This window comes from Primulina eburnea, unplaced genomic scaffold (assembly GCF_022965805.1).
Source record: "Primulina eburnea isolate SZY01 unplaced genomic scaffold, ASM2296580v1 ctg1095, whole genome shotgun sequence".
Lineage (NCBI taxonomy): Eukaryota > Viridiplantae > Streptophyta > Magnoliopsida > Lamiales > Gesneriaceae > Primulina > Primulina eburnea.
The window spans coordinates 477,263-585,997 of NW_027330641.1; the positions used below are offsets into that span (position 1 = coordinate 477,263).

The window sequence follows — 108,735 nt, forward strand, 5'->3', positions numbered from 1 at the left end:
TAGATTCTCTAAGATGGCACATTTTATAGCTTGTTATAAAACCGATGATGCTTCAACATGCGGATTTTTTCTTAGAGAAGTCGTTAGGTTGCATGGCATGCCTAGGACTATTGTTTCTGGTCGCGATGTTAAATTTTTGAGTTACTTTTGGAATACTTTATGGGCTAAACTTGGCACAAAATTGTTGTTTTCTACTACTTGTCAACCTCAAACGGATGGACAAACTGAAGTTGTCAATAGAACTTTGATAACACTTTTGCGTGCTATTCTTAAAAGAACTTGGATGACATTTATATGGACTTTATTTTGGGGTTGCCGAGGACTAAGAAGGGGAGGGATTCTATTTTTGTTGTTGTGGATAGATTCTCTAAGATGGCACATTTTATAGCTTGTTATAAAACCGATGATGCTTCAAACATTGCGGTCGTTAGAGAAGTCGTTAGGTTGCATGGCATGCCTAGGACTATTGTTTTCTGGTCGCGATGTTAAATTTTTGAGTTACTTTTGGAATACTTTATGGGCTAAACTTGGCACAAAATTGTTGTTTTCTACTACTTGTCATCCTCAAACGGATGGACAAACTGAAGTTGTCAATAGAACTTTGAGAACACTTTGCGTTCTATTCTTAAAAAGAACTTGGATTGACATTTCTATGACTTTATTTTGGGGTTGCCTAGGACTAAGAAGGGGAGGGATTCTATTTTTGTTGTTGTGGATAGATTCTCTAAGATGGCACATTTTATAGCTTGTCATAAAACCGATGATGCTTCAAACATTGCGGATTTGTTCTTTAGAGAAGTCGCTAGGTTGCATTGAATGCCTAGGACTATTGTTTCTGGTCGCGATGTTAAATTCTTGAGTTACTTTTGGAATACTTTATGGGCTAAACTTGGCACAAAATTGTTGTTTTCTACTACTTGTCATCTTCGAACGGATGGACAAACTGAAGTTGTCAATAGAACTTTGGAACACTTTTGCGTGCTATTCTTAAAAAGAACTTGGATTGACATTTCTATGGACTTTATTTTGGGGTTGCCTAGGACTAAGAAGGGGAGGGATTCTATTTTTGTTGTTGTGGATAGATTCTCCAAGATGGCAAATTTTATAGCTTGTTATAAAACCGATGATGCTTCAAACATTGCAGATTTTTTCTTTAGAGAAGTCGTTAGGTTGCATGGCATGCCTAGGACTATTGTTTCTGGTCGCGATGTTAAATTTTTGAGTTACTTTTGGAATACTTTGTGGGCTAAACTTGGCACAAAATTGTTGTTTTCTACTACTTGTCATCTTCAAACGGATGGACAAACTGAAGTTGTCAATAGAACTTTAGGAAAACTTTTGCGTGCTATTCTTAAAAAGAACTTTGATTGACATTTCTATGGACTTTATTTTGGGGTTGCCTAGGACTAAGAAGGGGATGGATTCTATTTTTGTTGTTGTGGATAGATTCTCTAAGATGGCACATTTTATAGCTTGTTATAAAACGATGATGCTTCAAACATTGCGGATTTTTTCTTTAGAGAAGTCGTTAGGTTGCATGGCATGCCTAGGACTATTGTTTCTGGTCGCGATGTTAAATTTTTGAGTTACTTTTGGAATACTTTATGGGCTAAACATGGCACAAAATTGTTGTTTTCTACTACTTGTCATCTTCAAACGGATAGACAAACTGAAGTTGTCAATAGAACTTTGGGAACACTTTTGTGTGCTATTCTTAAAAAGAACTTGGATTGACATTTCTATGGACTTTATTTTGGGGTTGCCTAGGACTAAGAAGGGGAGGGATTCTATTTTTGTTGTTGTGGATAGATTATCTAAGATGGCACATTTTATAGCTTGTCATAAAACCGATGATACTTCAAACATTGCGGATTGTTCTTTAAAGAAGTCGCTAGGTTGCATTAAATGCCTAGGACTATTGTTTCTCGTCGCGATGTTAAATTTTTGAGTTACTTTTGGAATACTTTATGGGCTAAACTTGGCACAAAATTGTTGTTTTCTACTACTTGTCATCTTCAAACGGATGGACAAACTGAAGTTGTCAATAGAACTTTGGGAACACTTTTGCGTGCTATTCTTAAAAGAACTTGGATTGACATTTCTATGGACTTTATTTTGGGGTTGCCTAGGACTAAGAAGGGGAGGGATTCTATTTTTGTTGTTGTGGATAGATTCTCCAAGATGGCAAATTTTATAGCTTGTTATAAAACCGATGATGCTTCAAACATTGCAGATTTTTTCTTTAGAGAAGTCGTTAGGTTGCATGGCATGCCTAGGACTATTGTTTCTGGTCGCGATGTTAAATTTTTGAGTTACTTTTGGAATACTTTGTGGGTTAAACTTGGCACAAAATTGTTGTTTTCTACTACTTGTCATCCTCAAACGGATGGACAAACTGAAGTTGTCAATAGAACTTTGGGAAAACTTTTGCGTGCTATTCTTAAAAAGAACTTGGATTGACATTTCTATGGACTTTATTTTGGGGTTGCCTAGGACTAAGAAGGGGATGAATTCTATTTTCGTTGTTGTGGATAGATTCTCTAAGATGGCACATTTTATAGCTTGTTATAAAACCGATGATGCTTCAAACATTGCGGATTTTTTCTTTAGAGAAGTCGTTAGGTTGCATGGCATGCCTAGGACTATTGTTTCTGGTCGCGATGTTAAATTTTTGAGTTACTTTTGGAATACTTTATGGGCTAAACTTGGCCCAAAATTGTTGTTTTCTACTACTTGTCATCTTCAAACGGATGGACAAACTGAAGTTGTCAATAGAACTTTGGGAACACTTTTGCGTGCTATTCTTAAAAAGAACTTGGATTGACATTTCTATGGACTTTATTTTGGGGTTGCCTAGGACTAAGAAGGGGAGGGATTCTATTTTTGTTGTTGTGGATAGATTCTCTAAGATGGCACATTTTATAGCTTGTTATAAAACCGATGATGCTTCAAACATTGCGGTCGTTAGAGAAGTCGTTAGGTTGCATGGCATGCCTAGGACTATTGTTTCTGGTCGCGATGTTAAATTTTTGAGTTACTTTTGGAATACTTTATGGGCTAAACTTGGCCCAAATTTGTTGTTTTCTACTACTTGTCATCCTCAAACGGATGGACAAACTGAAGTTGTCAATAGAACTTGGAGAACACTTTTGCGTTCTATTCTTAAAAAGAACTTGGATTGACATTTCTATTGACTTTATTTTGGGGTTGCCTAGGACTAAGAAGGGGAGGGATTCTATTTTTGTTGTTGTGGATAGATTCTCTAAGATGGCACATTTTATAGCTTGTCATAAAACCGATGATGCTTCAAACATTGCGGATTTGTTCTTTAGAGAAGTCGCTAGGTTGCATTGAATGCCTAGGACTATTGTTTCTGGTCGCGATGTTAAATTCTTGAGTTACTTTTGGAATACTTTATAGGCTAAACTTGGCAAAAATTGTTGTTTTCTACTACTTCTCATCTTCAAACGGATGGACAAACTGAAGTTGTCAATAGAACTTTGAGAACACTTTTGCGTGCTATTCTTAAAAAGAACTTGGATTGACATTTCTATGGACATTATTTTGGGGTTGCCTAGGACTAAGATGGGGATGGATTCTATTTTTGTTGTTGTGGATAGATTCTCTAAGATGGCACATTTTATAGCTTGTTATAAAACCGATGATGCTTCAAACATTGCGGATTTGTTCTTTAGAGAAGTCGCTAGGTTGCATTGAATGCCTAGGACTATTGTTTCTGGTCGCGATGTTAAATTCTTGAGTTACTTTTGGAATACTTTATGGGCTAAACTTGGCACAAAATTGTTGTTTTCTACTACTTGTCATCCTCAAACGGATGGACAAACTGAAGTTGTCAATAGAACTTTGGGAACACTTTTGCGTGCTATTATTAAAAAGAACTTGGATTGACATTTCTATGGACTTTATTTTGGGGTTGCCTAGGACTAAGAAGGGGAGGGATTCTATTTTTGTTGTTGTGGATAGATTCTCTAAGATGGCACATTTTATAGCTTGTCATAAAACCGATGATGCTTCAAACATTGCGGATTTGTTCTTTAGAGAAGTCGCTAGGTTGCATTGAATGCCTAGGACTATTGTTTCTGGTCGCAATGTTAAATTCTTGAGTTACTTTTGGAATACTTTATGGGCTAAACTTGGCAAAAAATTGTTGTTTTCTACTACTTCTCATCTTCAAACGGATGGACAAACTGAAGTTTTCAATAGAACTTTGGGAACACTTTTGCGTGCTATTCTTAAAAAGAACTTGGATTGACATTTCTATGGACTTTATTTTGGGGTTGCCTAGGACTAAGATGGGGATGGATTCTATTTTTGTTGTTGTGGATAGATTCTCTAAGATGGCACATTTTATAGCTTGTTATAAAACCGATGATGCTTCAAACATTGCGGATTTGTTCTTTAGAGAAGTCGCTAGGTTGCATTGAATGCCTAGGACTATTGTTTCTGGTCGCGATGTTAAATTCTTGAGTTACTTTTGGAATACTTTATGGGCTAAACTTGGCAAAAAATGTTGTTTTCTACTACTTCTCATCTTCAAACGGATGGACAAACTGAAGTTGTCAATAGAACTTTGGGAACACTTTTGCGTGCTATTCTTAAAAAGAACTTGGATTGACATTTCTATGGACTTTATTTTGGGGTTGTCTAGGACTAAGAAGGGGAGTGATTTTATTTTCGTTGTTGTGGATAGATTCTCTAAGATGGCACATTTTATAGCTTGTTATAAAACCGATGATGCTTCAAACATTGCGGATTTGTTCTTTAGAGAAGTCGCTAGGTTGCATTGAATGCCTAGGTGATGTGAACGTGGCCGGGCATGGTGTTCAAATTATTGATAAGCAAGGGAGAAGGGCTCGTGATGCATGGGAGCACGTTGGAAAGCCGAAGGAACATTATTCAAGCATTATTTTGAAGAACCGAGGCTGCACGGACCCAAGCACGGACCCGTACACGGGGTCCGTGTCCATTACACTTGAGGAAGAGAAATCCCGAGCCTACACGGACCCGAGCACGGACCTGTACACGGGGTCCGTGTCTACTACTTTCGAGCCATGAAAATTACAGTGCCTACACGGACCCCCTTCCGGACCTCTACACGGGGTCCGTGCCCTTTAGTTTTGACGGAGAGTTATTTTCCTAAATAAGAGTTTTATTTATTTTGGTAACTAGATTTCATATCTTTTTGATTTGTAGTCAATATATAGACGAATTTTATTGATTGTAAAAACAATTGATTATTATTCATCTTTTATGATATTGAGAATTCTCTCAACACAAGCTTAAGTTTCGTTATAACTTTTGCGTTGTATCAAATCAAACTTATCAAAAGATTAATCTTTTGTGGCGTTTGTCGATCGATTTTCACGAGGGTTGCCAAGGGCGGGTTCTATGGAGGATCTCTTGAAACGCGATTGTTTCTCTCGTGTTTATTTGTTGCTAAACTCTTGCTAGTTTAGAGGTGAATATCACACATATCCATTACTTGTTTCAAAGATCGGGAAAACACACGAGTCTTGTTATCGTAATTGAATAGAGGGTGCGATTATTTAATCGTGTTTGCTATTTATTCGTATCGAGATTCACGTCACTAGGACTATTGTTTCTGGTCGCGATGTTAAATTCTTGAGTTACTTTTGGAATACTTTATGGGCTAAACTTGGCACAAAATTGTTGTTTTCTACTACTTGTCATCCTCAAACAGATGGACAAACTGAAGTTGTCAATAGAACTTTGGGAACACTTTTGCGTGCTATTCTTAAAAAGAACTTGGATTGACATTTCTATGGACTTTATTTTGGGGTTGCCTAGGACTAAGAAGGGGAGGGATTCTATTTTTGTTGTTGTGGATAGATTCTCCAAGATGGCAAATTTTATAGCTTGTTATAAAACCGATGATGCTTCAAACATTGCAGATTTTTTCTTTAGAGAAGTCGTTAGGTTGCATGGCATGCCTAGGACTATTGTTTCTGGTCGCGATGTTAAATTTTTGAGTTACTTTTGGAATACTTTGTGGGTTAAACTTGGCACAAAATTGTTGTTTTCTACTACTTGTCATCCTCAAACGGATGGACAAACTGAAGTTGTCAATAGAACTTTGGGAAAACTTTTGCGTGCTATTCTTAAAAAGAACTTGGATTGACATTTCTATGGACTTTATTTTGGGGTTGCCTAGGACTAAGAAGGGGATGGATTCTATTTTTGTTGTTGTGGATAGATTATCTAAGATGGCACATTTTATAGCTTGTTATAAAACCGATGATTCTTCAAACATTGCGGATTTTTTCTTTAGAGAAGTCGTTAGGTTGCATGGCATGCCTAGGACTATTGTTTCTGGTCGCGATGTTAAATTTTTGAGTTACTTTTGGAATACTTTATGGGCTAAACTTGGCACAAAATTGTTGTTTTCTACTACTTGTCATCTTCAAACGGATGGACAAACTGAAGTTGTCAATAGAACTTTGGGAACACTTTTGCGTGCTATTCTTAAAAAGAACTTGGATTGACATTTCTATGGACTTTATTTTGGGGTTGCCTAGGACTAAGAAGGGGAGGGATTCTATTTTTGTTGTTGTGGATAGATTCTCTAAGATGGCACATTTTATAGCTTGTTATAAAACCGATGATGCTTCAAACATTGCGGTCGTTAGAGAAGTCGTTAGGTTGCATGGCATGCCTATGACTATTGTTTCTGGTCGCGATGTTAAATTTTTGAGTTACTTTTGGAATACTTTATGGGCTAAACTTGGCCCAAAATTGTTGTTTTCTACTACTTGTCATCCTCAAACGGATGGACAAACTGAAGTTGTCAATAGAACTTGGAGAACACTTTTGCGTTCTATTCTTAAAAAGAACTTGGATTGACATTTCTATTGACTTTATTTTGGGGTTGCCTAGGACTAAGAAGGGGAGGGATTCTATTTTTGTTGTTGTGGATAGATTCTCTAAGATGGCACATTTTATAGCTTGTCATAAAACCGATGATGCTTCAAACATTGCGGATTTGTTCTTTAGAGAAGTCGCTAGGTTGCATTGAATGCCTAGGACTATTGTTTCTGGTCGCGATGTTAAATTCTTGAGTTACTTTTGGAATACTTTATGGGCTAAACTTGGCAAAAAATTGTTGTTTTCTACTACTTCTCATCTTCAAACGGATGGACAAACTGAAGTTGTCAATAGAACTTTGGGAACACTTTTGCGTGCTATTCTTAAAAAGAACTTGGATTGAAATTTTGATGGACTTTATTTTGGGGTTGCCGAGGACTAAGAAGGAGAGTGATTTTATTTTTGTTGTTGTGGATAGATTCTCTAAGATGACACATTTTATAGCTTGTCATAAAATCGATGATGCTTCAAACATTGCGGATTTGTTCTTTAGAGAAGTCGCTAGGTTGCATGGAATGCCTAGGACTATTGTTTTTGGTCGCGATGTTAAATTCTTGAGTTACTTTTGGAATACTTTATGGGCTAAACTTGGCACAAAATTGTTGTTTTCTACTACTTGTCATCCTCAAACGGATGGACAAACTGAAGTTGTTAATAGAACTTTGGGAACACTTTTGCGTGCTATTCTTAAAAAGAACTTGGATTGACATTTCTATGGACTTTATTTTGGGGTTGCCTAGGACTAAGAAGGGGAGGGATTCTATTTTTGTTGTTGTGGATAGATTCTCTAAGATGGCACATTTTATAGCTTGTCATAAAACCGATGATACTTCAAACATTGCGGATTTGTTCTTCAGAGAAGTCGCTAGGTTGCATGGAATGCCTAGGACTATTGTTTCTGGTCGCGATGTTAAATTCTTGAGTTACTTTTGGAATACTTTATGGGCTAAACTTGGCACAAAATTGTTGTTTTCTACTACTTGTCATCCTCAAACGGATGGACAAACAGAAGTTGTCAATAGAAGTTTAGGAACACTTTTGCGTGCTATTCTTAAAAAGAACTTGGATTGACATTTCTATGGACTTTATTTTGGGGTTGCCTAGGACTAAGAAGGGGATGGATTCTATTTTTGTTGTTGTGGATAGATTCTCTAAGATGGCACATTTTATAGCTTGTTATAAAACCGATGATGCTTCAAACATTGCAGATTTTTTCTTTAGAGAAGTCGTTAGGTTGCATGGCATGCCTAGGACTATTGTTTCTGGTCGCGATGTTAAATTTTTGAGTTACTTTTGGAATACTTTATGGGCTAAACTTGGCACAAAATTGTTGTTTTCTACTACTTGTCATCCTCAAACGGATGGACAAACTGAAGTTGTCAATAGAACTTTGAGAACACTTTTGCGTGCTATTCTTAAAAAGAACTTGGATTAACATTTCTCTGGACTTTATTTTGGGGTTGCCTAGGACTAAGAAGGGGAGAGATTCTATTTTTGTTGTTGTGGATAGATTCTCTAAGATGGCACATTTTATAGCTTGTTATAAAACCGATGATGCTTCAAACATTGCGGTCTTTAGAGAAGTCGTTAGGTTGCATGGCATGCCTAGGACTATTGTTTCTGGTCGCGATGTTAAATTTTTGAGTTACTTTTGGAATACTTTATGGGCTAAACTTGGCCCAAAATTGTTGTTTTCTACTACTTGTCATCCTCAAACGGATGGACAAACTGAAGTTGTCAATAGAACTTTGAGAACACTTTTGCGTTCTATTCTTAAAAAGAACTTGGATTGACATTTCTATGGACTTTATTTTGGGTTGCCTAGGACTAAGAAGGGGAGGGATTCTATTTTTGTTGTTGTGGATAGATTCTCTAAGATGGCACATTTTATAGCTTGTCATAAAACCGATGATGCTTCAAACATTGCGGATTTGTTCTTTAGAGAAGTCGCTAGGTTGCATTGAATGCCTAGGACTATTGTTTCTGGTCGCGATGTTAAATTCTTGAGTTACTTTTGGAATACTTTATGGGCTAAACTTGGCACAAAATTGTTGTTTTCTACTACTTCTCATCTTCAAACGGATGGACAAACTGAAGTTGTCAATAGAACTTTGGGAACACTTTTGCATGCTATTCTTAAAAAGAACTTGGATTGACATTTCTATGGACTTTATTTTGGGGTTTCCTAGGACTAAGAAGGGGATGTATTCTATTTTTGTTGTTGTGGATTGATTCTCTAAGATGGCACATTTTATAGCTTGTCATAAAACCGATGATGCTTCAAACATTGCGGATTTGTTCTTTAGAGAAGTCGCTAGGTTGCATTGAATGCATAGGACTATTGTTTCTGGTCGCGATGTTAAATTCTTGAGTTACTTTTGGAATACTTTATGGGCTAAACTTGGCACAAAATTGTTGTTTTCTACTACTTGTCATCTTCAAACGGATGGACAAACTGAAGTTGTCAATAGAACTTTGGAAACACTTTTGCGTGCTATTCTTAAAAAGAACTTGGATTGACATTTCTATGGACTTTATTTTGGGGTTGCCTAGGACTAAGAAGGGGAGGGATTCTATTTTTGTTGTTGTGGATCGATTCGCTGTAATGCCCGAGATTTAATCATTATAATCAGACGTTGATTAATTGACATGATTGAGATTATATGAACTCAAATGAACCGATATGACAAGGCCGGGCGTCGTTGCACTTGTTAGCCAAGTATTTGGGCAGAAACTTCGGCGCTCGAGCGGTAGAAAAGCACCGCCCGAGCGCCAAGGTATCACAAGTTATTGCTCGGACAGAAGGTTCGGCGCCCGGGCGGTAGATTTCGACCGCCCGAGCGCCAAGGGTGCGACTTGAAATTTCCGGACAGTATGTTCGGCGCCCGAGCGGTACATTTCGACCGCTCGAGCGCCACCTAAGAATCATGAAATGTGCCACGTTTCATAAGGCATGCAAGGTAGGATATATATATATATATATGTTAATAAACGATAATCCTCAGCAAATTTGAATCCGACTTCGGTACTGTGTTCCTATCAACGCAGGCTACAACTGAACGTAAGTTTTGTTACGTTTAGACATGGTTTGACTGTATGATGTTGTCAGAACTGAATATGATTCAAATATGATGTTTCTGCTCTCGTAGACATTATAGAATTGAAGTCAGATTAAAGAACAAACTGTTTCTATAATTGTTATGATTTTTGGAAAGAGATTGACTGAGATTCTATATCAGAATTGTGTTAGTATTCAGAGTATGAATTATATTGACACAGATTATACGTTCTAGTATTATATTTGTGATGTTCAGATTGACGGGGTTATTCAGATCGTATTGTTATGCCGTCGAAACATCAGTTGAGTTAGATTGATCAGATTCAGATATGATTTCGATTAGATTGTGATATTATTGATATGAATCAGATTGTATCTTATTCAGATATTGAACAGATTATGTACTGAGTTGAGTATTGATCAGAACAGATTGTGTCTTGAGTTATTCACTGATACAGCGTATTCGATATTGTCATTTCAGATTTGATATGGACAGAGTTGAATACCAGACTTCGTCTTCGTCAGACAGGGACGACAAAGGTATAATTCATGTGATATTCGGGAAGCATAACTCAAATTAGATTAATTTGAGTTTCCCAATAAAATCACATACTAGATTATTGTTTATATTGTTACCTGATTATGCTTTGATTATAGAATTGTATTCAAGCAGGTAAGATAATTGTGATATTCAGTTATGAATATGATTATGCTTTGTTTACAGATTGTTATTCATTGCATTTAAGATAGGAAAGTCTTGACAGCCATTGTCAGACTTCTAGACGTTCGGTGTATCTCAGCTTAGGAGTAGCCATTACTCCTATTGCCAGCCGTCGATACAGCTCGGACCGAAGTCTAGGAATAAGACGTACAGTCGCCCCGAGTGGTTGGGTAGGTGACAGCCAGTGACGTCTTATTCACCCCGGGATCCCTAGAGTTATAGATTGAGTCGAGTCTAGATATGATTTGATTAGGACTGCATGCCTACATGGATGTGGCTCCTAGATCATGGGACCCATCGTTATTGCTTTCAGTTGTGCTAGCATGTTTTTATGATTTAGATTGTTTATATGCATGTTTATCTGATTTGAGTTGCATGCTTAATTTCATAGATTATGAGATATATTGTGTTTCTACATGACGGCATGTTTTATGAATTAGTTTAGTTATATACATGCTTACCATGTTTTATACTGGGATTTATTCTCACCGGAGTTATCCGGCTGTTGTCTTGTTTTGTATGTGTGCATGACAACAGGTGGGGCTGGATCAGGGTCGAGATGACGATGAGAGAAGACGAGTTAGCGTGGTGATTCCGGACTTGTAGCAGACTTGGTTTATTACTTGAATTTAGTGACTGAACCTTAGATTTAAGTTGTACAGTATTGTACCTTTATACTGAAATGTAGTTTTTATACAGACATGTATATTAATTAGATTCCATTACCTTCCGCATTTATATTTTAAAAAGAAAAATTTTTAGACCCTGTTTATCAGAACTGATAATTAAATCCCAACGATGATTAAGAAGATGATTAGCGTCCGGGTCCCCACATTCTCTAAGATGGCACATTTTATAGCTTGTTATAAAACCGATGATGCTTCAAACATTGCGGATTTTTTCTTTAGAGAAGTCGTTAGGTTGCATGGCATGCCTAGGACTATTGTTTCTGGTCGCGATGTTAAATTCTTGAGTTACTTTTGGAAGACTTTATGGGCTAAACTTGGCACAAAATTGTTGTTTTCTACTACTTGTCATCCTCAAACGGATGGACAAACTGAAGTTGTCAATAGAACTTTGGGAACACTTTTGCGTGCTATTCTTAAAAAGAACTTGGATTGACATTTCTATGGACTTTATTTTAGGGTTGCCTAGGACTAAGAAGGAGATGGATTATATTTTTGTTGTTGTAGATAGATTCTCTAAGATGGCACATTTTACAGCTTGTTATAAAACCGATGATGCTTCAAACATTGCAGATTTTTTCTTTAGAGAAGTCGAGGTTGCATGGCATGCCTAGGACTATTGTTTCTGGTCCCGATGTTAAATTTTTGAGTTACTTTTTGTAATGCCCGAGATTTAATCATTATAATCAGACGTTGATTAATTGACATGATTGAAATTATAAGAATTTAAACGAACCAATATGCCGAGACCGAGCGTCGTTGCATAATTAGCCAAGGATTTGGGCAGAACCTCCGGCGCTCGAGCGGTAGAAAACAACCGCCCGAGCGCCAATGTTTCGGTAATTCATCGTTCGGGCAGAAGGTTCGGCGCCCGGGCGGTAGATTTTGACCGCTCGAGCGCCAAGTGTGCGACTTGAAATTTCCGGACAGTATGTTCGGCGCCCGTGCGGTACATTTCGACCGCTCGAGCGCCACCCGGAAAGCATGCAATGTGCCACGCTTCAGTTTGCATGCATCGTTGATATATATATATATATATAGAGAGAGAGATAAACTCATTCTTCAGAAAAAAGAAACGAAGGAAAGGAAGCTCGAGAAATTCTCCAGAAAATCCTTTCGCCTTTTCTGAGAAATCCGCCCGTCTGATTTTGAATCCGACTTCAGTACTGTGTTCCTATCAACACAGGCTACAACTGGACGTAAGTTTATTACGTTTAGACATGGGTTGAATTTATGATGTTGTCAGAATTGAATAGGATTCATATATGATGTTCTTGTCATGTTAGACATCATAGAATCGAAGCCAGATTAAGAAACGGAGTGTTTAGATAATTGTTATGATTTTCAGAGTCGATTGGACTGAGATTTCATATCAGAATTGTATTATCGTTCAGAGTTTGAGTTGTATCGATATTGATTATGAATTCTGATATTATATCTGTGATGTTGAGATTGACGGGATTATCAAGATTGTAGTGTTATGCCGTCGAAACATCAGTTGATTTAGATTGATCAGATTCAGTTATGATTTAGATTTCATCGTGATATTCGTTGATATGAATCAGATTTTATCTTGTTCAGATATTGATCAGATTATGTACTGAGTTGAGTATTGATCAGAACAGATTGTGAATTGAATTATACATTGATACAGTATATTTGTTATTGTCATTTCAGATCGGATATGGACAGACTGGACTTCGAGACTTCGTCTTCCTCAGACGGGGAAGATAAAGGTATAATTCATGTGATATTCGGGAAGAACAACTCAATTGAGATCGCGTTGAGTTGCCCAATAAATCACATACTATACTCTTGTTTATGTTTATATGATTATGCAATGATTATAGATTGTTATTCATGCATGAAGATAGGGCAGTCTGGAGATCAGGCAGACTCTAGACGTTCGGCGATATCTCAGCTCTGGGGAAGATCACCGCCCCTTTGTAGATGTGGATACAGATCAGGCCGAAAGACGTACAGCACCTCGATTGGTAGGGTAGGTGACAGCCAGTGACGTCTTATTCACCCCGGGATCCCTAGAGTTTTAGTCGAGTCAAGTCTAGACATGATTTGATTAGGACTGCATGATTATATGGATGTGGCTTCCTAGATCATGGGACCCATCGTTATTGCTTTCAGTTGTGCTAGCATGTTTTATGATTTAGATTGTTTATATGCATGTTTATCTGATTTGAGTTGCATGCTTATTTGCTTTATTTCATAGAGTATGAAATGAAAGCGGACCGGTTACGGAGGCCGGAAACGCAACGGAAGCGAAAAATATAATTTTTAGAGCAAAAATTTCGGCCCCCTTAAAAGTTTTGTGTAATATTTGCAAAATCAACAAAACATTCATAGGATGTTTTAAAGAGGTTTACCTATCAACCCCTTAGAGTTGATGAATGGCACCAACCAAAGTGTAAACACTTTGGCTCTTGTATGGATGAAAGAAATCTACAAGCTCCTTCTTTTCCCCTTCAAGAATAAGGCCCACCACTTGGCTATGTAAATCCCCTTAAGTTTTGCACTAGAAAAACTTAAGGATTTATCAAAGAGAAGAATTTTTCTCCAAGAAAATGAAGAACAAAGGAAAGAAAATTTTTGAGAGAATTAGTCTCAAATTTTCGGCCAAGGTATGATAGTGAGGAGTGTGGGAGACTAGCCTAGGTATTGACAAAAGTTGTCTCTCAAAAGTTGCAAAAAGTTGCATGCCTAGTCTCCAACCCTTCACCTCCCCAAAGCATGCAAACCCTAGAATTACATGCATATAATATGGTTTTTAATCACATTAAAAACCATGGACTAAATTTTTAATTATCTCAAACACATTTGAGATAAATTAAATATTACTTGAATTTACTCAAGTCCTACTAGTTTAAATAATTATTTTAATTGAGCTCTACAAGACTCAATATTATTTAATTAATTCAACACTTGAATTAATTTAATTATTTTAGACTCTACTAGGTCCACTAGTGTTTAATTAATTCAACATTTGAATTAATTTAATTTAGTCCCCAATAAAGTTTATGAAAATCACAATTTTCAACTACATTATTTACTTGGCCAAATTTTAATCTTAGGAACACTTCCATAAATTAAAATTTATATTTCTCTCTTAGAAGTCATACTTCTATTTTTCTTTACGCTTATAAACACATTTATAAGCCGTTCAACACATTGAACTATTTTACTTCTCTTCGGGATTTACAAAGCAAGTACTTGTGTGGCCCTCAATGGTTCATTGATACAACTTGCCGTGGGTTCACATCTCAATGTGATTCGGACTAAACATGTCCTTATTCGAGCATACCCCAATTGCTCCATTCTTACTTATCAACTCCTTGATAGTAAGAACGTCAGAACTCAAGTCTGATAGTACCCAACCAATCACGTTAAACGCCTAGCAGCATCGCTTACGTGATTCCCTAGGTATCACATGATAGTGTCTGCAAGAACCATTCAATTATGGTTAGCGTACAGTACGGTCCCTTCAGCTCATATATCCCGACCGATTCGACAACTATTGGTTTATCGAGGGTTGTCAATGAATCGATACTATGTGTCATGTCGTGGTTGCATCGATGGTGTAATCTATGAAACCCCTTTCATAATTACCACCATACTCTGATCAGAGATTTCAACCCACACATACATGATAAACACATAGGATATCCATACCCGTAGGTAAGCGGTGAATCCCCGACTACAATGCATCGACTCCTATATGTTTCGCCGTAACACCCAACCTTGCCACCTAATGACCCCATAAGAGTCGGTAAACAAGTCAAAGTGAAACGCTAGCACATAGAGTCTCAATGTTGTCCCGGGTCATAAGGACTAATTCTGTACAACCATAAACCAGGACTTTTCCACTCGATAAGTGAGAACCACTTGGAAAGTCCTTTTATGGAGGGTTGTTCAGTGCACTCTACAAGGAGCACCTATCTGCATGCTCGGACATCACAATGTCCCCTACCAATGAAACATGGTACTCACATCGCAGATACTAGTCTCTAACTCGAGCGGCCTTTATCCTTCTTAGTGGCGGCTGAATCGACTAGGAACAGTTTAGAATATACAGTATTCCAAATATGAGTTTCATGATACTCATCATATGAGCATCTCATATTCTTTCTACTATTTGTATATTCAAAGACTTTATCTATGCAACTAGCATGGGTATAAAGATAAAGATGTGCCAAATTAATAAATTCAAATATTATTAAAATAAAGATCGTTTATACAAAGAGTTTCATCGTGAACAGTCGGCCAACACTTGGCTCGACGTGCACCTACTCTAACAATCTCCCACTTGCACTAGAGCCAACTACCTATATACTTTAGACCCATTGATCCGCGATGCTTCTCGAACGATGGTCCTGGTAAAGGCTTAGTTAGTGGATCAGCAACATTATCTGCGGAGCCGACTTTGTCGATCGACACTTCTCCTCGTTCCACGATCTCTCTGAGGATGTGGTACTTTCTCAATACATGTTTGGACTTCTGATGAGACCTCGGCTCCTTCGCCTGAGCTATGGCTCCCGTGTTGTCGCACATCACCGGGATAGGAGCAACTCCATTTGGAATGACGCCCAACTCTTGGACGAAATTCCTAATCCAAACAGCCTCCTTTGCTGCAGCCGATGCAGCAATGTATTCTGCCTCAGTGGTGGAATCCGCAGTACTGTCTTGCTTGGAACTCTTCCAAGAGACAGCACCACCATTGAGCATGAATATGAATCCGGAGGTTGACTTCGAGTCATCAACATCGCTTTGGAAGCTAGAGTCGGTATAGCCTTCCAATTTTAGTTCTCCACCCCCATAGACCAAGAACAACTTATTGGTCCTTCTCAAATACTTGAGGATGTCTTTCACAGCTTTCCAGTGTGGAAGACCAGGGTTGGATTGATATCTACTCACTACACTTAGTGCAAATGCCACGTCAGGACGTGTAGATATCATCCCATACATGATACTACCAATAGCCGAAGCATACGGAATTCGTGTCATCGCCGCTATCTCTGCATCAGTCTTGGGAGACATAGACTTGGATAGGGACACGCCATGACACATTGGTAGATGTCCTCTCTTGGACTCATCCATCGAGAACCGCTTCACGATGGTATCAATGTATGTGGACTGGGGGAGACCAAGCAATCTTTTTGATCTATCTCTATAGATCTGTATTCCCAATACAAAAGATGCTTCACCCAAGTCCTGCATTGAGAACTTACTTGCTAACCATATCTTTGTTGATTGCAACATTCCTACATCATTCCCAATGAGTAGAATGTCATCAACATAAAGAACAAGGAATGTCACAGCACTCCCACTGACCTTCTTATACACACAGGGTTCCTCAGGATTCTTAGTAAAACCAAACTCTTTGATTGTACTATCGAATCTGAGGTTCCAGCTCCTCGATGCCTGCTTAAGACCATAAATAGATCTTTGAAGTTTGCATACCATATGCTCACTTCCGATGGATGTAAACCCTTCAGGTTGAGACATGTAAATCTCTTCCTTAATATCCCCATTAAGGAAGGCTGTCTTAACATCCATCTGCCATATCTCATAGTCATACCATGCAGCTATGGCTAGCAATATCCTAATGGACTTGAACATCGCAACTGGAGAAAAGGTTTCCTCATAGTCAACACCTTGCCTTTGAGTATACCCTTTTGCTACCAATCGCGCCTTGAAGGTCAATACCTTCCCATCCGCCCCAAGTTTCCTCTTGTAAATCCATTTACATCCTATGGGAACAATTCCCTCAGGTGGATCCACGAGATTCCACACTTGGTTCGAATGCATGGAATTCATCTCAGATTCCATTGCTTCAAGCCACTTGGATGAATTGGCATCCGATAACGCTTCCTTGAAAGTCCTTGGATCACATCCAAGGTTAGGCTCATCATGGCCCTCTTCAAGAAGCAGACCATACCTCACAGGTGGTCTCGAGACTCTCTCGGTTCTTCTAGGAGCTTGTATCTCCTCACTTGGCTTCTCGGGTGTGGGTTCTACAACTGTGGGTGTCTCTCGAACCTCTTCGAGTTCTATCATCTCGCCTTTTCTATCTAATAGAAATTCCTTTTCCAAAAAGGTTGCGTTCCTAGAAACAAACACCTTTGCTTCTTGGGGATGATAGAAGTAATATCCAATTGAATTCCTTGGATATCCCACAAAGTAGCATAAAATGGATCGACTATCCAATTTATCTCCCACTGTCTGCTTCACATAAGCAGGACACCCCCATATTCTAAGATAAGAATACTTGGGAGGCTTACCCATCCATATCTCATATGGAGTCTTGTCAACTGCCTTTGTATGGACATTGTTCAACAACATTGCCGCTGTTTCAAGCGCATATCCCCAAAAGGATGGCGGCAACTCCGTGAACCCCATCATAGACCGAACCATGTCCATCAAAGTCCGGTTACGACGCTCCGAAACACCATTCAACTGTGGTGTAGCGGGCGGAGTCCACTGCGAGAGAATCCCATTCTCTCTAAGATACTCTTGGAACTCGGCACTCAAGTACTCACCACCTCGATCCGATCGAAGTGTCTTGATGCTTCGTCCCAATTGATTCTCTACTTCACTTCTGAATTCTTTGAACCTTTCAAGGGCTTCAGACTTGTATTTCATCAAATACACATACCCATACCTCGAATGGTCATCGGTAAAGGTGATGAAGTAGGCATGTCCATGCTTAGTGGTGATGCTAAGCGGACCGCACACATCGGTATGGATCAAATCCAATAACCCTTTGGCTCGCTCCGCATGGCCCTTAAAGGGAATTTTGGTCATCTTTCCTTTTAGACAGGATTCACAAGTTGTGAGAGCATTAATATCGGACATATCAAACATGCCAACTCCCACTAACTTGTTCATCCTTCTTAGGGATATATGACCTAATCGAGCATGCCATAATTGTGCCGAATTAAGAGTATCTTGTTTGCGCTTATTTGTTGTTGTTATCGTTTGGACATTGTTAAGTGGAATATCTTTTAATTTTAAGGTGTAGAGATTGTTTTCAAGTTCACCGGTACCAACTAAACATTCATTCTTGTAAATATTGCAAACACCTTTGCCAAATAAACAAGAATATCCATCAATATCAAGCATAGGAATGAAAATAATGTTTTTAATCAAGTCTGGTACAAATAAAACATCTCTTAATACAAACTTAAAATCATTGTTCAAAATTAAACAAACATCTCCTATGGCCTTGGCAGCAACTCTTGCTCCATTGCCCATCCTTAAGAAGGTCTCACCCTCTCGGAGCCTTCTACTTCTTCCCATCACCTGCAAATCGTTACAGAGATGTGAGCCACAGCCGGTATCCAATACCCAAGAAGTAGAGTTAATCGAGATATTTACTTCAATAAAGAACATACCTTTGGCAGAACCCTTCTGCGCAAGATATTTCCTGCAATTACGCCTCCAATGTCCAGGCTTCTTGCAGTGGTGACAGATGTCAACAGTCTTTTCAGCCTTCACTGGCGCGGCTGCCACTACGGGACTCGAAGTCTGCCTCTTCAAGGGCTCGCTCTTCTTGGTACGCTGGAAAGAACGCTTCTTTCCCTTCCCAGGTGGACCGGTCTTCGTGCCAGATGAAGAGCCCACAAAAAGAACCTGCTTCTCCTTCTTGATCGTGGACTCAAAGGTCACAAGCATGTTCACCAACTCTTCAAGGCTGGGCTCAAGCTTGTTCATGTTGAAGTTCACGACAAAAGGATCGAAAGAGCTGGGCTGTGACACCCTGACCCGATACAATAAAAATACAGCGGAATTTAAAATTTTCTTTCAAACATGGAAGGAGTTTCAACATACATTTTATAAAAGTGTTTACAAAATAACAACATGATCATTCCAATGACATAACAAAATACAAAATATCATTAGTGTGATCATGTTACAAAATGGTACAAATAATCATCCTTCCAATCTTCGTATGCATATGACCCCCATCCACAGTCAACGTCCCGGTCCGTCGCTCTTATCTGCATCACATGAAAATAACTGAAATGAGAATAAATCTCAGCAAGTGGAACTCTTACATAGCAATGATACATAGTATACACTGTAAAACATGGCTTTTAAATCATAAATACCATCGACTCTGAAACATGAATACTGTAGCAATAACCGTAGCAATAGCATAGCAATAGATAGCAATACGATGGTATTCTCTTTTCTATGGTTGGATTGATATCAATAGTATCTGTAACTGTGGTTGCCAATATCCCATCGATATAAATCGATAACTGTGAGGGGATAAAAGCCTATGGTCGATGATCATCTAATTGCATGCAATGCCATGGCTATGATAAATCAATCCAATAAAACATTTGAATTCTCAATAGCATTTAAGGCCGTCGTTTCGCAATCTCATAATATTTCTTGTATTCCCTTTATAACAATGGTGAGACATACAATGCCTCCAATAGATAATCAATGAAATGAATACATAGCAATGGATCAATGGAAGGGAATAACACTTTGAAACCTTTAAAACACAATACATATAATATCATGTGAGCAAAAAGGATGAAATTCCACTTACTACCAATAGAACACCTCAAATAAGCTCTTGGTACACCACCTACAACAATAATCCATAAATAACACCAATATCAACTCTAGATCCACAAGTACAAGCCAAATAATCCATTAAACAACTCAAACATCAAATCCAAAATAACCCTTAACTCAAAACCTCGTTAGAATCGCACCAAAAACTTACCTAAGCTTCCTTATACCATGGAGAACGATGATCTCAAGTCGGAAATCGAAACAAAGCCAAGAATCAAAGGTGGGAAGCAATTGAAATGGATGAAAACCCTTGCCAAAAGAGAGAAAATCGGAAATGGAGGAAAGAAGATAAGGTAGGTATGGCCAACAACTCCCAAAAAGTCACTTAAAAACTCGCCCATACTTACACCGCGGGTGCGCCAACACAAGCACCGCGGGTGCGCCATGCTCTCGGCATACCAAAATAATTCTCATGCACGATCACCGCGGGTGCGGTGCTACAATTACCGCGGGTGCGGTCTCACCGCGGGTGCGGTCCTTGCACTGCCGCGGGTGCGGTGATGCCACGGCCCTCCAAAACCAAAATGATGAATAGTACACCGCGGGGGCACTCATCTAAGAGCGCGGGTGCACTCTACTCACGGCAATGAACAGTACAAACTCAACTAAAATCGATCCGAAACGCTGAAACGAACAATCAACACCAACTAATACCTCAAATAAATAATAACCAATAATACTATAGCCCAAAACACAACTATAAACGACTAATCATAAACCCAATTAACACAATAAAGCTTAAACCGTACCGTACACCGGGCTCGGCTATTACATGGGCAGTGACAACAGCAACACATCCGTGGTCAACTCCGATGGCAAGATCAAATCCATGCCTACGAGCTTGTCCACGAGCCCAATCAACTTTAGGCCATGCTCATGGACCGAAGTCCCATCTCGCATGCGTAAAGTGATGAGCTCCTTCACTGTGGCATGCCTCAAAGGCCGAGTCTGCTCACCGAAGAGCTCCTTGAGGTGCATATGAATGTCAGCAGCATTCTTAGCATCCTCGAATCGCCTTTGCAGCTCATCGTTCATCGAAGCCTGCATATAACACTTCGCCTTCAAGTCATGGTCGCACCAATCCTTGTAGGTCTGCAATTCCTCAGGAGTGCAGCCTATAGGAGCCTCAGCAGGGGGCGCCTCAGTAAGTGTATATGCGATCTTCTCCGAGTTTAGGACAATCTTTAAATTTCTTAGCCAAGTGATATAGTTTGGTCCGGTTAGAATGTGTTTTTCGAGAATGACCGAAAACGGGTTGCGAATTGATGACATGTCAAAGATTGTACTGAAAAGTAAAAAGATAAATGTTAATGACTATTTTAAAATATTTAATAAGATATAAAGTTTGGACTTTTACTTTATAAATAATCGCTCCCACTGTTTTGACATTTTCACTACCCTCTAGTGAAAACGGGAAACACTTTCCTCAGTAGGTACGTAAGGTCCAATTAGCGAATTGTGATCCCGAATAATATCGGCCATCACAACTCCTAAAAGGTAGTTTCCAATTGCATCGCTATGCAACCCTCTACGTATTCTTTTGTCTCACGTTTGATTAGGACCCAATAATATGACGTCGTTCATCTTTACGTGTCAAGCCTAACCCATCGATATTGAACCTTAATGGACGGTCGCCATGAGTTCCCTCAATAATATGAGCCGAAATCATGGGAGTTCCACGTAGTTCACATCACCATGTCAATGGATGTCACAGCTTTCCGGCACCCAGGGCCCCCTCAATAGTATGAGCCGAGCCCCGAGTACGGGTAGCGTTCATCATGCATCCATTGTCGATGGAAGACAAGGAAATTATAAACAAATTTATAATTCCCCTTTTCGGACTTGATATTAATTTTGAATCTTATTCAAAATGAGGGTTTTTAATTTTGAAAAGTCTCATCATTAATTTTTATTTTAAAAGCTCGCCATGTTTGATCGTATGTTTGCCGGATTCATGCAACTTTGTTATTATAATAATAATAACGCACATACTCATTATTTATAACATATCATGCATATATTATAAATAGAAAACAGTACAAGGATGATCAATCGCCCCAAAACTAATGGCCCGTGTGAGCCAAACACGGGCCTAGGTCCAATCCTAGGGTAAATGCAGGGATGCAATGCAACTAAATTATTACATTAGCATCCAATATTACATGTCTTCGATCTTCATAATCACCAAGGCCACCATCTTCCAATCTTGATCTTCCCCTATTCTAATATTTACAATTAAATATCCATGGCACATAGGGATACATCTCATGGGGTGGGAACGGGCCATAAACCAAGCCCACTTTATAAATTGATAATTATTACAATCATACAACACGAATATCCTAGCATACACCTAGCAAATTGGGCTTGGGCTTTTGATCATCCTTCATGCATAATATCACATATCATACACCATCAATTAATTATCACTATAATTAATTGATCCAATATTATATATCTTGATCCAATCACTAACCGCCACAATTATAAATTAAATCAACAAAGTATACAAACACCTTTGTGTACTTTCAAATTAATTTATTTATAATCGAATTTCTTGTAAATCACAATTTACTATAAATAATTAAAGTCCTACTTCAATTATTTATTTTATGAGAAAATATGTGCAACAATTTTAAATTTAAACTTAAGGGCCCAAAACTCATTTTTCACCAAAAATAGCTTGGCCCATTTAAATTTCACAAAATTATGTTGACCATCTAATGGCCCAACAACTCAAGGCCCATGACACTAAGATTGTCCAAAACACTTTTGGAAACCCTAGCCGTCATCGCCGTCGCCGGAGCTCCGTCGCCGGATTCCGGCAACAAAAAATTTTTTTTTTATTTTAAAATCTGTACATTTCGGGGGCTGCCCCTCGGCTGCCCGAAATTTTCGGGCAGCCCATTCGGGCAGCCCCTCGGCTGCCCGAAAATTTTTTTTTTTTTTGTAAAATATTTTCGGCCTTGATGTTTATTGTTGCACAAAAATCTCAAACGGTTAGAAATCGATCTCAACATAATATTACGCAAATATTACACAAAAACCGTAACCTTAGCTCGGATACCACTTGAAAGCGGACCGGTTACGGAGGCCGGAAACGCAACGGAAGCGAAAAATATAATTTTTAGAGCAAAAATTTCGGCCCCCTTAAAAGTTTTGTGTAATATTTGCAAAATCAACAAAACATTCATAGGATGTTTTAAAGAGGTTTACCTATCAACCCCTTAGAGTTGATGAATGACACCAACCAAAGTGTAAACACTTTGGCTCTTGTATGGATGAAAGAAATCTACAAGCTCCTTCTTTTCCCCTTCAAGAATAAGGCCCACCACTTGGCTATGTAAATCCCCTTAAGTTTTGCACTAGAAAAACTTAAGGATTTATCAAAGAGAAGAATTTTTCTCCAAGAAAATGAAGAACAAAGGAAAGAAAATTTTTGAGAGAATTAGTCTCAAATTTTCGGCCAAGGTATGATAGTGAGGAGTGTGGGAGACTAGCCTAGGTATTGACAAAAGTTGTCTCTCAAAAGTTGCAAAAAGTTGCATGCCTAGTCTCCAACCCTTCACCTCCCCAAAGCATGCAAACCCTAGAATTACATGCATATAATATGGTTTTTAATCACATTAAAAACCATGGACTAAATTTTTAATTATCTCAAACACATTTGAGATAAATTAAATATTACTTGAATTTACTCAAGTCCTACTAGTTTAAATAATTATTTTAATTGAGCTCTACAAGACTCAATATTATTTAATTAATTCAACACTTGAATTAATTTAATTATTTTAGACTCTACTAGGTCCACTAGTGTTTAATTAATTCAACATTTGAATTAATTTAATTTAGTCCCCAATAAAGTTTATGAAAATCACAATTTTCAACTACATTATTTACTTGGCCAAATTTTAATCTTAGGAACACTTCCATAAATTAAAATTTATATTTCTCTCTTAGAAGTCATACTTCTATTTTTCTTTACGCTTATAAACACATTTATAAGCCGTTCAACACATTGAACTATTTTACTTCTCTTCGGGATTTACAAAGCAAGTACTTGTGTGGCCCTCAATGGTTCATTGATACAACTAGCCGTGGGTTCACATCTCAATGTGATTCGGACTAAACATGTCCTTATTCGAGCATACCCCAATTGCTCCATTCTTACTTATCAACTCCTTGATAGTAAGAACGTCAGAACTCAAGTCTGATAGTACCCAACCAATCACGTTAAACGCCTAGCAGCATCGCTTACGTGATTCCCTAGGTATCACATGATAGTGCCTGCAAGAACCATTCAATTATGGTTAGCGTACAGTACGGTCCCTTCAGCTCATATATCCCGACCGATTCGACAACTATTGGTTTATCGAGAGTTGTCAATGAATCGATACTATGTGTCATGTCGTGGTTGCATCGATGGTGTAATCTATGAAACCCCTTTCATAATTACCACCATACTCTGATCAGAGATTTCAACCCACACATACATGATAAACACATAGGATATCCATACCCGTAGGTAAGCGGTGAATCCCCGACTACAATGCATCGACTCCTATATGTTTCGCCGTAACACCCAACCTTGCCACCTAATGACCCCATAAGAGTCGGTAAACAAGTCAAAGTGAAACGCTAGCACATAGAGTCTCAATGTTGTCCCGGGTCATAAGGACTAATTCTGTACAACCATAAACCAGGACTTTTCCACTCGATAAGTGAGAACCACTTGGAAAGTCCTTTTATGGAGGGTTGTTCAGTGCACTCTACAAGGAGCACCTATCTGCATGCTCGGACATCACAATGTCCCCTACCAATGAAACATGGTACTCACATCGCAGATACTAGTCTCTAACTCGAGCGGCCTTTATCCTTCTTAGTGGCGGCTGAATCGACTAGGAACAGTTTAGAATATACAGTATTCCAAATATGAGTTTCATGATACTCATCATATGAGCATCTCATATTCTTTCTACTATTTGTATATTCAAGGACTTTATCTATGCAACTAGCATGGGTATAAAGATAAAGATGCGCCAAATTAATAAATTCAAATATTATTAAAATAAAGATCGTTTATACAAAGAGTTTCATCGTGAACAGTCGGCCAACACTTGGCTCGACGTGCACCTACTCTAACACTAGGACTATTGTTTCTGGTCGCGATGTTAAATTTTTTAGTTACTATTGGAAGACTTTATGGGCTAAACTTGGCACAAAATTGTTGTTTTCTACTACTTGTCATCCTCAAACGGATGGACAAACTGAAGTTGTCAATAGAACTTTGAGAACACTTTTGCGTGCTATTCTTAAAAAGAACTTGGATTGACATTTCTATGGACTTTATTTTGGGGTTGCCTAGGACTAAGAACGGGAGGGATTTTATTTTTGTTGTTGTGGATAGATTCTCTAAGAGGGCACATTTTATAGCTTGTCATAAAACCGATGATGCTTCAAACATTGCGGATATGTTCTTTAGAGAAGTCGTTAGGTTGCATGGCGTGCCTAGGATTATTGTTTCTGATCGCGATATTAAATTCTTGAGTTACTTTTGGAAGACATTATGGGCTAAACTTGGCACAAAATTGTTGTTTTCTACTACTTGTCATCCTCAAACGGATGGACCAACTGAAGTTGTCAATAAAACTTTGGGAACACTTTTGCGTGCTATTCTTAAAAAGAACTTGGATTGACATTTCTATGGACTTTATTTCGGGGTTGCCTAGGACTAAGAACGGGAGGGATTTTATTTTTATTGTTGTGGATAGATTCTCTAAGATGGCACATTTTATAGCTTGTCATAAAACCGATGATGCTTCAAACATTGCGGATATGTTCTTTAGAGAAATCGTTAGGTTGCATGGCATGCCTAGGACTGTTGTTTCTGGTCGCGATGTTAAATTCTTGAGTTACTTTTGGAAGACTTTATTGGCTAAACTTGGCACAAAATTGTTGTTTTCTACTACTTGTCATTCTAAAACGGATGGACAAACTGAAGTTGTCAATAAAACTTTGGGAACACTTTTGCGTGCTATTCTTAAAAAGAACTTGGATTTTCATTTCTATGGACTTTATTTTGGGGTTGCCTAGGACTAAGAAGGGGAGGGATTCTATTTTTGATGTTGTGGATAGATTCTCTAAGATGACACATTTTATAGCTTGTCATAAAACCGGTGATGCTTCAAACATTGCGGATTTGTTCTTTAGAGAAGTCGTTAAGTTGCATGGCATGCCTAGGACTATTAATTCTGGTCGCGATGTTAAATTCTTGAGTTACTTTTGGAAGACTTTATGGGCTAAACTTGGCACAAAATTGTTGTTTTCTACTACTTGTCATCCTCAAACGGATGGACAAACTGAAGTTGTCAATAGAACTTTGGGAACACTTTTGCGTGCTATTCTTAAAAAGAACTTGAATTGACATTTCTATGGACTTTATTTTGGGGTCGCCTAGGACTAAGAAGGGGAGGGATTCTATTTTTGTTGTTGTGGATAGATTCTCTAAGATGGCACATTTTACAGCTTGTCATAAAACCGATGATGCTTCAAATATTGCGGATTTGTTCTTTAGAAAAGTCGTTAGGTTGCATGGCATGCCTAGGACTGTTGTTTCTGGTCGCGATGTTAAATTTTTGAGTTACTTTTGGAAGACTTTATAGGCTAAACTTGGCACAAAATTGTTGTTTTCTACTACTTGTCATCCTAAAACGGATGGACAAACTGAAGTTGTCAATAAAACTTTGGGAACACTTTTGCGTGCTATTCTTAAAAAGAACTTGGATTGACATTTCTATGGACTTTATTTTGGGGTGGCCTAGGACTAAGAAGGCGAGGGATTCTATTTTTGTTGTTGTGGATAGATTCTCTAAGATGGCACATTTTATAGCTTGTCATAAAACCGATGATTCTTCAAACATTGCGGATTGGTTCTTTAGAGAAGTCGTTAGGTTGCATGGAGTGCCTAGGACTATTGTTTCTGGTCGCGATGTTAAATTCTTGAGTTACTTTTGGAAGACTTTATGGGCTAAACTTGGCACAAAATTGTTGTTTTCTACTACTTGTCATCCTCAAACGGATGGACAAACTTAAGTTGTCAATAGAACTTTGGGAACACCTTTGCGTGCTATTCTTAAAAAGAACTTGGATTGACATTTCTATGGACTTTATTTTGGGGTTCCCTTGGACTGAGAAGGGGAGGGATTCTATTTTTGTTGTTGTGGATAGATTCTCTATGATGGCACATTTTATAGCTTGTCATAAAACCGATGATGCTTCAAACATTGCGGATATATTCTTTAGAGAAGTCGTTAGGTTGCATGGCGTGCCTAGGACTATTGTTTCTGATCGCGATGTTAAATTCTTGAGTTACTTTTGGAAGACTTTATGGGCTAAACTTGGCACAAAATTGTTGTTTTCTACTACTTGTATTCCTCAAACGGATGGACAAACTTAAGTTGTCAATAGAACTTTGGGAACACCTTCGCGTGCTATTCTTAAAAAGAACTTGGATTGATATTTCTATGGACTTTATTTTGGGGTCGCCTAAGACAAAGAAGGGGAGGGATTCTATTTTTGTTGTTGTGGATAGATTCGCTAAGATGGCACATTTTATAGCTTGTCATAAAACCGATGATGCTTCAAACGTTGCAGATTTGTTCTTTAGAGAAGTATTTATGTTGCATGGCATGCCTAGGACTATTGTTTCTGGTCGCGATGTTAAATTCTTCAGTTACTATTGGAAGACTTTATGGGCTAAACTTGGCACAAAATTGTTGTTTTCTACTACTTGTCATCCTCAAACGGATGGACAAACTGAAGTTGTCAATAGAACTTTGGGAACACTTTTGCGTGCTATTCTTAAAAAGAACTTGGATTGACATTTCTATGGACTTTATTTTGGGGTTGCTTAGGACTAAGAAGGGGAGGGATTCTATTTTTGTTGTTGTGGATAGATTCTCTAAGATGGCACATTTTATAGCTTGTCATAAAACCGATGATGCTTCAAACATTGCGGATTTGTTCTTTAGAGAAGTCGTTAAGTTGCATGGCATGCCTAGGACTATTGATTCTGGTCGCGATGTTAAATTCTTGAGTTACTTTTGGAAGACAATATGGGCTAAACTTGGCACAAAATTGTTGTTTTCTACTACTTGTCATTCTAAAACGGATGGACAAACTGAAGTTGTCAATAAAACTTTGGGAACACTTTTGCGTGCTATTCCTAAAAAGAACTTGGATTGACATTTCTATGGACTTTATTTTGGGGTTGCCTAGGACTAAGAAGGGGAGGGATTCTATTTTTGTTGTTGTGGATAGATTCTCTAAGATGGCACATTTTATAGCTTGTCATAAAACCGATGATGCTTCAAACATTGCGGATATGTTCTTTAGAGAAGTCGTTAGGTTGGATGGCGTGCCTAGGACTATTGTTTCTGATCGCGATGTTAAATTCTTGAGTTACTTTTGGAAGACTTTATGGGCTAAACTTGGCACAAAATTGTTGTTTTCTACTACTTGTCATCCTCAAACGGATGGACAAACTGAAGTTGTCAATAAAACTTTGAGAACACTTTTGCGTGCTATTCTTAAAAGGAACTTGGATTGACATTTCTATGGACTTTATTTTGGGGTCGCCTAGGACTAAGAAGGGGAGGGATTCTATTTTTGTTGTTGTGGATAGATTCTCTAAGATGGCACATTTTACAGCTTGTCATAAAACCGATGATGCTTCAAATATTGCGGATTTGTTCTTTAGAGAAGTCGTTAGGTTGCATGGCATGCCTAGGACTGTTGTTTCTAGTCGCGATGTTAAATTCTTGAGTTACTTTTGGAAGACTTTATGGGCTAAACTTGGCACAAAATTGTTGTTTTCTACTACTTGTCATTCTAAAACGGATGGACAAACTGAAGTTGTCAATAAAACTTTGGGAACACTTTTGCGTGCTATTCTTGAAAAGAACTTGGATTGACATTTCTATGGACTTTATTTTGGGGTGGCCTAGGACTAAGAAGGCGAGGGATTCTATTTTTGTTGTTGTGGATAGATTCTCTAAGATGGCACATTTTATAGCTTGTCATAAAACCGATGATGCTTCAAACATTGCGAATTGGTTCTTTAGAGAAGTCGTTAGGTTGCATGGAGTGCCTAGGACTATTGTTTCTGGTCGCGATGTTAAATTCTTGAGTTACTTTTGGAAGACTTTATGGGCTAAACTTGGCACAAAATTGTTGTTTTCTACTACTTGTCATCCTCAAACGGATGGACAAACTGAAGTTGTCAATAGAACTTTGGGAACACTTCTGCGTGCTATTTTTAAAAAGAACTTGGATTGACATTTCTATGGATTTTATTTTGGGGTTGCCTAGGACTAAGAAGGGGAGGGATTCTATTTTTGTTGTTGTGGATAGATTCTCTAAGATGGCACATTTTATAGCTTGTCATAAAAACGATGATGCTTCAAACATTGCGGATTTGTTCTTTAGAGAAGTCGTTAGGTTGCATGGCATGCCTAGGACTATTGTTTCTGGTCGCGATGTTAAATTCTTTAGTTACTATTGGAAGACTTTATGGGCTAAACTTGGCAACAAATTGTTGTTTTCTACTACTTGTCATCCTCAAACGGATGGACAAACTTAAGTTGTCAATAGAACTTTGAGAACACCTTCGCGTGCTATTCTTAAAAAGAACTTGGATTGATATTTCTATGGACTTTATTTTGGGGTCGCCTAAGACAAAGAAGGGGAGGGATTCTATTTTTGTTGTTGTGGATATATTCGCTAAGATGGCACATTTTATAGCTTGTCATAAAACCGATGATGCTTCAAACATTGCAGATTTGTTCTTTAGAGAAGTTGTTAGGTTATACGGCATGCCTAGGACTATTGTTTCTGGTCGCGAAGTTAAATTCTTTAGTTACTATTGGAAGACTTTATGGGCTAAACTTGGGACAAAATTGTTGTTTTCTACTACATGTCATCCTCAAACGGATGGACAAACTGAAGTTGTCAATAGAACTTTGGGAACACTTTTGCGTGCTATTATTAAAAAGAACTTAGATTGACATTTCTATGGACTTTATTTTGGGGTTGCCTAGGACTAAGAAGGGAAGGGATTCTATTTTTGTTGTTGTGGATAGATTCTCTAAGATGGCACATTTTATAGCTTGTCATAAAACCGATGATGCTTCAAACATTGCGGATTTGTTCTTTAGAGAAGTCGTTAGGTTGCATGGCATGCCTAGGACTGTTGTTTCTGGTCGCGATGTTAAATTCTTGAGTTACTTTTGGAAGACTTTATGGGATAAACTTGGCACAAAATTGTTGTTTTCTACTACTTGTCATCCTCAAACGGATGGCAAACTGAAGTTGTCAATAGAACTTTGGGAACACTTTTGCGTGCTATTCTTAAAAAGAACTTGGATTGACATTTCTATGGACTTTATTTTGGGGTCGCCTAAGACAAAGAAGGGGAGGGATTCTATTTTTGTTGTTGTGGATAGATTCTCTAAGATGGCACATTTTATAGCTTGTCATAAAAACGATGATGCTTCAAACATTGCGGATTTGTTCTTTAGAGAAGTCGTTAGGTTGCATGGCATGCCTAGGACTATTGTTTCTGGTCGCGATGTTAAATTTTTTAGTTACTATTGGAAGACTTTATGGGCTAAACTTGGCACAAAATTGTTGTTTTCTACTACTTGTCATCCTCAAACGGATGGACAAACTGAAGTTGTCAATAGAACATTGGGAACACTTTTGCGTGCTATTCTTAAAAAGAACTTGGATTGACATTTCTATGGACTTTATTTTGGGGTTGCCTAGGACTAAGAAGGGGAGGGATTTTATTTTTGTTGTTGTGGATAGATTCTCTAAGATGGCACATTTTATAGCTTGTCATAAAACCGATGATGCTTCAAACATTGCGGATATGTTCTTTAGAGAAGTCGTTAGGTTGCATGGCGTGCCTAGGACTATTGTTTCTGATCGCGATATTAAATTCTTGAGTTACTTTTGGAAGACTTTATGGGCTAAACTTGGCACAAAATTGTTGTTTTCTACTACTTGTCATCCTCAAACGGATGGACCAACTGAAGTTGTCAATAAAACTTTGGGAACACTTTTGCGTGCTATTCTTAAAAAGAACTTGGATTGACATTTCTATGGACTTTATTTCGGGGTCGCCTAGGACTAAGAAGGGAAGGGATTCTATTTTTGTTGTTGTAGATAGATTCTCTAAGATGACACATTTTATAGCTTGTCATAAAACCGATGATGCTTCAAATATTGTGGATTTGTTCTTTTGAGAAGTCGTTAGGTTGCATGGCATGCCTAGGACTGTTGTTTCTGGTCGCGATGTTAAATTCTTGAGTTACTTTTGGAAGACTTTATTGGCTAAACTTGGCACAAAATTGTTGTTTTCTACTACTTGTCATTCTAAAACGGATGGACAAACTGAAGTTGTCAATAAAACTTTGGGAACACTTTTGCGTGCTATTCTTAAAAAGAACTTGGATTTTCATTTCTATGGACTTTATTTTGGGGTTGCCTAGGACTAAGAAGGGGAGGGATTCTATTTTTGATGTTGTGGATAGATTCTCTAAGATGGCACATTTTATAGCTTGTCATAAAAACGATGATGCTTCAAACATTGCGGATTTGTTCTTTAGAGAAGTCGTTAGGTTGCATGGCATGCCTAGGACTATTGTTTCTGGTCGCGATGTTAAATTCTTTAGTTACTATTGGAAGACTTTATGGGCTAAACTTGGCAACAAATTGTTGTTTTCTACTACTTGTCATCCTCAAACGGATGGACAAACTTAAGTTGTCAATAGAACTTTGAGAACACCTTCGCGTGCTATTCTTAAAAAGAACTTGGATTGATATTTCTATGGACTTTATTTTGGGGTCGCCTAAGACAAAGAAGGGGAGGGATTCTATTTTTGTTGTTGTGGATATATTCGCTAAACCGATGATGCTTCAAACATTGCAGATTTGTTCTTTAGAGAAGTTGTTAGGTTATACGGCATGCCTAGGACTATTGTTTCTGGTCGCGATGTTAAATTCTTTAGTTACTATTGGAAGACTTTATGGGCTAAACTTGGGACAAAATTGTTGTTTTCTACTACATGTCATCCTCAAACGGATGGACAAACTGAAGTTGTCAATAGAACTTTGGGAACACTTTTGCGTGCTATTCTTAAAAAGAACTTGGATTGACATTTCTATGGACTTTATTTCGGGGTCGCCTAGGACTAAGAAGGGAAGGGATTCTATTTTATCCCCTCACAGTTATCGATTTATATCGATGGGATATTGGCAACCATAGTCACAGATACTATTGATATCAATCCAACCATAGAAAAGAGAATACCATCGTATTGCTATCTATTGCTATGCTATTGCTACAGTTATTGCTACAGTATTCATATTTCAGAGTTGATGGTATTTATGATTTCAAAGTCATGTTTTACAGAGTATACTATGTATCATTGCTATGTAAGAGTTCCACTTGCTGAGATTTATTCTCATTCCAGTTATTTCATGTGATGCAGATCAGAGTGGAGGCCCGGGACGTTGACTGTGGACAGGGAGTCATATGCATGCACCGTTGTAAGGATGATTTTGATGGCATGATCATAGGACTGATGTTTTGTATTTTATTATACCTTTTGAATGATCATGTATTTATTTTGGTTGTTAAATGTTTAAAGAAAATGTATTTTGAAACTCCTTCCATATTTTAAAGAAAATTTTTATTCCGCTGCGTATTTTATTTAAAGAGTTCAGGGGTGTCACAATTGGTATCAGAGCGGTGTTCTTCGGACCAATGCATATGACTTCGTCTACTTTCAACTGTCCGGGTATGTTTTCTTGCATCTATCCGTTGTTATATATTGATATGTCTTTTGTGAGCACATTGTAGAGTAGAGGATGCCACCTAAGAGGAAAGCTGTAGAGGGTGAGGATAGTTCTTCCTCGAGAGTTGTCGACGAGTTCGGCAAGTTGCTTAAAGAGCAGGCTAAGGTCCATAGTGAGCAGATTCAGCAGTTGCTCCGATTGCAAGGAGCAGGTCAGGGTAGAGGGCAGGTTGCTCAGGAAGTTGGCACTGATGTCATATTTTCTGCATTCAAGAGGATGGATCCGCCAGAGTTTTCAGGTAGCACCGATCCTCTAGTTGCTGTCGAGTGGGTCAAGGCGCTTGAAGCTATCTTCGATCATCTCCAGTATGAGGACAAAGACAGGATCAGCTGTGCAGTGTTCTTGTTGGTTAAAGCTGCTCGCATTTGGTGGAATGCGACCAAGGTTGGAGTTGATGTCTCGACACTGACGTGGTCAGAGTTTACAGATTTGTTCTATGACAAGTATTTCCCCGACGCACTTAGAGCGAGGAAGGTTACGGAGTTCACGTACAACAATAGCTACCAGGCGACGATTGGCATGGCACCGTATGAGGCACTTTATGGCAGGAAGTGCAGATCCCCTTTGTTTTGGGATGAGGTTGGTGAGAGGAAGATGTTGGGTCCCGAGTTGGTCCAGCAGACTGCCGATGTTGTTGCAGTTATCAGAGAGAGGATGAAGACTGCTCAGTCCAGACAGAAGAGCTATGCAGACGTTCGTCGTAGACCTTTGCAGTTCGAGGTTGGCGATCATGTTTTTCTGAAAATAGCACCTCTCAAGGGTGTGATGCGATTTGGCAAGAAGGGAAAGTTGAGCCCTAGATTTATTGGTCCATTCGAGATATTGGACAGAGTGGGTGACCGAGCCTACAGATTAGCCCTACCGCCCGATCTTGACAGAGTCCATAATGTGTTTCACGTATCGATGCTCAGGAAGTATATTGCAGATCCTTCCCATGTTCTTCGCCATGAGCCATTGGACTTGACGCCGAGTCTGACTTACCATGAGATTCCGATTCAGATTCTGGATCGCACAGTCAGAGTATTGAGGATCAAAGAGATCGGCATTGTTAAAGTCCTTTGAAGGAATCATTTGATAGAAGAGGCTACGTGGGAACCAGAGGTTGAGATGAGAGAGAGGTATCCTGAGTTGTTCGTGTAGTGACGTCAATTTCGCGGACGAAATTCCTCTAAGGAGGGGAGATTGTAATAGCCGAACCCGGTGTACGGTATGGTTTAAGATTTTGTATGATTATTGGCTATTTGGGTAAGTTTAAGTATAGTTTGGATGTTAAGAGTTTCGATTTATGATTTTAGTATGGTTGGTTATAGATGATGTGTAGTGTTTTTGTAGCGGCGTTACGATTAAATTCATGATAAATGGTATATTGATCCAAATGAGGTGAGGCCAATTGGAGTGGTTAGATAAGACATAAGGCTATAACTTTCGTATTTTGAGTTTTGTTCAAATCATTGTGGAAGGTAAGCCAAAAGTGTCCCGAAGTGTGTCGTGTGATTCGACGTTCCTCCAGTGACACAGGTTGGGAGATTTAGCATAACTTTTTACTCAGACATCCAAATGATCTGAAATTTTGAGGGAGTCAAGATAAGACATAGAGCTACAACTTTGTAGTTTACCACTTTTTCCAATTCGGACGGGAAGAGGCGTTTCTGAGGCGATCTTTGTAGAAGCTGTGCGCAGAGTAAGATTTGGTCCGAAGGTAGAGCGCACCCGCGGTCATGTAAGGACCGCACCCGCGGTCTCAGTGGTCTAGAAAATGGTTTTTTTGGTCATAGGCTTGGCGCACCCACGGTCCTTGTGTTGGCGCACCCGCGGTCATGCATTATTGAGGTATGGGCGAAGCTTTAAGTTGCTTTTTGGTTGAGTTGACTTCACTTTTCACCTTACCTTTCCTCCATTCTCGTTTTTCCTCTCTAGAAACAAGGGTTTCCTTCATTTCATTTCATTTCCTACCTTTGATTCTTGGATCTAGTTCGATTTTCGACTTGAGATCGTGGTTCTCCTTGGTGCTAGGAAGCTTAGGTAAGTTTTTGGTTGAATTCTATCATGGTTTTGGAAATGGCATGCTATAGGTTGGAGTATTGGTTGGTTCTATGGATTATTTAACTTGTATTTTTGGATATAGAGTTGATTTTGGTGTTGTTTATGGATTATTGTTGTAGGTGGTGAACCAAGAGCTTATTTGAGGTGTTCTATTGCGTTGTAAGTGGAATTTCATCCCTTGTGCTCACATGATATTATATGTATTGTGTTTTAAAGGTTTCAAAGTGTTATTCCCTTCCATTGATCCATTGTTATGTATTGATTTCATTGATTATCTATTGGAGGCATTGATGTCTCACTATTGTTAAAAAGGGAATACAAGAGATATTATGAGATTGCGAAACGACGGCTTTAAATGTTATTGAGAATTCAAATGTTTTATTGGATTGATTAATCATAGCCATAGCATTGCATGCAATTAGATGATCATCGACCATAGGCTTTTATCCCCTCACAGTTATCGATTTATATCGATGGGATATTGGCAACCATAGTCACAGATACTATTGATATCAATCCAACCATAGAAAAGAGAATACCATCGTATTGCTATCTATTGCTATGCTATTGCTACAGTTATTGCTACAGTATTCATATTTCAGAGTTGATGGTATTTATGATTTCAAAGTCATGTTTTACAGAGTATACTATGTATCATTGCTATGTAAGAGTTCCACTTGCTGAGATTTATTCTCATTCCAGTTATTTCATGTGATGCAGATCAGAGTGGAGGCCCGGGACGTTGACTGTGGACAGGGAGTCATATGCATGCACCGTTGTAAGGATGATTTTGATGGCATGATCATAGGACTGATGTTTTGTATTTTATTATACCTTTTGAATGATCATGTATTTATTTTGGTTGTTAAATGTTTAAAGAAAATGTATTTTGAAACTCCTTCCATATGTTAAAGAAAATTTTTATTCCGATGCGTATTTTATTTAAAGAGGTCAGGGGTGTCACAAGTACACCGCGGGGGCACTCCTCTAAGAGCGCGGGTGCACTCTTGCTACGGTAATGAACAAAACCAACGCAACTAAAATCGATCCGAAACTCTAAAACGAACAATCAACAACAACTAACACCTCAAGACAATAATAACCAATAATACTATGGCCCAAAACACAACTCTAAACATCTAATCACATAACCCAAATAACATACGAAACTTAAATCGTACCGTACACCGGGCTCGGCTATTACACATATACATAAACATGTCATGAAATATTCTATCATGAATAAAATTTAAGCAATGGATTTCATAATCTATGAAATTAAGTCAAAATAAGCATGCCAATCAAATCATCTAAACATGCTATTCAAATCCAATCATAAAAACGTGCTATCATGACTGAAAGCAATAAAATGGGTTTCATAGTCTATGAAACCACATTCATAAACGCATGCAGTTCTAGTCAAATCATGTCTAGACTTGACTCATCTATAACTCTAGGGATCCCGTTGTGAATAAGACGATCTATCACCTACTCTCCAATCGGGGTGACGGTACGTCTTATTCCTAGACTTCGGTCTGATCTGTATCCACATCTACAATAGGAGAGTGAATCTTCCCCTAAGCTGTGATATCACCGAACTTCTAGAAGTTTGACGGATCTGTCAAGACTCCCTATCTTAAATGCAATGCATATAACAATCTGTAAACAAAGCATAATCATATCATAAAATAAACAACAATAATTCTAGTATGTGATTTTATTGGGAAACTCAAATGGGATCTATTTGAGTTGTATCTTCCCGAATATCACATGAATTATACCTTTGTCGTCCCGGTCTGACGAAGACGATGATCTGTATTCAACTCTGTCCATATCAAATCTGAAATGACAATATCGAATACGCTGTGTCAGTGAATAACTCAATACACACCATATTCTGATCAATACTCAAATCTGTCTACAATCTGATCAATATCTGAACAAGATACAGTCTAAGTCATGTCATGGACATTACAATACAATCTGAGTAATTACTGAGTCTGATCAATATCAATCAATACTGAATCTGCTCAATCGAAATCAACTGATGTTTCGACGGTATAACAATACAATCTGAATAACCCCGTCAATCTGAACATCACAAATATAATACTAGAACGTATAATCAATACTGATATAACTCATAATCTCACCGATAACATAATCTGATATCGAATCTCAGTCAATATCTTTCAAAAATCATAACAATTACAGAAACAGTATGTTCTTTAATCTGACTTCAATTCTATAATGTCTACGGTAGTAGAAACATCATATCTGAATCATATTCAATTCTGACAATATCATAAATTCAAATCTTGTCTAAACGTAACAAAACTTACGTCCAGTTGTAGCCTGTGTTAATAGGAACACAGTACCGAAGTCGGATTTCAATTCTGACGGACGAATTTCTCGTACTTAATTTCCAAAATCACGAATTGAAACTCTCCCCCAAACTCTCGATTTCCTCTCTGAATTCTGAAGGATTTTGCTTGTATATATATATATATATATATATACATCCATGACATGCAAGAGAGCAAGTGGCATTGTGCATGTTCTGCACGTTTCGCGCATATGCGCCAACAATGTCGCGCATATGCGTCGGTAGCTCACACCAGCATTTTGCCAACTCGCGCATATGCGCCATTTATGTCGCGCATATGCGCCAATCATTCTGCCTAACCCGCGCATATGCGCCATTTAAGTCGCGCATATGAGCCAATCCTTCTGGACCTTCCGCGCATATGCGCCATTTTCTTCGTGCATATGCGCCAAGCATAATCTTCCCACTTAATGAGATTTCTTCTTTCGACTTCCTGGTCTGATCCGTTCCGTCTATAATCATCTTAATTATCAACCATAGATTATAATAATCATTTACAAATCTTTTCAGATTAACCGGATTAATTTCTCGGGCATTACATTTCTCCCCCTCTTAGATCTGAGTTCGTCCTCGAACTCTAAGTAATCAATTTAGAGATCTCAGAAGAAATGCATAACAGAGTTTAAACCAAAACTCAAATATCTAATTCCAGTTTGGAATACTAATTCCCTAGGTATAATATCATAATACTTCTCCAATTCTTCTGACAGATCTTGCCATGTTGGTTATACAACATCCGTATAAACCACTCATCGTCCATAGCAAAACAATAACAGTAGTTGTTCTCTAATCTGTTTATCCCAATCAAGGACTTATACAGTCTTTAGCTCTAAAGACCAATCGTCATCATCCGCCGTTGGTTTCTTGAATCTGTTCATTCTGAACTATCCTTGCCTTCCTTCGAATTTTCTTCAAAAGGAGAAGAGATCTGCAGTATCCACTGTATACTATCCTGACTGTAACTATCTCATTACCAATCTGGTAGGCTGATAGGTATTATCACATAGTGATACTAAGTCATATCCATTAGTGCTAACATCCAGCACTATATAGCTCTACAAAAATCTTCCAATCTCTGGCTAATACATCTGACGGTCTGTCAATCTGTAAAATCATCTAAGAGAGAGTTCATGATATACTCTTTCACACGTACAAAATCAATCAAATCACAATCTAATATATTCTACTGTGGCATTCTGATCTTTCTGACTACTTCTCTGACATCGATCTGTGTCATTTGGTCATGTTTGTACGTTATCTGGTACAAACTATTGAAAATAGATTGAACAATCTGTAAATCTTAATCATATCATACTTCAGTCTGGAGAAAATGGCGGTAATTTCATTACGAAAGCCTTAGAAATGCACTCCCATTTCTATTCAGAAACATACACATCTGTAATAATCTTCTGATTTCTATCTTTCTATCTTTTCTGTTAGCAATTTAGACATATCAGTATAATTTCTGCCAACATTTCAGTACAAATTCAGTCTTAGCTGATCTAATCTGTCTATATCACAACTATCTGTTCGAATACAATACACTCTCAATCATCAGACTGAACACTAAATCCATGACTGTAAGCTTCTGACAATATCTGTTCTTTCTGATTCGAACTATTTGATATACACAAATCAATTAATAATATAAATTAAAGAGGAAATACCTACCTGGTATTCGGCTCTGACTATCAATATCAAGCTTTACTGTACAATTCTGACACATCTGACATCACAGAATAATCAATCTCATACGCAACACAAAATCACATATCTGTTACTCTGTTCTGACTTTTACAATCAAGTTCTGAACATTCTGATCCCATTCTTGAATTACTATAATTCTTGAATTCAATTCTGATTCGGTTAATACTGTATATACTCCTTCTAGTTCACACTAATCTGTAGCATATACGGATTCAAAACAACAGTAATATCAAATCAGACACGAAATATCAATATCCTATACAGATCTAGTGAGTTCAGTGAACTCATAAAACAAGGATTTCTGGTAAATATCTTCATGTCATTCTGATCAACTGTTATATCTCATCTGCAAACAAAATATGCTCCCCAAAACAATATAAGATATCTCAAATACTGATTTAGAACAATAATAGTACTCAGCAGATATAAAGCAACAGTCGAATAAAATAATCTGCCAAATCTGACAAAATACATTTCTGACAATTCTGACATTTCTGAAATTTCTGATATCGGTTTCTTATCAATCCTTGATTGCAATCTCCACTGTAACGAAATCAATCTGTATACTAACTTCAGATAACGCATATTCTGAATACAATCTGTGTCAAGCAGGATTCTTATCTGAATAATTTCTGTATCCAATCATTATAGTTCTCAGAATATCTAACATAATCTTCAAATATTCAATTCAATCAATCAAATGCTGCAATTATATCAAACTCTTATAGATACAAAGAGCATAAAATCATCAGAACATCTCTGAATATACTGAAACATGCCGAAGAGAACCTCTAAATCAAATGTAACTCCTGGTCGGTACTCTTCTACTGATCTTTCAATTCATTCTGTATCATTATGTACACTCAATATCATTCTGTACTGAATTCTAAAACAACAATCAGTATCTGATCTAAATTCAATTCTGAAATCTATCTTTCTGATATGAGTAAATCTAAAATCTTATCTAGCAATATCAGTCGACTCCTACATCATTGGCAAATCTGTCAATGCTAGGCTCGATTTCAGTGGGTCTACTGAATACATAAGGATACTATCTGTTCCTTTCTGTATGAATCGAGTCAGAGCAATATTAATATAAAAGGAATTCTGAATCTAGAATCCTTACCAGGAATTCTTCGTTGATCAGCCAGATCTGGTCTGAATCTTACCATTTCTGGAATAATTCTACAATATTTCTGTACTTTCTTATCATCTCAATATCAATAATGCAATCAAATCAGATCAACTAACACAAGTACAACACAATCTAACTCAATCTCATTCTATCCTACTGTAGTATATATATATCACAGAAATCTCTGATATCAACATTTTCCTCAACAACCAAAGAACTCAATACTACAGTATAAACAAACCTAACAGGTACAGCATACCTCCATGCCACTCAGTCACAGATAATTATACAAAATGCATTAGTACATATCAATACGTATGCAGTATAATCATAACAAAATAGTACCTGTAGTGTATTCTGGGTCTGTTTCTCGATTCTGTTCCCTAAAATCTTCGGGAACCTTTCTGGGGACAGACTCTAGCAAAGTGCCCCGGCTGTTTACAAATATTGCATCTACCAAGCACTCCTTGGCATTTCTCTGTGGAATGCCTCCCTCCACAATTTCTGCAATATACTCCTGTATAGCTCGGGCTGGAACCACTGGAACTAGAGGAACCACTTCCTAATTTCTTGAACGGCTTCTTTTGAGCTTTCAATGGTTCTTTCTTTTTATCACTGCTGCTGCCAATCTCGACTCTAGAAGGCAGTTGCTGTGGATTCGGAGCTGGAAGATCATACGATGCTTCCTGTTGTCCTGTCAGAACTGTTTCTGCTCTTTTGGCCCTATTCAAGGTATCAGCAAAACTACTTGATTGCTTCACATTCACCAATGTACGTATTTCTGGATTCAATCCTTGAATAAATTGACTAGAAATAGCATCATCATTTCTAGCCACAAGAGGGGCAAAACGTAACAAGGTGAAAAACTGTGTTAAGTACTCATCAATACTCATCTGATTCTGTCTTAGGTTTGTAAACTCTGCACATCTGTCCTGTCTATATGATGTAGGGAAGAATCTTTGATAAAATTCAAATCGAAAGGTCTTCCACAGAATCATTAAACTACGCCGTTCTAAGTTTTCCTTAGTTACCATCCACCAACTCTTTGCAATATCCTGTAGCTAATTCCCAATCAGTGTAATTCTGCACTCATCTGTAAAGCCAAGGAATTCAAATAACATTTCTATATCTTCAAGCCAATTCTCACAATCTGCTGGCGTCTCAGTACCCTTTAAAATCGGTGGTTTGTACGACTGAAACTTCTTCATCTGTGTTTCTATCTGATTTTCTGATCTATCTATCTGAGTTTCTGGTATATCTGTCTGATCATACGAAGTACTACCCCTTTCTGGAATTCTCCGAGGCGGTATATCTGAATATCAAACAAATCAGTACACAATCTATACAATCTGTTTCAGCCCTCCTCTGATCATATACCTCTGATTCAGACTCGGTTATGATCCAAGCTTAGTAATTACATGCTGCAATCAACTCAGATAACAAACAACATGTAATAGGGAAAGCAATAAATCATGCTAGCACACACAATGTAAGTCAATCATTGAAATAATTCTCGTGCTAGCAATCACATGCAAGGAAAGAAAACTCAATCTACCCCGCTCATTCTCTTCTATCTCAGTCTAAAGGATCTATCAACTCTGACTATCTCAATCTAAAGGATCTATCATACTGATAATCTAAGTCTAAAGGAACTATCAGCTCTGTTACCACCTGTTGTGGGGACCCGGACGCTGATCTTTCTTACTAATCATCTTTGGGATTTAATTATTAATTAAGATAAACAGGGTCTAAAAATTTTTCGTTTTAAAATAAAGTACGGAAGGTAATGACATCTACATAATATATATATCTGTATAAAACTACATTTCAGTATAAAGATACAACAATCTTTTAACTAATCTAAGGTTCAACTACTACAGTTCAAGTAATAAAACCAAATCTATCCAAGTCCGGAATCACCACGCTAAACTCGTCTTCTCTCATCATCTTCTCGACCCCGATTCTGCCCCACCTGTTGTCATGCACACATACAAAACAAGACAACAGTCGGATACTCCGGTGAGAATAAATCACAGTATAAAACATGGTAAACATGCATATTGTGACACCCTGACCCGTAACGATAAAAATACAGCGGAATTTAAAATTTTCTTTAAAATATGGAAGGATTTTCAAAATACATTTCATGAAATGTTTACAAAATAAACACATGATCATTCAAATGATATACAAAATACAAAACAATCATTCCTATGATCATGTCAAAATCTTCCTTCCCACGGTGTATGCATATGACCCCCTGTCCACAGTCAACGTCCCGGGCCGCTACTCTGATCTGCATCACATGAAATAACTGAAATGAGAATAAATCTCAGCAAGTGGAACTCTAACATAGCAATGATACAATATACTCTGTAAAACATGGCTTTGAAATCATAAATACCATCAACTCTGAAACATGAATATCATAGCAATAGCAATAGCAATGAGATGGTATTTTCTTTACTCTGGGGATTGATATCAATAGTTTCTTTGCTCTGGTGCTAATACCCCTATCGATATAAACCGATAACTCTGAGGGATAAAAGCCTATGGTCGTTGATCAACTAATATTGTATGCAATCTCTGACTATATATTTATCAATCCGAAAACATTTAAACTCTCTCTTGGCTTTAACAATCACTTTGAAACTCTTTCTTTTCTCTTTTATTCCCTTTGAACAATAATGAGACATAAAAGTCTCCAATAATCAACAATGATAACAATTGAAACCCTTGAAGCACAATACATATACAATCATGTGAGCAAAAGGGATGAGTTTCCACTTACAAACCAATAGAACACCTCCAACTAATCACTTGGTACACCACCTACAACAATGATCCATAAATAACACCAAAATCAACTCTATATCCAAAAATACAAGTCAAATAATCCATTAAACCAACCAATACACCAACCTATAGCATCTCATTACAAAAAACCATGATAGAACTCAACCAAAAACTTACCTAAGCTTCCTAGCACCAAGGAGAACCTCGATCTCAAGTCGAAAATCGAACTAGATCCACGAATCGAAGATAGGAAATGGATGAAATGGTAGAAAACCCTTGCTCCTTAGAGAGAAAAACGAGATTGAAGGGGGAAAGAAGAAGGGAAATGAAGTCAAATCATCCAAAAAGCAACTAAATATCTCGCCCATACCTTCACCGCGGGTGCGCTGCCACAAGCACCGCGGGTGCGCTAAGCTCACGGCAATCCAAACAATTCCTGAACCACTAACACCGCGGGTGCGGTGCTGCAAGTACCGCTGCAGTACCGCGTGTGCGGTGTACACCGCGGGTGCGGTCCTTGCACTGCCGCGGGTGCGGTGATGCCACGGCCTCCCAAATCCACAATCATTAACAGTACACCGCGGGGGCACTCCTCTAAGAGCGCGGGTGCACTCTTGCTACGGTAATGAACAAAACCAAAGCAACTAAAATCGATCCGAAACTCTAAAACGAACAATCAACAACAACTAACACCTCAAGACAATAATAACCAATAATACTATGGCCCAAAACACAACTCTAAACATCTATTCACATAACCCAAATAACATACGAAACTTAAATCGTACTGTACACCGATCTCGGCTATTACAATCTCCCCTCCTTAGAGGAATTTCGTCCGCGAAATTGACGTCACTGCACGAACAACTCAGGATACTTCTCTCTCATCTCATCCTCTGGTTCCCACGTAGCCTCCTTGATCAAATGGTTCCTCCAAAGGACTTTAACGATGCCGATCTCTTTGTTCCTCAATACTCTAACTGTGCGATCCAAAATCTGGACCGGAATCTCTTGGTACGTCAAATTCGGCGTCAAGTCCAATGGCTCGTGGTGAAGAACATGGGAAGGATTCGCAACATGAAACACAATGTGAACTCTGTCAAGATCTGGCGGTAGGGCTAACCTGTAGGCTCTGTCACCAACTCTGTCCAAGATCTCAAAATGGCCAATGAATCTAGGACTCAACTTGCCCTTCTTGCCAAATCGCATCACACCCTTGAGAGGTGCTATTTTCAAGAACACGTGATCACCAACCTCGAACTGCAACGGCCTACGCCGAACATCTGCATAGTTCTTCTGTCTCGACTGCGCAGTCTTCATCCTCTCTCGGATCACAGCAACAACATCAGCAGTCTGTTGTACCAACTCTGGTCCCAACATCTTCCTCTCACCAACCTCATCCCAATACAAGGGCGATCTGCACTTCCTGCCATAAAGAGCCTCATATGGTGCCATGCCAATCGTCGTCTGGTAACTGTTGTTGTACGTGAACTCGACCAAAGGCAACTTAGAATCCCAGCTACCTGGATAATCGATAGTACAAGCTCTGAGCATATCCTCTAGAATCTGAATGACTCTCTCTGACTAACCGTCGCTCTGAGGGTGATAAGCTGTACTAAACGCTAACCGCGAACCCATAGCTCTGTGCAAACTCTTCCAAAACTCTGAAGTAAACCTGGGGTCACGATCAGACACAATCGACACAGGCACACCATGAAGTCTAACAATCTCTGCTATGTAATCCTCGGCATACTGGTTCATAGAGTACGTCGTCTTGACTGGAAGAAAGTGCGCTGACTTGGTCAACCGATCAACGATAACCCAAATGGAATTGAAACCTCTCTGAACTCTGGGAAGACCAGTCACGAAATCCATCGTAATATGCTCCCACTTCCACTGAGGAATCGGCAAAGATAGTAATGTCCCAGCAGGTCTCTGATGCTCGATCTTCACCTGCTGACAAGTAAGGCACTGAGAAATGAACAAAGCGACATCTTTCTTCATACCTGGCCACCAGTAGAGTCGACGAAGATCCTGATACATCTTCGTACTGCCTGGATGAATCGAGTATGGCGCGGTATGAGCCTCTGTCAGAATGTCTCGTCGAATATCATCGCCAACAGGAACACAAATACAGCCTCTGAAAGTCACCAAACCATCACCATTCGAACCAAACTCTGAGTTCCCTCTCTCCTCTGCTCTAGCTCTCAACTCTGACAACTGCAAATCAGTCGCCTGCTCTCTCCGGATCCTGTCCGTCAATGTAGTCCGAATGACCAACGCTGAAAGGCGAGCAATGGTTCCGGGGACTACCAAAGAAATATCCTCTCGCTGCAAATCCATCAACAACGGCCTCTGAATCAAAGAACTCAAAGAAGCACTCGATTTACGGCTCAAAGCATCAGCCACAACATTCGCTTTTCCTGGGTGTTAACTGATAGTCACATCATAATCTTTGACAAGCTCTAACCACCTCCTCTGTCGCATATTGAGCTCTTTCTGGGAAAACAGATACTTCAAACTCTTGTGGTATGTGAAGATCTCACACTTTTCGCCATACAAGTAATGTCTTCAAATCTTCAGGGCGAAAACCACAGCTGCTAGCTCCAAATCGTGCGTCGGATAATTCTTCTCGTAGTCTTTCAACTGGCGAGAAGCATAGGCAATAACCTTACCTCGCTGCATCAGCACTGCACCAAGACCTCTCTTCGACGCATCGGTATAGACAACAAAATCCTCAGAACCACTGGGCAATGAAAGAACAGGAGCTGTCGTCAATCTATCCTTCAACTCCTGAAATGCACTCTGGCAATCAAAAGACCACTCGAACTTCACAGTCTTCCTCGTCAGATTGGACAATGGCAGGGCAATCTTGGAAAAATCTGAAATGAAACGACGATAATAACCCCCCAAACCAAGGAAACTGCGTACCTCAGACACAGTAGTAGGAATAGGCCAATTCTGAATCGCCTCTATCTTCAACGGATCAACAGCAATGCCATCCTTCGAAACAACATGGCCTAGGAAAGAAATCTGATCGACCCAAAACTCACACTTCTTCAACTTGGCAAACAGCCTCTTCTCTCGCAACAACTGAAGAACCACTCTGAGATGCTCTGCATGAAGCTCTCTGGTCTTGGAATAGATTAGGATATCGTCGAAGAAGACAATGACAAAGCTATCCAGATAAGGCTTGAACACACGGTTCATCAGGTCCATGAAAACTGAAGGGGCATTGGTCAGACCAAAAGACATCACGAGAAACTCATAGTGACCGTACCTGGTCCGGAACGCTGTCTTAGGGATATCAGACTCCCTAACTGTAAGGCTCGAGAATTATCGATACTATTGATGTTGGAATTGTAGAGATAAGAATGCACAATTATGAGATTTTGAGCAGCAGGGCCGAAGCCACACCGCACCTGCGGTGCTAATACTACCGCACCCGCGGTGTAGGTGACAGAAAGTTGAGGGAAATTTGCGAAGCAGCACCGCACCCGCGGTGCGTGCAAGACCGCTCCCGCGGTGGTGGGACCGCACCCGCGGTGGTGCAAGCGCCGCACCCGCGGTGATCGAGATTCAGAAAATATTATTGCTGCCGAGAGCACAGCGCACTCGCGCTCTTAAGATACCGCACCCGCGGTGCTGCATGCAGAAGTGCCACCTTTGTTTGTGCTTATGACACATGGCATGTATATATATAGAGTCTCATGCTGATTCATTCTTCTCCATTTTCAGTAGAGAGAACCGAGAGCTCCTTCCAAAATTCCTCAAGTTCCTCATGGCTTTGAATTGAGCTTGTACAAAATTCATCCATCCAAATTTTGAGATAAGTAGGGATTATCGATCCTTGCATCGTTGGCTACGAAAGGACGTAAGTTTCTTACATTTCCAGCATGTTTCGAAATTCATATGTTGGAGAAGTTGTGATTTGCTTGAAGATATGTGTTCTTGATATCTTGAGCTTTATATAGTTGCTATCAGATTGATTTTCGGATATCGTATGCTTTTGTTCGAAATTCCAGCATGTGTTATGTGAAGATTTTACAGATTCTAACTGGTGGATTGATGTTTAGATGAGATCATGAGTTGTTGGGATTGATTATGATATTGTTGTGCTGAGATTGTATTATCGGTATCGAAGAAATACGTCGTTATGCCGTCGATTTTATACCGAATGTGATTCTTGAGTTGTACAAGATGGTTGAGTTGTGTTTTGATATATATATCACATTCATTATCCCATTTCAGATTAATCTTGACAGAGTTGACATTCTGACTTTGAGACTTCGATCGACGATTCGACAAGAAAGGTATAATTCATGTGGTCACGGGATTGCACAACTCGATTCAGATTTGATACGAGTTTCCCTAAATCACATACTAGATTGTTATTACATTTGATTATGTAATGCCTTGTTTATTGATTTATATTCGAGTCCTGAGATAGGAGAGATTGGCAGACTTGCCAAAACTAGACGTTTCGGTGTATCGACGCATAGGAGCAGATTTGCTATATGTGTAGACCCTCGATACAGAGTTGACCGAAGTCTAGGAATAAGACGTACCGTTGCCCCGAGTGGTTGGGTAGGTAACAGACCGTCTTATTCACACCGGGATCCCTAGATTAGAAAAGAGTCGAGTCAAGATTTGAATTGTCAAATACAGATTTGTATTCTACTACATGTTTAGATTTATATTCATGTTACTTGACATATGCTATGCTTTTGTACATGATTATGACATTGCATGCATCCATGTTTTATACTGGGATATGTTCTCACCGGAGTTATCCGGCTGTTGTCGTGTCTGTATGTGTGCATGGCAACAGGTGGGGCAGGACCAGGGTCACGAGCTAGATGAGAGATGATGATAGCGTGGAGATCTCGGGCATTGCAGATTACTAGTGGTTCTTATGAAACTTGTACTACTTATGTTTAGAGTTGTCATTTGAACACTAGTGAATGTTTGTACGAACAGACATGTATGTACATTATGTTGTTTATTTCAGTTAACGACATGTTATGCTTTATCTATACATTTGAATTAATGTTAAAAGCAAATTTTTGACCCACATTTTCGAACAAAGATCCAATTAAATCCCAAAAGAATTGAGTTAGAGCCCGGGTCCCCACAACAGGTGGTATCAGAGCAGTAGGTTCTGTAGACTGAGATAGAATAGAATGAGCGGGGTAGATCGAGTTATCCTCCTTGCTTTTGAGATGCTAGCATGCTTTATTGCTTTCCCTATATATGTTGTGTTGTATTATCTGAATTGATTTACAGCATTTCAAGCCTGAATCAGAACCGATTCTCGATCAGAGGTATATGATCAGAGGAGGGCTGAGACAGATGATATTGATTGGGTACTAATCAGTTTGATAATCAGATTTATGCCGCCTAGACGAGTGCCACAGCCAGAGCAGGGTAGCACATCAGGTGCACAGATGGACGTCACCGCGACGCCGATGGAGACTTTATTGAAGAGATTTCAGTCTTTCCATCCGCCTACCCTGAAGGGCACAGAGAGTGCAGTAGAGTGCGAGAGCTGGCTCGATGATATCGAGATGTTGTTTGAGTCTTTGGCTTACACTGACGAACGACGTGTGAAGCTGATAGGGCATCAGATGCAGGAGGTTGCCAAGAGCTGGTGGTTGACTACGAAGAGAGCCTTGGAGCACCGAGGCATTGATATCACGTGGAAAGTTTTTAAAGATGAGTTCTATCAGCGATTCTTCCCCGTCTCCTACCGGAAAGATAAGGGAGCTGAATTTGCAAATCTGAGACAGGGGCAGTGGAACATCGAGGAGTATGTTGCTAAATTTTCTGCATTGCTACGATTTGCACCGCATGTGGCCGGGAACGATAAGGCAGTGGCCGATCAGTTCATCAACGGGCTGAATCCCGATGTCTTTACTTTGGTGAACACGGGCCGGCCTAGTACTTTTTCGGAGGCACTGAACCGAGCGAAGGGAGCCGAGGCTGGCTTGATCAGGCAGCGAGGGGCTTCCTACGGTGTTCAGGGGCAGAGACCGCCACAGCCTACTACCGTACAGTTTCCATCACCTCCTCCTCGTTTCGATAGCGGATCTAGTGGTAGTGGCAAGAAGGAATTTCTAAAGGCTAAAGGCAATCAGTTTAAGAAATCTGGGAGTAGTTCATCGAGTTCGAGTGGATCTCGACAGAGAGGTCAGGGGTCAGAATATAGTGGTGCATACTGTGGTTCATGCGGAGGGCGACATGCTACGGAGCAGTGTCAAGGAGTTCTGGGACGCTGCAACATCTGTAGGCAACAGGGACACTTTGCCAGAGTTTGTCCCCAGAGAGGTGCATCACGATTCCAGAGTACAGGATCATCAGCACCAGCGCCACAGATGGAGAGACAGGCATCTTCGGTACACTCCTTTCAGCCACCCTCTACACAGACCCAGCAGAGACCAGGAGGTAGTCAGACGGTGAGTCAGCCTCGCCGACAGCAGGCACGTGTTTTTGCCCTGACAGAGGAGCAGGCGCAGGAGGCGCCAGATGACGTCATTGCAGGTAACTGTTTTCTTTGCGGTTATCCTGCATATGTGTTGATAGACACAGAGGGCATCGCATACATTCATATCTGAACATTTTGCATTGAGACATGCATTGCCTGTTGAGTCGATGTCGACAGTAGTGTCTATAGCTTCTCCGTTGGGAAGTGGCTTGATATCTGTGACTACTGTTAGACATTGTATGCTCCAGTTTGAGGGACATGAGATTGATCTTGATTGTGTAGTACTTGGTTTGGCTGATTTTGATTGTATAGTCGGTATAGACATGTTGACCAAGTACAGGGCTACTGTAGATTGTTTCCACAAGATTGTCAGATTCAGACCCGAAATGACAGACGAGTGGAAATTTTACGGCAAGGGTTCCAGATCTCGGATTCCCTTAGTATCTGCTCTGACTATGAGTAGATTGCTTCAGAGAGGAGCAGAGGGCTTTCTTGTATATTCAGTAGATCTACTGAAGACGAGCCCAGCATTGGCAGATTTGCCAGTGGTTTGCGAATTTGCAGATGTTTTTCCTGATGAGATTCCAGGGTTGCCTCCGGTTCGAGAGGTTGATTTCAGCATAGATCTTATGCCCGGTTCTGTTCCTATTTCGAGAGCTCCATATAGGATGGCACCGATAGAACTGAAAGAGTTGAAAGCACAGTTGGAGGATCTTCTGTCCAAGGGATATATCAGACCCAGTGTATCACCTTGGGGTGCTCCGGTGCTTTTCGTTAGAAAGAAAGATGGTTCGATGCGACTGTGTATTGATTATAGACAGTTGAACAAGGCAACAGTGAAGAACAAATATCCTTTGCCTCGCATCGACGATCTGTTTGATCAGTTACAGGGATCTTCGGTATATTCGAAGATTGATTTGAGATCAGGGTATCATCAGCTCAGAGTTAGAGACGTTGATATTCCGAAAACTGCATTCCGAACCAGGTATGGACATTACGAGTTTGTTGTTATGCCTTTCGGTTTGACGAATGCACCAGCGGTGTTTATGAGTTTGATGAACCGCATTTTTCAGAGATATTTAGATGATTTTGTGATTGTATTTATCGATGACATTTTGGTGTATTCGAAGAATTTGACTGAGCATGCAGATCACCTGAGGATTGTATTGAAGACTTTGAGAAATGAGCGGTTGTATGCCAAACTGTCCAAGTGTGAATTCTGGCTGAGACAGGTTGTCTTCTTGGGGCATATTATATCTGGAGATGGTATTGCGGTAGATCCGAGTAAAGTTGAAGCTGTGGTCAGTTGGCCGAGACCGACTTCTGTGCCTGAGATACGCAGTTTCATGGGTCTAGCCGGGTATTATCGTCGTTTTATTCGAGATTTCTCCAGTATAACGAAGCCTATCACTCAGTTGACCCAGAAGAATATGCCATTTGTGTGGTCCGAAGATTGTGAAGCCAGTTTTGTAGAATTGAAGAAGAGGCTGACTAGTGCGCCTGTCTTGACGATTCCATCAGGTACAGGTGAGTTCGTTGTATATTGTAATGCATCTCACAGAGGGCTTGGATGTGTTCTTATGCAGCGAGGGCACGTGATAGCGTACGCCTCTAGACAGCTGAAGCCACACGAGACTCGTTATCCGATTCATGATCTTGAATTGGCGGCGATTGTATTTGCACTCAAGATCTGGCGTCATTATCTGTATGGCGAGAAATTTGAGATCTATTCCGATCATAAGAGCCTGAAATATCTCTTTTCTCAGTCAGAGTTGAATATGAGGCAGCGACGATGGCTTGATCTGCTGAAAGATTTTGATTGCGAGATCAAGTACCATCCAGGAAAGTCGAATGCAGCGGCAGACGCCTTGAGTCGAAAGGTATGTGCTCTTTCCTTGTCGACTGTAGGTGTATCGAGTTTAGTAGAAGATTGTTGCTTGTCTGGATTGACATTTAATACAGAGAATAGACCGTTGCGACTTGCTGCGATTCAGATTGAGCCAGATCTGATTTCGAGGATCAAAGAAGCACAAAGAACTGATCCGAGCGTGCAGAGATCTATTGATATGGTCAGAGCTGGTCATATCTCAGAATATCAGGTCAGAGATTCTGTTCTGTATGTGCATAACCGTCTAGTGGTGCCCGATGTTTCAGATTTGAGACGACAGATCATGTCAGAGGCACACTGTAGTCGGTTCAGCATTCATCCTGGTGGCAGAAAGATGTACAACGACTTGAAGACACAATTCTGGTGGAAGCAGATGAAGACAGATATTGCAGAATTTGTGTCTAAATGTCTGAATTGCCAACAGGTGAAGGCAGAAAGGAAGAAACCCGGAGGTCTACTTCAGAGTTTGTCTGTTCCTGAATGGAAATGGGACCACATTTCCATGGATTTCGTGACGAAGTTACCTCGATCTTCGCGGGGCTGTGATTCGATTTGGGTCATCATTGACAGATTGACCAAATCTGCCTGTTTCATTCCGTACAGGATGACCTATCGACACGATCAGATGGCAGAGTTGTATGTCAGAGAGGTCGTCAGATTGCACGGTGTGCCGAAGTCGATCGTATCAGATCGTGATCCACGATTCACTTCTCACTTTTGGCACAGCTTGCAGCAGGCTTTGGGTACGACTTTACACCTGAGCACTGCTTATCATCCCCAGACAGACGGACAGTCAGAACGGACTATCCAGACTTTAGAGGATATGCTGAGAGCTGTAGTACTAGACTTTGGTACTAGTTGGCAAGATTCATTGCCGTTGTGTGAGTTTTCATACAACAACAGCTATCAGACGAGCATAGAGATGGCACCGTTCGAAGCTTTATACGGAAAGAAATGCAGATCTCCGTTGTACTGGGATGATATTTCTGAGGTACCAGAGTTAGGGCCTGATATGATTCGTGCGATGACTGAGAAAGTGAAGATCATTCAGAAAAGAATGAAGACGGCACAGGATAGGCAAGCGAAGTACGCCAATATCAGACGTAGACCGTTAGTATTTGAACAGGGAGACAGAGTATTTTTGAAGATTTCACCTTTCAGAGGCGTTGTCAGATTTGGCAAGCGTGGAAAATTGTCTCCTAGATACGTCGGTCCGTATGAGATCCTTGAAAAGATTGGCGATCGAGCTTACAGACTTGCTCTTCCTCCTTCACTGTCCGGTATACATGATGTTTTTCACGTGTCGATGTTACGCAGATATATGCCGGATGATTCTCATGTTATTCAACCTGACGAAGCCGAGTTAGATCAGACTTTGAGCTACGTCGAGCAACCGATACAGATTCTGGATAGGAAGGAAAAGAAGCTTAGAACCAAGACCATTCCGCTTGTGAAGATTCAGTGGAGTCGTCATGGCATCGAGGAAGCAACTTGGGAGACAGAGTCTGAAATGAGACAGAGGCATCCCGAGCTATTTGTATGATGTGAGTTTTCTTTCAGTTCTAATGTCATTTCTTCCTTTACTATGATTGATTAAGTTGTTTGCGAGTTCGAGGACGAACTCCTGTCTAAGAGGGGGAGAAATATAAGGCTCGAGAATTATCGATACTATTGATGTTGGAATTGTAGAGATAAGAATGCACAATTATGAGATTTTGAGCAGCAGGGCCGAAGCCACACCGCACCTGCGGTGCTAAGACTACCGCACCCGCGGTGTAGGTGACAAAAAGTTGAGGGAAATTTGCGAAGCAACACCGCACCCGCGGTGCGTGCAAGACCGCTCCCGCGGTGGTGGGACCGCACCCGCGGTGGTGCAAGCGCCGCACCCGCGGTGATCGAGATTCAGAAAATATTATTGCTGCCGAGAGCACAGCGCACCCGCGCTCTTAAGATACCGCACCCGCGGTGCTGCATGCAGAAGTGCCACCTTTGTTTGTGCTTATGACACATGGCATGTATATATATAGAGTCTCATGCTGATTCATTCTTCTCCATTTTCAGTAGAGAGAACCGAGAGCTCCTTCCAAAATTCCTCAAGTTCCTCATGGCTTTGAATTGAGCTTGTACAAAATTCATCCATCCAAATTTTGAGATAAGTAGGGATTATCGATCCTTGCATCGTTGGCTATGAAAGGACGTAAGTTTCTTACATTTCCAGCATGTTTCGAAATTCATATGTTGGAGAAGTTGTGATTTGCTTGAAGATATGTGTTCTTGATATCTTGAGCTTTATATAGTTGCTATCAGATTGATTTTCGGATATCGTATGCTTTTGTTCGAAATTCCAGCATGTGTTATGTGAAGATTTTACAGATTCTAACTGGTGGATTGATGTTTAGATGAGATCATGAGTTGTTGGGATTGATTATGATATTGTTGTGGTGAGATTGTATTATCGGTATCGAAGAAATACGTCGTTATGCCGTCGATTTTATACCGAATGTGATTCTTGAGTTGTACAAGATGGTTGAGTTGTGTTTTGATATATATAGCACATTCATTATCCCATTTCAGATTAATCTTGACAGAGTTGACATTCCGACTTTGAGACTTCGATCGACGATTCGACAAGAAAGGTATAATTCATGTGGTCACGGGATTGCACAACTCGATTCAGATTTGATACGAGTTTCCCTAAATCACATACTAGATTGTTATTACATTTGATTATGTAATGCCTTGTTTATTGATTTATATTCGAGTCCTGAGATAGGAGAGATTGGCAGACTTGCCAAAACTAGACGTTTCGGTGTATCGACGCATAGGAGCAGATTTGCTATATGTGTAGACCCTCGATACAGAGTTGACCGAAGTCTAGGAATAAGACGTACCGTTGCCCCGAGTGGTTGGGTAGGTAACAGACCGTCTTATTCACACCGGGATCCCTAGATTAGAAAAGAGTCGAGTCAAGATTTGAATTGTCAAATACAGATTTGTATTCTACTACATGTTTAGATTTATATTCATGTTACTTGACATATGCTATGCTTTTGTACATGATTATGACATTGCATGCATCCATGTTTTATACTGGGATATGTTCTCACCGGAGTTATCCGGCTGTTGTCGTGTCTGTATGTGTGCATGGCAACAGGTGGGGCAGGACCAGGGTCACGAGCTAGATGAGAGATGATGATAGCGTGGAGATCTCGGGCATTGCAGATTACTAGTGGTTCTTATGAAACTTGTACTACTTATGTTTAGAGTTGTCATTTGAACACTAGTGAATGTTTGTACGAACAGACATGTATGTACATTATGTTGTTTATTTCAGTTAACGACATGTTATGCTTTATCTATACATTTGAATTAATGTTAAAAGCAAATTTTTGACCCACATTTTCGAACAAAGATCCAATTAAATCCCAAAAGAATTGAGTTAGAGCCCGGGTCCCCACACTAACCTTCAACTGATAGTAGCCAGACCGAAGATCAATCTTCGAAAAGACAGTGGCACCATGGAGCTGATCAAACAAATCATCTATCCGTGGCAACGGATACTTATTCTTGACAGTCACTTTGTTAAGCTCCCTGTAGTCGATACACAGTCGCAAAGAACCATCCTTCTTCTTAACAAATAGAACTGGAGCTCCCCAAGGCGAAGAACTCTGTCGAATAAAACCCTTGTCTAGAAGATCCTGCAACTGCGCTTTCAACTCCTTCATCTCGGTAGGGGCCATCCTGTACGGAGCCTTAGAAATAGGAACCGTACCTGGAGCTAAATCGATCGAAAACTCAACATCCCTATCCGGCGGCAAACCCGGAACATCATCCTCAAACACATCAGCAAACTCCCTCACAACATCGATATCATCAATATTCAACTTAATCAGTCTATCCACATCCACAATAGAAGCCAGAAACACATCACAACCTCTACACATCAACTTCTCAGCCTCAAGACAAGAAATAAATGGAAGGACCAGCGAAGTACCTGTGCTGGCGAGAACTCCTCCCTGGCCATCATCTGCAAAAGTCACCTTCTTAGCAACACAAACGATAACTGCACGGTAAGTCGAAAGCCAATCCATGCCAAGAATAACATCAAAGGCAACCAACGGGATGACAATCAAATCAGCAAAAACCTCCCTATCAACAATACGAACGGGGCAAGCATACACTATCGATGTTGGGCACAAGAAATCTCCCGAAGGCAAAACAACATTAAGCTGGAGGGGAAGAACAGAAGGAACTATACCCAAAGATCTCAAAAACAAATCAGACATAAAAGAATGAGTAGCACCAGTATCTATCAAAGTCGTAGCTACTCTGCCTGAAATTAAAATAGCACTAGAGATCACAGAATAATCATGATTAATACCTTCCTTCGTCATCGTAAAGATACGACCCTGCACCTTCCCTTGACTAGCTCCTCGTGGACAATCTCTGGCAACGTGGCCTGCCGTGCCACAACGATAACAGGTATGAGTGCCAAATCTACACTCTCCCCTATGATGCTTGCCACACTTAGGACACAGTGGCTTCTCGGGATCAACTGGAACTGGCGGTGGTCTAGGACTTGACTCCATCTTGCCCTTGCCCTTGAAACGATCCCTGCCCCTCTGATTCGAACTCTGGCCCCTCTGAGCAATGGCCTGGTGTCTCGCTTGCCTCTCCCGGGCAATGTCCTTCTCGTCCTGCTCGGCCAACAAAGCTTTGGACACGATCTCCTTGAAAGTAACAGCCTTGGACATGTTGATATCACGACGAATCTCAGCTCTAAGGCCTCGAATGAAATGAGCGCCTTTGTCTTTATCATTGGAAGCAATGTAAGGAGCAAACAAGCAACCCTCCTCAAACTTGAGAATATACTCACCGACATCCAAGCTCCCCTGTCGAAGCTCCAAGAACTCCGTAACCTTCCTCGCTCGAAGTGCGTCGGGGAAATACTTGTCATAGAACAAGTCTGTGAACTCTGACCACTTCAACGTCGAGACAGTCACACCAACCTTCGTCGCGTTCCACCAAATGCGGGCAGCCTTAACAAACATGAAAACTGCACAACTGATCCTGTCTTTGTCCTCGTACTGGAGATGATCGAAGATCGCCTCTAAAGCCTTGACCCACTCGACAGGAACTAAAGGATCGGTGCTACCTGCGAATTCCGGTGGATCCATCCTCTTGAAAGCAGAAAAGACGGCATCAGTGCCAACAGCCTGAGCAACTGGAACTCTACCTTGGCCTCTACCCTGTCCTGTTCCTTGCAATCGAAGCAGCTGCTGAATCTGCTCGCTATGGACCTTGGCCTGCTCCTTAAGCAACTTGCCGAACTCATCGACAACTCTAGAGGAAGAACTATCCTCACCCTCTACTGCTTTCCTCTTAGGTGGCATACTCTACAATTGCTCACAAGACACCAATCAATAGATAACAATGAATAAATAGATGCAAAGAAAACATACCCGGACAGTTGAAAGTAGACGAAGTCATATGCATTGGTCCGAAGAACACCGCTCTGATACCACTAAATGTGACACCCTGACCCGTAACGATAAAAATACAGCGGAATTTAAAATTTTCTTTAAAATATGGAAGGAGTTTCAAAATACATTTCATGAAATGTTTACAAAATAAACACATGATCATTCCAATGATATACAAAACAATCATTCCTATGATCATGTCAAAATCTTCCTTCCCACGGTGTATGCATATGACCCCCTGTCCACAGTCAACGTCCCGGGCCGCTACTCTGATCTGCATCACATGAAATAACTGAAATGAGAATAAATCTCAGCAAGTGGAACTCTAACATAGCAATGATACAATATACTCTGTAAAACATGGCTTTGAAATCATAAATACCATCAACTCTGAAACATGAATATCATAGCAATAGCAATAGCAATGAGATGGTATTTTCTTTACTCTGGGGATTGATATCAATAGTTTCTTTGATCTGGTGCTAATACCCCTATCGATATAAACCGATAACTCTGAGGGATAAAAGCCTATGGTCGTTGATCAACTAATATTGCATGCAATCTCTGACTATATATTTATCAATCCGAAAACATTTAAACTTTCTCTTGGCTTTAACAATCACTTTGAAACTCTTTCTTTTCTCTTTTATTCCCTTTGAACAATAATGAGACATAAAAGTCTCCAATAATCAACAATGATAACAATACATAACAATGAATCAATAGAAGGGAATAACACATTAAAACCCTTGAAACACAATACATATACAATCATGTGAGCAAAAGGGAACCTAAGCTTCCTAGCACCAAGGAGAACCTCGATCTCAAGTCGAAAATCGAACTAGATCCACGAATCGAAGATAGGAAATGGATGAAATGGTAGAAAACCCTTGCTCCTTAGAGAGAAAAACGAGATTGAAGGGGGAAAGAAGAAGGGAAATGAAGTCAAATCATCCAAAAAGCAACTAAATATCTCGCCCATACCTTGACCGCGGGTGCGCTGCCACAAGCACCGCGGGTGCGCTAAGCTCACGGCAATCCAAACAATTCCTGAACCACTAACACCGCGGGTGCGGTGCTGCAAGTACCGCTGCAGTACCGCGTGTGCGGTGTACACCGCGGGTGCGGTCCTTGCACTGCCGCGGGTGCGGTGATGCCACGGCCTCCCAAATCCACAATCATTAACAGTACACCGCGGGGGCACTCCTCTAAGAGCGCGGGTGCACTCTTGCTACGGTAATGAACAAAACCAAAGCAACTAAAATCGATCCGAAACTCTAAAACGAACAATCAACAACAACTAACACCTCAAGACAATAATAACCAATAATACTATGGCCCAAAACACAACTCTAAACATCTATTCACATAACCCAAATAACATACGAAACTTAAATCGTACCGTACACCGATCTCGGCTATTACAATCTCCCCTCCTTAGAGGAATTTCGTCCGCGAAATTGACGTCACTGCACGAACAACTCAGGATACTTCTCTCTCATCTCATCCTCTGGTTCCCACGTAGCCTCCTCGATCAAATGGTTCCTCCAAAGGACTTTAACGATGCCGATCTCTTTGTTCCTCAATACTCTAACTGTGCGATCCAAAATCTGGACCGGAATCTCTTGGTACGTCAAATTCGGCGTCAAGTCCAATGGCTCGTGGTGAAGAACATGGGAAGGATTCGCAACATGAAACACATTGTGAACTCTGTCAAGATCTGGCGGTAGGGCTAACCTGTAGGCTCTGTCACCAACTCTGTCCAAGATCTCAAAATGGCCAATGAATCTAGGACTCAACTTGCCCTTCTTGCCAAATCGCATCACACCCTTGAGAGGTGCTATTTTCAAGAACACGTGATCACCAACCTCGAACTGCAACGGCCTACGCCGAACATCTGCATAGTTCTTCTGTCTCGACTGCGCAGTCTTCATCCTCTCTCGGATCACAGCAACAACATCAGCAGTCTGTTGTACCAACTCTGGTCCCAACATCTTCCTCTCACCAACCTCATCCCAATACAAGGGCGATCTGCACTTCCTGCCATAAAGAGCCTCATACGGTGCCATGCCAATCGTCGCCTGGTAACTGTTGTTGTACGTGAACTCGACCAAAGGCAACTTAGAATCCCAGCTACCTGGATAATCGATAGTACAAGCTCTGAGCATATCCTCTAGAATCTGAATGACTCTCTCTGACTAACCGTCGCTCTGAGGGTGATAAGCTGTACTAAACGCTAACCGCGAACCCATAGCTCTGTGCAAACTCTTCCAAAACTCTGAAGTAAACCTGGGGTCACGATCAGACACAATCGACACAGGCACACCATGAAGTCTAACAATCTCTGCTATGTAATCCTCGGCATACTGGTTCATAGAGTACGTCGTCTTGACTGGAAGAAAGTGCGCTGACTTGGTCAACCGATCAACGATAACCCAAATGGAATTGAAACCTCTCTGAACTCTGGGAAGACCAGTCACGAAATCCATCGTAATATGCTCCCACTTCCACTGAGGAATCGGCAAAGATAGTAATGTCCCAGCAGGTCTCTGATGCTCGATCTTCACCTGCTGACAAGTAAGGCACTGAGAAATGAACAAAGCGACATCTTTCTTCATACCTGGCCACCAGTAGAGTCGACGAAGATCCTGATACATCTTCGTACTGCCTGGATGAATCGAGTATGGCGCGGTATGAGCCTCTGTCAGAATGTCTCGTCGAATATCATCGCCAACAGGAACACAAATACGGCCTATGAAAGTCACCAAACCATCACCATTCGAACCAAACTCTGAGTTCCCTCTCTCCTCTGCTCTAGCTCTCAACTCTGACAACTGCAAATCAGTCACCTGCTCTCTCCGGATCCTGTCCGTCAATGTAGTCCGAATGACCAACGCTGAAAGGCGAGCAATGGTTCCGGGGACTACCAAAGAAATATCCTCTCGCTGCAAATCCATCAACAACGGCCTCTGAATCAAAGAACTCAAAGAAGCACTCGATTTACGGCTCAAAGCATCAGCCACAACATTCGCTTTCCCTGGGTGGTAACTGATAGTCACATCATAATCTTTGACAAGCTCTAACCACCTCCTCTGTCGCATATTGAGCTCTTTCTGGGAAAACAGATACTTCAAACTCTTGTGGTATGTGAAGATCTCACACTTTTCGCCATACAAGTAATGTCTTCACATCTTCAGGGCGAAAACCACAGCTGCTAGCTCCAAATCGTGCGTCGGATAATTCTTCTCGTAGTCTTTCAACTGGCGAGAAGCATAGGCAATAACCTTACCTCGCTGCATCAGCACTGCACCAAGACCTCTCTTCGACGCATCGGTATAGACAACAAAATCCTCAGAACCACTGGGCAATGAAAGAACAGGAGCTGTCGTCAATCTATCCTTCAACTCCTGAAATGCACTCTGGCAATCAAAAGACCACTCGAACTTCACAGTCTTCCTCGTCAGATTGGACAATGGCAGGGCAATCTTGGAAAAATCTGAAATGAAACGACGATAATAAACCCCCAAACCAAGGAAACTGCGTACCTCAGACACAGTAGTAGGAATAGGCCAATTCTGAATCGCCTCTATCTTCAACGGATCAACAGCAATGCCATCCTTCGAAACAACATGGCCTAGGAAAGAAATCTGATCGACCCAAAACTCACACTTCTTCAACTTGGCAAACAGCCTCTTCTCTCGCAACAACTGAAGAACCACTCTGAGATGCTCTGCATGAAGCTCTCTGGTCTTGGAATAGATTAGGATATCGTCGATGAAGACAATGACAAAGCTATCCAGATAAGGCTTGAACACACGGTTCATCAGGTCCATGAAAACTGAAGGGGCATTGGTCAGACCAAAAGACATCACGAGAAACTCATAGTGACCGTACCTGGTCCGAAACGCTGTCTTAGGGATATCAGACTCCCTAACCTTCAACTGATAGTAGCCAGACCGAAGATCAATCTTCGAAAAGACAGTGGCACCATGGAGCTGATCAAACAAATCATCTATCCGTGGCAACGGATACTTATTCTTGACAGTCACTTTGTTAAGCTCCCTATAGTCGATACACAGTCGCAAAGAACCATCCTTCTTCTTAACAAATAGAACTGGAACTCCCCAAGGCGAAGAACTCGGTCGAATAAAACCCTTGTCTAGAAGATCCTGCAACTGAGCTTTCAACTCCTTCATCTCGGTAGGGGCCATCCTGTACGGAGCCTTAGAAAGAGGAACCGTACCTGGAGCTAAATCGATCGAAAACTCAACATCCCTATCCGGCGGCAGCGGTGTACACCGCAGGTGCGGTCCTTGCACTGCCGCGGGTGCGGTGATGCCACGGCCTCCCAAATCCACAATCATGAACAGTACACCGCGGGGGCACTCCTCTAAGAGCGCGGGTGCACTCTTGCTACGGTAATGAACAAAACCAACGCAACTAAAATCGATCCGAAACTCTAAAACGAACAATCAACAACAACTAACACCTCAAGACAATAATAACCAATAATACTATGGTCCAAAACACAACTCTAAACATCTAATCACATAACCCAAATAACATACAAAACTTAAATCGTACCGTACACCGGGCTCGGCTATTACACATATACATAAACATGTCATGAAATATTCTATCATGAATAAAATTTAAGCAATGGATTTCATAATCTATGAAATTAAGTCAAAATAAGCATGCCAATCAAATCATCTAAACATGCTATTCAAATCCAATCATAAAAACGTGCTATCATGACTGAAAGCAATAAAATGGGTTTCATAGTCTATGAAACCACATTCATAAACGCATGCAGTTCTAGTCAAATCATGTCTAGACTCGACTCATCTATAACTCTAGGGATCCCGTTGTGAATAAGACGATCTATCACCTACTCTCCAATCGGGGTGACGGTACGTCTTATTCCTAGACTTCGGTCTGATCTGTATCCACATCTACAATAGGAGAGTGAATCTTCCCCTAAGCTGTGATATCACCGAACGTCTAGAAGTTTGACGGATCTGTCAAGACTCCCTATCTTAAATACAATGCATATAACAATCTGTAAACAAAGCATAATCATATCATAAAATAAACAACAATAATTCTAGTATGTGATTTTATTGGGAAACTCAAATGGGATCTATTTGAGTTGTATCTTCCCGAATATCACATGAATTATAACTTTGTCGTCCCGGTCTGACGAAGACAATGATCTGTATTCAACTCTGTCCATATCAAATCTGAAATGACAATATCGAATACGCTGTGTCAGTGAATAACTCAATACACACCATATTCTGATCAATACTCAAATCTGTATACAATCTGATCAATATCTGAACAAGATACAATCTGAGTAATTACTGAGTCTGATCAATATCAATCAATACTGAATCTGCTCAATCGAAATCAACTGATGTTTCGACGGCATAACAATACAATCTGAATAACCCCGTCAATCTGAACATCACAAATATAATACTAGAACGTATAATCAATACTGATATAACTCATAATCTCACCGATAACATAATCTGATATCGAATCTCAGTCAATATCTTTCAAAAATCATAACAATTACAGAAACAGTCTGTTCTTTAATCTGACTTCAATTCTATAATGTCTACGGTAGTAGAAACATCATATCTGAATCATATTCAATTCTGACAATATCATAAATTCAAATCTTGTCTAAACGTAACAAAACTTACGTCCAGTTGTAGCCTGTGTCAATTCTGGCATCGTGCATGTTCAGCACGTTTCGCGCATATGCGCCAACAATGTCGCGCATATGCGCCGGTAGCTCACACCAGCATTTTGCCAACTCGCGCATATGCGCCATTTATGTCGCGCATATGCGCCAATCATTCTGCCTAACCCGCGCATATGCGCCATTTAAATCGCGCATATGCGCCAATCCTTCTGGACCTTCCGCGCATATGCGCCATTTTCTTCGTGCATATGCGCCAAGCATAATCTTCCCACTTAATGAAATTTCTTCTTTCGACTTTGCAGGTCTGATCCGTTCCGTCTATAATCATCTTAATTATCAACCATAGATTATAATAATCATTTACAAATCTTTTCAGATTAACCGGATTAATTTCTCGGGCCTTACACAAATATTGCGGATTTGTTCTTTAGAGAAGTCGTTAGGTTGCATGGCATACCTAGGACTGTTGTTTCTGGTCGCGATGTTAAATTCTTTAGTTATATTGGAAGACTTTATGGGCTAAACTTGGCACAAAATTGTTGTTTTCTACTACTTGTCATCCTCAAACGGATGGACAAACTGAAGTTGTCAATAGAACTTTGGGAACACTTTTGCGTGCTATTCCTAAAAAGAACTTGGATTGACATTTCTATGGACTTTATTTTGGGGTTGCCTAGGTCTAAGAAGGGGAGGGATTCTATTTTTGTTGTTGTGGATAGATTCTCTAAGATGGCACATCTTATAGCTTGTCATAAAACCGATGATGCTTCAAACATTGCGGATATGTTCTTTAGAGAAGTCGTTAGGTTGCATGGCGTGCCTAGGACTATTGTTTCTGATCGCGATGTTAAATTCTTGAGTTACTTTTGGAAGACTTTATGGGCTAAACTTGGCACAAAATTGTTGTTTTCTACTACTTGTCATCCTCAAACGGATGGACAAACTTAAGTTGTCAATAGAACTTTGGGAACACCTTTGCGTGCTATTCTTAAAAAGAACTTGGATTGAAATTTCTATGGACTTTATTTTGGGGTCGCCTAAGACAAAGAAGGGGAGGGATTCTATTTTTGTTGTTGTGGATAGATTCTCTAAGATGGCACATTTTATAGCTTGTCATAAAACCGATGATGCTTCAAACATTACAGATTTGTTCTTTAGAGAAGTCGTTAGGTTGCATGGCATGCCTAGGACTATTGTTTCTGGTCGCGATGTTAAATTCTTTAGTTACTATTGGAAGACTTTATGGGCTAAACTTGGCAAAAAATTGTTGTTTTCTACTACTTGTCATCCTCAAACGGATGGACAAACTGAAGTTGTCAATAGAACTTTGGGAACACTTTTGCGTGCTATTCTTAAAAAGAACTTGGATTGACATTTCTATGGACTTTATATTGGGGTTGCCTAGGACTAAGAAGGGGAGGGATTCTATTTTTTTTTGCTGTGGATAGATTCTCTAAGATGGCTCATTTTATAGCTTGTCATAAAACCGATGATGCTTCAAACATTGCGGATTTGTTATTTAGAGAAGTCGTTAGGTTGCATGGCGTGTCTAGGACTATTGTTTCTGATCGCGATGTTAAATTCTTGAGTTACTTTTGGAAGACTTTATGGGCTAAACTTGGCACAAAATTGTTGTTTTCTACTACTTGTCATCCTCAAACGGATGGACAAACTGAAGTTGTCAATAGAACTTTGGGAACACCTTTGCGTGCTATTCTTAAAAAGAACTTGGATTGACATTTCTATGGACTTTATTTTGGGTTGCCTAGAACTAAGAAGGGGAGGGATTCTATTTTTGTTGTTGTGGATAGATTCTCTAAGATGGCACATTTTATAGTTTGTCATAAAACTGATGATGCTTCAAACATTGCGGATTTGTTCTTTAGAGAAGTCGTTAGGTTGCATGGCATGCCTAGGACTAGTGTTTCTGGTCACGATGTTAAATTCTTTAGTTACTATTGGAAGACTTTATGGGCTAAACTTGGCACAAAATTGTTGTTTTCTACTACTTGTCATCCTCAAACGGATGGACAAACTGAAGTTGTCAATAGAACTTTGGGAACACTTTTGCGTGCTATTCTTAAAAAGAACTTGGATTGACATTTCTATGGACTTTATTTTGGGGTTGCCTAGGACGAAGAAGGGGAGGGATTCTATTTTTGTTGTTGTGGATAGATTCTCTAAGATGGCACATTTTATAGCTTGTCATAAAACCGATGATGCTTCAAACATTGCGGATATGTTCTTTAGAGAAGTCGTTAGGTTGCATGGCTTGCCTAGGACTATTGTTTCTGATCGCGATGTTAAATTCTTGAGTTACTTTTGGAAGACTTTATGGGCTAAACTTGGCACAAAATTGTTGTTTTCTACTACTTGTCATCCTCAAACGGATGGACAAACTGAAGTTGTCAATAGAACTTTGGGAACACTTTTGCGTGCTATTCTTAAAAATAACTTGGATTGACATTTCTATGGACTTTATTTTGGGGTTGCCTAGGACTAAGAAGGGGAGGGATGTTAGAGTAGGTGCCCGTCGAGCCAAGTATTTGAAAGCGGACCGGTTACGGTGGCCGGAAGCGCAACGGAAGTCAAAAATTTTAATTTCATAGCAAGAAATTCGGCCACCATGATTTATGTGCAATATTTACAAACAAACACCATACATAGGATGTTTTAGAAAATTACCTATCAACCTCTTGAGGTTGATGTATGGCACCAACTTTGTTGTAAACAACAAAGCTCTTCAAGGTTGAAGATCTACAAGCCTCCAACTTCCTTTCCTTCAAAATCAAGCCCACCACAAGCTATGTAAAACCCCTCTTGATTTGCACTAGAAAAATCAAGAGGATTTTTCAATGAGAAATCTTTTATTCTCCAACACTTGAAGAACAAAAGAGAGAAGAATTTTGGGAGAGAAAGACTAGAAAATTTCGGCCAAGACAAGGTTGGAATGAGGGAGTGAAGTCTAGACTTGGGTGTGGGAAAAGTGAAAAAGTTGATCCCCATGCCATGCATTATTTTATTAAAAAGTATTCAAAGTCTCTTCACCTCCCAAGCATGCAAACCCTAGCATGTCATGCATATATAATATGGTTTTTAACACATTAAAAACCATGGACTAAATTTTAATTATCTCAAACACATTTGAGATTAATTAAATACTACTTGAATTTATTCAAGTCCCACTAGTTAAATAATTATTTTAATTGAGCTCTACAAGACTCAATATTATTAATTCAACACTTGAATTATTTTTAATTATTTGGACTCTACTAGGTCCACTAGTGTTTAATTAATTCAACACTTGAATTAATTTAATTTAGTCCCCAATAATGTTTATGAAAATCACAATTTTTCAACTACATTATTTACTTGGCCAAATTTTAATCTTAGGAACACTTCCATAAATTAAAATTTATATTTCTCTCTTAGAAGTCATACTTCTATTTTTCTTAACGCTTATAAACACATTTATAAGCCGTTCAACACATTGAACTATTTTACTTCTCATCGGGATTTACAAAGCCAGTACTTGTGTGGCCCTCAATGGTTCATTGATACAACTAGCCGTGGGTTCACATCTCCATGTGATTCGGACTAAACATGTCCTTATACGAGCATACCCCAATTGCTCCATTCTTACTTATCAACTCCTTGATAGTAAGAACGTCAGAACTCAAGTCTGATAGTACCCCACCAATCACGTTAAACGCCTAGCAGCATCGCTTACGTGATTCCCTAGGTATCACATGATAGTGCCTGCAAGAACCATTCAATTATGGTTAGCGTACAGTACGGTCCCTTCAACTCATATATCCCGACCGATTCGACAACTATTGGTTTATCGAGAGTTGTCAATGAATCGATACTATGTGTCATGTTGTGGTTGCATCGATGGTGTAATCTATGAAACCCCTTTCATAATTACCACCATACTCTGATCAGAGATTTCAACCCACATATACATGAAAAACACATAGGATATCCATACCCGAAGGTAAGCGGTGAATCCCCGACTACAATGCATCGACTCCTATATGTTTCGCCGTAACACCCAACCTTGCCACCTAATGACCCCATAAGAGTCGGTAAACAAGTCAAAGTGAAACGCTAGCACATAGAGTCTCAATGTTGTCCCGGGTCATAAGGACTAATTCTGTACAACCATAAACCAGGACTTTTCCACTCGATAAGTGAGAACCACTTGGAAAGTCCTTTTATGGAGGGTTGTTCAGTGCACTCTACCAGGAGCACCTATCTGCATGCTCGGACATCACAATGTCCCCTACCAATGAAACATGGTACTCACATCGCAGATACTAGTCTCTAACTCGAGCGGCCTTTATCCTTCTTAGTGGCGGCTGAATCGACTAGGAACGGTTTAGAATATACAGTATTCCAAATATGAGTTTCATGATACTCATCATATGAGCATCTCATATTCTTTCTACTATTTGTATATTCAAGGACTTTATCTATGCAACTAGCATGGGTATAAAGATAAAGATGCGCCAAGGGTATAAAGATAAAGATGCGCCAAATTAATAAATTCAAATATTATTAAAATAAAGATTGCTTATACATAGAGTGTCATTGTGAACACTCGGCCAACACTTGGCTCGACGGGCACCTACTCTAACAATCTCCCACTTGCACTAGAGCCAACTACCCATATGCTTTCAGATCCATTGATTCGCGATGCTTGTCGAATATTGGTCCAGGTAAAGGCTTAGCTAGTGGATCAACAACATTGTCCGCGGAGCCGACTGTGTCAATCGACACTTCTCCTTTTCCCACAATCTCTCCGAGGATGTGGTACTTTCTCAATACATGTTTGGACTTCTGATGAGACCTTGGCTCCTTTGCTTGAGCTAAAGCTCCCGTGTTGTCACACAACACCGGGACAGGAGCAATTCCATTAGGAATGACGTCCAACTCTTAGACGAAATTCCTTATCCAAACAGCCTCCCTTGCTGCATCTAATGCAGCAATGTATTCGGCCTCTGTGCTGGAATCCGTAGTATTGTCTCGCTTGGAACTCTTCCAAGAGACAGCAGCACCATAGAGCATGAATACAAAACTAGAGGTTGACTTCGAGTCATCGATATCGCTTTGGAAGCTAAAGTCGGTATAGCCTTCCAATTTCAGTTCTCCACCCCATTGACCAAGAACAACTTATTGGTCCTTCTCAACTACTTGAGAATGTCTTTCACAGCTTTCCAGTGTGGAAAACCAGGGTTCGATTGATATCTTTTCACTACACATAGTGCAAACGCCACGTCAGGACGTGTAGATATCATCACATACATGATGCTACCAATTGCCGATGCATACGGAATGCGTGTCATCGCCACTATCTCTGCATCTGTCTCAAGAGACAGACTTGGATAGGGACACGCCATGACACATTGGTAGATGTCCTCTCATGGACTCATCCATCGAGAACCGCTTCACGATGGTATCAATGTATGTGGACTGAGTGAGATCAAGTCATCTTTTCGATCTATCTCTATAGATCTGTATCCCAATACAAAAGATGCTTCACCCAAGTCCTGCATCGAGAACTTGCTTTCTAACCATATCTTAGTTGATTGCAACATTCCTACATTATTCCTAATGAGTAGAATGTTATCAATATATAACACCAGGAATGTCACAACACTCCCACTGACCTTCTTATACACATAGGGTCCCTCAGGATTCATAGTAAATCAAACTCTTTGATTGTACTATCGAATCTAAGGTTCCAACTCCTTGATGCCTGCTTTAGACCATAAATAGATCTCTGAAGTTTGCATACCAAATGCTCACTTCCGACAGATGTAAACCCTTCAGGTTGAGACATGTAAATCACTTTCTTAAAATCCCCATTAAGAAAGACTGTCTTAACATCCATCTGCCATAACTCATAGTCATACCATGCAGCTATGCCAAGCAAAATCCTTATGGACTTGAACATTGCGATTGGGAAAAGGTTTCCTCAAGGTCAACTCCTTGTCTTTGAGTACATCCTTTTGCCACCAATCGCGCCTTGAAGGTCAATACCTTCCCATCCGCCCCAAGTCCCTGTGGGAACAGTTCCCTCAGGTGGATCCACAAGATCCTACACTTGGTTCGAATGCATGGAATTCAACTCAGATTCCATTGCTTCAAGCCACTTGGATGAATCGGCATCAGATAATGCTTCCTTGAAGGTCCTTGGATCACATCCATGGTTAGGCTCATCATGGCCCTCTTCAAGAAGCTGACCATACCTCATAAGTGGTCTCGAGACTTTCTCGTATCTGCTAGGAGCTTGTATCTCCTCTCTTGGCTCATCGGGTGTGGGTTCTATAATTGCGGGTTTCTCTCGAACCTCTTCGAGTTCTATCATCTCCCTTTTTCTATCCAATAGAAAATCCTTTTCCAAAAAGGTTGCATTCCTAGAAACAAACACCTTTGTTTCTTGGGGATGATAGAAATAATATCCAACTTAATTCTTTGGATATCCCACCAAGTAACATAAAATGGATCAACAGTCCAATTTTATCTCCCACTACCTGCTTTACATTAGCAGGGCTCCCCATATTCTAAAATAAGAATATTTGGGAGGCTTACCCATCCATATCTCATATGGTGTCTGCCTTTGAATGGACATTTAATGGAATATCTTTTAATTTTAAGTTATAGAGATCGTTTTCAAGTTCTCAAGTACCAATCAAACATTCATTCATGTAAATGTTGCAAACACCTTTGCAAAATAAACAAGAATATCCATTTTTATCAGCATAGAAATGGAAACAATGTTTTTACAAAAAAATAGGTACAAACAAAACATCTCATAAAATTAACTTAAACTATCGTTCAATAATAAGTAAACATCCTTAATAGCCTTGGCAGCAACTCTTGCTCCATTGTCCATCCTAAAGAAGGTCACACCTTCCTTAAGCTTCCTACTTCTTCCCATCACCTGTAACCCATTACAGAGATGTGAGTCACAACCGGTATCTAATACCCAAGAAGTAGAGTTAATTGAAATGTTTACTTAAATTTAGAACATACCGTTTCCAGAACACTTCTGGGCCAGATATTCCTTGCAATTTCGCTTCCAATGTCCAGGCTTCTTGCAGTGATGACAAACATCACCAGTCTTGTCAGCCTTAACTGGTCTGGCTGCCTCAACGGGATTCAGAGATTGCCTCATCAAGGGCACGTTCTTCTTGGGACATTGGAAAGAACTCTTCTTTCCATTCCCATGTGGATCAATCTTCGTACCAGATGAAGAACCCACATAAAGAACCGACTTCTCTTTCTTGATAGTGGACTCAAAGGTAACAAGCATATTCACCAACTCCTCAAGGGTCGGTTCCATCTTGTTCATGTTGAAGTTCACCACAAAAGGATCAAATGAGCTAGGCAGCGATAACAGCAACACGTCGGTGGTCAACTCCGAAGGCAAGATCATATCTATGCCAACGAGCTTGTCCACGAGCCCGATCACCTTTAGGCCATGCTCATGGACCGAGGCCCCATCTCGCATGCGCAAAGTGATCAGCTCCTTGACGGTAGCATGCCTAAGAGGACGCGTTTGCTCTCCAAAGAGCTCCTTGAGGTGCAAATGAATGTCAGCAGCACTCTTTGCACCCTCAAAAGGCCTCTGCAGCTCATCATTCATAGAAGTGAGCATATAACACCTGGCTATCAAGTCATGGTCACACCATTCCTTGTAAGCCTGCAATTCCTCAGGATTGCATTCAGTCGGAGCCTCAACAGGGGGCGACTCAGTCAGTGTATATGCTACATTTTCCGAATTCAAGACGATTTTCAGGTTTCTTAGCCAAGTGAGGTAATTAGGTCCAGTTAATATGTGTTTGTCGAGTATTATAGATATCGGATTGCGCATCGAAGACATTGTCGATTTGTACTGAAAAGTAAAAACAGATAAATGTTGATGACTATTTTAAATATTTAGTAAGATATGAAGTTTGGACTTTAACTTCATAAATTATCGCTCCCACTGTTTTGACATTTTCACTACCCTCTAGTGAAAACGGGAAACACTTTCCTCAGTAGGTACGTAAGGTCCAATTAGCGAATTGTGATCCCGAATAATATCGGCCATCACAACTCCTAAAAGGTAGTTTCCAATTGCATCGCCATGCAACCCTCTACGTATACTTTTGTCTCACGTTTGATTAGGACCCAATAATATGACGTCGTTCATCTTTACGTGTCAAGCCTAACCCATCGATATTGAACCTTAATGGACGGTCGCCATGAGTTCCCTCAATAATATGAGCCGAAATCATGGGAGTTCCACGTAGTTCACATCACCATGTCAATGGATGTCACAGCTTTCCGGCACCCAGGGCCCCCTCAATAATATGAGCCGAGCCCCGAGTACGGGTAGCGTTCATCATGCATCCATTGTCGATGGAAGACAAGGAAATTATAAACAAATTTATAATTCCCCTTTTCGGACTTGATATTAATTTTGAATCTTATTCAAAATGAGGGTTTTTAATTTTGAAAGGTCTCATCATTAATTTTATTTTAAAAGCTCGCCATGTTTGATCGTATGTTTGCCAGGATTCATGCAACTTTTGTTATTATAATAATAATAACGCACATACTCATTATTTATAACATATCATGCATATATTATAAATAGAAAACAGTACAAGGATGATCAATCGCCCCAAAACTAATGGCCCGTGTGAGCCAAACACGGGCCTAGGTCCAATCCTAGGGTAAATGCAAGGGATGCAATGCAACTAAATTATTACATTAGCATCCAATATTACATGTCTTCGATCTTCATAATCATCAAGGCCACCATCTTCCAATCTTGATCTTCCACTATTCTAATATTTACAATTAAATATCCATGGCATATAGGGATACATCTCATGGGGTGGGAACGGGCCATAAACCAAGCCCACTTTAAATTGATAATTATTACAATCATACAACACAAATATCCTAGCATACACCTAGCAAATTGGGCTTGGGCTTTTGATCATCCTTCATGCATAATATCACATATCATACACCATCAATTAATTATCACAATAATTAATTGATCCAATATTATATATCTTAATCCAATCACTAACCGCCACAATTATAAATTAAATTAACAAAGTATACAAACACCTTTGTCTACTTTCAAATTAATTTATTTATAATCGAATTTCTTGTAAATCACAATTTACTATAAATAATTCAAGTCCTACTTCAATTATTTATTTTATGAGAAAATATGTGCAACAATTGTAAATTTAAACTTAAGGGCCCAAAAACCATTTTTCACCAAAAATATTTTGGCCCATTTAAATTTTACAAATTATGTTGGCCATCCAATGGCCCAACATCTCAAGGCCCATGACACTAAGATTATCCAAAACACTTTTGAAACCCTAGTCGTCATTGCCGTCGCCGGAGCTCCGTCGCCGGATTCCGGCAACAAAAAAAAATTTTTTTTTTTTTTTTAAAAGCAGTATTTCGGGCAGCCCCTTGGGCTGCCCCTCGGCTGCCCGAAATTTTCAGGCAGCCCCGGAAAAACATTTTTTTTTTTTTTGTTTCTAAAATTTCGGTCCTTGCATTTTGTTGCACCAAAAAAATCTCAAACGGTTAGAAATTGATCTCAACATAATATTATGCAAATATTACACAAAAAACCGTAACCATAGCTCGGATACCACTTGAAAGCGGACCGGTTACGGTGGCCGGAAGCGCAACGGAAGTCAAATATTTTAATTTCATAGCAAGAAATTCGGCCACCATGATTTATGTGCAATATTTACAAACAAACACCATACATAGGATGTTTTAGAAAATTACCTATCAACCTCTTGAGGTTGATGTATGGCACCAACTTTGTTGTAAACAACAAAGCTCTTCAAGGTTGAAGATCTACAAGCCTCCAACTTCCTTTCCTTCAAAATCAAGCCCACCACAAGCTATGTAAAACCCCTCTTGATTTGCACTAGAAAAATCAAGAGGATTTTTCAATGAGAAATCTTTTATTCTCCAACACTTGAAGAACAAAAGAGAGAAGAATTTTGGGAGAGAAAGACTAGAAAATTTCGGCCAAGACAAGGTTGGAATGAGGGAGTGAAGTCTAGACTTGGGTGTGGGAAAAGTGAAAAAGTTGATCCCCATGCCATGCATTATTTTATTAAAAAGTATTCAAAGTCTCTTCACCTCCCAAGCATGCAAACCCTAGCATGTCATGCATATATAATATGGTTTTTAACACATTAAAAACCATGGACTAAATTTTAATTATCTCAAACACATTTGAGATTAATTAAATACTACTTGAATTTATTCAAGTCCCACTAGTTAAATAATTATTTTAATTGAGCTCTACAAGACTCAATATTATTAATTCAACACTTGAATTATTTTTAATTATTTGGACTCTACTAGGTCCACTAGTGTTTAATTAATTCAACACTTGAATTAATTTAATTTAGTCCCCAATAATGTTTATGAAAATCACAATTTTTCAACTACATTATTTACTTGGCCAAATTTTAATCTTAGGAACACTTCCATAAATTAAAATTTATATTTCTCTCTTAGAAGTCATACTTCTATTTTTCTTAACGCTTATAAACACATTTATAAGCCGTTCAACACATTGAACTATTTTACTTCTCATCGGGATTTACAAAGCCAGTACTTGTGTGGCCCTCAATGGTTCATTGATACAACTAGCCGTGGGTTCACATCTCCATGTGATTCGGACTAAACATGTCCTTATACGAGCATACCCCAATTGCTCCATTCTTACTTATCAACTCCTTGATAGTAAGAACGTCAGAACTCAAGTCTGATAGTACCCCACCAATCACGTTAAACGCCTAGCAGCATCGCTTACGTGATTCCCTAGGTATCACATGATAGTGCCTGCAAGAACCATTCAATTATGGTTAGCGTACAGTACGGTCCCTTCAACTCATATATCCCGACCGATTCGACAACTATTGGTTTATCGAGAGTTGTCAATGAATCGATACTATGTGTCATGTTGTGGTTGCATCGATGGTGTAATCTATGAAACCCCTTTCATAATTACCACCATACTCTGATCAGAGATTTCAACCCACATATACATGAAAAACACATAGGATATCCATACCCGAAGGTAAGCGGTGAATCCCCGACTACAATGCATCGACTCCTATATGTTTCGCCGTAACACCCAACCTTGCCACCTAATGACCCCATAAGAGTCGGTAAACAAGTCAAAGTGAAACGCTAGCACATAGAGTCTCAATGTTGTCCCGGGTCATAAGGACTAATTCTGTACAACCATAAACCAGGACTTTTCCACTCGATAAGTGAGAACCACTTGGAAAGTCCTTTTATGGAGGGTTGTTCAGTGCACTCTACCAGGAGCACCTATCTGCATGCTCGGACATCACAATGTCCCCTACCAATGAAACATGGTACTCACATCGCAGATACTAGTCTCTAACTCGAGCGGCCTTTATCCTTCTTAGTGGCGGCTGAATCGACTAGGAACGGTTTAGAATATACAGTATTCCAAATATGAGTTTCATGATACTCATCATATGAGCATCTCATATTCTTTCTACTATTTGTATATTCAAGGACTTTATCTATGCAACTAGCATGGGTATAAAGATAAAGATGCGCCAAATTAATAAATTCAAATATTATTAAAATAAAGATTGCTTATACATAGAGTTTCATTGTGAACACTCGGCCAACACTTGGCTCGACGGGCACCTACTCTAACAGTGTTGGCCGAGTGTTCACAATGAAACTCTATGTATAAGCAATCTTTATTTTAATAATGTTTGAGATTATTATTATGGCACATCTTTATCTGTATACCCATGCTAGTTGTATAGATAAAGCCCTTGAATATACAAATAGTAGAAAGAATATGAGATGCTCATATGATGAGTATCATGAAACTCATATTTGTAATACTGTATATTCTAAACGGTTCCTAGTCGATTCAGCCGCCACTAAGAAGGATATAGGCCGCTAGAGTTCGAGACTAGTATCTGCGATGTGAGTACCATGTTTCATTGGTAGGGGACATTGTGATGTCCGAGCATGCAGATAGGTGCTCCTGGTAGAGTGCACTGAACAACCCTCCATTAAAGGACTTTCCAAGTGGTTCTCACTTATCGAGTGGAAAAGTCCTGGTTTATGGTTGTACACCATTAGTCCTTATGACCCGGGACAACATTGAGACTCTATGTGCTAGAATTACACTTTGACTTGTTTACCGACTCTCATGGGGTCATCAGGTGGCAAGGTTGGGTGTTCTGTCGAAACACATAGGAGTCGATGCATTGTAGTCGGGGATTCACCGCTTACCTTTGGGTATGGATATCCTATGTGTTATCATGTGTATGTAGATCGAAATCTCTGGCCAGAGTATGGTGGTAATTATGAAAGGGTTTCATAGATTACACCATCGATGCAACTACGACATGACACATAGTATCGATTCATTGACAACTCTCGATAAACCAATGGTTGTCGAATCGATCGGGATATATGAGTTGAAGGGACCGTACTGTACGCTAACCATAATTGAATGGTTCTTGCAGGCACTATCATTTGATACCTAGGGAATCATGTAAGCGATGCTGCTAGGCGTTTAACATGATTGGTTGGGTACTATCAGACTTGAGTTCTGACGTTCTTGTTATCAAGGTGTTGATAAGTAAGAATGGAGCAATTGGGGTATGCTCATATAAGGACATGTTTAGTCCGAATCACATGGAGATGTGAACCCACGGCTAGTCGTATCAATGAACCATTGAGGGCCACACAAGTGCTAGCTTTCTAGATCCCGTTGAGAAGTAAAATAGTTCAATGTGTTGAACGGCTTATAAAGGAGTTTATAAGCATAAAGAAAATTAGAAGTATGACTTCTATAAAGGAGAAAATAGTTCAATGTGTTGAACGACTTATAAATGAGTTTATAAGTGTAAAGAAAAATAGAAGTATGACTTCTATGAGAGAAATGTAAATTTTGATTTATGGAAGTGTTCCTAAATTAAAATTTGGCCAAGTGAATAATGTATTTGAAAATTGTGATTTTCATAAACATTATTATGGGCTAAATTAAATTAATTCAAGTGTTGAATTAATTAAACACTAGTGGACCTAGTAGAGTCCAAAATAATTAAATTAATTCAAGTGTTGAATTAATTAAATTATATTGAGTCTTGTAGAGCTCAATTTAAATTAATTATTTAACTAGTGGGACTTGAGTAAATTCAAGTAATGTTTAATTAGTCTCAAATATGTTTGAGATAATTAAATTTAGTCCAAAGTTTTTAATTTGATTAAAAACTATATTATATGCATGCATGGGAGGTGAAGGGTTGGAGATTACTTTTTATTAAAATAATGCAAGGCATGCACCTTTTGCTTTTTGCTTTTCTCACAACCAAGACAAGAAAATTAACTCATTCTCCTTCCCCTCCAACATGAGATGGCCGAAACATAGCATATTTTCTCTCCTCCATTTTTCTCTCTTTTGTTCTTCAATTGTTAGAGATCAAAAACACTTCTCTTTGAAAAATCCTCATATTTTTCTAGTGCAAAATATGAGGGGATCTACCTAGTTGGTGGTGGGCTTAATAGTTGAGCAAGGAGTGCTCATTGGAAAGCTTGAAGATAGTTTCTACCTTTCAAGAGCTTTGTTGTTTGACAACAAAGTTGGAGCCATAATCAATCTCTTGAGATTGATAGGTATATTTCTTTAAAACACACTATGTATGTCATTTTTGTGGTTTATTGTATTTGTTGCACAAAATGTAGTGGTGGCCGAAATTTTTGTATGAAAAATCGAATTTTTAAACTTCCGTTGACCGGTTACGGTGACCGGTTACATGGTCTTCTAGCATATATATAGATAAGGAAAATCTAAACCTAGAAATTGCATATTTAAAGATATCAAATCTACTTGCCAAAATAATTAAAACACTAAACTAAGAAAATATTCTCGTCCAAACGTAAAGGGCACGGACCCCGTGTATGCCTCCGTGCTCGGGTCCGTGTAGGCTCTGTAAATCTCAATCTCGAATGTATGAGACACGGACCCCGTGTACAGGTCCGTGTACACGTCCGTGTAGACTCGGTCAGCTTCTACTTGATTGTGATGCAACCCGAACCCTTCGAGTCTTGTTTCCAAGCTTTCATTGGTTGGATGAAGGGCAACATTCAACATCTTCAAGCGTCCTCTCGGGATTGGTTCTTGGAACGCATAGTGGCTGGCTAGATTCACATCAGTGCTATTCTTAAAAAGAACTTGGATTGACATTTCTATGGACTTTATTTTGGGGTCGCCTAGGACTAAGAAGGGGAGGGATTCTATTTTTGTTGTTGTGGATAGATTCTCTAAGAAGGCACATTTTATAGCTTGTCATAAAACCGATGATGCTTCAAATATTGCGGAGTTGTTCTTTAGAGAAGTCGTTAGGTTGCATGGCATGCCTAGGACTATTGATTCTGGTCGCGATGTTAAATTCTTGAGTTACTTTTGGAAGACTTTATGGGCTAAACTTGGCACAAAATTGTTGTTTTCTACTACTTGTCATCCTCAAACGGATGGACAAACTGAAGTTGTCAATAAAACTTTGGGAACACTTTTGCGTGCTATTCTTAAACAGAACTTGGATTGAAATTTCTATGGACTTTATTTTGGGGTCGCCTAGGACTAAGAAGGGGAGGGATTCTATTTTTGTTGTTGTGGATAGATTCTCTAAGATGGCACATTTTATAGTTTGTCATAAAACCGATGATGCTTCAAACATTGCGGATTTGTTCTTTAGAGAAGTCGTTAGGTTGCATGGCATGCCTAGGACTGTTGTTTCTGGTCGCGATGTTAAATTCTTTAGTTACTATTGGAAGACTTTATGGGCTAAACTTGGCACAAAATTGTTGTTTTCTACTACTAGTCATCCTCAAACGGATGGACAAACTGAAGTTGTCAATAGAACTTTGGGAATACTTTTGTGTGCTATTCTTAAAAAGAACTTGGATTGACATTTCTAAGGACTTTATTTTGGGGTTGCCTAGGACGAAGAAGGGGAGGGATTCTATTTTTGTTGTTGTGGATAGATTCTCTAAGATGGCACATTTTATAGCTTGTCATAAAACCGATGATGCTTCAAACATTGCGGATATGTTCTTTAGAGAAGTCGTTAGGTTGCATGGCGTGCCTAGGACTATTGTTTCTGATCGCAATGTTAAATTCTTGAGTTACTTTTGGAAGACTTTATGGGCTAAACTTGGCACAAAATTGTTGTTTTCTACTACTTGTCATCCTCAAACGGATGGGCAAACTGAAGTTGTCAATAGAACTTTGGGAACACTTTTGCGTGCTATTCTTAAAAAGAACTTGGATTGACATTTCTATGGACTTTATTTTGGGGTTGCCTAGGACTAAGAAGGGGAGGGATTCTATTTTTGTTGTTGTGGATAGATTCTTTAAGATGGCACATTTTATATGTGGGGACCCGGACGTTAATCATCTTCTTACTCAACTTTTTGGGATTTAATTATCAATTAAGATAACAGGGTCTAAAAATTTTTCTTTTTAAATTATAACTGCGAAAGGTAATGGACTCTAAATACTATACATGTCTGTATATAAAAATACAAATTCAGTATTAAAATACAATAATGTACAACCTTCTAATCTAAGGTTCACTACTAAAGTTCTAGTAGTAAAATCCAATCTACTGTAAGTCCGGAATCACCACGCTAAACTCGTCTTCTCTCGTCATCTTCTCGACCCTGATCCACCCCCACCTGTTGTAATTTACACATACAAAACACGACAACAGCCGGATAACTCCGGTGAGAATAAATCCCAGTATAAAACATGGTAAGCATGTATATAAACAAACTAATTCATAAAACATGCGATCATGTGTAAACACAATATATTTCATAATCTATGAAATTAAGCATGCAACTCAAATCAGATAAACATGCATATAAACAATCTAAATCATAAAACATGCTAGCACAACTGAAAGCAATAACGATGGGTTCCATGATCTAGGAGCCACATCCATATAAGCATGAAGTCTTAATCAAATCATGTCTAGACTTGACTCGATCTATAACTCTAGGGATCCCGGGGTGAATAAGACGTCACTGGCTGTCACCTACCCAACCACTCGGGGCGACTGTACGTCTTATTCCTAGACTTCGGTCCGAGCTGTATCGACGGCTGGCAATAGGAGTAATGACTACTCCTAAGTTGAGATACACCGAACGTCTAGAAGTCTGACAATGACTGTCAAGACTTTCCTATCTTAAATGCAATGAATAACAATCTGTAAACAAAGCATAATCATATTCATAACTGAATATCCCAATTATCTTACCTGCTTGAATACAATTCTAAAATCAAAGCATAATCAGGTAACAATATAAATAATAATCTAGTATGTGATTTTATTGGGAAACTCAAATTAATCTAATTTGAGTTATGCTTCCCGAATATCACATGAATTATACCTTTGTCGTCCCTATCTGACGAAGACGATGACCTGTATCCAAATCTGTCCATATCAAATCTGAAATGACAATATCCAATACCCTGTATCAATGTATAATCCAATTCAAAATCTGTCTGGTCAATATCTGAATAAACTACAATCTGATTCATATCAACCATATTACAAGATAACAGAAACCAAGACTGAATCTGATCAATCTGTACCAACTGATGTTTGGACGGCATAACAATACAGTCTTGTAACCCCGTCAGTCTTAACATCACAATTATAATACCAAAATTCCTAATAAATCTCAGTACATTCTATAACTTCAGTATCTGTACACTTTAACATGAATAACAGCATAATTCTGATAGCAATCTCAATCAATCAACTCTAAAATTCATAACAATACCATAACCAGTCTATTTCTAAATCTGACTTCGATTCTACAATATCTACGGTAGTAGAAACACCATATCCGAATCATATTCAATTCTAACAACATCATAAAATCAAATCTTGTCTAAACGTAATAAAACTTACGTCCTTGTGTAGCCTGCGTTGATAGTAACACAGTACCGAAGTCGGATTTCAATTCAGATAGACGGTTTACTCGCAAATCAATTTAAGAAAATAAGAACGAAGCTTTTTCCCTCACCCTCGATTTCTCCTCTTCTGAAATGAGATTTACGCCTGTAAATATATATATATATACTTACACTCACATGCAGCAAAGCACATGGCTCGTCCTTCGCGCAACACGTCTCGCGCATATGCGCGGCCACTACTCGCGCATATGCGCGAGACCTACTGTCTCGGCGAAACTGCTACTCGCGCATATGCGCCATTAATTCCGCGCATATGCGCCACCCCTTCTGGCCCTCCCGCGCATATGCGCCACTCTACTCGCGCATATGCGCCACTGGTTCTGGCCTTGCCGCGCATGTGCGCGCATTATCTCGCGCATGTGCGCGCAAGCCTCGGCCAGCTCCGCGCATGTGCGCCCTCTCACTTCTTGCACGCACATTTCACACCTTTATCATGTGTCCTAATCCGATCCGTTCTGTCTATAATCATCTCGATTAATTTAATAAATCATTCCGGATTAATCTCCGATTACAGTAATCATATCCAAATAATTTCAGATTACAGTAATTAAATTTCCGGACATTACATTATAGCTTGTCATAAAACCGATGATGCTTCAAACATTGCGGATTTGTTCTTTAGAGAAGTCGTTAAGTTGCATGGCATGCCTAGGACTATTGATTCTGGTCGCGATGTTAAATTCTTTAGTTACTTTTGGAAGACTTTATGGGCTAAACTTGGCACAAAATTGTTGTTTTCTACTACTTGTCATCCTCAAACGGATGGACAAACTGAAGTTGTCAATAGAACTTTGGGAACACTTTTGCGAGCTATTCTTAAAAAGAACTTGGATTGACATTTCTATGGACTTTATTTTGGGGTTGCCTAGGTCTAAGAAGGGGAGTGATTCTATTTTTTTTGCTGTGGATAGATTCTCTGACATGGCACATTTTATAGCTTGTCATAAAAGCGATGATGCTTCAAACATTGCGGATTTGTTCTTTAGAGAAGTCGTTAGGTTGCATGGAGTGCATAGGACTATTGTTTCTGGTCGCGATGTTAAATTCTTGAGTTACTTTTGGAAGACTTTATGGCTAAACTTGGCACAAAATAGTTGTTTTCTACTAATTGTCATCCTCAAACGGATGGACAAACTGAAGTTGTCAATAGAACTTTGGGAACACTTTTGCGAGCTATTCTTAAAAAAACTTGGATTGACATTTCTATGGACTTTATTTTAGGATTGCCTAGGTCTAAGAAGGGGAGTGATTCTATTTTTTTTGCTGTGGATAGATTCTCTGAGATGGCACATTTTATAGCTTGTCATAAAACCGATGATGCTTCAAACATTGCGGATTTGTTCTTTAGAGAAGTCGTTAGGTTGCATGGAGTGCCTAGGACTATTGTTTCTGGTCGCGATGTTAAATACTTGAGTTACTTTTGGAAGACTTTATGGGCTAAACTTGGCACAAAATTGTTGTTTTCTACTACTTGTCATCCTCAAACGGATGGACAAACTGAAGTTGTCAATAAAACTTTGGGAACACTTTGCGTGCTATTCGTAAAAAGAACTTGGATTGACATTTCTATGGACTTTATTTTGGGGTCGCCTAGGACTAAGAAGGGGAGGGATTCTATTTTTGTTGTTGTGGATAGATTATCTAAGATGGCACATTTTATAGCATGTCATAAAACCGATGATGCTTCAAATATTGCGGAGTTGTTCTTTAGAGAAGTCGTTAGGTTGCATGGCATGCCTAGGACTGTTGTTTCTGGTCGCGATGTTAAATTCTTGAGTTACTTTTGGAAGACTTTATGGGCTAAACTTGGCACAAAATTGTTGTTTTCTACTACTTTTCATCCTCAAACGGATGGACAAACTGAAGTTGTCAATAAAATTTGGGAACACTTTTGCGTGCTATTCTTAAAAAGAACTTGGATTGACATTTCTATGGAATTTATTTTGGGGTCGCCTAGGACTAAGAAGGGGAGGGATTCTATTTTTGTTGTTGTGGATAGATTCTCTAAGAAGGCACATTTTATAGCTTGTCATAAAACCGATGATGCTTCAAATATTGCGGAGTTGTTCTTTAGAGAAGTCGTTAGGTTGCATGGCATGCCTAGGACTATTGATTCTGGTCGCGATGTTAAATTCTTGAGTTACTTTTGGAAGACTTTATGGGCTAAACTTGGCACAAAATTGTTGTTTTCTACTACTTGTCATCCTCAAACGGATGGACAAACTGAAGTTGTCAATAAAACTTTGGGAACACTTTTGCGTTCTATTCTTATAAAGAACTTGAATTGACATTTCTATGGACTTTATTTCGGGGTTGCCAAGGACTAAGAAGGGGAGGGATTCTATTTTTGTTGTTGTGGATAGATTCTCTTAGATGGCACATTTTATAGCTTCTCATAAAACCGATGATGCTTCAAACATTGCGGATTTGTTCTTTAGAGAAGTCGTTAGGTTGCATGGCATGCCTAGGACTATTGTTTCTGGTCGCGATGTTAAATTCTTTAGTTACTTTGGAAGACTTTATGGGCTGAACTTGGCACAAAATTGTTGTTTTCTACTACTTGTCATCCTCAAACGGATGGACAAACTGAAGTTGTCAATAAAACTTTGGGAACACTTTTGCGTGCTATTCTTAAACAGAACTTGGATTGAAATTTCTATGGACTTTATTTTGGGGTCGCCTACGACTAAGAAGGGGAGGGATTCTATTTTTGTTGTTGTGGATAGATTCTCTAAGATGGCACATTTTATAGTTTGTCCTAAAACCGATGATGCTTCAAACATTGCGGATTTGTTCTTTAGAGAAGTCGTTAGGTTGCATGGCATGCCTAGGACTGTTGTTTCTGGTCGCGATGTTAAATTCTTTAGTTACTATTGGAAGACTTTATGGCTAAACTTGGCACAAAATTGTTGTTTTCTACTACTTGTCATCTTCAAACGGATGGACAAACTGAAGTTGTCAATAGAACTTTGGGAACACTTTTGCGTGCTATTCTTAAAAAGAACTTGGATTGACATTTCTATGGACTTTATTTTGGGGTTGCCTAGGACGAAGAAGGGGAGGGATTCTATTTTTGTTGTTGTGGATAGATTCTCTAAGATGGCACATTTTATAGCTTGTCATAAAACCGATGATGCTTCAAACATTGCGGATATGTTCTTTAGAGAAGTCGTTAGGTTGCATGGCGTGCCTAGGACTATTGTTTCTGATCGCGATGTTAAATTCTTTAGTTACTATTGAAAGACTTTATGGGCTAAACTTGGCAAAAAATTGTTGTTTTCTACTACTTGTCATCCTCAAACGGATGGACAAACTGAAGTTGTCATTAGAACTTTGGGAACACTTTTGCGTGCTATTCTTAAAAAGAACTTGGATTGACATTTCTATGGACTTTATTTTGGGGTTGCCTAGGACTAAGAAGGGGAGGGATTCTATTTTTATTGTTGTGGATAGATTCTCTAAGATGGCACATTTTATAGCTTGTCATAAAACCGATGATTCTTCAAACATTGCGGATATGTTCTTTAGAGAAGTCGTTAGGTTGCATGGCGTGCCTAGGACTATTGTTTCTGATCGCGATGTTAAATTCTTGAGTTACTTTTGGAAGACTTTATGGGCTAAACTTGGCACAAAATTGTTGTTTTCTACTACTTGTCATCCTCAAACGGATGGACAAACTGAAGTTGTCAATAGAACTTTGGGAACACCTTTGCGTGCTATTCTTAAAAAGAACTTGGATTGACATTTCTATGGACTTTATTTTGGGGTTGCCTAAGACGAAGAAGGGGAGGGATTCTATTTTTGTTGTTGTGGATAGATTCTCTAAGATGGCACATTTTATAGCTTGTCATAAAACCGATGATGCTTCAAACATTGCAGATTTGTTCTTTAGAGAAGTCGCTAGGTTGCATGGCATGCCTAGGACTATTGTTTCTGGTCGCGATGTTAAATTCTTTAGTTACTATTGGAAGACTTTATGGGCTAAACTTGGCAAAAAAATTGTTTTTTTCTACTACTTGTCATCCTCAAACGGATGGACAAACTGAAGTTGTCAATAGAACTTTGCGAACACTTTTGCGTGCTATTCTTAAAAAGAACTTGGATTGACATTTCTATGGACTTTATTTTGGGTTGCCTAGAACTAAGAAGGGGAGGGATTCTATTTTTGTTGTTGTGGATAGATTCTCTAAGATGGGACATTTTATAGTTTGTCATAAAACTGATGATGCTTCAAACATTGCGGATTTGTTCTTTAGAGAAGTCGTTAGGTTGCATGGCATGCCTAGGACTGTTGTTTCTGGTCGCGATGTTAAATTCTTGAGTTACTTTTGGAAGACTTTATGGGCTAAACTTGGCACAAAATTGTTGTTTTCTACTACTTGTCATCCTCAAACGGATGGACAAACTGAAGTTGTCAATAAAACTTTGGGAACACTTTTGCGTGCTTGATATGAATCTTGACACGAATAAATAGCAAACACGATTAAAAATAAATCGCACCCTCTATTCAATTACGATATTAAGATTCGTGTGTTTTTCCCGATCTTTTGAATCAAGTATTATGTGATATTCACCTCTAAACTAGCAAGAGTTTAGCAACAAATAAACACGAGGATAAACAATCGAAAAACTATACGAACCTTCGAAGAACTTTGCCTACAACAATCCGCACAAGCAACAATCGACAAACGCCACAAAGTTAAAAACTTTGATAAGTTTGATTTGATTTGACAAAGCTTGGCTTTGAAAAGTTGAGAGAAAATTCTCAAAGTTGATAAAATATCAATAATGAACAAAAGTTGAAAGTTTACATGGTCTTCTAGCATATATATAGATAAGGAAAATCTAAACCTAGAAATTGCATATTTAAAGATATCAAATCTACTTGCCAAAATAATTAAAACACTAAACTAAGAAAATATTCTCGTCCAAACGTAAAGGGCACGGACCCCGTGTATGCCTCCGTGCTCGGGTCCGTGTAGGCTCTGTAAATCTCAATCTCGAATGTATGAGACACGGACCCCGTGTACAGGTCCGTGTACACGTCCGTGTAGACTCGGTCAGCTTCTACTTGATTGTGATGCAACCCGAACCCTTCGAGTCTTGTTTCCAAGCTTTCATTGGTTGGATGAAGGGCAACATTCAACATCTTCAAGCGTCCTCTCGGGATTGGTTCTTGGAACGCATAGTGGCTGGCTAGATTCACATCAGTGCTATTCTTAAAAAGAACTTGGATTGACATTTCTATGGACTTTATTTTGGGGTCGCCTAGGACTAAGAAGGGGAGGGATTCTATTTTTGTTGTTGTGGATAGATTCTCTAAGAAGGCACATTTTATAGCTTGTCATAAAACCGATGATGCTTCAAATATTGCGGAGTTGTTCTTTAGAGAAGTCGTTAGGTTGCATGGCATGCCTAGGACTATTGATTCTGGTCGCGATGTTAAATTCTTGAGTTACTTTTGGAAGACTTTATGGGCTAAACTTGGCACAAAATTGTTGTTTTCTACTACTTGTCATCCTCAAACGGATGGACAAACTGAAGTTGTCAATAAAACTTTGGGAACACTTTTGCGTGCTATTCTTAAACAGAACTTGGATTGAAATTTCTATGGACTTTATTTTGGGGTCGCCTAGGACTAAGAAGGGGAGGGATTCTATTTTTGTTGTTGTGGATAGATTCTCTAAGATGGCACATTTTATAGTTTGTCATAAAACCGATGATGCTTCAAACATTGCGGATTTGTTCTTTAGAGAAGTCGTTAGGTTGCATGGCATGCCTAGGACTGTTGTTTCTGGTCGCGATGTTAAATTCTTTAGTTACTATTGGAAGACTTTATGGGCTAAACTTGGCACAAAATTGTTGTTTTCTACTACTAGTCATCCTCAAACGGATGGACAAACTGAAGTTGTCAATAGAACTTTGGGAATACTTTTGTGTGCTATTCTTAAAAAGAACTTGGATTGACATTTCTAAGGACTTTATTTTGGGGTTGCCTAGGACGAAGAAGGGGAGGGATTCTATTTTTGTTGTTGTGGATAGATTCTCTAAGATGGCACATTTTATAGCTTGTCATAAAACCGATGATGCTTCAAACATTGCGGATATGTTCTTTAGAGAAGTCGTTAGGTTGCATGGCGTGCCTAGGACTATTGTTTCTGATCGCAATGTTAAATTCTTGAGTTACTTTTGGAAGACTTTATGGGCTAAACTTGGCACAAAATTGTTGTTTTCTACTACTTGTCATCCTCAAACGGATGGGCAAACTGAAGTTGTCAATAGAACTTTGGGAACACTTTTGCGTGCTATTCTTAAAAAGAACTTGGATTGACATTTCTATGGACTTTATTTTGGGGTTGCCTAGGACTAAGAAGGGGAGGGATTCTATTTTTGTTGTTGTGGATAGATTCTTTAAGATGGCACATTTTATATGTGGGGACCCGGACGTTAATCATCTTCTTACTCAACTTTTTGGGATTTAATTATCAATTAAGATAACAGGGTCTAAAAATTTTTCTTTTTAAATTATAACTGCGAAAGGTAATGGACTCTAAATACTATACATGTCTGTATATAAAAATACAAATTCAGTATTAAAATACAATAATGTACAACCTTCTAATCTAAGGTTCACTACTAAAGTTCTAGTAGTAAAATCCAATCTACTGTAAGTCCGGAATCACCACGCTAAACTCGTCTTCTCTCGTCATCTTCTCGACCCTGATCCACCCCCACCTGTTGTAATTTACACATACAAAACACGACAACAGCCGGATAACTCCGGTGAGAATAAATCCCAGTATAAAACATGGTAAGCATGTATATAAACAAACTAATTCATAAAACATGCGATCATGTGTAAACACAATATATTTCATAATCTATGAAATTAAGCATGCAACTCAAATCAGATAAACATGCATATAAACAATCTAAATCATAAAACATGCTAGCACAACTGAAAGCAATAACGATGGGTTCCATGATCTAGGAGCCACATCCATATAAGCATGAAGTCTTAATCAAATCATGTCTAGACTTGACTCGATCTATAACTCTAGGGATCCCGGGGTGAATAAGACGTCACTGGCTGTCACCTACCCAACCACTCGGGGCGACTGTACGTCTTATTCCTAGACTTCGGTCCGAGCTGTATCGACGGCTGGCAATAGGAGTAATGACTACTCCTAAGTTGAGATACACCGAACGTCTAGAAGTCTGACAATGACTGTCAAGACTTTCCTATCTTAAATGCAATGAATAACAATCTGTAAACAAAGCATAATCATATTCATAACTGAATATCCCAATTATCTTACCTGCTTGAATACAATTCTAAAATCAAAGCATAATCAGGTAACAATATAAATAATAATCTAGTATGTGATTTTATTGGGAAACTCAAATTAATCTAATTTGAGTTATGCTTCCCGAATATCACATGAATTATACCTTTGTCGTCCCTATCTGACGAAGACGATGACCTGTATCCAAATCTGTCCATATCAAATCTGAAATGACAATATCCAATACCCTGTATCAATGTATAATCCAATTCAAAATCTGTCTGGTCAATATCTGAATAAACTACAATCTGATTCATATCAACCATATTACAAGATAACAGAAACCAAGACTGAATCTGATCAATCTGTACCAACTGATGTTTGGACGGCATAACAATACAGTCTTGTAACCCCGTCAGTCTTAACATCACAATTATAATACCAAAATTCCTAATAAATCTCAGTACATTCTATAACTTCAGTATCTGTACACTTTAACATGAATAACAGCATAATTCTGATAGCAATCTCAATCAATCAACTCTAAAATTCATAACAATACCATAACCAGTCTATTTCTAAATCTGACTTCGATTCTACAATATCTACGGTAGTAGAAACACCATATCCGAATCATATTCAATTCTAACAACATCATAAAATCAAATCTTGTCTAAACGTAATAAAACTTACGTCCTTGTGTAGCCTGCGTTGATAGTAACACAGTACCGAAGTCGGATTTCAATTCAGATAGACGGTTTACTCGCAAATCAATTTAAGAAAATAAGAACGAAGCTTTTTCCCTCACCCTCGATTTCTCCTCTTCTGAAATGAGATTTACGCCTGTAAATATATATATATATACTTACACTCACATGCAGCAAAGCACATGGCTCGTCCTTCGCGCAACACGTCTCGCGCATATGCGCGGCCACTACTCGCGCATATGCGCGAGACCTACTGTCTCGGCGAAACTGCTACTCGCGCATATGCGCCATTAATTCCGCGCATATGCGCCACCCCTTCTGGCCCTCCCGCGCATATGCGCCACTCTACTCGCGCATATGCGCCACTGGTTCTGGCCTTGCCGCGCATGTGCGCGCATTATCTCGCGCATGTGCGCGCAAGCCTCGGCCAGCTCCGCGCATGTGCGCCCTCTCACTTCTTGCACGCACATTTCACACCTTTATCATGTGTCCTAATCCGATCCGTTCTGTCTATAATCATCTCGATTAATTTAATAAATCATTCCGGATTAATCTCCGATTACAGTAATCATATCCAAATAATTTCAGATTACAGTAATTAAATTTCCGGACATTACATTATAGCTTGTCATAAAACCGATGATGCTTCAAACATTGCGGATTTGTTCTTTAGAGAAGTCGTTAAGTTGCATGGCATGCCTAGGACTATTGATTCTGGTCGCGATGTTAAATTCTTTAGTTACTTTTGGAAGACTTTATGGGCTAAACTTGGCACAAAATTGTTGTTTTCTACTACTTGTCATCCTCAAACGGATGGACAAACTGAAGTTGTCAATAGAACTTTGGGAACACTTTTGCGAGCTATTCTTAAAAAGAACTTGGATTGACATTTCTATGGACTTTATTTTGGGGTTGCCTAGGTCTAAGAAGGGGAGTGATTCTATTTTTTTTGCTGTGGATAGATTCTCTGACATGGCACATTTTATAGCTTGTCATAAAAGCGATGATGCTTCAAACATTGCGGATTTGTTCTTTAGAGAAGTCGTTAGGTTGCATGGAGTGCATAGGACTATTGTTTCTGGTCGCGATGTTAAATTCTTGAGTTACTTTTGGAAGACTTTATGGCTAAACTTGGCACAAAATAGTTGTTTTCTACTAATTGTCATCCTCAAACGGATGGACAAACTGAAGTTGTCAATAGAACTTTGGGAACACTTTTGCGAGCTATTCTTAAAAAAACTTGGATTGACATTTCTATGGACTTTATTTTAGGATTGCCTAGGTCTAAGAAGGGGAGTGATTCTATTTTTTTTGCTGTGGATAGATTCTCTGAGATGGCACATTTTATAGCTTGTCATAAAACCGATGATGCTTCAAACATTGCGGATTTGTTCTTTAGAGAAGTCGTTAGGTTGCATGGAGTGCCTAGGACTATTGTTTCTGGTCGCGATGTTAAATACTTGAGTTACTTTTGGAAGACTTTATGGGCTAAACTTGGCACAAAATTGTTGTTTTCTACTACTTGTCATCCTCAAACGGATGGACAAACTGAAGTTGTCAATAAAACTTTGGGAACACTTTGCGTGCTATTCGTAAAAAGAACTTGGATTGACATTTCTATGGACTTTATTTTGGGGTCGCCTAGGACTAAGAAGGGGAGGGATTCTATTTTTGTTGTTGTGGATAGATTATCTAAGATGGCACATTTTATAGCATGTCATAAAACCGATGATGCTTCAAATATTGCGGAGTTGTTCTTTAGAGAAGTCGTTAGGTTGCATGGCATGCCTAGGACTGTTGTTTCTGGTCGCGATGTTAAATTCTTGAGTTACTTTTGGAAGACTTTATGGGCTAAACTTGGCACAAAATTGTTGTTTTCTACTACTTTTCATCCTCAAACGGATGGACAAACTGAAGTTGTCAATAAAATTTGGGAACACTTTTGCGTGCTATTCTTAAAAAGAACTTGGATTGACATTTCTATGGACTTTATTTTGGGGTCACCTAGGACTAAGAAGGGGAGGGATTCTATTTTTGTTGTTGTGGATAGATTCTCTAAGATGGCACATTTTATAGCTTGTCATAAAACCGATGATGTTTCAAATATTGCGGAGTTGTTCTTTAGAGAAGTCGTTAGGTTGCATGGCATGCCTAGGACTATTGATTCTGGTCGCGATGTTAAATTCTTGAGTTACTTTTGGAAGACTTTATGGGCTAAACTTGGCACAAAATTGTTGTTTTCTACTACTTGTCATCCTCAAACGGATGGACAAACTGAAGTTGTCAATAGAACTTTTGGAACACTTTTGCGTTCTATTCTTATAAAGAACTTGAATTGACATTTCTATGGACTTTATTTCGGGGTTGCCAAGGACTAAGAAGGGGAGGGATTCTATTTTTGTTGTTGTGGATAGATTCTCTTAGATGGCACATTTTATAGCTTCTCATAAAACCGATGATGCTTCAAACATTGCGGATTTGTTCTTTAGAGAAGTCGTTAGGTTGCATGGCATGCCTAGGACTATTGTTTCTGGTCGCGATGTTAAATTCTTTAGTTACTTTTGGAAGACTTTATGGGCTGAACTTGGCACAAAATTGTTGTTTTCTACTACTTGTCATCCTCAAACGGATGGACAAACTGAAGTTGTCAATAAAACTTTGGGAACACTTTTGCGTGCTATTCTTAAACAGAACTTGGATTGAAATTTCTATGGACTTTATTTTGGGGTCGCCTACGACTAAGAAGGGGAGGGATTCTATTTTTGTTGTTGTGGATAGATTCTCTAAGATGGCACATTTTATAGTTTGTCCTAAAACCGATGATGCTTCAAACATTGCGGATTTGTTCTTTAGAGAAGTCGTTAGGTTGCATGGCATGCCTAGGACTGTTGTTTCTGGTCGCGATGTTAAATTCTTTAGTTACTATTGGAAGACTTTATGGCTAAACTTGGCACAAAATTGTTGTTTTCTACTACTTGTCATCTTCAAACGGATGGACAAACTGAAGTTGTCAATAGAACTTTGGGAACACTTTTGCGTGCTATTCTTAAAAAGAACTTGGATTGACATTTCTATGGACTTTATTTTGGGGTTGCCTAGGACGAAGAAGGGGAGGGATTCTATTTTTGTTGTTGTGGATAGATTCTCTAAGATGGCACATTTTATAGCTTGTCATAAAACCGATGATGCTTCAAACATTGCGGATATGTTCTTTAGAGAAGTCGTTAGGTTGCATGGCGTGCCTAGGACTATTGTTTCTGATCGCGATGTTAAATTCTTTAGTTACTATTGAAAGACTTTATGGGCTAAACTTGGCAAAAAATTGTTGTTTTCTACTACTTGTCATCCTCAAACGGATGGACAAACTGAAGTTGTCATTAGAACTTTGGGAACACTTTTGCGTGCTATTCTTAAAAAGAACTTGGATTGACATTTCTATGGACTTTATTTTGGGGTTGCATAGGACTAAGAAGGGGAGGGATTCTATTTTTATTGTTGTGGATAGATTCTCTAAGATGGCACATTTTATAGCTTGTCATAAAACCGATGATTCTTCAAACATTGCGGATATGTTCTTTAGAGAAGTCGTTAGGTTGCATGGCGTGCCTAGGACTATTGTTTCTGATCGCGATGTTAAATTCTTGAGTTACTTTTGGAAGACTTTATGGGCTAAACTTGGCACAAAATTGTTGTTTTCTACTACTTGTCATCCTCAAACGGATGGACAAACTGAAGTTGTCAATAGAACTTTGGGAACACCTTTGCGTGCTATTCTTAAAAAGAACTTGGATTGACATTTCTATGGACTTTATTTTGGGGTTGCCTAAGACGAAGAAGGGGAGGGATTCTATTTTTGTTGTTGTGGATAGATTCTCTAAGATGGCACATTTTATAGCTTGTCATAAAACCGATGATGCTTCAAACATTGCAGATTTGTTCTTTAGAGAAGTCGCTAGGTTGCATGGCATGCCTAGGACTATTGTTTCTGGTCGCGATGTTAAATTCTTTAGTTACTATTGGAAGACTTTATGGGCTAAACTTGGCAAAAAAATTGTTTTTTTCTACTACTTGTCATCCTCAAACGGATGGACAAACTGAAGTTGTCAATAGAACTTTGCGAACACTTTTGCGTGCTATTCTTAAAAAGAACTTGGATTGACATTTCTATGGACTTTATTTTGGGGTTGCCTAGGACTAAGAAGGGGAGGGATTCTATTTTTGTTGTTGTGGATAGATTCTCTTAGATGGCACATTTTATAGCTTGTCATAAAACCGATGATGCTTCAAACATTGCGGATATGTTCTTTATAGAAGTCGTTAGGTTGCATGGCGTGCCTAGGATAAATTTTCTGATCGCGATGTTAAATTCTTGAGTTACTTTTGGAAGACTTTATGGGCTAAACTTGGCACAAAATTGTAATAGCCGAGCCCGGTGTACGGTACGGTTTAAGCTTTATTGTGTTAATATGGTTTTGTGATTAGATGATTATAGTTGTGTTTTGGGCTATAGTATTATTGGTTATTATTTATTCGAGGTGTTAGTTGGTGTTGATTGTTCGTTTCAGCGTTTCGAATCGATTTTAGTTGTTTTGTTACTGTTCATTGCCGTGAGTAGAGTGCACCCGCGCTCTTAGATGAGTGCCCCCGCGGTGTACTATTCATGATTTTGGATTTGGAGGGCCGTGGCATCACCGCACCCGCGGCAGTGCAAGGACTGCACCCGCGGTGAGACCGCACCCACGGTATTTGTAGCACCGCACCCGCGGTGTTCGTGCATGGGATTTATTTTGGTTGCCGTGAGCTTAGCGCACCCGCGGTGCTTGTGTGACCGCACCCGCGGTGTAAGTATGGGCGATATATTTAGCTACTTTTTGGGAGTTGTTGGCCATACCTACCTTATCTTCTTCCTTCCATTCTCGATATTCTCTCAATTCTTAAGGGTTTTCATCCATTTCTTTAGCTTCCTACCTTTGATTCTTGGAGTTATTTGGATTTCCGACTTGAGATCATCGTTTTCCGTGGTATAAGGAAGCTTAGGTAAGTTTTTGGTGCGATTCTAATGAGGTTTCGAGTTAAGGGTTATTTTGGATTTGATGTTTTGATGGTTCTATGGATTATTTAGCATGGACTCTTGGATTTAGTCTTGATATTGGTGTTATTTATGGATTATTGTTGTAGGTGGTGTACCAAGAGTATAGTTGGAGGTGTTCTATTGGTTTGTAAATGGAATTTCATCCCTTGTGCTCACATGATATTATATGTATTGTGTTTTAAAGGTTTCAAAGTGTTATTCCCTTCCATTGATCCATTGTTATGTATTGATTTTATTGATTATCTATTGGAGGCATTGATGTCTCACTATTGTTAAAAATGGAATACAAGAGATATTATGAGATTGCGAAACGACGGCTTTAAATGTTATTGAGAATTCAAATGTTTTATTGGATTGATTAATCATAGCCATAGCATTGCATGCAATTAGATGATCATCGACCATAGGCTTTTATCCCCTCACAGTTATCGATTTATATCGATGGGATATTGGCAACCACAGTCACAGATACTATTGATATCAATCCAACCATAGAAAAGAGAAATACCATCGTATTGCTATCTATTGCTATTGCTATTGCTACAGTTATTGCTACGTTATTCATGTTTCAGAGTCGATGGTATTTATGATTTAAAAGCCATGTTTTACAGAGTATACTATGTATCATTGCTATGTAAGAGTTCCACTTGCTGAGATTTATTCTCATTTCAGTTATTTTCATGTGATGCAGATAAGAGCGACGGACCAGGACGTTGACTGTGGATGGGGGTCATATGCATACGAAGATTGGAAGGATGATTATTTTGTACCATTTTGTAACATGATCACACTAATGATATTTTGTATTTTGTTATGTCATTGGAATGATCATGTTGTTATTTTGTAAACACTTTTATAAAATGTATTTTGAAACTCCTTCCGTTTGAAAGAAAATATTAAATTCCGCTGTATTTTTAATTGTAACGGGTCAGGGTGTCACATTTGGTGGTATCAGAGCGGTGTTCTTCGGACCAATGCATATGACTTCGTCTACTTTCAACTGTCCGGGTATGTTTTCTTGCATCTATCCATTGTTATATATATTGATTGGTGTCTTGTGAGCAATTGTAGAGTATGCCTCCTAAGCGTAAGGCGGCAGAGGGTGAGGATAGTTCTTCCTCGAGAGTTGTCGACGAGTTCGGCAAGTTGCTTAAGGAGCAGGCTAAGGTGCATAGCGATCAGATTCAGCAGTTGCTCCGATTGCAAGGAGCAGGTCAGGGTCGAGGCCAAGTAAGAGGTCAGGTTGCTCAGGCTGTTGGCACTGATGCCGTCTTTTCTGCTTTCAAGAGGATGGATCCACCGGAATTCGCAGGTAGCACCGATCCTCTAGTTGCTGTCGAGTGGGTCAAGGCGCTTGAAGCTATCTTCGATCATCTCCAGTATGAGGACAAAGACAGGATTAGTTGTGCCATTTTCATGTTGGTTAAGGCTGCCCGCATTTGGTGGAATGCGACGAAGGTTGGAGTTGATGTTGCAACACTAAAGTGGTCAGAGTTCACTGACTTGTTCTACGACAAGTATTTCCCCGACGCACTTCGAGCGAGGAAGGTTACGGAGTTCTTGGAACTTCGACAGGGGAGCTTGGATGTTGGCCAGTATATCCTGAAGTTTGAGGAGGGTTGCCTATTTGCTCCGTATATTGCTTCGAACGACAAGGACAAGGGCGCTCATTTCATTCGAGGCCTTAGAGCTGAGATTCGTCGTGATATCAACATGTCCAAGGCTGTTACTTTCAAGGAGATTGTGTCCAAAGCATTGTTGGCCGAGCAAGACGAGAAGGATATCGCCAGGGAGAGGCAGGAGAGACACCAGGCCATTGCTCAGAGAGGCCAGGGTTTGAATCAGAGGGGCAGGGATCGTTTCAAGGGCAAGGGCAAGATGGAGCCGAGTTCTAGACCACCGCCAGTTCCATTTGATCCCGAGAAGCCACTGTGTCCAAAGTGTGGTAAGCATCATCGAGGAGAGTGCAGATTGGGCACTCATACTTGTTTTCGTTGTGGCGCGGCGGGCCACGTTGCTAGGAATTGCCCGAGGGGAGATAGCCAAGGGAAGGTGCAGGGTCGTATCTTTGCGATGACCAAGGAAGGTATTAATCGTGATTCTTCATTGATCTCTAGTACTATTTTGATTTCAGGCAGAGTAGCTACTACTTTGATTGATACTGGTGCTACTCATTCTTTTATGTCTGAATTATTTTTGAGATCTTTGGGTATAGTTCCTTCTGTTCTTCCCCTCCAGCTTAATGTTGTTTTACCTTCGGGGGATGTCTTGTGCCCGACATCAATTGTCTTTGCGTGCCCTGTTCGTATGGAGGAGCGAGTTGTATTCGCTGATTTGATTGTTATCCCTATGGTTGCCTTCGATGTTATTCTTGGCATGGATTGGCTTTCGACTTACCGTGCAATTATCGATTGTATTGCTAAGAAGGTGACTTTTGCAGATGATGGCCAGGGAGGAGCGCTCGCCAGCACAGGTACTTCGCTGGTCCTTCCTTTTATTTCTTGCTTTGAGGCTGAGAGATTGTTGTGTAGAGGTTGCGATGGGTTTCTTGCTTCTATTGTGGATGTTGATAGATTGATTAAGTTGAATGTAGATGATATTGATGTGGTGAGGGAGTTTGCTGATGTGTTTGAGGATGATGTTCCGGGTTTGCCACCGGACAGAGATGTTGAATTCGTGATCGATTTAGCTCCAGGTACGGTTCCTATTTCTAAGGCTCCGTACCGGATGGCCCCTACCGAGATGAAGGAGTTGAAGACTCAGTTGCAGGATCTTTTAGACAAGGGCTTTATTCGTCCGAGTTCTTCGCCTTGGGGAGCTCCGGTTCTATTTGTCAAGAAGAAGGATGGTTCTTTGCGACTGTGTATCGACTACAGGGAGCTTAACAAAGTAACTGTCAAGAACAAGTATCCGTTGCCTCGGATAGATGATTTGTTTGATCAGCTCCATGGTGCTACTATGTTCTCGAAGATTGATCTTCGGTCTGGCTACTATCAGTTGAAGGTTAGGGAGTCTGATATCCCTAAGACAGCTTTCCGGACCAGGTACGGTCACTATGAGTTTCTTGTCATGTCTTTTGGTTTGACCAATGCCCCTTCAGTCTTCATGGATCTGATGAACCGTGTGTTCAAGCCTTATCTGGATAGCTTCGTCATTGTTTTCATCGACGATATCTTGATCTATTCCAAATCCAGAGAGCTTCATGCAGAGCATCTCAGAGTGGTGCTTCAGTTGTTGCGAGAGAAGAGGTTGTTTGCCAAGTTGAAGAAGTGTGAGTTTTGGTTGGATCAGATTTCTTTTCTAGGCCATGTGGTTTCGAGAGATGGCATTGCTGTTGATCCGTTGAAGATAGAGGCGATTCGGAGTTGGCCTATTCCTACCACTGTTTCTGAGGTACGCAGTTTCCTTGGTTTGGCGGGTTACTATCGTCGTTTCATTTCAGGTTTCTCCAAGATTGCCCTGCCATTGTCCAATCTGACGAGGAAGACTGTGAAGTTCGAGTGGTCTATCGATTGCCAGAGTGCATTTCAGGAGTTGAAGGACAGATTGATGACAGCTCCTGTTCTTTCTTTGCCCAGTGGTTCAGAGGATTTTGTGGTCTATACCGATGCGTCGAAGAGAGGCCTTGGTGCAGTGTTGATGCAGCGAGGTAAGGTCATTGCCTATGCTTCTCGCCAGTTGAAGGATTATGAGAAGAATTATCCGACGCACGATTTGGAGCTTGCAGCTGTGGTTTTCGCCCTTAAGATTTGGAGACATTATCTGTATGGCGAAAAGTGTGAGATCTTCACAGACCACAAGAGTTTGAAGTATCTGTTCTCGCAGAAAGAGCTCAATATGCGACAGAGGAGGTGGTTAGAGCTTGTCAAGGATTACGATGTGACTATCAGTTATCACCCAGGGAAGGCGAATGTTGTGGCTGATGCTTTGAGCCGCAAGTCGAGTGCTTCATTGAGTTCTTTGATTCAGAGACCATTGTTGATGGATTTGCAGAGAGAGGAGATTGATCTGGTGATTCCAGGGACCATTGCTCGCTTTTCAGCGTTGGTCATTCGACCTACATTGACGGACAGGATCCGTAGAGAGCAGTCGACTGATGTTCAGTTGGCAGAGTTGAGAGCTAGAGCCGAGGCTAGAGGGAATTCAGAGTTTAGTCTGAATGGTGATGATTTGGTAACTTTCAGAGGCCGCATTTGTGTTCCTTCTGGCGACGATATTCGTAGAGATGTCTTGACAGAGGCTCATACCGCACCTTATTCGATTCATCCAGGCAGTACGAAGATGTATCAGGATCTTCGTCGACTCTACTGGTGGCCAGGTATGAAGAGAGATATTGCTTTGTTCATTTCTCAGTGCCTTACTTGTCAGCAGGTAAAGATTGAGCACCAGAGACCTGCTGGGACATTGCTTTCTTTGCCGATTCCTCAGTGGAAGTGGGAGCATATCACTATGGATTTCGTGACTGGTTTACCCAGGACGCAGAAGGGTTTCAATTCCATTTGGGTTATTGTTGATAGATTGACCAAGTCAGCGCACTTTCTCCCAGTCAAGACGACGTATTCGATGTCTCAGTATGCCGAGGATTACATTGCAGAGATTGTTAGACTTCATGGGGTTCCTGTGTCGATCGTGTCTGATCGTGACCCTAGATTTACCTCAGAGTTCTGGAAGAGTTTGCACAGAGCTATGGGTTCTCGTTTAGCTTTCAGTACAGCTTATCATCCTCAGAGCGACGGTCAGTCAGAGAGAGTCATTCAGATTCTGGAGGATATGCTCAGAGCTTGTACTATTGACTATTCTGGTAGCTGGGATTCCAAGTTGCCTCTTGTGGAGTTCACGTACAACAATAGCTACCAGGCGACGATTGGCATGGCACCGTATGAGGCACTTTATGGCAGGAAGTGCAGATCTCCTTTGTTTTGGGATGAGGTTGGTGAGAGGAAGATGTTGGGTCCCGAGTTGGTCCAACAGACTGCCGATGTTGTTGCAGTTATCAGAGAGAGGATGAAGACTGCTCAGTCCAGACAGAAGAGCTATGCAGACGTTCGTCGTAGACCTTTGCAGTTCGAGGTTGGCGATCATGTTTTTCTGAAGATAGCACCTCTCAAGGGTGTGATGCGATTTGGCAAGAAGGGCAAGTTGAGCCCTAGATTCATTGGTCCATTCGAGATATTGGACAGAGTGGGTGACCGAGCCTACAGATTAGCCCTACCGCCCGATCTTGACAGAGTCCATAATGTGTTTCACGTATCGATGCTCAGGAAGTATATTGCAGATCCTTCCCATGTTCTTCGCCATGAGCCATTGGACTTGACGCCGAGTCTGACTTACCATGAGATTCCGATTCAGATTCTGGATCGCACAGTTAGAGTTCTGAGGAACAAAGAGATCGGCATCGTTAAAGTCCTTTGGAGGAACCATTTGATTGAGGAGGCTACGTGGGAACCAGAGACTGAGATGAGAGAGAGGTATCCTGAGTTGTTCGTGCCGTGACGTCAATTTCGAGGACGAAATTCCTCTAAGGAGGGGAGATTGTAATAGCCGAGCCCGGTGTACGGTACTGTTTAAGCTTTATTGTGTTAATTGGGTTTTGTGATTAGATGATTATAGTTGTGTTTTGGGCTATAGTATTATTGGTTATTATTTATTCGAGGTGTTAGTTGGTGTTGATTGTTCGTTTCAGCGTTTCGAATCGATTTTAGTTGTTTTGTTACTGTTCATTGCCGTGAGTAGAGTGCACCCGCGCTCTTAGATGAGTGCCCCCGCGGTGTACTATTCATGATTTTGGATTTGGAGGGCCGTGGCATCACCGCACCCGCGGCAGTGCAAGGACTGCACCCGCGATGAGACCGCACCCGCGGTATTTGTAGCACCGCACCCGCGGTGTTCGTGCATGGGATTTATTTTGGTTGCCGTGAGCTTAGCGCACCCGCGGTGCTTGTGTGACCGCACCCGCGGTGTAAGTATGGGCGAGATATTTAGCTACTTTTTGGGAGTTGTTGGCCATACCTACCTTATCTTCTTCCTTCCATTCTCGATATTCTCTCAATTCTTAAGGGTTTTCATCCATTTCTTTAGCTCCTACCTTTGATTCTTGGAGTTATTTGGATTTCCGACTTGAGATCATCGTTCTCCGTGGTATAAGGAAGCTTAGGTAAGTTTTTGGTGCGATTCTAATGAGGTTTCGAGTTAAGGGTTATTTTGGATTTGATGTTTTGATGGTTCTATGGATTATTTAGCATGGACTCTTGGATTTAGTCTTGATATTGGTGTTATTTATGGATTATTGTTGTAGGTGGTGTACCAAGAGTATAGTTGGAGGTGTTCTATTGGTTTGTAAGTGGAATTTCATCCCTTGTGCTCACATGATATTATATGTATTGTGTTTTAAAGGTTTCAAAGTGTTATTCCCTTCCATTGATCCATTGTTATGTATTGATTTCATTGATTATCTATTGGAGGCATTGATGTCTCACTATTGTTAAAAAGGGAATACAAGAGATATTATGAGATTGCGAAACGACGGCTTTAAATGTTATTGAGAATTCAAATGTTTTATTGGATTGATTAATCATAGCCATAGCATTGCATGCAATTAGATGATCATCGACCATAGGCTTTTATCCCCTCACAGTTATCGATTTATATCGATGGGATATTGGCAACCACAGTCACAGATACTATTGATATCAATCCAACCATAGAAAAGAGAAATACCATCGTATTGCTATCTATTGCTATTGCTATTGCTACAGTTATTGCTACGTTATTCATGTTTCAGAGTCGATGGTATTTATGATTTAAAAGCCATGTTTTACAGAGTATACTATGTATCATTGCTATGTAAGAGTTCCACTTGCTGAGATTTATTCTCATTTCAGTTATTTTCATGTGATGCAGATAAGAGCGACGGACCGGGACGTTGACTGTGGATGGGGGTCATATGCATGCACCGTTGGAAGGATGATTTTGATGGCATGATCATAGGACTGATGTTTTGTATTTTGTTATACCTTTTGAATGATCATGTATTTATTTTGGTTGTAAAATGTTTAAAGAAAATGTATTTTTAAACTCCTTCCATATTTTAAAGAAAATTATTTTTATTCCGCTGCGTATTTTATTTAAAGAGGTCAGGGGTGTCACAAAAATTGTTGTTTTCTACTACTTCTCATCCTCAAACGGATGGACAAACTGAAGTTGTCAATAAAACTTTGGGAACACTTTTGCGTTCTATTCTTAAAAAGAACTTGGATTGACATTTCTATGGACTTTATTTTGGGGTTGCCTAGGACTAAGAAGGGCCTCGATTCTATTTTTGTTATTGTCGATAGATTCTCAAAGATGGCACATTTTGTAGCTTGTCATAAAACCGATGATGCTTCAAACATTGTGGATTTGTTCTTTAGAGAAGTCGTTAAGTTGCATGGCATGCCTAGGACTATTGATTCTGGTCGCGATGTTAAATTCTTGAGTAACTTTTGGAAGACTTTATGGGCTAAACTTGGCACAAAATTGTTGTTTTCTACTACTTGTCATCCTCAAACGGATGGAAAAACTGAAGTTGTCAATAGAACTTTGGGAACACTTTTGCGTGCTATTCTTAAAAAGAACTTGAATTGAAATTTCTATGGACTTTATTTCGGGGTTGCCTAGGACTAAGAAGGGGAGGGATTCTATTTTTGTTGTTGTGGATAGATTCTCAAAGATGACACAATTTATAGCTTGTCATAAAATCGATGATGCTTCATACAATGCGGATTTGTTCTTTAGAGAAGTCGTTAGGTTGCATGGCATGCCTAGGACTATTGTTTCTGGTCGCGATGTTAAATTCTTTAGTTACTTTTGGAAGACTTTATAGGCTAAACTTGACAAAAATTGTTGTTTTCTACTACTTGTCATCCTCAAACGGATGGACAAACTGAAGTTGTCAATAGAACTCTAGGAACACTTTTGCGAGCTATTCTTAAAAAGAACTTGGATTGACATTTCTATGGACTTTATTTTGGGGTTCCCTAAGACGAAGAAGGGGAGGGATTCTATTTTTGTTGTTGTGGATAGATTCTCTAAGATGGCACATTTTATAGGTTGTCATAAAACCGATGATGCTTCAAACTTTGCAGATTTGTTCTTTAGAGAAGTCGTTAGGTTGCATGGCATGCCTAGGACTATTGTTTCTGGTCGCGATGTTAAATTCTTTAGTTACTATTGAAAGACTTTATGGGCTAAACTTGGCAAAAAAATGTTGTTTTCTACTACTTGTCATCCTCAAACGGATGGACAAACTGAAGTTGTCAATAGAACTTTGGGAACACTTTTGCGTGCTATTCTTAAAAAGAACTTGGATTGACATTTCTATGGACTTTATTTTGGGGTTGCCTAGGACTAAGAAGGGGAGGGATTCTATTTTTATTGTTGTGGATAGATTCTCTAAGATGGCACATTTTATAGCTTGTCATAAAACCGATGATGCTTCAAACATTGCGGATATGTTCTTTAGAGAAGTCGTTAGGTTGCATGGCATGCCTAGGACTATTGTTTCTGATCGCGATGTTAAATTCTTGAGTTACTTTTGGAAGACTTTATGGGCTAAACTTGGCACAAAATTGTTGTTTTCTACTACTTGTCATCCTCAAACGGATGGACAAACTGAAGTTGTCAATAGAACTTTGGGAACACTTTGCGTGCTATTCTTAAAAAGAACTTGGATTGACATTTCTATGGACTTTATTTTGGGGTTGCCTAGGACTAAGAAGGGGAGGGATTCTATTTTTGTTGTTGTGGATAGATTCTCTAAGATGGCACATTTTATAGCTTGTCATAAAACCGATGATGCTTCAAACATTGCGGATTTGTTCTTTAGAGAAGTCGTTAGGTTGCATGGCATGCCTAGGACTATTGTTTCTGGTCGCGATGTTAAATTCTTTAGTTACTATTGGAAGACTTTATGGGCTAAACTTGGCACAAAATTGTTGTTTTCTACTACTTGTCATCCTCAAACGGATGGACAAACTGAAGTTGTCAATAGAACTTTGGGAACACTTTTGCGTGCTATTCTTAAAAAGAACTTGGATTGACATTTCTATGGACTTTATTTTGGGGTTGCCTAGGACTAAGAAGGGGAGGGATTCTATTTTTGTTGTTGTGGATAGATTCTCTAAGATGGCACATTTTATAGCTTGTCATAAAACCGATGATGCTTCAAACATTGCGGATTTGTTCTTTAGAGAAGTCGTTAGGTTGCATGGCGTGCCTAGGACTATTGTTTCTGATCGCGATGTTAAATTCTTGAGTTACTTTTGGAAGACTTTATGGGCTAAACTTGGCACAAAATTGTTGTTTTCTACTACTTGTCATCCTCAAACGGATGGACAAACTGAAGTTGTCAATAGAACTTTGGGAACACTTTTGCGTGCTATTCTTAAAAAGAACTTGGATTGACATTTCTATGGACTTTATTTTGGGGTTGCCTAGGACTAAGAAGGGGAGGGATTCTATTTTTGTTGTTGTGGATAGATTCTCTAAGATGGCACATTTTATAGCTTGTCATAAAACCGATGATGCTTCAAACATTGCAGATTTGTTCTTTAGAGAAGTCGTTAGGTTGCATGGCATGCCTAGGACTATTGTTTCTGGTCGCGATGTTAAATTCTTTAGTTACTATTGGAAGACTTTATGGGCTAAACTTGGCACAAAATTGTTGTTTTCTACTACTTGTCATCCTCAAACGGATGGACAAACTGAAGTTGTCAATAGAAACTTTGGGAACACTTTTGCGTGCTATTCTTAAAAAGAACTTGGATTGACATTTCTATGGACTTTATTTTGGGGTTGCCTAGGACTAAGAAGGGGAGGGATTCTATTTTTATTGTTGTGGATAGATTCTCTAAGATGGCACATTTTATAGCTTGTCATAAAACCGATGATGCTTCAAACATTGCGGATATGTTCTTTAGAGAAGTCGTTAGGTTGCATGGCGTGCCTAGGACTATTGTTTCTGATCGCGATGTTAAATTCTTGAGTTACTTTTGGAAGACTTTATGGGCTAAACTTGGCACAAAATTGTTGTTTTCTACTACTTGTCATCCTCAAACGGATGGACAAACTGAAGTTGTCAATAGAACTTTGGGAACACTTTGCGTGCTATTCTTAAAAAGAACTTGGATTGACATTTCTATGGACTTTATTTTGGGGTTGCCTAGACGAAGAAGGGGAGGGATTCTATTTTTGTTGTTGTGGATAGATTCTCTAAGATGGCACATTTTATAGCTTGTCATAAAACCGATGATGCTTCAAACATTGCAGATTTGTTCTTTAGAGAAGTCGTTAGGTTGCATGGCATGCCTAGGACTATTGTTTCTGGTCGCGATGTTAAATTCTTGAGTTACTATTGGAAGACTTTATGGGCTAAACTTGGCACAAAATTGTTGTTTTCTACTACTTGTCATCCTCAAACGGATGGACAAACTGAAGTTGTCAATAGAACTTTGGGAACACTTTTGCGTGCTATTCTTAAAAAGAACTTGGATTGACATTTCTATGGACTTTATTTTGGGGTTGCCTAGGACTAAGAAGGGGAGGGATTCTATTTTTGTTGTTGTGGATAGATTCTCTAAGATGGCACATTTTATAGCTTGTCATAAAACCGATGATGCTTCAAACATTGCGGATATGTTCTTTAGAGAAGTCGTTAGGTTGCATGGCATGCCTAGGACTATTGTTTCTGATCGCGATGTTAAATTCTTGAGTTACTTTTGGAAGACTTTATGGGCTAAACTTGGCACAAAATTGTTGTTTTCTACTACTTGTCATCCTCAAACGGATGGACAAACTGAAGTTGTCAATAAAACTTTGGGAACACTTTTGCGTGCTATTCTTAAAAAGAACTTGGATTGACATTTCTATGGACTTTATTTTGGGGTCGCCTAGGACTAAGAAGGGGAGGGATTCTATTTTTGTTGTTGTGGATAGATTCTCTAAGATGGCACATTTTATAGCTTGTCATAAAACCGATGATGCTTCAAACATTGCGGATTTGTTCTTTAGAGAAGTCGTTAGGTTGCATGGCATGCCTAGGACTATTGTTTCTGGTCGCGATGTTAAATTCTTGAGTTACTTTTGGAAGACTTTATGGGCTAAACTTGGCACAAAATTGTTGTTTTCTACTACTTGTCATCCTCAAACGGATGGACAAACTGAAGTTGTCAATAGAACTTTGGGAACACTTTTGCGTGCTATTCTTAAAAAGAACTTGGATTGACATTTCTATGGACTTTATTTTGGGGTTGCCTAGGACTAAGAAGGGGAGGGATTCTATTTTTGTTGTTGTGGATAGATTCTCTAAGATGGCACATTTTATAGCTTGTCATAAAACCGATGATGCTTCAAACATTGCGGATTTGTTCTTTAGAGAAGTCGTTAGGTTGCATGGCATGCCTAGGACTATTGTTTCTGGTCGCGATGTTAAATTCTTGAGTTACTTTTGGAAGACTTTATGGGCTAAACTTGGCACAAAATTGTTGTTTTCTACTACTTGTCATCCTCAAACGGATGGACAAACTGAAGTTGTCAATAAAACTTTGGGAACACTTTTGCGTGCTATTCTTAAAAAGAACTTGGATTGACATTTCTATGGACTTTATTTTGGGGTTGCCTAGGACTAAGAAGGGGAGGGATTCTATTTTTGTTGTTGTGGATAGATTCTCTAAGATGGCACATTTTATAGCTTGTCATAAAACCGATGATGCTTCAAACATTGCGGATTTGTTCTTTAGAGAAGTCGTTAGGTTGCATGGCATGCCTAGGACTATTGTTTCTGGTCGCGATGTTAAATTCTTGAGTTACTTTTGGAAGACTTTATGGGCTAAACTTGGCACAAAATTGTTGTTTTCTACTACTTGTCATCCTCAAACGGATGGACAAACTGAAGTTGTCAATAGAACTTTGGGAACACTTTTGCGTGCTATTCTTAAAAAGAACTTGGATTGACATTTCTATGGACTTTATTTTGGGGTTGCCTAGGACTAAGAAGGGGAGGGATTCTATTTTTGTTGTTGTGGATAGATTCTCTAAGATGGCACATTTTATAGCTTGTCATAAAACCGATGATGCTTCAAACATTGCGGATTTGTTCTTTAGAGAAGTCGTTAGGTTGCATGGCATGCCTAGGACTATTGTTTCTGGTCGCGATGTTAAATTCTTGAGTTACTTTTGGAAGACTTTATGGGCTAAACTTGGCACAAAATTGTTGTTTTCTACTACTTGTCATCCTCAAACGGATGGACAAACTGAAGTTGTCAATAAAACTTTGGGAACACTTTTGCGTGCTATTCTTAAAAAGAACTTGGATTGACATTTCTATGGACTTTATTTTGGGGTTGCCTAGGACTAAGAAGGGGAGGGATTCTATTTTTGTTGTTGTGGATAGATTCTCTAAGATGGCACATTTTATAGCTTGTCATAAAACCGATGATGCTTCAAACATTGCGGATTTGTTCTTTAGAGAAGTCGTTAGGTTGCATGGCATGCCTAGGACTATTGTTCTGGTCGCGATGTTAAATTCTTGAGTTACTTTTGGAAGACTTTATGGGCTAAACTTGGCACAAAATTGTTGTTTTCTACTACTTGTCATCCTCAAACGGATGGACAAACTGAAGTTGTCAATAGAACTTTGGGAACACTTTTGCGTGCTATTCTTAAAAAGAACTTGGATTGACATTTCTATGGACTTTATTTTGGGGTTGCCTAGGACTAAGAAGGGGAGGGATTCTATTTTTGTTGTTGTGGATAGATTCTCTAAGATGGCACATTTTATAGCTTGTCATAAAACCGATGATGCTTCAAACATTGCGGATTTGTTCTTTAGAGAAGTCGTTAGGTTGCATGGCAGTGCCTAGGACTATTGTTTCTGGTCGCGATGTTAAATTCTTGAGTTACTTTTGGAAGACTTTATGGGCTAAACTTGGCACAAAATTGTTGTTTTCTACTACTTGTCATCCTCAAACGGATGGACAAACTGAAGTTGTCAATAGAACTTTGGGAACACTTTGCGTGCTATTCTTAAAAAGAACTTGGATTGACATTTCTATGGAACTTTATTTTGGGTTGCCTAGGACTAAGAAGGGGAGGGATTCTATTTTTGTTGTTGTGGATAGATTCTCTAAGATGGCACATTTTATAGCTTGTCATAAAACCGATGATGCTTCAAACATTGCGGATTTGTTCTTTAGAGAAGTCGTTAGGTTGCATGGAGTGCCTAGGACTATTGTTTCTGGTCGCGATGTTAAATTCTTGAGTTACTTTGGAAGACTTTATGGGCTAAACTTGGCACAAAATTGTTTTTTCAACTACTTGTCATCCTCAAACGGATGGACAAACTGAAGTTGTCAATAGAACTTTGGGAACCACTTTTGCGTGCTATTTTAAAGAACTTGGGTTGACATTTCTATGGACTTTATTTCGGGGTTGCCTCGGACTAAGGGAAGGGGAGGGATCTATTTTTTTTGTTGGGATAGATTCTCCAAAGCTGGCCACATTTTTATAGCTTGTCGTAAAACCGATGATGCTTCATACAATGCGTATTTATTTGTTCTTTCGGAGAAGTCGTTAGGTTGCATGGCATGCCTAGGATATTGGTTTCTGGTCTCGATGTTAAACTTTTAGTTACTTTTGAAGGACTTTATGGGCTAAACTTGGCAAAAAATGTTGTTTTCTACATGTCATCCTCAAACGGAATGGACAACTGACGTTTCAATAAAACTTTGGGAACATGAATAACGTAGCAATAACTGTAGCAATAGCAATAGCAATAGATAGCAATACGATGGTATTTCTCTTTTCCTATGGTTGGATTGATATCAATGTATCTTGACTGTGGTTGCCAATATCCCATCGATATAAATCGATAACTGTGAGGGGATAAAGCCTATGGTCGATGATCATCTAATTGCATGCAATGCTATGGCTATGATAATCAATCCAATAAAACATTTGAATTCCAATAGCATTTAAGGCCGTCGTTTCGCAATCTCATAATATCTCTTGTATTCCCTTTTAACAATGGAGACATCAATGCCTCCAATAGATAATCATGAAATAATACATACAATGGATCAATGGAAGGAATAACACTTTGAAACCTTTAAAACACAATACATATATATCATGTGAGCAAAAGGATAAATTCCACTTACAAACCAATAGAACACCTCCAACTATACTCTTGGTACACCACCTACAACAATAATCCATAAATAACACCAATATCAACTAAATCCCAGTCAGCCAAATAATCCATAACACTCAAACATCAAATCCAAAATAACCCTTAACTCAAACCTCATTAGAATCGCACCAAAAAACTTACCTAAGCTTCCTTATACCACGGGAACGATGATCTCAATCGGAAATCAAACAAACCAAGAATCAAGGTAGGAAGCAAAAGAAAATGGATGAAACCCTTGAATGGGAGAAAATCGGAATGGAAGGAAAGGATAAGGTAGGGCCAACAACTCCAAAAAGACTTAAAAACTCGCCCATACTCAACACCGCGGGTGCGGTCACACAAGCACCGCGGGTGCGCATGCTCACGGCAACCAAAATACCCATCACGCACCGCGGTGCGGTGCTACAATACCGGGGTGCGGTTCACAGCCCGGGTGCGTCCTGCACTGCCGCGGGTGGCGGTATGCCACGGCCCTCAAAATCAAAATATGAATAGTACACCACGCGGGGCACTCATCAGAGCGCGGGTGCACTCTAACTCACGGCCTAAAACTTGGCACAAATTGTTTTTTTCTACGCTTTGTTCATCCTCCAACGGGAATGACAAACTGAAGTTGTCAATCGAACTTTGGGAACACTTTGCGTGCATTTAAAGAAACTTGGTGGATTGACATTTCTATGGACTTTATTTCGTGGGTTGGCAAGATCTAAGCAGGGGAGGATTCTAGTTTGTTGTTGTGGATAGATTCTCTAAGATGGTACATTATTATAGCTTCTCAGTAAAACCGATGATGCTTCAAACATTGCGGAATTTGTTCTTTAGAGAAGTCGTTAGGTTGCATGGCATGCCTAGGACTATTGTTTCTGGTCGCGATGTTAAATTCTTTAGTACTTTTGGAAGACTTTATGGGCTAAACTTGGCACAAAATTGTTGTTTTCTACTACTTGTCATCCTCAAACGGATGGACAAACTGAAGTTTTCAATAAAACTTTGGGAACACTTTTGCGTGCTATTCTTAAAAAGAACTTGGATTGACATTTCTATGGACTTTATTTGGGGTTGCCTAGGACTAAGAAGGGGAGGGATTCTATTTTTGTTGTTGTGGATAGATTCTCTAAGATGGCCACATTTTATAGCTTGTCATAAAACCGATGATGCTTCAAACATTGCGGATTTGTTCTTTAGAGAAGTCGTTAGGTTGCATGGCATGCCTAGGACTAGTTGTTTCTGGTCGCGATGTTAAATTCTTGAGTTACTTTGGAAGACTTTATGGGCTAAACTTGGCACAAAATTGTTGTTTTCTACTACTTGTCATCCTCAAACGGATGGACAAACTGAAGTTGTCAATAGAACTTTGGGAACACTTTTGCGTGCTATTCTTAAAAAGAACTTGGATTGACATTTCTATGGACTTTATTTTGGGGTTGCCTAGGACTAAGAAGGGGAGGGATTCTATTTTTGTTGTTGTGGATAGATTCTCTAAGATGGCACATTTATAGCTTGTCATAAAACCGATGATGCTTCAAACAGCGATTTGTTCTTTAGAGAAGTCGTTGGTTGCATGGAGTGCCTAGGACTATTGTTTTTCTGTCGCGATGTTAAATTCTTGAGTTACTTTTGGAAGACTTTATGGGCTAAACTTGGCACAAAATTGTTGTTTTCTACTACTTGTCATCCTCAAACGGATGGACAACTGAATGTTGTCAATAAACTTGGGAACACTTGGCGTGCTATTCTTAAAAAGAACTTGATTGACATTTCTATGGACTTTATTTTGGGGTCGCCTAA

At 39.6% G+C, this 108,735-nt stretch overlaps 1 long non-coding RNA gene across 1 annotated transcript; it reads left to right on the forward strand.

Annotated features, from left to right (window-relative positions):
* Positions 1–34,695: 34,695 nt before the first annotated feature.
* Positions 34,696–99,843, forward strand: LOC140820507 (uncharacterized). Its single transcript, XR_012115504.1, has 3 exons — positions 34,696–34,915; positions 35,056–35,095; positions 99,624–99,843. It is a non-coding gene; the product is annotated as an uncharacterized lncRNA (long non-coding RNA).
* The last annotated feature ends 8,892 nt before the right edge of the window (positions 99,844–108,735 follow it).